Raw genomic sequence first — 144,179 nt, 5'->3', positions numbered from 1 at the left:
TTTCTTCACATTCTCGACATCAGGCAATTGAAAATATGTGCCTGAGTCGGAGATGCACGCGTCCTCATCCAAGGATCTTTACATATTATGCGAACGCAAGCCTACATATATATAGATCGTGTTTCACATTCAAGCATTGGACACACCCGTCTTGAAGCAGTTAATATCGCGTATAAAAATAAAGTGTCGCATACGCTGTTCTCTCTGTTTTACTCTGTCTTAAGTCACGATATGAAAGCTTTTCTACTTTATTAATTACTGCGCGTAAGTTTTTTTTTTTTTTTTTTTTTTTTTTTCTTTTTTTTGAGACGCGTGTCGTTATTACACTACGTGTGTACGTAAGACCCCCATGAGTGTTAATCCGTAGAGCACAGAGAAAGAGCGAGACAAGTTTAATACCTACATAACAGAACAAGTTAAGTTAAGCTTTGCGCAGCGCAGGCGTGAAAGTCGTAATCAACAAGATCGCGCCTATATTGTCGCATAAAAGCCGGTTACTTTGTTTCGCATGACCAAACTGAACTGAATTATTGCTGAAATATTCATTGATTTATAGGCAATTGAAAGCGGCTGGATACTATATAATATTTCTGACGACAATGACGAAGATCAAGCAAATGTCTGGCTAGCGAGCAGCCTTAATAGTTGAGATAATTATTTGATGCTTTTACAAAATGAAATGTCAATAATTTGTCTCTCTACATGCTACATGTGTTACATTTAACTCTTTCTTTTTTTCGTATTATACGATGGGCTTTAAATATAAAGTAAGTAAAAGTTTCCGCATAATTAAGAGGTCTCTTGCATTTATACAATGCCACCCACATGCTAAAAGATACTTCTTAAATTCAAGCAACTTCGTTACTGTATATGAGAAAAGCGTCTTTCTTCTCACACACAGCTAATGCAATTTGTAGGCAGTCGTGAACGAAATCAGTCACTGTGTTACCACTAAGGTTTCTTTACTGACCACATACCAGATACCACCATGAAGGCATGAAATTGAAAGAAAAAGAATGGAACTCTTAAAAAATTACACTACTTATGGCGCAGACTTGTGGTACTACTTTGCATTGCTTTATACTGGCGCAGCTCGACGAAAGATTTAGTTCATTTGCAAGTCTTTCTTTTTTTCTTTCTTCGAGGTAATTTGAAACAGTTTAGCAAGCAATGCGTTCTCTGCTTATGCACTATAGTATAATATAATACATAAGGAAGAGACGAAGCAGCTACAAAGCACATACAAATAAAGTTGTTAGTTAAGCATCTTTTGCTGCTGCTGTTGCTGTTACTTTTCCTGATATGCAGATAGTATCTGTGAACACTACTTGCAAAACATGCTTCACAGATTAGTGGAAATTCATGAAAGAGGAACGACAAAACGTCAGAAACAAGAACCCATAACTCAGACTCCACGCAAATCGTTTTTTATTACTTTCCCTCTCTCTTGCTCTCTCTCTCTCTCTTGCTCTCTATGTCTTTTTCTCGTCTTTTCCATCTTTTCGCGTTTCCCGCGAATGTAGGGCAAAGTCCGGAAACTGGCAATGGAATTAGCAGCAGTAGCCTAAAATAAGCTCGTAGCTGTTCAAGGTCTTTGGCGACTGTTATGAGTTGAGATAAATAAACGCGACGCTTGCTTAAGCATAACTTTTCACTTTTCTTTGCATTTTTCTCAATGTTTGACTCGGTAGAATTTCTAAATTTAAGATGAAGAAGAATATGACATAAACGTAACAAGACGTTATTACACGAAAAGTCATTATTCTTGATCATTCATTTCGTCTTTTATTTATTTATTTACTCATTTTTTTTTTTTTTTTTTTTTTTTTTTTGTGATACATCATTAAACGCTTGTCAAATGTAGTGAACTTCTAAAGCATTGGGTAGCAGAACTTAGAAACGTTTTCAACATTTAGGGCCTGTCAACTATAAAAATGTGACGCCACACGACATATTTATTCAATTCGAAGAGACCACACACATACATATGTATACACGTTCCTTGTCTTCTTTATTTCTCGTTTTTTTAGTTTTGTTTTGTGTTTTCATTTCTTGTTTTTTGTTTCTTTGGATGACAAAGCTTGTTAGCAACAGAAGCAACGCAGAGAAGAACGATCTGTGCTGCCACTTTACCCGTTTTGGGTATTATGTCGCGTTAGGCAGTGATTTGCTGCTCATCATTCACGATGAACGTCTGGCAGACACAATGACTGCCAACACAAGCGTACACTAGACGCATACCCATACTCATATACGTTCACTTTTTCTTCGCTTACAACTAACAATGAGAAACACTTGATGGTTATTGCTGTTACATAGTCAGCCAATTTACATGATCCGGCTGGTATGGATCGTGTCAATGAAATTTGTGCTGCACCAACACGTATTACAACTGCTTGTCTTTTATAGAAAGAGAGACAAATTTAGTTAACATCAACATGCTTCCATAAATCGTGAGGTGGTTTTACATGTTCTCTGGTCGCCAGTCAAATTGTTAGCAATCTATCTGATATACGTGTTTAGCGAATATTACGAAATCGAAAAAGTATTAAGCCTTCTTTTTAACGTCAAATGTATGATTTCAATTAATAGTCACTTTAAATTTCTGCTGCATATGAAAAATGTATGCAAAGTTTATGATGAGTCGTAGAATTCGTCGAATGGGCAGTTCGTGTGCATCGTCTTCATCGAAGAAAATTTGAACTGAAAAATAGTTTTCGTTAACACAGGTTTAGATTTAGCTCACTTGTTTTTTTCTTTTTCTAGAGGAACTTGGAAGTAAATGTCATCAAATAGAAAAGTAGGCACAGCAGGTGCCCGAATTGATCAATGATGAGCAAAAAATAGGAAAGCTGACAACACTTAATCGATTGTGTAGGCATAAAGCGTCGAAACAAATTACTTATTGGACAATTTGCTAGCAATCAATAAGGCTAATGTCTACACTATCACACTACATAGCATCACTTGGCCGTAATGCCTGTGACAGCGACAAGTCTTCAATTCTTAGCACGATCGTTCAAACGAATGTGTTTATGATTTTGTATGTATTCTCAAATGTATGATTGCTGTTGGCTCAATACTTTTTGGCTAAAATATTATAATATTATTAATATTGCCTAATCGGGTGCTAGGCATATTTTTATGATGGCGATGCTGATTTGAGATCATCGTCACAGTGATTTTCATATGTTCATACGAAAAATGTGTATTCAACAAGAGATCATTGTTCTTCAGTATGCGTATACATGCTCTGCACGTATATGTGTAAGTTAGCGTACAATATTTGTGGTAATGTGTCAACGTTAACAATGTAAACTGTCAAATTTGACATTTTGCGGTTACCATGTGACAATATGTAAGATCATTTTATTACATTATAAGTACAGAATACACGTCTGCCTATGACTGTGACTAGAGCAAAGGGGCTCTTGTGACAGCTGTCACTACGGTTAAATATACTCAGATACATGATTAGATAAACACAGATGTATGTTTAAACATACTTGTATATATATATATTTCATTTTTTTAAATTTTTTTAAATGTAAGAAAATTAATTTAAAAAATTTAGCAAATTATTCTTGCCGCCGTTACATGTCAGCAAATCTGATAATGTTTTTTTTTCTTGTTTTTGTTTATGTTTTTCTCTTAACATTTGCTTTACATTAAATAGATGCTTTAATTTGTTAAGCATAAATTATACAAAATGACTAAGTACCTACATATACATGTAAATATATGCATTTGTATATACATAAGCACAGAATTATGTTCGTCAATATCTTGTTTTGCATTTCTTTTGCATTTGAAAAGTAATTAATTACGGCATGTGTCTCTGGCCTTAGGCCGAAACATTTAAATTACATGAGTTATTTGTTTAAGTTGTTATTGGCATTGCTACGTATGTCTCTCAAACTGAGCCTCTTAATTGTAGCGAGTCTTCAAGTAATAACAATGCATACGAAGACGATCAGGAAAGTATAACTTGTTTAGCAGACTAACAAACGTCAAACAACTGTCATTCTTACGATGTACACACGCACCTTAACATTAATTAACTTCTTTTTTTTTTGTTTATTTAATACTCTGGTCCATGACCGGTTGATGTAAACAAAACTTCGTGCGCAGATAATTCATAAGAAAAAGAGTCTAAGACAAAAGTGAAAATGAAAAGAAAAAAAATCAAAAAATAAAAAATATAATAATTATTTCTAAAGCTTTCAGAACTTATTAATTAAAGTTAAATAAAATTAATCAAAAATCTGTTTTAAAACTGAAAGAACGACGTCAACGATCTTGAGGTTTCAGCCTTTCAGCCAACCAGTTAGACAGTGTTGAAATATGATCTCTGCAGGTGATTAAAGAAACAAAAAAAAAAAAAAAAAAAAATTATACTCAGTTGTAGTTGTTAGAATTGTACGCATGAGTTGGTTACTTAATCAAAAGTATGCAAATTAATTATTTTCATAAATCGTGCATCAATAAATCATTAATCTCTTTAACCAGGAAAAGATGATTTAAATAAGAAAATGAAACAATGAGCTAAAGATTAATTTATTTTTATTTTCCTTTATTTTTAACTCTTTTGTTCAATTTCTTTTCATATCGAAATTATCTTTTGTTTTACGCCACATCGTCGTCTCCCTAGTCATAATCAGCAGTATTGTAAGCATCTTCATCTAAAGCCGGCTTAAAGTTTCACTTGCAATTGTATTGAAACTATTCGTAAGCAAATGTTTTTATACACATTTAGCATGTGCTTGAAGTCTTTTAATTTAATCTAATATATAATAAGAGAGTAAATCCAATTCTAGGCAATGAAACTTATTTGTATTACATCCTCTCCATAAGAGAATGAAAGAAAGAAATCTTCGCATATCTTAAGAATAACTAAACCGTCTTGCATTCCATATATTATGTATCAGCGCAGTCGATCGCCAATATTGGGCTCACTGTTTGCTAACAAAATCATTTCAGAGAGATGCCATCCTCGTTACTCCCACATATCTTTCTTTTGAAGAGTAGTAAGTGAGGCAGGCAGAGGTCATCGAATGATCAAAGTCAAAATCGTCAACAGTTAGGTATTCAATTGCTTTTCCTCTCTCTCCGCATAGTTATATTTACTTTCTAAATTCTTTTCCCAGGTGCTGCTTGCTAAGGTAAGGATTTCACAAGCATGCAAAAGGGAACTTACTGATCATAAGCATGGCGAAACCTTATTCATTTCATATTGATCTCATCTTCCGGGCTTATATACATTTCCAACAATGCGCGGAAGAAACGATTAGCGTTTCTCATTTCTTTTCACATATTCGAAGATGTCCTCCTACTCGCGAACATTGACTGCTACGCGATAGATGGTCCAAGAAAATTTCTACGCTAAAAAAGCCAGAGTTCTCAGTTCAGTTTCCCAACCGATGAATGCTGTTTCGAAGGCAGCTCATGATCGTAGATACAACGTCCACACGTTGACGCCACGGCCAATAGTTCAGCTTAGCTTCATCGGCTTTAAGACATATTGCCTTCTGTGGGAGTTCGGTGATCCCTTACGGATGATAACGAAGTCTTCAATGCTAAACAAAAGCTCATCAGAAACCGTCAAATTAGTCGTCATACTTCCGTTGCTCTTTTCCCTACGCTCACACACGTTTATAAATATTATTTAAACTTCAGGAACGACAGGGCAAACCCTGCGAACCCATAATCTTTTCCCCTTCATTTCCTAAGCGAGTTTTCAATAGCGAAGTGCATAAAATGTTTATTTTCTAAAGGTCAGAGCCACCGTAGGCTATTTAATAGTTTACTATGAAAATCTCAGAATAACTCTCTCTTAACATGGAAAAGGAGCGAAAATATGACTACAAAAGATGAAATGTTCCAAGCTTACGCCAAAAAGCCTGGCAATATTTCACATTCTGTTTCTGCTTAAATTGTGACTACAAATTTCCCTCCAACACATCCTTTTCATTGCCGTCAAATTAAGTTTAAAACATGCACAGATACGTTCAGAGTAAGAAAGCAACACTTTGGTTTAAGATTAAAAATTTCGCTTGAGTCTGAAAATGCAGTCAATTTCCGCTTCATTCTTGACGCAAAGATAGCGAAGGAAAACAACAGAACAGTAACCTCCTAACTAATGACATCGTAGACAGGAACATAAGCAAAAGCTGTGTGCTCGGTGCGTTGTTAAATGATATACAGTAGGAGTCTTCCAACTCCCTGGTTTTTTGACTTTACCGTAGTTCCCGGATTAAGTGGAGGTTACTATCTTTCGAATCTTACGAATAATTTTCGGCAGTAAAACCAACTTTGAATGGCAATAAAAAATGCACGTCTTACCTTCGATTATATAAACATTGATCACTTGAGTATATGTAAAAATTTCTTAATAACTGACCTTACCTCCGTTTTGTGAACCTTGACGGTCCAAAACAAACTGCACATGTGGTCAAATTACTTTCAAAAATTTCGATGATCAACAATCCATATAGTAACATAGAGTCCCTGATGCATACTTTTGTGGATTCAAAAGCTATGCAAGTAAGATAAGTAAACGAGTTTTAAACTTTCTAATAATATCACCATCATCCCAGTCGTATAAGAGTTTCGAACTAATGCCAAGCTACTACGACTGCTAGTATTAAAATTGATAACAGTCATCGACAGATGGCACTTATCATTATAACAATTGCATTAAAATTGATTTAAATTACCTGTAAATTAAATTGCGTGACATACAAGTAAGTAGTTGTGTGAATAAATTACACAAAATCACAGCAATCAAGATAGACTGGAAATATTAGATGATATCGAATGGAAACAACCACGGAAGCAATGGTGAAATTTGAACATTTACAAGGATAAAAACGCTAGTGAATATTACGAAACAAAATCAACTGCTACGGCAAGACTGGGCAGTTAAAGCCACTTGTATATTTAGCTAATATATAAGTGATTTGAAAAAACAAAAAAAAAAAAAAAGCGACAACAAAAACATCAATAACAATTGTTAGTACTTTTCAATCAATTTTGTGACAAAGTCTTCAACATAGTACACAAAAGTCCAACTTAAATATGTAAATATGTACATAACAAATGTTATGGTCGATGGTCTCTTCAAAATCTATTAGACTTGTTCGCGTATATATGCATTAGGGACCAGTGTAGTAAAACTTTTCGCCATCGATCAGGTGAATGTATTGTCTATTGTGTGCATGTGTTGGTGACAAATTGCCTATAATGACAGTAATTTAACGAAAATGATTGTGTGAATGTTGTTGGTTGTGTAATGAAAATAAAATAAAAAAAATTCAAATCAAATAAAACAAAACAACAACAAAAAAAAAAGTATTTACGCGAATTTCTTCTCAGGCTTGCAAGCATATGAGAACTTGTAAGCGAGAACGAGCGTGTCATTGATTGCGGGTAAGTGAAATTGTTGTTTGTATTAAGCCTGAGTGAAACGTTGATAGAAACAAAAAAATGAAAAAAAAAAAAGCAAATAAACAAACAAACAAGCGAGTCTCTAGTTCTAGTTCTACTCTTCTTTTTTTAACTATTAATCAAATCATGTTGAAATTGAATTTAATGACAAGAAAACATTCAACGAAGCGTTAATAGTGAAATTCGTTCTCGTTGTTCTTTGTGTTGTTATTGTTGTTGTTGTTATTATTATAGAAGTAATTGTTGATATTTTTTATCATTCAAATGGAAAAAAAAAGGATGAAATTTTCATTTCAATTTCTTTATTAAGAAAAACAGACGTCGCTTTCTATTCCGATGAATTTTAAATAGATTTTCAGACCCACCTACCAGATGAACTATTAAATACATTTTCACATAAAATTGATTATCTTATGGCTGTTCTTGCTGTTGTTACTATTAATGTACTACCTACCATACAGCATACACTTCTGGCAATGATTTCACTTTTCTTAATGTTCAATTAAGGCGAACATTTTCATTAGTGTTATCTCAAGTTGATTCGAATGAAATTTCAATTGCATTCGTTTACGAAATCATTTTCAATTTAACAGTAATAGCATCGCTATGTAAAAGGAACACGTGGCTGTTCAAACTATTCGTAACAAACAGTTTTCTTAGTTATCTAAGTTTTTCATTCTGCTACCGCGTATTAAATGTTATTTATCAAGGTCTATAATAATTTAATAATTTGCGTCAAATCAAGGAGCCAACTAACGTTTACATGGGCTTGCACATTTCTATCAGCTCAAATATGTATACATATATATATATATATATATATCTGTGCATTCAATACGTTAATATTTATTGCATAGGATGACAACTTAATAGCAACGTATTTTTTTACAAATCGTCAGTTATAGTAATGATTTCACCGTAATGATTGCATTCAGCTTAAACCGAATCTTTTATTACATATCAACAATATTACGCCCACAATGGAAACTCATATGTAATTTTAATAAGTTCTTAAGTTTCAACGTCATTTTCGTCCGACCATTCTTCCGTTCTTAGGGAGCAATTTTCTAATACGCAAAAATCCGAATACGGCACATGTACCTTTCGTGGCAGATAAGCTATTAAGGATATCTAGTTTGTATACGAATAGGATCCGAAAACTTGAAAGTCAAATTTACGAAAATGAAAAAATTCTCAGAATTTGAAAGAACTTTCATCTTCGTTTGCGAATCATCATAGATTCATGTCCCTCATCCTGATTAGCTTAACCCTTAAATTTTAGTCATCTCCATCAATCGTTTGACTCATTCATTGCTTATTTTTAGAATACTTGAACCATACTAATGAAGATAGAAAGTAAAAAAACAATTTATAGTTTCCAAAAACGCCTTTGTCCACTTATATATGTACTTCCTAGTACTCCAGCCCCATGCTCTGCATAAAATCATGCCTATAAAAATTGAAAACTTCATATATGTCTCGAAGAATGCTTTTCAATAATAACTTTAAAGTAGAAAAGTCCTTTAGCGTTGTACCTCTGCACACTGCCTTGATAACTTAATCAGACCAAATCCAATGGGTTACGTGTTATATGCAAGCCATAACTTGCATCATATAGTCTGCATGACAATCCTGCATCATTTCGAGGGCTTATACCAACACTGGATAGGAAAGTTTGAGAATGATCCCACTGGGCAGCACCTCTGACGCATCACTAATTATTTGATGGATTTGTATTTATGTTGAACGTATACTTCCCAAAGAGAGAGTGCCAAACAATAAGATTGTTCGTCGATCTCACATCGGCCTTCCTTACGCACTGCAAAATGCATACGTCATACGTTGACGAGATGAGCATCCTCACTCCCGTAGTCCCCACAGTTCCATAGTGTAATTCTGTCGAGTTATCAGCATTACGCAATGCGTCATAGTCACTCTTGCTTTCCAGCTATGCATTCATGCTGGATCGCCATTCGACTTTCCCTTACGGGATTTTAATGTGCAAACAGCAGGTATCAACCTAGCGACACTAGGCACTCCGTTACACTATTACTTCTCTGGCTCGCCCAATGACTCACAGAACTGTGTTACATTTTGGGCTTCTATGCAAGATGGTTGCCTGCACAGCTTGATTGTAGACAGCTCTTCATACTAGCATTGACTACTCCGCGCTTAGAGGAATAGCCGCTGGTTCGTTGACATTAGCTACAGAGCTGGTCCATCTAAAGTCTACAAAAAAATACTCGCAAAAAATTGGTCATAAATTCATAATAATTTTCTCAGCTTCCAGTGTATAAATGCGAGGACCTTCCGTATGTGCTTATAACATAGTTTGTCAAACTTTACAGCGAAAGGTTGAGATAGCATATCGTGGAGTATTTTCTTATCTAAATCTTTGGGGAAGTGATTTCTTTAGGTAATTAGGAGAAAATCCGGTTTTCCTATCAGAGGGTAAAAAAATTTGTTAAATAATTGTAATTGAAATGAGCAAAGGGGTCAAATAAACTATTAAATGTTGATCTGCATAAACAACAAAATATAGTCAGCCATTTGAGCTTGGTCATCTGTGGAGATCGCTATTATATATATATTTTTTAATTAATTTCTCTTTTAGTTCGCAACACATTCGTCGAGCCGCTCACTGTTACGGAGAAGCATGGTTAACAGTTCCTTCCTCTTAAAGCCTGAATTCGAAATTGTGGAGTTTTAAGTTTAAAGTTTTAAAGAGGGGTTCAAATTTTCCTTAAATAAATTTTTCAGACCATATCAGCAAAATCGCTTCGAGCATTCGTTCAAAGTTTAACGAAAACAAGTGTATGAATAAAAAGAATCATTTTAATTTTTATAACTAGCGACTATCAACTTCGAACTTCATGTAAAGGGTATGAATTTTATATATGTAAAGTGCAGATGAACAAAAGAATGAACGAAAGAAAGAACTTTTTAATAAATATTAGTATTCTAAGCAACGTTCTTCATATATAATAAGATACGATGTATGATATATGCTATATACGACGAATGGAGATTTTCTTTACTTTGCTATCGAAACTCCCATAGAAACTGGCAGTGTTTTTATTGAATAAAACGATCCGTCCCTATATTTCTTCCATTCTTCAATTTAGAGAATCAGAATGATTTTTGTTTCCTTTCCTTTTCCTTTTGAATTGGAAAAAAATAATTCCCTAACTACAAGAAGATCATCTGCTTATTTATTTTAAACGACCGACCTTGCGAGAAGAGCAATTTAGGTTATGTCCAGTCTCTTTTTCTTCTTGTTCTTTTATGGCTATTTTAAGTAGTCGCTAATGATTATTATCTGATCCGAAGTTGGTTATTGTCACTATTCTATTTTAATTCTTTCCGAAGCCCATTAATATCTGTCATAGACGATAGATAAACAATCATCGTCGCTTTCATTGCATGTTTCCTGCTTTTCGTCAAACTGAAGCTTTATGATCGCCCCACACCGTATTTCTCACCTGGTTACATATGATATAAAAAACTAATGCAGGCTGCTAAGTGCGCTACGAGATAATGAAAATATGAAAATACGAATAAATTAATTATTTATTAACGCATTGTAAGCCCGCCAATATCGCAATAATTGTTGATTAGTTGTGTTAATAAATTGCAAATTAATTATTGATTTCATGGTGCAACTAACTTATTTAACTAACCTCGCTCCCCCTCCCCCTCGCACCATCCACGTTCCACGTTCACTGCGCTGCAGTGTAACATTAAAAGCAACTTTTATTGGTCCGTAATAAAATAAACGGATATTTAAGCGTACAAACGTTTCAGTGCATTTAAAATTATATACAATTTATATACATTTCATCTAATATTTTATTAAAACTTGATTAACTGCAAACTGGTGTTTAGACTTTATCGTTTAACACAATCTCAGCAATAAAATGTCTTTACGTCCGTTTATTAAAATTTATTAAATAATTTAGAATTTAAATTAGAGAATTATTATCATAATTATGAGTATTAAATGGCAGATTAGTAGGAATTTTAATTATTTTATCAAGCTAAGAATTTTTTGATTAAGAACAATGAATGTGTATTGTTTGAAAACATTATAAAATAAAAACTTGGGATATAAAACTTTTCAAAAAAAATATTCTCAAGTTACAAAATCTTTATTACAGATGTAAAACAAAACGTATAACCACTGCAGTGGGCCATGACCCACCTTAAAAGCAGCTAATACCACTCTACACTTATTCACTTATAACGAGTCTTGAAATGGGAAATGATCGTAAAGGTATATTTTCAATAGCATTTGTCCTTGAACAAAAACACGACAGTGTACCAAATGTCATCAAATTATTTAAACAAGTACAGACGGAAGAGGGACAGATGCGTTTAAATCGAATAATAAATAATAAAAGGTGAGTCTGCTTGAAGTACTCTGCTCAATATGCCCTCGTGCCGCAAGATTATACAAAATGCAGAAAATTTTCTTAGTTTAGTCGTTGGTTTCCAATCAGGACCATTTTCGCATAGGGTGGTTAAGGTTTCGGTCTCCCGAGTACAATTTATTATAGAATGAAATTAAATACGATATTCTGATAAATGACCAGCAATGCGTGGAACGATTGGAATGCAAGAACAGGTAAATACCCTTCTTCTAACAACGTATTAAACTAAGAAAAAAACATTTTCTTTCGTTTCCATAAGAGTATACAAGGTCGTGAAATGTAGTTCCTGTTAATCATAAGTTAAATGTATTTTGCTTTTACATTAACTTCTATTGCAGGTGAACCTGAGCAATACTTCAAGAAAATATATCCAAGTTGCATGCATTGAATTGTTCTGAGGGGGTTTCTAAGCTAGTAATTGGTATGCAATTGTAGTAAATAAATACCTTTGCAATGCTTCATAAGTCTACAATGTTTTTTAAATGGGATAATCTGAGGGAAAACAGATCTTACTGCAATCACGTTATCCTTTATTTCACAACATTTTTCCGCCCTAGGTAAGTCAATGAATTGTAATATATTTTCACAGAGCGAAAGCTACCTGAAAATAGAAAATGTCCTCGAATTGGTTCGATTAAGTCAATGTAACATTTGTAACTTAGTGTTCGCACCACGGAAAAATATCCCAAGATTGATGTAACAAGGGTTACTTACTCGGGTACACATTAAACTGTTTTGACGGCTGTTTTAAGCGACGAAGCAGCAACCCGCTTTTGAGTTACGAATGTGATCGTAATCTTTGCAAGGATATAACTATCATCAACCTACGTTAAATCCTCCACATACAAAAGATCGACAAACATGTGGCGACTCAAAATACTTTCCCTTCCGAATTTCTGTTTTTGAATCCCTATTGGAACGTGCTCTGATAAGCGATATAATTAGAGCAATGAAGAATATAAAAGTGACGACAGGGCTTGCTTTATGGTTGCTAGTACCTAGCAATGCCAGGAAAAATCCCCAATTCATTAAAAGAGCGGTTGAGCGGTTTTTGGCTCACTCATAACATAAACTAAATTAAAAGGTAAACGATCCAGCACAAAAGCAACCTTTTTTCAATTTAATTCACTCACATGCTACGTGATTGATATTAAATGACAAGCTTGGGGCTACGTTAACTTCTTCATGCCACTATCTGCTATCTAGTCTCTCTAGCCAAGAGAAGTGGACCCAGACAAATACAGTTTGTAATGAATCAAAATTTTATTTCGATCGCTCTTATCGTGGTTCTCATAAATGTTTCTTATACGTCACAAAAGAACTGCAAAAATAAAACCGAGTTGTAGATCTCTTGAAACCATTCCACCATAAGTCCAAAGTAAGTTCTATCTACATTGTAAGAATAAAATTTGAAAAGTTAACCACAATTTCGTACAAAAATTGTAAGTAACAGCGCGAAGACTTCAAATATGGAACCCGGATTTTGTCTTATTCAGGTATAGAATTTTGAAAGCTAATGAAACTCATGCCATATACAAAAGCAAAGACATGCATGCATGTAGAGAAATATTTTGTATTTTTTCTTCTGGTAAAAGTCATCAAGTTTGGTCATCGTGTAAAAGAAAATGATATTCGTTTTTCCGTATCTATTTTATGCTTTCGTCTTCCTTTTCCTTTCTATTTTATCGAAAGTTATGTTTTTGTCATTGAAGAAAACTTAATTTACAATAACATCAGCCGTAGTCTGAAATATGTTTATTCACTTTATTTCGGTTTGTTTTTTTTTTTTTTGTCATTTGGCTTTCGTATGCTAAGATAGTATCTATAATCTCTCAATATTTATGTGTCGCAGTGATGATTTTTACGATTGCTTTAGCCATTAAGAAATGAGTTAATAAATATTTTTTATGACTTTTTAAACAATAAAAAGATTTTTTAGGTAACAAGAAAGCATAAAAACAGATTTAGATATCGATTTTCTTTCTAAGCTCTTCTCTGATATGTGATAGTCAATGGGTTGGCTACGTCGTAGTATATCAATATGATGATGCAGGCATTAAGCTTTTAGCTTGCAGTGACCATTGATTCATTAGAGTTTGCATAACCTTGCATTGAATGATGACGTCTGGCAATAAATACATCAACCAACTAGGAAGCTATGCTATTATAAAATGAGAAAGAGATAGAGAAAGAAAGAGTGAAAGGGAGGGGAGAAAAAAAAGTTGAGAAAACAAATATTTTGAGTAACCCAGTACAAGGAGGTAGCTTGAGCTCTTACTACGACTTAAGACCAAAGTATGAGACCCCCCCACTGGGCTAAATGCGAATGACTTTAGTCAAATTTTTACATTGTGATGCAAGATATTTTAAAGGCAATCTTAAGGGGAAATTAAACGAAACATGCCATAACATTTTTGAGCAGTTTTCAATGCACTTTTACATCTTGAGCAATTATGAAAGTGGTCGATGGACCGTGGGGTTAAAACGATTTTTGGAGGTGATCTGCACTCTGCAGCGAGAATTGTTGTCGCAGGTTGGTGGTTTTAATTTTTGTGACTTTGAGAATTTGTATATATTCCTAACCGATAAAAAAATTAAAAGGTGTATGTGCTTAGAGATATATGTACAATATCAACAATGTTTTCTATACGTGCAAGTAACAATATAATTTTGTATTACATTGTAGGTCCATCGTTCAGGGTTTAAGGTAATTCTCGGTTAGCATTACACATAAGATCCGAAAGTAGTGCCTAAGTATCAAGACCGAACATTAAAAGAAACTTAATTCAACAGTTCTAGGGCAGAAATATTACACTTTGTTAATGTAACCATAAATACCACGCCCAAGATTTCCCTTCTTCTCTGAAGCGAAGGTAAATGAATAAGCTTCAATCCATTCTCGAACGGGGGTATCACCACTGACGAATCCCACGCCAAGCTCCGCAATGCAAAGACTAGCAATTGACGTAGGTCGGGCAAGATAAGATCTAGATAGTATCTATAGCTTGATACCCACACTATAACTGTATATAATAGGATTGTTGGAACTACAGACATACATAAGCGCGATGTAAGGATTCTCAGACCACCTTTTAATGAACCCCAAAAGAGGCTTATTTTTATTTACAAAAGTCTCAACACAAATGCTAAGCCAGAGTTTAGAGTCAGCGATGATTCCTTATCCCGGTCGTCAGCACTCGATACACGCTCCAGAACATAGATTTTCAAAAATTATTATATATTAAAGAGAAGGTTATACCATATCGATAGTGGAAAAGCAAAGAAAAAAATTCTTATTGATCAGTAAAGAGGAGACAAAGTTAACAGGTAAGGCAAGTTAAAGAATGTTAAGAGAGTAAGATCTTGTCTCGTGCTGTACACATATATGATCATCTCATAAGCATATTCATAATCAACTAAATTAAATGTATTGTTTAGGCTTTTTAAGTAGCTTAGTACCTTAGGAAAAAGAAATAAACGGAACTTAACTCTGAGCTTCACAATATCTCACTAATAAAATTGATAATAAATGTCGAAATAAGAGGAACACACCGCATACAAATTTTGGGGCCAAACAGAAATAAGGTTTTAAATAAAAAGCCACCAACAATGATATACAATTGAAATGACAAACGGCCAGCGAGTCGAATGGTGAAGCTGATGATGACGGCTCATTAAGAGGCGATAAGTACGACATAGTGTAACTTGTATTCTATTCTTAAGGTTACTGAAAACATGTTCTTTTTTTGTGTTTTTTCTTAATTTGGATTGAAAATCAAATTTGAAAGCGCGTTAACCCTCCAGACCTCCAAAGTAAAAGAAAGTACTGCACATCTTATTACCACACTACGGGAATCAATGGTTTGTGTGTGTGAGAATTTCAAAGGCACATAAAACGAAAACATATTGTTTTTATTAATCTTGTGTTAGTTAGTGTTTGATTGAAAACTTTATCTCGAGTTTTTAATACAATCCAGCGCGATTGCATTCTCTGGTTTTCCGTTTGCTCGTCAGACCGTCTGTGTTTTTAAAAGGCATATGGATAGCTCCGTTTATAACATATATATAAGCTGTTGTTGTTATAGGCATTAAAGCCAGTACATACTTTGAGTTGGGTGCGTCGTTTAATAGTCAGGAAGGCAATATAATGTCATACTATCTTGGGTGTGCTTAAGCATATGCGTGCATTTGGTTTTTGGTATGATAATGAAAAGTTGAAAAAATCGTAAATTTCCAGCTTATTACCAATAACTTCAAGTGGCTTGTTAACAATTTAACACGTCTTAATCGTAAAATTTGTAGTAGTGGCATACCAATCGACAACAACAGTAACAACAACAGCAACAATAAAAGCGAATACACAACAATCTTGACATAACTATACAATAACTGCAAACAAACATATAGTCGGACGGACAAACCTTAAGCAACTTGAAGCAACACTACACATATCTACATATGTAAATACGTACGTATGTACATAAACACAAATGCCATATTGACACTTTTGAAGGTGTGAATGCAAAAATTAAAAATCCCAACAGAAAGATCCTAAACTCACATCGATCGTGAGAGAAGACAGAGAGACATGAATAAAAACAAACATCTTTTTTTGTTTTCTGTATTTTCTTTTCTTCTTCTTTTTTTTTTTCATTTCATACTTAGCTTTCGAGAAAACAGGTTCTGCTTCTTCTATAATGCTTCGTTCGCACTAAAGACGAAAGAATTACTGCAAAGTTGACTTAAACCACACACCACACACACAGCAGACTGAATAAAAAAAGATCGTATTTACCATAAGATTGGCAGTTAATAATGATATTTTTGGCCTCCACCACAACGCACATCGTGCACAATAAGCAGCATAAACACTTACGTTCTTCGAAGATCTTCTGTCTTGGCTACGAAAGCTTAACAAAAGACTCAAGTCATAAAGTTTATGACATTTCGCGAAAATCTGCCGAGTGTCATCAATAAAACAAATCGATTTGTATATCGATTTGACTTTGGTCTACTCTGCCTCTTTTCTTAACAAATGCATGCCCATGAAATATGCCTCCTGCTTGTATGCAAGTATGTCTTGCTATTTGCTGGATGCTGTTGCTGCTGCCGTTTTATTGTCACTTCATATGTTATTTGTTGGTTTATTAGTTAAATTCTTGGAAGTATTTAATCTCCTCACAAACTGACTCTGTATGACTTAAAGTGTGCAGATATGTTAGTACGTTTATCTGTATTTGCCTATCTAATCATTCGGCCGATTTGTATTGTTGTAATTGTTTGCAGTTTTCTATACAGTCAACCGACCAACCTTTCCAGCGAGCTAAGCAAGACTAGTATAACTTGATTGTCAGACCATTTATAACTGTTGTAAATCTTGCTAAGATAACGAAGGCATATTCAATTTATACACGACAGAAAAAGTTAAAGAAAGTGAACGGGTTAGCGAAGGTTGATTCACTACTTTATCCCTTAACTCAACATTGATCTTTTTCTAAACTTCAATCTTACAATGGCTTTTAAAAAAATCAATCAAAAGTGTTTAGTAGCGTAACACTTAATAGTAAAACTGACAACGTGGCTTGGCAAACGTAACAAACTTTATGAAAAACTAGTAGAGACAATGGATGGGTGAGATGACAGGCTTAACCAAAAGACAATGCATCATAATAGATAATAGTGGGTAATAGCAGATAGCGTTTGATGGTATCTGATAATGATAGATAGCAGATAACAGGAAACCGATAATAGATAATAGATAACAGATAAAAGATACTAGATAATATCAGGGAATGGTAGATAGCAGAAAAAATTACAACTAATAGTATACAACAATGGATGGCACAATGGTAGAATAGCAGATAGCAGATAGTACATAGTAAATAGTAAATAGCAGATAGAAATAGAATAGTGGATAGCAGGTAGTATATTATATATAACGGCTAGTAGAGAATAAATAGGAGATAGTGAATGATAGATAATACTGGATAGTAAATAGTGGAACGGTAGATAGCAGAAAACAACTAGTAGTATATAACAATGGATGGCACAATAGTAGAATAGCAGATAGCAGATAGAACATAGCAAATAGTAAATAGCAGATAGAAATAGAATAGTGGACAGCAGGTAGTATATTATATATAACGGCTAGTAGAGAATAAATAGGAGATAGTGAATGATAGATAATACTGGATAGTAAATAGTAGATAACAGATAGTAAATAGTGGAATGGTAGATAGAAAACGGTAGACAATGTATAGTACATAGTATATAGTAGATGATAGAATAGTCGGTAATAGAATATTAGATAGCAGGTAGCACATAGTAAATAGTAAATACTATGTAATGGATAGCACACAGATACTGGATAATAAATACACAGATAGCAGAGAGTAGAGTCGTAAATAGTAGACAGCGGAGAGCAGAGAGTAGATAGTGAAACCGTAGGTAGATAATAGTAAAATGCAGATAGTAGAGAGTATAAAGTAGGTAGTATATAGTAGAAAATAGATAGTAGATAGAAGATAGGAGATAGTACTATATATAGATAGTAGACAGCAAGTAGTAGAAAGCAGATAATAGATAGTAGATAATCTCAAATGTTCCTGCTAAATGAAAGAAGGACGTGCCTGAATAAGCGTAATAAAGTCGGTAATCGTGGGATAAACAACGCAACGATGACAGTGTCGATTGCTTACACACTAAACGCTCGTGACCAGTGACCATACCATAGAGGGACCTGGAAGATAGTAGAATTTTATGAACTATTTTAGGGAAACTGATAAAACACACTAAAATAAAGTAATGTGATCCGTGAAACGGTTGATATCACAGTTTTGTGAAATATGGTCTTTAAAAGAGAACCTATTAAGCCAATGAAGAGCAACTAAAGACCGACTGTAGCTGTAAAGTTGCAAATTCTCGCATCCAAGAAATTAATATCTCGTCAATACTTAACGTTTTTAGTACGAAAACTCGAATTTTAATCCATAAGGTGCAACCTCAAGCAATTGAAGCATCATATATGCATAAATGTTAACAAAATTTTTCTTTATAAGAAAAACATGAAAGCATTTACTCATAAATTGCTTAAGCGAAAGTCAATCCAACATCAATTAGGGATGAACGTCATTAACGGCACCCTTGAGGAGGTCGTCCTCATGTTAATAATTGTATAATTTCGTTGTTTATCTTCCTGTAATTTATGTAAGTCACCTTGTTTTTTGACTATGTAACTTATCTCATGATAATATGAATATACACCCACACAAGTAAATAATCGAAAAATTTATGCTTATGTAAAAGTGTAGATTAAGTGGCAAATTCTTGAATATGAAAAAAGAGTGCGAGTAAAACACCCTTAATCGTAAATCTAGCAAGCACACTTACCCTCGAAAATTGGGGATTAGACAAATAAGAGAAGAAAAAAAAAAAAAACCAAAAGGAAGATAGGAAGGTAACAACAAACCCCAACATCAGCAATATCCAGCATTAACATTCTGGGTATTATCATAATGCTATCACGAGAGATTTCCTAACTGTTGGACGATATGAAGGGATGGATGGTGCGTTACGTTGCTACGCTGTTAAACATGAATTATGAATTGTTATTGTAGATTGATGTTGACTCAAAGTTTACAAGCACAACGGAAACAACCCACAAATGCTACAAACAAGCTTTCTGACATGAGTCTTCATGTAATGGAAGGAAGCTGTTATTGAAATTTTGTTGTTTGTTTGTCTTGTGTTATTCTTGTCTTGGTTGGTTGGTTGATTGTTTGGTTGTGATTGTGTATTTTGTAATTTTATTGAAATCATGTTGAGTAATTGGTCTTGTCCTGTATATTCCTTCCGTCGTCGTCATCATCATCATCATCACCATCACCATCACCATCACCGTTTTCGTTGTCGTTGTCGTTGTCCAACCCCGCAAAAACAAACAAAAATGAGGGTGATATCCTGGTGTGAGGATTAAGTCTGTTATGCGGTTAATATTTATTGCCAACAATCACGCACATATTGAAGCAATTTGACATCACACAACTTCATACTAATGCAACACACAGACAAAGATAATGATTGAACTAGCAAGCGTTATGGTAAATGGGGCAAACTGCCTGTCACTGAGTAGGTATATGATGTAAGGGCTTTCGAATAGACAACCCGGTGGTTGTTTAACTCATTTAACTCTAATTTCTATTCGATTTTTATTACTTATGAGCTTATTACATGCTTTGAAATAAAATCAAAATTTTTTATATTCACAAAGCATACGCGCGAGCCTTAAGAAATTATCTTCGACATTGTGGGGGAAACTACGAGGAGAAATGATTTAATAATATGTGAATTAAAAAAAGCATTCTGTAGTACATAGCGGTCAGGAGTAACATACTTCCATTTTAATATGACTGATTTTTTCTATTTTTGGTAAAACTTATTTGTTCGCTTCGTTGTCCTCAGTTTTCCTCTAAAACTCATAAAAGCTGTTACAGATTGTTTGCATACCCAGGATATTTGTCAGTGATTCCATATAGTACGGTTCTTGGTCAATGCAGTTTATTTAACAATATCCGTCCGCCCGTCTGTGGTGAATATGGAAATTTCCAAGTTTCGTTACTGCATTACCCAGCAAGACTATCAAACCGACATACCCGAGCTCAATTCCCAGAACGCTGGATGATACCCCCATTTCAGCTTTATTGAATGCTCAATCGCTAAAAGCATAACATTTACGAGTTGGTTATGCACCTTCCAAACTGTGGGCGCATTTCCTATTTTACCATACCTGCTTATACAGGCATAAACGTCAACCACTGAATGACTTGTCCTATTATAAGAAGCTTCGAAAAAAAGGTTGGGAGATTAATGCTTTCTGGTAACCCAAACTACCTAGGCGAGCCTCCGCAAACACTTGCGAACGTTTTGGCTTTGTCCGTTCGTTCTTTACATGTACACTTTCACCCATACATATCTTAAGGCAGTGAGATGAAACTTGCCACTATATGTACCATCGATTCATTTGCCAGATTAAGTGTAAAAATGGATGTAATGGGCGTGTATTAGCCAAAAAATTAATACAAAAAAAGGTTTTAGAAATGTCTTGGACAATATGTTGGTACCTATGCGACATTAATCTGATTATGGAATCAATCAAATATAGCACTATATATAACCTAAAGTATCGTCTAACATACACCGTTTTAATGACACGTTCAAAATAACCAAACAGTTGGTAACAGGTATTGAAAATGCCATGTTCTTGAAAGCCTACTGTTTTACATACAGGACTTATTGCGAAACGATTCCGATGGTCTAATTGGAAAAAAAACCATTACAAATATATTTTTATGAGTAACGAAGTTGAGTTCCAAAGAAAAAGATAGCTTTGTTGTGAGCCTTTTTTCAAGATGTGTCGGTCTAATAAAACCTTGGTAGAGACAAATCAGAAATCCCTTGTTGTTCCTTTTTATCTAACTTCGTTTGAAATTAAATGGCAGATGGAATCGTTTTCACTTGCTAGTCGTCGTCTTCGATGGTTGAATCGTTTCCGCGAATGACTTTATTAGCCGCATACTTAGAGGTCAAATTTAAGGAACCACATAGAAATAAGGTCACCGCCACTTTTTGTTTCAGAGCAGTTCTTGAAAACTAAATTAATTTCAAACGTTAAAGAAAGGAACTACGTTAAGTTACTAAACAATATGCGTACCATCATAAAAATTATAATAAAAAAGCGAAAAAAACGACTAAAATAACTTCAAAATGTATAAAAGAATGAAAGCAAAAAAAAAAAAAAAAAAAAAAAGAAGAAAAATAAAAAACAAAATCCACATAATAAACGCTCGTTACTTTTACGAATTTTGACATAAGTTTATGGAATTTATTGATATTTTATAATAAGAATACCTCAACTTATGAGCCGGAGACAAAAGACAACTTTTGCTACATCGGGGACTACACAACGCAACTACATATAGATGACAACTAAAAATCTGAAAAACACTGCGGGATATTCAACGGCTTGTTATACAGATTTTGTGTTGACAATTTGGCGTTTGAATGGTCGTCGGTTGGTTGGATGGTTGGATTAGTTCGCTTGAACGGAAACGAATGAAAGCATGTTTGCATTTTTATTACAAAAAAAATTAACATAATCGTTATAATTTAATTATAATTTATTGATTTTGTGGATATTTCGAGAAACGTCTCGAGAAGAAGACTAAAGACATAATATACATAAGAGAGCAATATGGTAGTTAAGGGCCGACGAAGAATGTTTTTTAATCTTTAATTATCGACAATTTCCTATAATCACAACATCGCCCCGGAGATGCGGTGTTGAAGTTTGATTGTTTATGAGCTGTAAAATAAAATTCATTTTAATGATTTTTATCGTTTTCGATTTGTATCCAATTTACATAAATAATTCAAGTGAAATGATGAGCCAACAGCATTTCGTACGACACTTAATTATAGCTACTAAAACCAAGTAACGACAACAACAAAACAACAACAGCAGCCATAAGGTTTCTTCTTTGTATCATGACCTTAATCACTAAGCTTTCGTCATTAAATATATAATAAAATGAGAAATTTGTTGCCAAAATACACTTAAACTCTTAAGCAAATTTCAGATATGCCAACCACCAGACAATTTGTCATCTAACTAAGATTTTCTTATTAATACAATTAGCCGGATACACTGCAAGTGGAATGAATAACAACGCATTTAAATTTATAGAAATTTAAAAGAAAACTTGAATTATTAGCAAAACGGCAGAGCAGAGAAGCAAAAAAAAAAAAAACGCAAAAAAGTAAAAATAAAAAGAAATGGATATAAAGTGCCAACCACTGCCACTCCATTTTCTAACGACATGTCAAAACCACTCCGAGGCAATTATTTACAATTGCAAATTAGGACTTGCCATCACCAAGTAGTCAACGTTAACAGAGGGTAAGGATTTCTCCTTTCTTTTACTTATACATAAACACATATATATATATATATATATATATATATACTTGAAACGAATCTAAAGGTAGTGGAACGCGAACCAAGAAGAGCGAAAGCAAAGAAGTAAGTAAGATACTGACAAGTATATAAAAGCAACACTTGCTTTTAAAACTCAACGAAGCGCTTCCAAGTTTTCTTTTGCACTTTTATGAAAGTAAATAATATCAAAGCGCAATTATAAACGGTAAGCAACGACTCGTCAAAAACTCTAATATCCTTTCTTTACTCACAGTCACAGAAAAAAATGGCCATCAACAAGGAATGGCCACTTGAAATATACATCATTTTTTCCCGAAACACGGTAGCACGTCTGCATATCTATCTATCCTTATCTTATATATATATATATATATGTGTCTATGTTCAGATAACTTATGGAAGTGGAGTTTAAAAATTACTTCAGTGCTTTCTTTGCGAATACTTTGGAGAAAACTTCATGTTCTAATGAGTTTAATTATGGCTGTCCGTTTATCCGTTAATCTCTGTATTCTTGTGTGTGTTCGTAATTAATTAAACCTTTAAATTGTTTGAAGAATGGAAGCGTTTTATTGCAGCCAGCAAGTTTACCAAAGATTGCATTCTACGTAGGGTCTTTGCTAACAAAAAGTCGGACAATTTTAAAAGTCCGTTATTCTCTTTGTAAGCCCCGATATTGACACAAAAAGCAAGTTATTTGGTTGTTTGGTTATGCCCTTTGTTATCTTCGGAAAAAGCTGGAAACGCAATATGTCTCTTTGTCTTTGTCTTTGAAAAGATTTAAAAATTTTCCAATTCCTCTAATAGAGAGATTAGATGAACAATAAGAAGATTCTTTTTCAACTTGTAGTTGAGCCCCAAAAGAGTTCAACATTCTTTCTATTGTAGTAGTTACTTCTCTATGTACAAACTCATACAAATGCAATTTTTATATACATCTTTTGATTTTTCGTAGTTTTATCTTCCAATTTCCCTTTTCTCTATTATTCCCTTTTGTTCTTTTATTTTATTTTATTTTATTTTTTGCAAATTTTTTCCCCCAGTACTTTATCTTTTAACTGCCATCAACAAGATGGCAACTTGAATTCGCGCGCCATAACAAGCATAACGAAAACAGTAAAGGAACAAAAAGCAAAGCTTTCCGCTTTTCAGAAACCAACCCTCTCGCACATTAACACATATATATACACCCAAACTCCTGTATATATATATGTAAATATATATATATGAATATATATATACGCACATGCACAATCGCTTAAACGGGTATCTGTAATAACTTTTTCATTCACGACATACATGTTTGGCATAAAGTACGAGACACATTTATAAAAGAGTACACAAGACAATGGAGAGACAACAATATGAGTTTTAAAGTTTCGTTCAATCTCGTTATTTGCCATATAGGAAATGGTCATCAGGGCGTGTAATTGAGTGCTACTGAACCTTTTTAACATTTTTATTTGCACATTAGCGAGAGCGAACGTCACAGACAGACTCAGACAGCAAATGTACTTAGCGAAGAAAAGGGAGATTTTTTATAAAAAGAAAAAAGTGTTGTTTTTGTTTTTTTTCATTTCAATAAAAAACTAAACTGAAAAGAAACATAAGCTAAAAATAATGATAAAATGAAACCATAAAATTCGTAACAATGTGTATAAGCAACCATTGCCTCAAAATTGTATCAATTTCAGTTTTCCATATCAGTTAACAGAGAGTTTTGTTGAAATTAACATAAAACAAACATTTCTCTGACTTTTTATGACTTGTTCTCTTCTTTGCTTTAACAGCACAATCTTTGAATTTAATTTTCATATTTTGTTAGTATCCAACATCTCATACTATATACACTACATACTGCGTACTATATAAACTCATACTCAGAGTTAAATATCTTTCATTCCCGACTCTTACTTCCTATCAAAATTGTAGACCGCTGCTTGCTTGCTTGCTTTGTCCTCACGATATTTATGAGTATAAAAGTGGAATCTTTTTGCATACACATTGAAATTCAGCTCGTAAAACTAACACATTCTAAAACTGCTTTCCACTCTCTAATGTCAGCATAAATCAAATTTTGCTTGTCTTTCGTTTTGTGATGCTTTTAGCACCATATTCTTACTATTTGCTTTTGCAAATTTTCAACTTGAAACTTCAAGAGATATGCGTTTTATTATCATCAGTTCCTTTTTCTTATCTCACTAACATTGTAATAACTTTGAAATAGTGTTGGCGTAAATGAGGAGAAAATCCATTTTAGATAGATTGAGTTTCTCAACCTAACTGGAAAAACAAGCGAGCATAAATTAATGGCCTTGTGGCTAGACTTATATTCTTAACATCACAAATAGCTATACTTTCATATTATAAACCATTTTCGTATCAGATTTTTCGATAATTTTTGTAAATCTGTAATAAAAGTGAAAAAAAAAATTATAAACATGAAATTTTTCATTGATTCTCGCAAATTTCCCTTTCTCTGTAGTTATGCGCGTTTCTCTGTAGTTATAAAATACCACTCGAAGACTGCTAAAGTTTTCATGTGATCGGTTAAGTGAAAAAATCAAAGTCTAGGCAACGAAATTCTGAAAGCGCTATGACATCCCTTGACCTTTTTTGTCCTAATGAGATCAATTGCTGTTAGATGCCGGACGCACTAGACGTACAGCTCTTCCTTAGAGAATAGCTGAGTCATATTCATAAAGACAATGTACCTTACCTGTATACATATATATGTAAATAAATCCACCAGATTCGAATCTTTATTAAATTCTTGCTTAGACGCCTCCTGGCGTCGATAGACGATAATAATATTTATTTACATTAATTTAGGTAAATAATGCGTTTTAAAATGAATGATTAAAATTTATTGATAATCAAATTTATTTAAAATTGTTACTTAACTAAATTTCCTAGGATTGTATGATAGATTATGTTAAAATTTCAACACTTTAGATTTTATCTGCAAGAGAATCTTACAGATTATTATGCCTTTTTCTATGCAACAACAACACGTTTAATTTCTAAAAAGTAGTTTGAAGTAAATAAACTTTCAGTTAGATTGTAAATATTTTATATATGCGATAGTAAAGAGCCGCAAAACGCACGCACACAAGGACACTCAAAGCCAAGCATACAATATAAGCTTTGCTGCTAGGTTCTTTGTTCATAGGTATGGACAATTTTAATATAAAGCAATTAATCTTAACTTGCTATTCTGCTCTTTCTTCTGCTTCATATTCTGCAGTCCTTTCTGCACATTACTTGAAAGTCACTCTTTTCAATGTGCACATTAACAAGCATTCCACATATTATCAACACTTAACTGAACCAAAATATAAAAAAAAAATAAAAAAAAAAATATAAAAACGGAAGCAATGTCTAGTTTTTACGTGTATGTGTATAGTCCTGTAATACGCTTATACATTCATACAAACATGTGCAAGCATATGCACAACTACGCATAAAGGACTTACAAGTACACTTACTATCACTACTATTACATGAACATTTGGTGTAATGTGAAATTTTGCACATTATAGTGTTAATGTGTCTCACTGCCGCATATAAAGCCAGTTATTTAATCAAACCAATCCTTTCCGTCTCGATATGCTTTATTCTCAACTATAAAACTGCTTACACACACACATATGTATATATATATATATATATATATATATCTACATAGACTAAAAGGTATATAAAATGTTATAGTTATACACCCACACATATGCTCGTTTGTATGTACATAGAAAATACGTAAAACTATACTTTATTGAAGTATTTAAGAATTTGTTCGTATAGCACTTACATAGCCCCTATTATATGGCCTGAATTCATTCAGCACATGAAGTGATGTGGAAAACTTTTTGCGGTGTTAATAACTTTACATATATACATGCTCATAATTGTATATATGTATATGTATATGGCATGGCATGGCATGACATATGTGCATGCGTAAATATTCATATAGACGAGCATATAAACTGGGAGCTTTTCTTTGTAAATGTGAAACAATTATTTAAATGACTTTTCTTCTTGCGAACAAGAATTTACTGTTCACAATACGCGAATAATGCTAAATTACTCTTTTTTTTTAATAGGGGATATGAAACCTAAAAAAACAAAAATCAAGTGAAATTAATTCGATTCCAAAGTTAAAAAGAGAGCTGCACTAAATATATAAGATTTAATAAAACGAAAGTCTTGTTGTAAACTTTGAAGACTTACTTAGCAATAGTAATAAGTTGGCCAAGCCAGGACAACAGAAGTCTTGGTTTCTTTGCCCCAGTCGAACTGTAATAGTTAAGTCTTTTAGCACAAAATTACTATAAATCCTGATGATAAGAAGTCAGAAAAAGCTGCGTTCTCTCACAAAAACACGACAACAAATACCTTCCCTTCACTTTCGGTATCTAGCATAGAAGCATTAGTAGCATGAATAACAGTCGATTATCAAAGGTTCGTTTAGGCTGTTTTGGGAAAAACGATTATTTTACATGTGTCTATCGCTAAATGGATTTGATATCTAAACTTCTGAAAAGGGATTATGGTCAATGACGTCTCAGAATAAGAAATACATTGTCTGCGTTATCGATGGCCGACATGAGAGAGCAATCCACTTGTGACACTGTGTCCGACCTTTTTAGAAGAAGAACAGAAACCCTACAACTTCCATACGAAAAGCTGTGATAAAGGGATACGGCTTTCATTACCGAAATATTACCGTCGCTGACAAGGTGATTAAAAATTTGTCTTTGTTTTCGGCTTGGTTGGCATGATATCATGAACGGCTTCAAAGACAAGCCAACAACAATGTCGCTAAGCTTCCAAAGCATAACGCCATCGTTTCTTAAATAAAGTTGTCTTTCATGACCGAAAAAATTCTTATCGCTTTTATGGGAACAAAAGATTACAATTTTCTCTCATTGTTCTCACAACCTTGGACTCAGACTTGGATTTTCAAATTTTAAACAATATAATGCAACACAGTGAGATTTTTTCATGTATTAAGACTAAACTAATAAACTACTTTAACTAATTTAATTTATGTAATTGTAAACACTGAACTGATAAGATCAACTATTGCCCCTTTTTAAGTCTTGTATTGCAGAGACAAACTAAGATGGCATTATCTTAACTGTGATTCAATTTCCTGCCCGTCCGAAAGTATCGTTTACATTTTTAATTTTTATTTAAGTTTGAAAAAATTGTGTGAGCAATATCGGTTGCAGTCCCCATTAGACTGGTATTAAAATTTTTATCATTTTCACAGGGATATTTTATTTTTTAATAAGATAGAGAATTTTATTTTAAATATAATAAAAAAATCATGCCAGATTTTTAATCGTTTCAATTCCATGCATGTGAACCGTGCTTACGTTGCAGTAGGTTGTCTAACTTTTACTTAGGAGCACAATTGTAATAGTTGTTGTTGTTTCTTTATTTAATTATTACCAGATTTCTCCCAAACATATGACCATATTTTCAGACGAAGCTAATATCTCCTTTCAAACGTCGATTGCGTTGTCCAAGGCTCATTTGAATGTGATATGCAAATAACCGGAAGGATAAGTACATTTTTGCCTCTTTGCGATGGAGTACAAAACTTCACTTCCTGTTAAGTGAAGTGTGTGTATTGCTATGTGAGTTTTTTTTTAATTGCCTTAGATGCAGGTACTCCTAATATCTTCTAATATTTTCGCAGCATCTAATTACAATAAAAGGACAAAGCCACTAAAAAAAGAAAACTCTCTGTTATATCTCCAGTATTACATAAGGAGATAAACATCAATACATGCGCATATGCGATACGTTACATACCTTACCTTTTCCTTTCAATGTACACACACACACACATATATATATATATATATATATATATATATATATATGTATTTTTTTTTATGTTTTAAAGAATGTATGTGTTGACATTTGTTTGTATTTGTCGTAAGTAACGGTATTGACCGTGGCGGCGTCCATGTTTATTATTGCAGACCAATGGGTTCTTTTTTTGCTCTTCGCTTTTTTTGAGCCCTGAACTCTGTGCACGCTAAACACCATACTGACAAACTCACGCTCGCTGATACACAAGCAATGGATATTGCTTGTGAAAATTTGCCACTTCAACAGCTCCTTGTGGAATGCCGTAAGCACTCTTGTGCGAACGAGCTTTACGGTATTTTTCATTTATTTTCTGCACATTTCGTTATTTATTCGTTTTTTTTTTTTTTCAACCGTCACGGGAGTAAGTTTACTCAACTTGTTATTGCGTTTGTAATAATCAAAGCGGTGGAGGAAAGCAATCTATGAAGATTTCATCAAAAAGAAAGAAAGATGAGGCCTTTATACGTGGCCTTTATTTGTTAAAGAGGCAGGGATTGCTTTCCGACCGGATGAAGAAATATGGAAAGCTATACGCGACGTCTAGTTTATAAGTTAAGTTTTAAATTGTTAAACTGAAATTTCAAATATCTCGGCCCATAGTCTGAACTGAAAAGAACGTTTAGTTCTGATTTTATATAAACCCCTATATGAAGTCTGTAATGCAAGAGTTAAGAATGTCCGCCCCTAACTTAGGAACATCATTTTAAATTACACTTTACATAAGCATTTGCTTACGTTTATCACAGCCATATATATACATTATAATATAAATTAAGTTTCTCCACGCAGCTAGTAATGCCTATTGTCGAAGAGACCGATATTTTGTGAACCAATTATTGCAAGGAAACGAGAAAATTTCTATACAAGTCGAAAGAACTGTACGAACTAAACTGTAATAATGTATTCGTCATAAAAGTTCGCATCAAGTACAAGCGGTTTGCCCCGCAGGTACTCAAAATTCGATCAAATATTTCTTATTCGCTTGTTTCTCTTCTTTTTTCCTTTCCTTTTTTAACCTCAATTCTATTTTATGTTTTTGTGTAACTTGGGAAGTTGTGAACTGATGCTGTTTGGAATTTTAAGTAGCCCTTTACAGTATAATCACGCAGACATATACTTTCGCAAAAATACACAACAACTTAAGGTTCAAATATGGAAAGTAAAAAATTAAAAGGAAAGAAGAGAAAAAAAAACATTGGAGAAAAATTTTAAGTAAATATCTAGTGTACAATGAGATAAAGTAAAATTATTTTTTGGTTTAAAGTAAAGAGAGAAGAAAAGAAATCAATATTTTTTGAAAACTAAAAGTTAAGAAATATTCTTTTCGTCTTCCGGCAAATTGCGGCGATAATAAATGCACTGTCGATAACAGCATACAACTTACCAACTAGGCCGTGGCAACTGCTCATTCCCTTTCCGCTCTCCTTTTTAACCGTCCACTGTATTACGCCTAAAAGAGACGCTGTTTAAGTGATTGGTTATATTAAAAACAAAAAAAAAAAAATCGTCTAAAGTAAGTTATTGCCGTTATTCGGAAATTGGGAAATAATTTCTAACTCTATTCCAAACAAATCACTTGTGAGCTGCTTACTTGAGTATGAGATTAAGTCGCAGTACTTCAAAGTTTATATAGTCTAATGCACAGACCAAACTGAAAAAAAGTCAGAATGTACGCCTTAATTAATCATCACCAGTAATAACACAGCGCAGAGGTGCATTAAGAACGCGTCTTTTCCATTTTTCTTTATTTTAAAATTTATTAACTTTTTTAAAGACAATTTATTAGAAGATTTGTGTTCTTCTACGTGAATGTAGACAAAGTTTATAAGGACGTAGAGTCAATGGTTTGAGAAAGGATTTTAATACATTTTATATTACACGTAGAGAAGATATTATTTCACCGCCCTTTATTGTACGTATTTCATTTTTGCACACTATCACCTTACTCCATTATAGCTTCTCCTTTTTACTTTGTGCTTTTACAGAAGGCGTCGTTCTGATGCCTAAATAGTGTCACCATCTCAAGGACCAGAAAAACTGCCAGTATTACTGCCGCGAAGATCGTCAATAGGCAACACCTCCTTAAACATCCCGCGAATTAGGATAGAACTATCAATATTCGCACAGTCACATCTTAGTCATATCGTGCCCCTCTTATTACCCATCGCGAGCGGTGCCAAAGGCACGCGTTTTAAATAGAATGTTGAAGATTTATGCAAGAAATTAATGTATATTTGTACATTACTTTGTAGGCATGTGAAGGGCGTAGAAGAAGAATATAAAAATTATCTGGTGAAACCGTAACAAATTCATTTTATTTTTATTATTTTTGAACGCGTGAACTGACTTAGTACAGATTTCAAAATTATAGTGAAACTAAGCAATTTGATGCGTCTCATGTCCGTACGGCGAATAGATTTTGAAATACTTATCATTGGAAAATAGACAAAAATTAAAATTTTGGAACTATTAAAAGACAGAAATGGGTTTACCTCAGTTAAAGGCCATTATAAGCCCGATGTCTTCGTTAGTTTTGTCTGCAAACAGAGTGTTCTATTTGTGCACGCGGGTGGAGTCCTATTTTCATAAACGACCGTTTCGGACACATCTTCACATTATTAGGCAGCCGAGTAGTCGAGCGCGGATACCCAGCTGCGGTAATACCTATCCCTTTCTTTTATCGCACTTTCTTTCGACCATCGCGGTGTTATACGCCTGTGGGAGATCGCTTCAGTTTTTGATCATACTAAAACATATACACACATATATGTGGCCAGAAAAAAGAATTAAGCCCAGACGGCCCCCTCTCTATTCCCACACCTATGCGATCGTGAAACGGAATGACGCCTTGCGTATGTACCAATTCTCAACGTTTTATCGCAGTTGCATACTTTGATCGCATTAGTTGCTGAAAGCAGAGAATGCAATCACACACCTGAAGCAGCTTACCATGCACGATTCCTTTTCAATCTTGCCTGCGAAATTTTGCCTATTTGCTCGAAAGGACGTTGTTCAATATAGTAAGTTTCAAAATGCAGTTATTTTTTTTTAATTATCTCTGCAACGCCACCTCTCAATCACTTCATAGTATGACTTGATGGAGTTTACGTAATGAAAGTTATGCGACTCTAAAGTACACATTGAGAAAAACGCTACAAATTTTTTCCAGTAATACTTACAATAGACTATAGACGGATTTAACAGACGGACAAAGCCACAAAGATTAAATAATTCAAGTTCAAAATCAAGAATATCTTTAGAAAGTCTAAATGAGCTTCAAGCACTGAGGTTCTATGTTCATAATAAAGATGATAACGTCATTTTTTAACGAATTTTTCAATGTTTAGTACGTTTTATGAAATCTCTGACATGTATTTTTCAGTATTGCACGGGGAAATGAGGCAATTAGCCTATTTATGATTTACCCTATAGGATAACAGACAATAGTTTGTGTTTAAAGGGGATGACAATGTTATATCTTATCTAATCTTAAATAATAAAGTTAGCGAAAATAACTAAGGAAAACCTACAGCATATACAATTCTTCGGCATTACTTATCATCAGATTTTGCGTGAACGGACGTCAACCATACTCCATGCATATGCGCGCATTGTTTCCATTCTGAGCTGAATAAAATCACATTTGTTGTGGTTAAGGATTACGGCTTAGTTAAAAAAGAATTAAACGAAATTGTGGTCGGTTAGAGAAGCATTAGACGTCGTCGAAAATTGTTGACATGAAATTTTGCTAACACTGCCTTAAAAATGTCTTAATGTTCGGGAAAAAGAAAATTAAAGCACATTTTTTCTAACAAGAATTTAAGTTAAAAAATTGAAAAGTTTTTCTAATCTTATCATGCAATTAAACAATCACTAAGATAAATTACGTTTCTTATTCACTTTTCCTGGCTAGATGGCACTTAGGGTTCACTTGGTTTTGAAATATAGTTCAATAAAATTGTGACCACCCTAATATATACAATTGAGCATATGTTCAGATCACATATTCTGTTTACAGTGCGTTTGAAAAGCGTGATATTTGCTTATATTACAGAGCCAAGCATTTCACATTTTATTGTAAAATAATTTTCTATGGCAATTTATCGGTGCGTGTATTAGAAACCATTGAAAATTATGTTATAATTACTTTCTGTATTTCTAAAAAAAAACTCTTACTTCAAGCTAGAAAAAGAGTACACAAAAAGATTCTTACATTTTCACCTACCAGGCTTCTTAAAAAAAATTAACTTCAAACTGAATCTTTTCATATTTAAAACGTAATATTTTCCTAGTTCGAAAGATATATCATTCAACATAAATGAGAGCACAGCAAAAATAACACCCTATGCAAGCGTAACAGTACTCTTATAAAAATGTACGATAAGATTCTAGTTCCATTGCTTATAGATGGACTCGGGTCCGTCAGCTGATGCTGTAAAATAGACCATCAAAAAGGTGCAGACACAGCGCACAGGGCACAAGCACTCATACACGCTTGCTTGACGTTCTCTACAGAAAAGCCTTAAAAGATGGGTATCTAAGTTTCATGCAGTTCTTGGCGTTTCTAGCAAAGTTAAGATCAAATGCTTAACCAAAATCCAAGAAAACCATCCTTAAACAACGACAAGTAGTGTATGCTTGGTGCTCAGACTATGGGTTGATTAACCTAATTTTCTCTTTTAACTTCACTGTGGAGGTATTCGGGAGTTAAATTTTTGTGCTATAGGCTTGAGAAACTTAATGCCCTCTTTGTGTTGAGAGCAACTTCGCAAAAATAGACCCAAAGAGCAATATAAATTTCAATATAGCATAACGTACTAGAAAAATCCTTACATAAAGAGCACAAAAGTGTAAATCTGAGTTATAACCCCATCTTGGAAACAATTGCCGGCCATGGATTAACACAGGAATTAAATATTACAAAAATAGGAAAAACCAAATTTTCAAGCAGCTTGTGAAAAGTAATTCTGCTTACAACTATTCCTAACTAATTTTATAAGTTAAGTTCAACAGAAAAATATCCGAGTCGTCTGATGAGATTCCAGCCTCAAAATGCTTTGATGAATACTTCCGGCAAAATTTTTCAACTGCTAATTCAGATTTAACTGTAAACTATCTGTATCCGATATCTAACTCGGTTTTGATTCCTAATCGGTCACTTCAGAAAATGATGATTTAGGTGGTTTAACTTTGCTAAAATATAGTTCTGAGCCTCGCCCAGATGGGATTTCATCATATGTACTTAATTCACGCTCTGTTGAGCTATGTGGTGTTATTTGAATGAGTTTTATTCAGTCCTTGGAATCAGGCGTTTTCTCTTTATATTGGAAGAGTAGTTTCCTTATTTCGCTTCACAGATGTGGAAACAGACATCACATTGAGAACGATGGAGGAACCATTTAAATGAACCATAACCTCGAATATACTTAACAGGGTGATGTGTGTTGTGAAATATCCACCACAACGGTGTCCTCGCTAAGAAGAGCTACCAACAGCAACACATGTAACAAAGGCCACAGGATATTATACGTTAATATTTCAACAGGCGCTCCGCTTTGTATTACAAAACTCTTCGAGCAAACGCTAAGCGCATTAACCTAGAACGTGTTTTCAGCTGAAATGCATGCCGGATCTCATAAGCATACCCCAAAAAAAGATAATTACGTTGCTATCCTCAATTTACCAGATATCCTTTCTATTCGGAATTTTTATTTCATTAGAAAGATGAAAATACTTTGAACGACTTTTCTGAAACAAGCGCGCTTTCTTCCTTAAAAAGAAGAAACCATTAGTTATTCTGAAATCTTGGTATTAAATATTTGCTGACTTGCAGGGCCCTTTTTACATCGAACATAGTTTCTTAGATGTCAAAGCTGTTCGAACTTTGTGTTCACATGGAATCTTTTTTACTCAAGTCAGTAAATCAGAAAAGAGAAACCAAAGTTCGTTTCTTTTTCTCTTTGAAAAATCTTTGAAATTCTGTTTCTTGTTTCATTTAGGTCTGTCAGTGTTAAATTAATTTTCTAAAATATATGCTTTGAACTGATTAATATAAAAAGTTAAGTCGAGTGCGACTTGAGAGACGTCCTTTGTGCATGTAGTACGATACTGTCCACAAGGAAGTGGAAGAAGAGAAAGAGCCAAAAAATGGTAGGCCGCAGCCTAGGAAATTTAATTAATTCACTAACTGAGCACTCACTAGGGCGCTGCTTCGCAATATGATCCAATCGTACTAGAATTTGAATTCACGAAGACCGGCTAATATATCGAAAACGTCTTTACATAAGTTTCACTAAAGCATAAATAATTTGTTAATAACTTTTCTTTTCCCAGTGTAGGCGAAACAACGCATCAAATTGAAGAATGTTTCAATTCGACCCGATAAAGAAAAAAAAAGCAAAATTTAATAATAAATTTTTACACATTTTTACGAGATTCGAAAGAAAAGACGGACTTTGCATTAAAACGATCCAACGACTTATGTTTGTCGAGCGTATAATTTTCGGTTATTTATTTCCATACGTTACAAAAACATGAAGAATTGGATATACTTCGCCCATAGTAACATAACAACAGCCAAACGGTATGTATGGTAAAATAGGATTATGTGAGATTCTTTCTGCAATCGATCATATTTTAAAAGTTAATTGTTGCGTTTTTTTCTTTTTCCTCTCCTCATGTATTTGTCTATGTTATGATTTGACAGAATTGTGACAACAATTTAACAGTTGTTGTGTATTGTATCTGTGTGGTGAAAATTCATTAATCCGCTAACCCACAATAAATGGTTCTTGCTATCAGTTTGCCTAAACATTGACAGACATATAGACAATGAAGCGAAACAACATATCGATCATTGTCAATTGAATAGAGCGGTGGGTCCTCCCTCTTGTTATTTGCCTTTCGCTAAAATCAAATAATATGAATTTTAATTAGATTTCCGTTTCATAATGAAATTTTGTCGTTATACAATATTAGTGCTGTAGTAAGGACTCCGCTATTAGTTATAGTAAACCAGTAACCAGAATATTCGTTTAGAGAGTGGTCTTATATTTTTCTTGATATTGAAAGTTAAATGCCAGGTATGCCGTTATTAACGCTAATTGTGATTAAAGCTTTTGAATTTGACTTCTTTCGCTAATAGTTTAGTAAAGAATATCTATCGTGAACCCTTACTAATGGCTCCATACGCGTCTGTATAGCGTTAACATCATTAGACTCTGGGGAACAGTTAAAATATCCTTAATTCTCAGAGTAGCTAATTTAATGGTTACTAAGCGTTCGTGGCATCATTGCCATGATATGGTAAAGTACAAGTAATACGAAAGCAATTACGTTGATTGTAAACAAATTGCTTACTTGAGCCGCGTATAACGTAAGGAAAAGTGTATAGAAAAGTGAAACATTTCCATCACGACTTACGGCACAATCAAACAGAGTAAGTAAATGACGAAATACTTTCATCATCATCAACAACAGATCTAATTACACTAAAAGCTAGAAAACCCTTAAGTATAGCAACACGATCTTAAGTGGTTAATTAAATGCAACTATTGTTAAAAAAGTAAAAAATCGGAAAAAAAAAAGCATAACATAACCTTATTACAAGCGTGCGTGAGTCAGCAACATAAGGTAAAATCGTCAAAAAAGAGAAAGAAGAAGGAGATGAAAAATACAAGAATTAAAACGAAAATGAAAAGAAATGTGAACTTAACTGCTTTAACTGCTGCACGTCACACTGTCATATGGCCGATGAATTGTATTGAGTAAACAACTTTTCGTTTTTTTTTCATTTTTTTTTCTTTTTTTTTTTACTTTCATTTATTAAATTAATACTAAAATTGAACTCTAATGGAAAACGATGAAAAAACCCCGACATGCAAAGGTAAAGTGAAACCTTAAAACGAATGAACACATTTAACGTATAAGACGTTCCTTCCTGTGTGTCAGTGCTAAAACTAATAGCTGCCATTGAAAGAAGTAAATAAATTTATATTCAGGCTGTTTAAACAGACTCTTGTTATATATTTATTAGATCATATATACGCCTGAATGGCCGAGTAGGCAACGGGTCTCGCCTAGCAACTCTCTAGGGTCGTGGATTCGAATCTCAAATGCGGTAGAGTTTTTAATAACGCCGATAGATAGCCTTAGATGCGCTAGTGCTTTAAGACTTTAGCTTTAAAATTTTTGTTTTGGCTCATACATATCTACAAAAAAATATCTGTCCAAAAATCGCATTTCCATGAAATTTGCTTGAATGTTTTGCTGCACCCTAAAGCATAAAAACCAATTCAGCGAGCGATGCAATAGATCAAAATATGGCATAACTTAATCTGAAAGAGTTCTTGCCTTCTCCATTAAAGAGAGATATCTCTTTAGTTTGCAGTTAAAGATATAAAAGATCTCGTGAAGCCAGAAGCATTGTTTAGCTTAAAACCCGCATTATATACCGTCTTATCACTATGGTCGCATTTGTATGCTAACCAGATGACAGGAGATCTAAAGTGAATACCAGCTTCCCCCCAAATACGCTGCATCTATAATTTAAGGATCTCTGATCTCAATATTTAGGCAATAGAAGCAGAAACTAATTAGAAGAAAATAAGTCGTATCATAACTTTAAACTGTAAAATAATAAATAGTTCAGGAGCTACCAACGCTGCCTCCAGGAATGATATGACTTAAGCGGACAATATTATAGGCGAACCTCTTGTAAGGAAGTGAAATGTACAGAACACTACTGACCCCTAAAGACACGAATCTTAGACCATGAACTAGTTTGACTGAATTATTTTAGCGTTGCATAATAACTAAGTAGGCTCAGTAAATCCATTGAAAGTAATTCTATGGAATAATAAAGCATTTGGCAACTAAACGTTCTAAAAAATATTTATTTTCTTTAATTTTGCTCTTATTACACCAATCGGAATCTGTCTCTCTGCTCTCTAGTTGTTGCGTGTTTTGGTATTCAACCTATGCATCTATCCACTGTTTACGTTCAACCTTCACGTCGCGGACTTCGATGAAATGTGGAACGCTGACATGTCTTCTTTTAAGAACGGACTTTATAGCAAATGGATTAGACCGAATTTTTCCACATTAAAAGTCAAAGTGATGTGGTGGAATGATAGACCTTGCCCGAACACAACCCTTTAACTTATTTGCGTCTTTCGATCATACTGCATCTCAAAGTATGATACAAGACCGCCTAGAAATTAACGAACGTTTTTTAATTCGCCTTTTTTCGTCGGTAATCACGCGCCGTTCTTGTCGCCGCCCCGATTAATATACAATTGATCAACCTGTTAAAAAATATTCGAATCGACATAAACTTTTTGCCATATTCTTATGCCCATAAACTAATTAAGTGAAAAACTGAAAGAATTTTGATGTTATGCAGAGTGCTTCTAATGGCTTTTAATGATATTAAATACCTAGGCGACCAGTTTGTGTCACAAATTAAATGTAATTAACTGTAAGAATATACTGAACCTAAATTTATAGTCAGCACAAGTCATAGCGAGGAAAATAATAGAACTGCCATGAGATCCACTTCGGAAATGATCTAAACTTTTTAGCAAAAATCACTTACGATCCGGAGAAGGAGCAATTTAAATTCCTTTCAAACAATTTCAAGCTGCATAAACAAACTTCGTAATGTTTTTTATCTCACAAGACACAAGAAGTACAAGTGCCCCAAGCAAGCTATGGTTTTACTTCGGCGCAGTGGATTCCAAACGACATCGTGAAAGACGACGGCCCGTATTTATTTCAACGACTTCAGTCATTAGCAAAAACTTCGTCTAGCTGGCACCAGGAAGATTTCCATGGAAATGCCATTGTTACCGCTAGAATTGCTGACGGAAACGCATACCTTCGGCTTCAACGGATTATACGATTTTTCTAACTAACACGACTAGATCGTAACGGTCATTGCGATCCATTGCCTGTTCCCCTTGAGGGGATTTAAAAAAATCTGGACACGTTCGGCAGGTAGTGTGCCGCAAAAAGAATGAAAGTATCGAATAATTGAACGCAAAGTTCAATTAAGTCCTCGATTGATCAAAAACTCTCTAGTTGAGTTGGGCTTCTCAACTTTTTCCGAAGTAAGTCCCGGAAGTTTATTACAAATTTGCGAACAATCCTGATCATTTCCTAACATGGTTTGTGTTTGGATTCAGGATTCGATTTGAACATTGTTATCTCTTTCTCTCTCTCTCTCTCTCTCTCTATTCAACAGACAAACATAGCTTAAGAATACTTACGGATACTTTCCATTGACTTTCGCGATGTGACAAAGAGAAAGACAAACTTAATTGACCTCGCTAACTAGAAGCCGAAATATTTAATATTCACATCACATATTACGTATGATGAACGTATATATAAACAAGAAACACATAATTTCGGAAACCTTTAAAACAGCTTAAAATCTATTAAGCGGATTTGAAATGTTTACGCCTCAAATTTCTGAAGACCGCCCAAGTTGCGTGAAAGAAGGAAGCATTTGCATTTATATTTACATTCATTCATGTTGCAGCAGTTGTTTTTGTTAAGTGACTAAGGCGTTAAACGTTATTGCAGATCCTTGAAAAATGAAAAATTATGACAAAAACACGACCATGACCACCAAAGATGAACAAAAAGTGCAAGATATTGATTTTCGTAATTTGATCTTTAATGTATAAGCACTAATGCAGAGGATATTTATAGTTAAGGAGAAAATGCTTAGCAATCAGTTCACTTAGCACCTCTTAAAATTTTTAAACATTAATAGAAGGGAGTAAACACAACTCGCATATATAACGTGTAATACAAAACAGGATACTTACAATGGATAGGGAAGAGAATGAAGTGCAAAATGGTTGTTGTCATCTAAAATTGTGATGGATGTCATCTCGACATTCATTTTATAAATAGAGCTAATTAAAAACGCATCAACCAGATAAGGGAAACGATGATCCTTTTCCTTTTGAATATTTAAATAAATTAAAATTTTTTTTTATTATATTTTTTTTTTTTTCTTTTTCTCCTTTTTAACTCATCAACAGAAAGAAGCTGTGACAACCCCGAACATAAAATGCTAAAAAGATTGTCTTCGAATGTATGTGCGCATAAATGAATGATTTATCTGTGTGTGTTGTTGTGGTTAGTTTGTGTGTTATATATCCAGGGAGGTCCTTCTTTGTCTCTTTATTAAGGAAGAAAATATAGATCTGCGAAATTTTTAGCATAACAAAAAGGTTACTGCTGTTAAATGTTTGCATAGACAAGAAGCTGATCTACCATTTGACAGATGCAACATCAACATCAACAGATTTTCACATCTTTCACATCTTTCGTCTTCTGAGTGTGACTCTTTTTCTAAAGACTGAAAATTTTCAATGCAATTTAGATCACTTTACCTATAAACAAAGAAAACAAAAAAAAACGTCGTGTATTCACAGTCAAAATGTTTCCTGCCCATCAACTCATTTCATTGAGTTTTCCTTTAGGGCGTTCTTTAGAACTCTAAGACAAAATGACAGTTTTTCAAGGTTTACTTTCACAGCAAAGGTACGCTTGGTGGTAATTGAAGAACAAAATGATGTTAATTAACTTGTGATTATCGAGACTTTTCATTAAAAACGGTTGTTTTTGCGCTCGCTTCACTATATTCTATCTGTTTAACAGCAAAAATATTTTCGCTTGCGTTAATTCTTATAACGAATATTGGTCCATTTTTCAAATACCACGTCTACCGCATCTACTTAGTAGTTGATAATTCGGGAACCGGTTTTAAATACAATCCAATTAAACAGAAAATTAAAGTAAACTTTTTTTCCTAATATTATTCATGGCTTGTAGCCGTAAGACAAATTAAAAGCAAAAGTTGGGCAAGACTCTGCTCCACAAACTTTACCTAATAAAATCCGTAATAAAAACTTATTTCCATATAAAAACGCACTTCCCACAGGAAACCTTACATACTAGAAGACTCATAACTTGAGCTGATCTAAAGGTGTGTTCGTCGTAAAGTACTAGGAGCTAGCCTTTGCTTGCATATAAAATCTTACTTTCTATGAGAATCCGTACATGAAAAGTGGTTGAAAAAATAGACCAGCGTGATCCAAACTTAGCGCAGTAAATTCTTCATATCCAATAACTATTTTAAACCGACTTTTACTATAATATATTAAAAAGTAGAACCTGCTGCCATGCAAAGGCATACTATTTTGTAAGAATGTTTATATGAGAAAGGGATTCGAAATATTGTATCTTCCTATCTTCCTACTTTTTACTTTCATTTCATATACCTTTAGTTAGCCAGGGATTTTTGTCGAGCGATCATAAAAACTGCAAGCTTTTTTTATTTAATGGCTCTGTTGTAACAGAATATTGTATAGAAAGCGGTAAAAGCCGTGTGGACCAATCCATCTTCAATAGAGTTCAATTCTGAGTCAGGGTGCATATCGATTAATCAAATTTTGACAAAACATCTTAGTAATTCCAACTTGTAGATTATTCAAAAGAATACACCAATAAACAGACAGACGGACAAATTGAATATACCCTATACAAGGAGTCGGCAACCTATAACCCCGAGAGGCCCATTTGATAATTTCAAGTAACCCACTTTAATTCCGAAAAAAAATACCAAATATAAAAACAGATTATAGCACATAAAGGTGAAACAAAAATTTTGAGAATTAAAAAATAGATACCAAGAAAACACTTATGCATTATTCTTGCTATTCACTAAAAGACTCTTTTAATAAGAAAATATCTGTGACGCCAATATCTCTTTAATACTCACATTTTGGTTGATTTTTATCCGCAGTCAAAAAAGATTGCCGACCTATGCTCGGTACCATAGGTTATGTATAATAAGGAATGTTTTGCATATTTTTTATACAAATGTCTTCCCACAAAAGGACAGAAAAGTGAAATGAGACTCAGTTCGAACTATTTTTTTTTGTTTACTTATTTGTCTTAGAAACTGCGCCATATTATTTAGGTTTAGTTCACTTAATAATCCTTATATGCGAAGGGGGGGCGAAAGATAGATCAATATGGGCCAAATGGAACACGGCGAATTTATGGGTCATTTATGGGTAATTTGGACGCATTTTCATAGTAAAAAAAGAAAAACTAAATCTGTTTTTCTTTCTAGGAAGGATGGAGGGTTAAAAAATGATTTCATCCCACCCAGGATTTCCAAATTTAATTAGTAGGTTAAAATAGCGTCTTTGATTAATTTTTCTCAGAAATTATTAAAGATGCAAAATTTTTTTCGAATAAGGAAATTTGAAAATAAAGCGTTAAAGGAGAAGTGGTCGACGAAGTTATCGATTCGAATAATTCCTTTTTTTTTTTGTAATACGATCGATCACTCAGCGTCCGGCGACGGCCATGAAGAACAGAAACGAAATAAAGAAATAGTAAGCGGATGGCCGCAGACTATCGCCCAATCGGTCTGCTCAATCGGTCTGCCTTTGTCGACTGAGCACTCACAATAGCTATGACTACAGAGAACTCTACCGCACTTGAGATTTGAATCCGCGAATCTTGAGTTGATTGTCGCGATTATTACCAGCTAAGCTACTCAAGCTCATCCGAACCATTTGCGAATCAATAACGTTCCTCCTTAGGTAAAAATATATGAAAATATCGAGAAAATTCCATCAAAATGTCTCGCGAATTACAAAATGTGACTTGAGGACAAAACAAAAAAAAAATAAATAAAAGGCATCACACAGATAGATGAGCAAACGAGCGGACTTTAATCGATTTTACTTGCTACAATAAAAAATCGCTTCTTCTTCGCCATAAGAAAAAAATGCCCAAAAAGATCTTGAGTAATGCTCTTCAAACCTAATAAGATTTCAGAAGTTTATGCTATTTGAACAATAGGCCTTGGAAAAATCAGATGATTGTTCCGTTTCATATTCTTGGCCATCTAATCCGCCTTTGTTTGGCTTCTCTGCAGAAAAATTGCTCGAATTAAAACCTCACGTGCCGTAAATTTCAGGCCTACTGCAACACTGCAACACTGCACCATTCCTTCTTGGACAATCCAAGATTTTAAAAAATTTTTTAAATATATAAAATGCTCACCAACTAAAGCCTTTGAAAATCTGAAATTATCTCCAATCTACGAAAATGAAAAAGAAATTTCTTAACAGCTCTTACAAATAATATAAATTTCTTTTCAGAGGTGAGAAAATCTTACTTTCTTTTTTTCCCTTTTTTTAAATCTTAATCTCTATAATAATTATATAAATACTTTCTAATCTCTTCTAAATGTTTGAAGAAAACTCCCTGGCGTGCAATTGAGTTAAGCGAAAAATGTTTTACTCATTAATTAGTAATGATGGAATAGTATTGTTGCACGTAAGAATTAGTTCTTTTCCACAGGTGATATGAAGGTTTTGGCTTCATTCTTGTTCATTTCAGGTCTGTTGGTGGTCATGGTAAAATTGATGCGCTCCACCTCTTTGACTTTTCAACGTACATTCCATTGATGTTTAAATTCATAAGCAAAGATGTATAAAGCAAAAAAAAGAAAAAGTAAAACGAAATACATAAGACAATAATTCATCATGAGAACAGTCTATAAAACCGGGCCTACTCATCATATGCTGTGAGATGCCAATTCTGGCTTCAGATTTCGTTCTAAAGTTTCTTTCGTAAACTTTGCGACATTTTCTTCAGTCAAATGTACTTAAAACGCTTCTCAGAATACAATCTATTTTTTTCTACCCTTCGCAAAAAGATGAGACGTATAATGAGTTTGTCAAAGCGGTTGAAACTCCTAAAAGGAACCTCCAAGGGTCTCATAAAGTACTCATATTTTTGATCAGCATTAAATTCTAAGTCGTCTTAGGCCATGCATGCATGCCCATCTGTCCGCCTGTCTTTCTGGCTGTCTGCGGGCGCAAAAGCAAGGCTATCGACTTTAAATTTACGTAGAAACGTTGGAAATTCTTACAGTCAACTTGGTATTAAGAGTGGAACATATTGGTCAAGGTTCACTGCCGCACTAAAGCGTAAATTCAACGCAACTTCGTTTCTCTAAGCAAAAATTTGTGAATTCTTGGTCATTAGTCGTAATCTATGAGAAAATGAAACCTGAGCTTTTCTAAGTTCACTCTATGATGGATTCTACCATTCATACACAAAAATGGGCAAAATCGGCGACGCCCCCACAAAGTTATAAGCAAGCAAATTTCTGCTTATTAGTCATAAGGCAGAATGACAGAATGTCGAAAATTCTCCTTAGCATTCTTCAATTCACCAATTTTAAAAAAAGATGGTGGACACCACGGGGGGGACGATTCGTTTCTTTTAACAGTATGGTCGATTGGCTATCAAATAAAAGAACTTAAATCATAGAATGCTTCGAACCAAGTGTGTTAGTTTTAAGTAAAATATCGTTGACGTCACAACAAGTAAATTTCTTCTTCCCAATCCGATCTGTCGTTATGGGTATCAAAGAAAAGGATTTGGAGTATAGATAGTGGATAGCGGATAGAAGATGGATTGTTATCCATAAATTACAAGATACAAACGATATAAATTTTCCACTTATATTACGCAAAAATTGATAAAATCAGCCACGCCCATGCAATATTATAGAATATGAAATTTAAGTTTTTTTTCTTTTTTATGGAATTTGTTAGGGTACCAGCGATGGATATAAAAGATTCCGTCGCGTCCGAATCTAATTTCATTGACTGACAAATACATCCAAGAAATACATTTAATGTGTGAACACTGTCGTGCATTATTTTGTTAGAATTTTTAACAAAGTCTAACTAACTTATTCAGAACGAGAAGATCAACGTGCTTAGGCTTGTAATTTTCAACGATTGTCAAAGAAATTCATTTTTCACATAGTGCAATGGAGAATATAAAATACGATTACCCAAGATCGATAATTATGCCAGCAGATATCAAAGTCGGGTACGATCTGTTAAATAAAAAAGTGATATGACTCATTATCAAATTTAAACATCCTTAGACATTCTAAAGAAGAATATGCGAGCAATGGTGCAAGAACATCTAACGAAGAGCGAGAATATCTAACGTCATCTTAGCCACGGTTGCCGCAAAATTCCTTACCGCATGAATTAGTCAAAAAAGAAGGAAACAATTCTTGCCGCAATGAGTCAAATTGTTGTTTCGCTTATGGAAAAGGTCGATGCTAACATCATCAGCATTATTCCAAGTTTGAAGTAGAGGATTGATTTAAAACAAGACGAAACATGCTATCGCACATAGCATGATTCTCCCACGTGGAAATTCGGTTACCACGTTTTGTCGTAAGCTAATAATTTCTTGAGAACATAGCCATTAGTCTACTTACTCCTGATAGAATATGTAATGATTTGCCTTAATTTTCACATATGAAAGCAAATCTACAGGTCCAAAAATTTTCGATACAAAAACCACGTTTTGTTGATTATAGAAAAGATTTCATGAAAATTGATTCCATCGCATTAAGTTTTGCATTACTAGTCCGCCGATTGAAAAACCCAAGTTACCCACCTACTCAATATTGATCTGCGAGCCAAAATAAGTTTTACTTTGTCACCTAGAGGACTCTAAAAGAAAATGTAAGTATTGTGCCGCATCTGGGCTTCGAGCTATTACAATTTAAAAATGCATTTCATCCTTTTATGTCACAACCAGCGATTAAGATTAACTAGCGTTACATCCATCTATACACCTAGTATGAGGCTCAACAATTTTTAGTTTATCGAATGAGCGCGCTAAGCTTCTTTCCGGTTTTTCTTTTTTCTATTTTATCTACAGTAGGCGAACAGAGTTGAAATACCTAAATAATCTGAGACTACATTTTGAGAAGCCTTAGATTTATTACGCCTGAGCGGGTGGGCAAATGACAATCGCCACTTACAAATCAATGCAAGTGCTCAGTCGCTAAGAGCATAGTGCCCTACCAACTGCAAACGTACCGCCCTAGATTATAGCCGCTTTCACTTTCTGGTTCTTAGTCTTTCCTCCAGAATTAATATTTGCTTCTCTTTGCTATCATCGTGTTACACGTGTCGGAGACATTCCCCGAGTGATTGGCACTCTACGAATTGACATAACAGACAAAGGACATACGGATAGACAAGTAAGAAAGCTAGCCCAATCGATTTTGTATCGCTTATCAAGCGAATATATAATTGCGGGGTCTGTATGTGTATGTGATTCTAAATGTTACAAAGCGTATGATAAAACTAAAATACTACTATGGTGGTAAGTTGTAAAGAGAAAATAAATAAATAAACAAAAATTCATCATTAACATTCAACAGAGTTTTTATGTTAAATCCCTAGAAGAGAAGGAAAAACGTCCCACCACATAATTTTCAAAATTACGCGTCGTTTAATCTGTGATTTATGTCCTCAACGCAACAACAACAACAGGAACAACAATAAGAGTAGCAAAGCCAATAAAATAATACAATTGAATGTGTGACTGCAGTAAGCAAAACCTTCGATAGTCTCTGCGGTTAGTTGTTGAGGCTGTTGTTGTAATTGTTGTTGTTGTTTTTTGTTTGACTTTCATTCACAATTCATTGTTAATGAGTCAAATTACAAAAACACACAAAAAATGTCTTAAAAATCGAAAACATGAAATATTGCATAATCAAATATAAATATAAATAATAATAATAATAACAAAGGGATTCAGGGAAAAATTTCCTCTAAACATTATTAAGGTTTTTAAAGGAGGACGTATGGCTACGCTTATATAAGTGTGGTTATGTGTCGTTTACAATTTCGCGCCCAGTTTAAAATCTTTACCATAAATACGAATTTTATGACTTTTCTCTTTTTCTTATGAGCCTTTGTCATTAATAGTTTCCTTACTTTCGCTAACATTCCGTCCACCAATGTCATTTACGATCTTTTGTGACATTTATGTTACAGTTATAATAAGCTTCTCATAACATTTATCGCAATTACAAGGAGAAATATGTTTTAAAAAATTATTTTATTTCTCTGGTTAGTCTTTCAATATCAATCAATTGCTCTAATGTATTTAATATATATATAGTGTACATATATATAGTAAATGAAAATTTCATAGATATTAAGTGCTTGATGGATGTTTACAAACAAAACACTTGTAGAAGACTTGGTAGTTCTTTTCTTTTTTGGAGATTATCTTTGATTTCTTAAAAAAAGATTCTATTAAAAGAAGAAGCGGAAGTTATCAAAAGCCTGAAAGGCAGACACGTGCACTTTAGGAAATTTCCGTAATTTTTAAAATAAATAATGAATAATCGAGAATCAAGTGCTGCCTAATAACACTTAAGATAAACTTTTCTACTTTAAATAGAAATCTAATGGAATGTGGTCCTAAATCTTGAAGTCCACAACAGCATAGTTTAAAGCCATTTACATTAAGAGAAAGGAAATTATCAGCGCAGCTTAATAATTTTTGGTTTCAAGAGAACACTGACGAGCTAGCATCGTACCGCACCCCGCCAGAGAGATCACTCGTTTACCTTTGACTTTACACCAGCCATCGATTGAAGTATCTACGGCTTATCATCATCAGATCGTGTGTGCGAGAAGAGTAACCAGCTAAGAATTTAATTATTCATGTATTCTGAGTTTTCTGAGAGTTGCATCGTTAAGCCAATCCGCTTTAATAAAAAAGAAAAATTTTGCACCCGCTACCAAAAGGTAGGATACAACCGGGTGCACAGATAAATCATTGCCGGCTTTTTTTTATGAAAACAAAACTATCATCTCGTTTGGATTGAGATAAGGAATGATGGACAGACACATTACGGGGAGACAAATCAATGGATGCACTCATGGAAGGACAGGCACATTTAAGGAAGGAAGCATGACTAGATTCACGGACGGACAAGGGTAGAAGGACATGGACGGGCGCATAGATGAGCGAATGATCGGATGGGCACAAAATTCAAAAGTGATTAATTGAATGGATAGACGGAGGGACGGGCGGATAGCGGCTGTTTGATCAGATGGTCTCAGGAAAAGTTCAAAGAATCGCAAATGCACCGAAAAGATCAACATACAGGTCGATAGAAGCGCAGACGTTCAAACCGGCAAAGAGGACCAGCGTTTGAATGACAACCGCGTTTAATTTTCTCGAGTTTTTTTAAAACACATATTAATAATAGCTTCCTTTGCTTCAAGCTGCGTCCTTAACAAGCAAATGCCTGTGACATCATTTTTATTCAAAAACAATTCAAGTCTTTTTGAAAGTCATATTGACAAGCTTGGCATTAAGCGGCTACTGAAAGGTAAGTCAGCATTTGGTAGCTGGATTTGGGATTAATGATACTTCCTACTAGCAAATCGACAAGCGCAATGGATTGTTCAACAAATCATGCCATTCGATGCCATATATGCCAGTTATAGTTTGAAAGCAGAGTTAAATGTTTTCACCATTGTCCATTTATTGCGTTTAATGTAGGCATTCGCGTGCAAGTCTCTGCGAAAGCCGCACCTAAGGTAAACACAGTTGTTCGAGAACATTGTTATTTGGTTCAAGATTTCTCCGCTTGAGGCTCTGCGCAAGACAATTTCGTTTGCCTATATACTTTGTGTAATCTTCTAGAGTTGAGAGTCAAAGCTATTTTAAGAAATTGGCTTACTAGAGAAAAATTGTAACATAATTGCAAGAAAAAACCATCTTCTCTCTGTTTCTTTAAGTCAATAGTTTTAATATTTCGACTTCGGAGGACACCATAAGTAACTATAGAATAATGGGTAACTAAGTAACTAAGTGAGTAATAGTAGAAGCGTTAGCTAAATGTAAATATAAAAAAATGCTTCTACTTTTGACCTAATATTAAAACTTTAAAGCATTTTAGGTTACCTTTTAATCTATCAAAAATAACAAAATGCCTTTAGCTAAATCGAGAATTGTCGGGCTGTAAGGGAGCACCACGATTAACTGAAATAATGTTTAGTTCATTTTAGGTTATACTCTTAAGGATATTTTATTGTTCACGATTCCTTTGAGAGAATACACATGCATGTCTTTGCACGCATACATACATATGTAATCTGTCATAAACGCATATACGTGAAGTGTTTTTTTTATTTTTTGAGGATAAATACTTGTGTCAACATAATTGTGACAATTGTTTTCTTTAGGTTCTTCTTAACAATCGCTTAAGTTACTACCGCGTTAAGTTAGAAGGACACACACGTTGTTTGATGTTTATTGCCTCTACGTATATATGTGTGTGTGTGTGTTATATGTATGCAATAAAACTGTCAAAATGACATTTTTCATATTCTCCGCCTTAAGGAAAATTCAACGCGGTAAAGTTAAGCACTAAGAAGCGGCGGTAACCTTTCACAGGAAATGTGTCAAAGCACTTGAAAGAAGATTTAAAACAATCACTGAAAAAAGTGTCAAATTGCAGCAATTACAATGTCACGCAACATACGCACACATATACATGTTTCATTATAAACTCTTACCCTCTTCTAATCCACTTGTATGAAATTTTTGACAATTTTTGTGTTAAGAAAGCAAAAGCGCTTAAGCTTCGAACATAGGTTGGCATTAAGCTAATTAGGGGTTGAAGAGGTTTCTATAGATTTACGTGTAATCCTTAGCTAATGAATTTGATTTGTGCCAAATCTGTAACATCGACATGGATTATTTTGCCATTAAAATTTTTCTGAAAAATTTCAAAATTTTTTTCCGCTAGAAGTGAGCGGAAGAATTTTTGAGGCAAAAAAAAATTAATTAAAATCTCTTTTACAATTTTCCAAATCGAAACTATTGTCATCTGTTAAGTCTTGGGATCAATTCAATTGACTTTACCATTTACGCTTTATCTAAATAACATGCGTACAACGTAATGTCTGCTCGAGAATGTTTTGCAATTTTTTGTTATGGCCGCTTCCGTTCAAGGCAACCATTATAGTTTGATGTACCACCTCCCTGCGAACAGAAAACTATAAAGTCTTACATACATTTATGATCGCAAATAGGATATTCACGTATGTGTTACAGCTTGATGCATGAAAACATAAATAAATACATATCTGTAAATGTATATACTTTGTGTGATATGGAAAGAACAGTGAGACTGATTCATAGCGACCGCTCAGAAAGGGGTTTAGCTTCCCTCTTGCTTCGGCCATAAGCCCAACAACACGCAATACCTTTGTTATCTTCGTTTCATTTTGCGTGTATAAGGTGACAATTTTATATAATAGTAACATGCATTATACGTATTGGTAGCATACATGGGCAGATATGCTTAGTGCAGCAATTTCTGTGTGCCTTTAGTTTCAGTGCACAAAGTTTATGTGCAGTGTGTGTTTGCGTGTAAGCAATACGTTATTATTGGAATGCATGTATGTAATTATTCAAAATATCCGTATCTGACTATTATTTACTTGTGGTTGCTATATTTTTTAACCACAAACTAACAAACAAACGCATAGAGGCATTTATATATTGTTTCTACATGCATTCGCACTTGCATACGTTTCAGGGATAACGTTAGAAGTGGGCGTTGTGTCAATTGCTTAGATAATTGTTGGTTGGTCTGTTGGTGTTTGTTATTCTTTTGAGATAACTACTTTATTGAGCTAAAATACAAAAATACAAATATTATTTCGGCGGAAGCAAAATGTAGATGTTTCTCTCGCTATAGTCCTTCAGATATTTATCAAATGTAACATGTCGGTCAATAAGTTCCAGTAACGTTTTTTCACGACAGCTGTAAAATCAATCGAATGCTTTCTAACATTTCGTTGAGACCCTTAACATTTTCAAATATAAGGGACTTTTTGTTAGGGATGGCATCCATGTGTCAGCCTGGGGAAATTATTGACCAATGTCTTTGATGGTGGAACGTAAAGAGAAGAGAGGGAGAGGGAGAAAGACACAACATAAGGGAAGAAAAGATTACCGAAATTTCTAAATAATTTTTCTTTATGCAACTTTTACAATAATCAACAACAAAAAAGTTCTATCAAGTGGAGCGAGTATGGTTCGAAATTGAATTGTCGGGCGAGCCGCCAATCAAATGTCCGCCATTAATGACTTGTAAAAATTTAAACAGCAACACGCTTGCAAGTAGGTGGTGCGTAACGAAATTTCGTCACAGCGGCGATTATACTTCTCAGACTATTTGATTATGACTTTTCGGAGGTAAACGTTGTGAGGTGAACAGCTCTTCTGATCCGAAGAAACTGAAAAGTAATGAAAAGTTTTCGGAGTCTTCGTTCTGAAACAAGTCACTTATCAAATGCATAATGAAATTCAGGAAACTCCTTCATATGATCGCCAATAGCCTTGGGATCCCGGAAAAACCTCAAGGCAGCACATAGCTGCCTTGAAATAGAAGAAAATCTAAAAGGTACGGTTTCTTTTTTATTCTATTACTATAAAGAGAATCAGATAACGTGGTGGAGGAAAAGGAACATTTATATAGCGTCCACAAACAACTACTTCTAAGTCAACATAAAAATAAAGTTAAGATTTATATATAATCGAAATCTCCATCAGCTTCAGAACTATTGTTCACGTGTTTTGAAAAGATTTTATGGGGTACGTAGGAGTAAATATTATGAAAGCGTAACCCATATATTGTGCATTACTTTAATAAAACTTCTCATCGACTTTTGCTATGATATGAATCATTACTTAAGCATCATATTTTGCAACATTATTCTACTACAAATTCCACGTTAACATTTTTCCACTTTAATTAAACTAAAAATATATGTTATTAAATTTAATCATAATTAATTTAAAAAAAATCAATTCAATTATTATTTTTTTGAAGTTCTCATAAAACAGATTTCCTCCTCCTTTAAAGGATTTAAAATTACTTGCGCAAACACACACAAGTAAAAGAAAATTTAAGGAACGTGTTGGAATTTTAGTGAAACATTTTCTCTTTCACTCCTCATACGAAACAAATATATGCAATACTGTTATATGGCAGTGTATACATATGCATTTACGAAACCACATCTAAAACCGTTTGCACTTCATAAATGTAAATTTGGAAACAAAAAACAAACAAACAGAAATATGTACGAAAAAAAAAACAGAAACCAGAAGAAAATTTTAATATCACAATACGCATACATCTATCTATGTGCATAAGCGCACGCAAATAGCGGCAATAGCACGCACACGCATCACTCAATAAGTGTGAAGAGGAAACGAATAGTGACGACATTTTTAATTGTAAATGAATTGTGACAACAACAATAGCACCAACAACAACTGCTGCAACTATGTGAGTAGTAACTAGGAGTTTATGAAAAAGTTGTTGAGTCGTTAAACATAAAATATACACACACACAAACGCACTCACACGCGCTCCCAATCCTACAAAAAAACAAACCACCCCTTCATAGCTATGAGTACGGCCCATTCTCTATCTTGAAAAATGTACATATATATATATATATATAGAGAAAGAGAGAGAGAGAAAGAGAGAGAGAGAAAAAGTTTGAAATGAGAAAAAGAAAAGCGCACATAATAGTGTCGAAAGGCGGCCATCTCACTCTAAGCTTACAGTTCAAACTGAATGGAAATTTGCAGAGAATTTCCAATTGGAATATTTACATATGAGTACAAAATTTGAGCGTTTCTTTGCATAACACATCGCTTTTTCTCTTTTTCCAACTACATAGATTATCCATTTCATTTGCTCTGGTGAAAAACTCTATCAAAGTGTTACTATAGAGCTGTCCCTTTTCAACTAAACGTGAACACTCTATACATTATATTTTTGCTTTTCAGATAGATTTACCATAATATAATGTTTTTTTTTCTTGCTTTGGCAGCAACTATTTTTGTTGTTGTTGTTGTTCTTAACTAACTCACACCCCTTACTCTGCAGCATAAGTAATAAAAACAACAACAAATGCCGACTGGTTTTTCATGAGTCTTAGCCACTGCTGCTAAACACTGACAGGTTTTACCGACCTTTCAGTTTGTCTACAGTTGTCTTACGTGTAACACATATGAAGTGCTGAGAGTCTTTATGTGAGCAAGAGTTTTGTGAGAAGAAAAAAAAAGCAAAACAAAAAAAAAAGTTTAGAAAAAAGCCATTATATGTTTCTCTTCTTAAGCCATTATATTAACGAAAGCGCTTGTGTTCGAAATCAAAACCAACGACAATAATGAGAAATTCGCACCTAACAAAAAGGTGAAACTATTATTTAATTAAATTATAAGGAAAATAAAAAAATTGGAAAAAAATATGTAAGAAGTGAAGGAGATTAAAATTTCAAAAAAAAGGAATAAAAAAAATTTTTAAAAAGTGCTTAACTGAATATATAATTTAATTAAAAATTTTAAATATAAAATGCTTATCGGTTCACATCCCTATCTGTGTAACGGTGCAGGTGTTATAACGTCACTTCCCGTAGCCAATGGTAGCAGTCAAAATGTTTTGCCTGCCACCACTACCGCAGTAACAACACCAACAGCAAATAACAAAAATGCCGCCGGCTCCGCCACTGATTTCTCTATAGCCGCAATTATGGCACGGGAAGATGCTTCTAGCCGCGAATCTTCATTACGTAGCGCAAGTAAGTAAAATCCATCCAACGAACCGTTAGAAAATATATATGACAAGGACTTTAAGAAAAATGTATATTGAAGTATGCGATAGAGTTAATAGCAAATGGCATAACCGCATCACAAGTCAGCATTAGTTTTAGAGAGTGTTTCGTAGTAAAGGCGGCTAGTTACCAAAGCGGTAAACGATATGTAATGTATTTTCCATAAATTAATTCTTTTAGTTGCAACGACAGCAAAACACGTATCAGAATTCAGATGGAAGCAGATATTGATTGCAGCCTAAAGCTTCAATTTTGTGTTCTCCGACGCTTTCGTTATTCTTTCTTTAGTGAAAGAATCCTATATGAAAATTGCTTAAAGCATAGACTGCGAATTATAACAAATGTAATGAAAACATTTAAGCATGCAATGATTTAATGCATTAGGTGAGAATGTCCGGATAATTCGTATGAAACCAATGTCAAGAATCTTAATACAAGTGCCTAACCTGTCATAAACTTTATTCAATGTTTGCGTTCAGTGACGCTTTCTAAGAAATGTGAGCCTTTAAAGATCCAAGGTTTACATGCACTTCATGTGTTTATGTCTCACAATTTAACTCTTACGTAATTTGCATCAATCTGTAAAGACATTAATAGCGTTTAGTGTTGATATCATTCAATGTGAACGTGATCCGTTACTTATCCGAGCGATATTATCTTTATTTCAGTAGCCAGTAGCTTAAAACCAGTTGTCAGCTTTATATCGCTCTCTATATGTCATTAACGGTCATTAACTTTTGATCTGAGATCAATAGATTTTTTTTCTAGTTTCCATTTCTTTAATAACACAATAATAACAATGAAACGAAATTGATCCAAAGTATTCATTTTTTTTCTTTGTTTTTGTGCTCTATTGGCATGCAAATCGTGCGTTTTGTTATATGTATTGTATTTGCATTAAAAGAGCATTAATCATTATCATCATCAACACCTTAGTTTATGCAATTAGGGAAATTATTGCAGATATGAAAATTTTATTTAGCCATAGCAATTTTTTCTATTTAAATAATTGAAAGATATGTCTTTTAAGATAATTTAATATCTCCGGCAATTATATGGGTTTGATAGATGAAGCCAATTATTTGATGTGAAAAAACGAAACGATGATGGAAACCAACATTTAGTTAGTTAGATGATTATTATTATTGGGTCAATTTTCTTTGAAATTATTGATAGTCAGTCGCATATAATTAATTCTCTTTTTCCTTTAAACTTTGTTTCACTTCACTTTCACTTTCACATTGATAATGTAATGTGTGCTTGCCTACCGAAAGGCCCCATTTCCATTGAGGATGAAGTTGATGTCGATGTAGTTGATTGCAGCGACTCAGAAGAGCCTCCAAGCAAGACGAGACGTACAAATGTCACCAGCAATTGCTTGACAAGTACGACTCCTACTCAACTAAATAATACTCGGAAAAGCAGTAATAGTAGTGCCGGTCGCACAACACCGCCACGATCACCCAGCAGCGATACGGAAGGTGAACGCTTATCACCGGAACCCGCTCCGAAAGCACCGAAAATTGTAGGCTCCTGCAATTGTGATGACCTGAAACCCGTACAATGCCATTTAGAGACAAAAGAGTTATGGGATCGTTTTCATGAGCTAGGAACAGAAATGATTATCACCAAGACTGGAAGGTAAGTGATAATTAACCGATCTGCATATCTATCTATCTATCTATCTATCTACCTATCTCTAGCTCTAACCCTTTCTCTGGTAATAAGTGATTTCCAAGAGATAAATAAGTGTAGAAAAACGTTGCCCTCCTTATTAGAACTATTGCACGACTTTCAAGCAAATATTTTTATGAGTTTCCACTCTTCCGCGCAAACTTCCCACATCATGTCCCCACTGCTATGTTGGCTTATTCATAGTAAGCATTTTCGTAAAACATCCCAAATCTTATACGTGCAAGCTTTTCTCATTCCATCCTACTTTAACCTACATCTTAATCCACATTTATTTTAAACAAACGAATTCTGCATTATTAGGATAGTTGATGTGACTTTAAGCAAGAATTTCTCTGATTTGTAGACCAACCATTGTACATATGTATTAAGTCTTTGATCATCATATCATCCCAGCCCATTTTTGTTTAAACGCTGGAGCAAATGTAGTGCCGTTCAAGCGAGGAGTTTGATGAGACTTTCAAGGTTTTTAGAATTTGTAGACCAACCGCTGCGAACTTTCCTTTCGTTAAACGGTTAACTTTTTCATTGCAAGAGCAGTTGTAATATTTTTTATGCGAGGATTTTATAATTCTTGTGACAGAGGAATCAATCAATTTTCAACATAAGTGGACAGTGAAATTTTAAATTAATCTTTGTGTTAAGGATGTAAGACAACCTCTCTCTCTGTCCCTTTCTCCCTTTCTGCTGAGAAAAAGCGTTTGATTTGTTAGTAATAGTATTCCAACTGCACTGTACTAACTGTCGGCAGTTCCTAGCTTGCCCAGTATATAACTCAGAAATTTACTGGTAATGTTCCGTTCATGTTGATCATAAAATTTGGCGGCTTGATATCAATACCTCTTCAGAAACGACTTTCTCTCGCATGGTATTTCATATCATGTACTCTTTATAGGTCACTATTTTGATGTGAATGAGTTAACATAATTTGATGATATGTTATTACATCCATAGAAAAGTTATAACTATCTAGATATAATGATGCTTTTGAACTTGTCCAAGATCCTATTGGAACGTTATTGATAACGTCTGATTGATTGTAGTCTGTTGCCTTCGATGCTGCTTCTTGCTTAAAGTGGGAACATCAGCGAGAGACCTCCACCACAAGTTATGTGTCAACGATACGTCCACTCGGGGAACTTCAAATTTTCATATTTTGTGTGAATATCGAAATTTGTATTGCTAAGTTAGTTGAGTTAGTTTCTAGAATAATTTCGGAATGCAGCACATTCTTTGCAAGTCTTTCGAAGCATAGAGACAAACTTCTAGCAAATGTTTTTCATGCCATCTACGACTTCTTCCGAAATGACACAAACGCAGTTGTTGTATCCGGTACACTAAGTATATCTCGGAAAGAGAATACAGTTCGATCGAAGCAAGCAAAAGGCCTTGTGCTAAACTATACAACATTGTGAATATGGTTTTTCGGTGACAAACCAATTTTCAGCTTTTAAGCAATGCTTCAGTTTATTTTTCAATTCAATTTAATCACGGAGTCCCATTGAAAGTAGTAAGCTATTTTCGTTTCTCTTTAGAGCCACAATAATGTTTTGAGCGGACGCTTTTTTCTAGATCAATGGCCTCCAAATGTAAATCCTTAAGATTGAATTTTACTGAGTCCAAACGATATACTCGAGATAGTCTTGGGAGTTTTAACGGTAGCTAGAAGTCGGGAAGAACTGACGCTGGCGAATAAGACGGTTGAGGAACGATATGAGTTGAATTTGTGATGAAAAAAACTCGAAAAAGAACTTAACATTGTGGCAATAGTTTCCCGAACATAATCTTAGCGAATAATTTCAGGCGAATGGTGCATAGCGCCCAAACAATAATCCTTCTTAGCTCCTCGACAACACAAAGGTATTTCATAGGGCAGCACAGCATTGATTAATTAAGGAAAATTTGGTTTTGTTATCTTTTGATCACCTTGCCGTAAGAAGAGGATATAAACAACGAAAATCTGACCCACATATAAAAAAAATTGTTGTTTTAGATGAAAAAGCTACAAAAATTGCAATGTCAGATGGAAAACGAATTGGAAGGAGAAAAAAAAACAAATAAGGAAACAATCCTAATATCTCAGGAATGAGTCCTTATTTTTTTCATAACACAAATTCCTGTTCCTATTAGCAGCACAAAACATTCCCAAAGTCTGACCGAATAGAGATACTAAAAGCAATGTGGATTTAAAGCCAATTGTGTTGACTTAAGTAAGATTTGGAGATTGTCATCCTAGAGCACACATGCGGACAGCCGGACAGAGAATTTAATTCTGTCGCTTATGATGATCACAAAGTTATATAGCATCGTAACTATTTGAAGAGTTTATTACTGCTGTCTATGTTGGACATAAAATTACATACAAGCAGTGCGTATGCCTGTGTGCTTTCCGGATATATATTCATTCATTCATTCAGTTCATTTTATAATAACAGGCACATTTCCAGGCGGGTCCCTTAAGTCTTGCAAGCCAAACAGACGAGAATGCCTTTCGACTTTCTGTGCGATGTTGTCCAGAATATAAATATTAATTGCGCCGACATAAGCACCCAATTCGTGTAAACTATGCAAAGTAGTCCTTGTGCCGATGTTCGACAAACAACGCCTCGTTTTTTCGCGAAGCAATTACTTTTCATAAAATTTAGTCGGCAATCAGCAAATGACTTATTAATAAAATTGTGTTTAGAAATGAAGCATCTGAAGCATGGCTTGTGGGATTTTTGCTCATTGGGCATGCCAAAATACGCTTTTCCGTGAAACCCAGAATGATTCAGCAAGCAGGAAAATCTCCATCAAGGGTCCATGTTAAGTCTTGCACAACTGAATCGTAGCGGTGTGCAATGATAGCATAGCATAACTAAAAATCTTCAATTTATCAATGATCCTTCAACGTATTAAGCTATTGGAAAAGAAAAACGAGCTTATCGCTCCTGCTTACGATACAGTATCCTCTTCCGAATTGATTTAAGCTTGTATGTCCTTCTGTCCTTCTATGTATTTCCATGTACAGATCGCAAATAACAAAATATTTTGGTAAAATTTTGTGCACTTATATGTTTTGAACCAAAGATTAGCCCTATTAAAAATTATTCTAATCCGATCGTTCCTACGATCAATTTCCGTGTAACACCGTAAATTGAACAACTCGTTTGCAGAGTGACAAGAGGAATTTCCTGATCACGATAATATTTTGCCTTTTTTCTATTTTGGTGTGAAACATTTGCTTTCTAAGGTGCACGTGCTATTCTCAAAAATGTTCAACTTCAAGTGTATATTGGGTAAAGCGAGAGTAACTCTCTTCTCGATTCTAATTAGTTCAAAATTAAATCATTTAAAAAGTTTTTACCTTTTGAGATTCCATGAGAGTTCGATCGTACTAATTCTTTACGATACTCATACCGCATGATATGGTTGCAATGCTCTGCCTTTCATTTTATTTACCCTATATGTACTTTGTGTGAAGATATCCTGCCGTTTCAAATGTCATTACAATAGATAAACCCTAATGACATAATATCACTTATCAACATAGGCATAAGTTTTAATGGCCCGGGACCGCCCTGACTGTTTCAGGTGATTTTTTTTTTTTTTTGTTTTTGTTTTTTTTGTTAATCCATCCATTGAAATTAAAGCATTTTTATTATGTCCACACTGTTCTAACCATAGATATAAAAAATTATTTATGTAGTATGATAGGAGTGCTGTGATTTAAAAAGGTGTTGGTCGCTTTTCAAAATGCACACACACACAAACACACACGCAAAAAAATTGTTAAGCAATGGCACAAGGTGAATAGGGCGTATGTATGTGTGTGGCCTTTTACTAAATCATTGAAACACATGTTGTTTTGTTTTCAATTTTAGAAGACTTCCTGCCGCGAGAATTTAGTTAGATTTTGAAAGAAAAATTACAACAATAACAATAATAACAGCAATTGCAATAAAATCCTGTGTGCGTTCATTATAAGGCGTTTGTTGACAAGCAATACGCCTTTCTTTGGCCAATAATGAATGCGTTACCGATGTTTGTATAAAAACAAACTATTTTATATATATATATATATATATTTTTTTTTTTTCTGAATATTTTTGTAAGAGTTCTCATATATGTAGATAAATATACATCCAGACCTCACACCAATATTCTTAGAAGCAAAAAAATAAAAAGTATATATTACAAAAAGCAAGTTTTAAACAAAAGGATTAAAGGAATATGTGTGCGATTATTTATGAAATGAAATGAAATGAGAGCACAAGCATGCATGCATGCAATCCTTGTCTAGAATGGGAAACGACATAATTTGTCACAAAACAAATGTAAAAGTCATAGTATATATTACTGGCCGGCCATTAACAGGAAAGTTTTGATTTTATAGAGTGCTTCGATAGGGATGATATGACTTCTTCTTTACATTGCGGCCATATTTTAAATATCAAAATTGTTCTATCTCTCTTAGTTGGGTTCAGTAATATTTGCACTTCTATCATGGAAAGATATATTGGCTCAACAACTTTTGAAAATTATCGAAACTTTGTTTTAAGAAAATCGTTCTTAGGTTGGTTGTTACACTCCAAATAATTTTTTAAGAAAATTGTCTTCTCAGATGAGGCCCACTGTTATTACAGTTCTTTAATGAATAAAAAAAAATTGTCATTTCTCATGTGAAGTCAGTTGTAAAAGTATCTTTTTAGGGTGAGTTGGGACTGACGACATCATCGGTTCTTATTTCTTTGACAGTGAGAATGGAGATCCCGGCATCTATAGAATTATGTTAATAAACCTTTTTGATATAGATTGGACGATAGTGATTTAAATCATTTTTGATTTAAGCAAAATGGGGCTGCGTCCAATTTAATCGTCTATTTATTATGTAAGGAATTTGGCGACGCAGTAATCTCAAAATGTTGCGATATCAAATGATCTTGTAAGAGTTGTGATCTCAATCCTTTAGATTACATGTAGTGGAGTTGTTCGAGTTCGTTGATCTAAAGTAGATCTACGGTTTCTATTCTTGCATTAGAAAAAAACATTAACGCCGCTGCTGGCGAAATTAATCCAGCGGCTTGATTATCGATAGCTAGTACATTTGATCGCTATTTGCATATGTTACTCGATAGTAATTTTACGGTCGAAAGATTTTTCGTTCGATACAAAAACAAATGCATTTTACTTTAACACGCTAAGTCCGTAACCCACAGTTACCGAGCTTACGCTATCGAGTTTACTCGATATTGAGATCTGTAAACCAGATTTAGTGAACACAATGCTCGAAAATTTTGTTCAGCGGGTTCGATTGTATAAGAAAAGTTTTTGCAGCTATTTAAATAATGTTGCATCGAATATACTTCACAAAAAAAATTTATTATTGACGCTCAGTTTAGTGCTTTCTTTCTTCAAAAGTAGTCGTATTACTTGTATTGAAAAATTTTGTATAAGACTTGTAATGCCTACGTGTTTGAATGCAATTGTTGCAAAAGGTATAGAAAGCCGATATATTCAGGAAATATTGATATCAGTGCGACTTACCAGGAAAGGTTGACTATTCTAAACTGAGAGAAAAAAAAAGAAAAAACTAAGGTTTTCCCTCAATATTTTATAAGCGTCATCTACGAGCCTGTTATCTTATTTGCTGGCCTTTAACTAAGCGCTATGGTGTTCATCGAACGTTACAGCAACGAATGTTTTTAAAACAAAACCAGATAACGAGCTTTAAGTTCAGGCGAAAGGAGTAGTAGGTTGGCCCTGTGTTTGATTTGCATGCAGAAATTTGAACTTAACATGTTAGGAAAACGAAACTTATAAGCCTTTCATAGCGCCAGCGTCTAAGGTGGTCATGACGAGTCGCTCCTGCCAAATATCGTTGTGGCGTTTGTTTTTCACTGGGTTATGTTTGACAGGGCGTTATTAAAACCATTTTGCTAAAGCTCCAAATTTGCTCAGGTTGGCATTGTCAAGTCCAAATGTCGAAATGGCGAACGAAATAGAATACTTAACTTTATTTCTCTTTGTGAATACAACAGAAAGTATTTAAAGTCTTGAATCTCTTGTTCGCGGCAAAACTTTAGTCTCTGCAATGTGAGATAAGACATATTTTGTCAAGTAACGTTAGTAGATATGAGCGACGAAGCCCTCATGAATGCGGATTTTATCGGGAACTTAGAGCAGCGATGCCACAAAGTTGACTCTTTGCTAGAGAGTAAGAAAAGCTCATTGCACGATGAGCAGAAGTTTAAGAGTTTCCCGTCTTATAAGTTACTATGAGGATTTGGTTTGTACTTCGTACAATTAAAACTCGCTACTCAAAAAAGATGGCCAACGTATAATTGCAGCGATAGGCTCTATGTATGTGTTTATGTACAGATGATATCATATTGCGGGTCTTTAACGATCCGTCAGGAATGATGAGTGTGTTGGTTTAAAACATTTCGTCTACAGCAGTAACTTGACGCTGCTATTATATATTATTACCAGCACTTGTTTCAGTCTCTCCGTGAGCTCTCCGCACAGCCATTAATTATTTTCCATTAACGCCCTCAGTTTTTTGACTAAAAACCAAAAAAGTATTATAGCGGCGCGTATATGCTGCAGGCGGAAAAGCACTTAATTTAGATAATATGGAGCATTCCAAATCTCATTAGCACCGAAGCAACTCTTTCAAGGCCTTGTAACTACCCTGTTACCAAACCAAGTAGTAGGCGAGCCCTGACTCGGTCTGCGTAGTTAATTGTAATGTTCTATCAGCTTTTATATTTTGAAACTACTTGATAGTCTTTCTATTAAAGATTTTTAAACTTTTGAACTCCTTGATAGCCTTTGTGGCGGGAAACCACTTTACCGCACGTAAATTTCTAATCTGGGTTTTCCCATTTTTATCGTTACATTCTCCTTCTCTTTTAAAGAAAAATAAAGAATTGTGAAAATTTTTGTAGATTTATTTTATATTATAGAAAAGTAGACAGAGAGACGGACATGTCTTGGAATTCAGAACGTAGAGTTTTTATTAATTTTAGGTAATTTAAAAATAGAAGGATCACAGCCCGTTTGAAAGTTAGAAGCAAATATGGAGAAGTACATTTTTTTTAGGGCAAGCTTCGTCTAGTTTGCACCGGTTCCATTCCGCTTGAACAAATGCTACAGAGAAAGGCGAAAAATTGATGAAAAGAAGTCTAAAGATATTATACCTTCTATAGAAAGGAATATTGCAACTTGATGTTGGCCACGATAATAGCTAGAGGTGTTAGGAAAACCTCGCTGCTACCAGAGGTGCTATAGGGGATGTAGGGGGGTTAATCTATCCCGGTGCGATAAGCGTGTGCTCTCCCAACCGGCATGCCGTCGAGTACCGTGGGATTAAGCAGGAATCCGCATTAAATTGGTAGAGATTTCTTATATATATAAAAAGATTGCATCAACTTGAAGTTCAAAGAAAGAAAGTAAACAATGAAATCATTTACTTTTATTAATATTAAATTGTTATCCTATCATGTAAACATAAGTTAGGATTATTTTGAATTTTTTTCTTTTTTGTGTAATTGATGAAGTTTTGTTTTGTTTGCAAATTCAGACGCATGTTCCCCACAGTGCGTGTTAGTTTTTCAGGGCCGCTACGACAAATACAACCTGCCGATCGTTATGCTGTGCTACTCGATATCATACCAATGGATTCGAAACGTTATCGTTATGCTTATCATAGATCAGCTTGGCTTGTGGCCGGCAAAGCTGATCCGGCGCCGCCTGCCCGTCTCTATGCCCATCCGGATAGCCCGTTCAGCTGTGAAGCTTTGCGCAAACAAGTCATTTCATTCGAAAAAGTGAAGTTGACTAATAATGAAATGGATAAAAACGGACAGGTAAGCAAAAGTTATTGTTCATAGTCAGTTAGTTTTTTTTTCTTTTGTTTTTTTTTTTTTTCATTTTTTCATTTTTTATCCAATTCACACTCACAGCCGTGCTGGGCCTGTTAAAGGCCATAAGTAAGCAAAGGCATGCATGTTCGCCAAGGCTTTTGTCGTATGATTGATATTTGTTTTAAACTTTAACTTACAAGAAAATTAATATTTTCATGTGTGTTGCCCGATAGTAATCTTAGACAAAGTTTGCGACGAATGCGAAAAAGCAACAAAAAAAATGTTATTGCAAAAGAAAAAAAAAACAAAAACAAAAAGAGAAGAAAAAATTAATACTCTTCAGTTCGTAAGAATGAATTGTTAAACACTTTTTTCTTTCGCTTTTCGAAAGGCTTTTGGAAATTTGTCTTCTGTTCATATCTACATATGTTTTAATGTCTACCATGCATTCGTACTTGCATATATGTATACATATATATATATAAAATGTTTGGTGTTCGTTTGCACACGCAACCTTTAAATTCACAGTTGTATGCACATTTTCATTTTTTCGTTATGCTTACGTTTCTATTTACTCTCCTACCGGGAGAGTTATAAGCACATGCAAGTTTTTTCTTTTTAACGATAATTTCGTTGGTGGTGGTCGCCATAGACGGAGTAAAGTTTCCTCGTTTCGTTTTCTCTGCTTATAATAATAAAACTTGTTTTTCATTCATATCGCAAAAAATTCTCCCCGTTTTCTATATTTTCTATTGTACGCACACAAACGCATATGACAAGTACCTTTGAAATGCGCATGTCCACTACCTTTTACTGTTTATCTTGGCTTTATTTGACAATTTTTTGCATGCCTTTGTCTACTTTGTCTACTGCTAGTGCTCCACCATTTTGTGTTAACTGTCAACGCAAAGTAATCATTTTTCATTTTCCGTTGTCTGGATTTTCTTTTCGTTTTTTGCTTTTGTTTTCTAGATTGTTTTAAACTCAATGCATCGCTATCAACCTCGCATACACTTGGTAAGACTTAGTCATGGTCAGAGTATACCCGCCAATCCGAGAGAATTGCAAGAATTGGATCACAAAACGTATGTGTTTTCCGAAACAGTATTTACCGCAGTGACCGCCTATCAAAATCAGCTGATAACTAAACTGAAAATCGATTCAAATCCATTTGCCAAAGGTTTCCGCGATTCGTCACGTTTAACCGATTTCGATCGTGATCCTATGGAAGCTTTATTGCTGGAGCAACAGTTGCGTTCGCCATTGCGTCTGTTTCCCGATCCATTAATGCAACAATTTGCCGCTCAACAGGCAAGCGATCCTACCTCGATGGCACTATTTGAAAAGGCGCGACAGCACTTGCAAATGTTTGGCGGAAATTCACCGTACGCTCAACTTATGATACCACAAATGTATGCCCAGCAGCCACCACCACCTACCGGTCTCGGCGCCTTTCATATGGCATTTCAACAGCAATGGCCTCAGCTAACAGCCGGCTTCTTGGCAAGTGCTAATCAGCAAGCGGCTGCTGCTCAAGCAGCTGCGTTAGCTCAGGCCCAAGCGGCCCAAGCCAATCGTACACCACCACCACCTCCTACCGTCTCAACGCCATCGTCCACTTCTTCCGGTTCACCCTCACCTGATATGAGATCACGCCAATATCAACGTTTTAGTCCGTATCAAGTTACTACACAGCAACAACAACAACAACAAGCACAACCAACATCACACAGCGCGCAACAGCAACAGCAACAGCAACAGCAACGACAACAACAAATATCTCCTGCGCCCAGAAGTCCAAGCAATAATTGAAAAAATGTTACTTAAAAGTCTAAGGAATCCTCACATTTAAACCCCAACAACCTTACTCATGTCTCGGGGCCACACCTTGCCAAAACCAGTATTAGAAAAATTATAAGTATTTTACACAACAGCAACAAAAAATAAAATAAAAAAACAAAATAAAATAACAAACTAAATTAACTTAAATTACAAAGCTATACGTTAGAGATTTCATTGTGTTAAGTGTTTTTGTAAAAATTGTCTATGAAGCGAAAAAAATGTTATTGGTTTTAAAATCGCATGCGATTTCTTTAACATCGTAGAGCATATCTGCAGTGTTTAGAGTTTTTTTATGTTTTACTTTTAGTTGCTATAAAACTTTTATTGTTTTTTCTTTTCTTGTTTTTGAATTTTTTTTTTGTTTTCGAAATTTGGTTAATAATAGCTTTCGTCTATTGTACAAATTATGTGTTATTAGGTTTGTGATACTCACCAGCAATACGGAATGGCTCGTGGATACCGTACAGTACACGTATGTGTTTGTATACGAGATCAACAACAGTGAATGACTGTACGTGCATGGGAGAGCAAGTTAAACTTTGTAATTGGGTAGGAGGGTAGGTTCGTCGGTCCGTCCGTTCGCTACGTATGTGCAATACTTTGAAGATTTCAAGGATTATAAGTTAAAAGAAAGGGAGATGATTCCAATAACCTCTCTTCTCGCACTATTCACTTGTTTATCTGTCAATTTTACCATCTTTCTGTAAATGGAAATTCCGTCCCATCAATTTCATCATAAGCTCGGAGGATTGCATGCTCTTATGTATGTGTGGCAACGCAACAGCCTAAGACTCCGCATTAGTTGTCTTGGTCTGCTTATCCGTAAACTGAGTGCTCATCCCTCCTTCCGTCCGTCCATCTATCTCTTTATCTGGAATTGTACGAAATCAATTAAAACATAACCTCACAATTGTGATAATTTCGAAAGCTTTTAACTTCTCGTTTACTAATCTTAGTTTAAAAATCGTTTTAAAAATGAAGCAAATCTTACGACTGTGACTGAAGAAGAAAGAGTTGACACTGTCAAAAATTTGCATAATGTGGTGGGTTTCACTTGATTCGCTTCAACGCGAAGTTAAAATCTTAATTGTTTTCTTTTTAAATTGAAATTGTTAAATAAAAAAAAAAAAAATTTATTATATAAAAAAGTTTGTACATATAACTAAAATATTTCTTTACTCTTCGAAAATAATAAACTAAAACGAATTTAGTGAAATTTTGTATAAATGTTTTATAAATGTATGTAAAAATTTCAAAAAAAAAAAAGCTAATTTATATCAGCTTCATCATGAATCTTTTGCAAAAAATCTTACAACAAAAAAAAAGAAATATTAAATCAAAAATCAAATCTAAACAATAAACACATTGCTGTTAATCTTTGGAATAATTGCAATTTTTGGAAATCGCTTAACATAAAAAAAAAAAACGAAAGAAATTTAATGTTCAACTATTTTCGGCTTAATAATAATTTATATTATTTATTAAAATAAAATAAAAAAAGAAATATCATAAAATTTAGAAAAAAATAAAAAATAAAAGAAACACAAATTAAATTTAAAATCAAAAAAATTTAAATAAAATCACATGAAATGTAAAAATTTTAAAAAGAAAAAAAAAAAAAATTTTGGGAGATTTGAGAATACAATTTTTCTAGATTTCCATTCAAAACGGTTCCCATCATACGTTTTATACATAAAGGATACATGCGTTGGTGAAGAGATACGCTTCACACCGTCAGCATCCTGTACGCAGCACTCGCTTTCGTTATGCCTTTCAGCGGAAAACATGGTTTACAAGTGTCAATTTCATACAACATAAGTCCAAGGGAAAATTGTCTGAACAACAGGCAAAATACCACCACCACCACCACCACCACCATCATCAGCACCGTCACCGTCTTCATCACCATTACCAGCACGCTATTATTACATGAATAAAAGTGCAGGAAAAAACTTGTTTCAGAATTTAATAATACACTTTTGTGGCATTACAACAAAAATTTACCCTGTTTTTTTTTTTTTTTGGTTTTCCTCTTTTCTTTTATTTCACTTTCTGTTTATAAACGCGCAACACTTATGCATAACTACGTTGTTTTCTTCTATATATGACTTTCAAGTTGTTCAGTATTCGTGGATACTTGTGGATGCAAAAATACAGCAAACACTTGAACAGAAAACTATCAGTCTTCTGAACATACGTACATACAAGCCTAACAGCAACAATTTACACATACATAGGCATAATCATGCTTAAAACAACAAAACTGTTCCATTGTATGCATTTCATGTTTTTAAAAATATTCTGTGTTTGGGGAACGAATTTATTTTCATGGTCACTCACAAAGTGAAATTGAAATATCGTTACGATAATGAAGCGTATCATCTCGGTACATGATACAAACATTGTTTTACAAAAAAGAAAAAAGAAAAAAAAAAAACATGGCAAGACCAACCAGCCAACCAGTCATCCATCCAGTCAAGTCGACACTTTTGTTTCGTGCATATTCTATTAGGGGAATAGATTAAACAACTATGACTACGACTATGACTACTCTCTTTTCAAATTCACGCTAATCAAAAAGTTTTAGTTACATAGAAATCAAAATTTTTACGATGTGTTGATGGATGATTATACGTATATACAGTACTTTTCATTTAATAGCTTCAATTTTAGCAAAAGCAAAAGACCAGCAAGTTCAGTTTTGACTAAGAGTCAAAATTATTTGAAAAAATTCAATATATATTTATTTATAGTATAAGCTAAGCGTATGCAACAATTAGAACGACTTGATGAGGTAGATGTTATATGAATCGATTACGGATCATTTTCTGATTCAATTTCTAAATCAATCGATATTATGTGAAAAATGGTTTCTAAATTGATTCAAGTTTGCCTGTCTGTCCATCCATGCATTTCTGCGTTCAAGGTATAAGTTGCCCTTTTCGAAATATTTTGATAGCATCTCATTCAGTGAACTCTCTCGGCCGTATTATGTTGAAAACGAATTGGATCGAGACGCTTTTACAGCCACTTCCAATATAAGCATATTTGAAACAAGGCAGTACGGAGTGGCCACCTTTAACGGTTTAACTTGTTCCATTTTAATTACTATACTTGTTTAGATAAAATTGTAGGCTTTTGCTGAAATCATTCCGGAGTCATCACATTTTGCCTTCTTTTTCGCCGGATATGATTTGTAATTCATCTATTCATCACCATCATCATCATTTCTTATTGCCCTCTAAGAGGAGAAACCACTTAAAGGAATCATTGATTGAATCACAAAAAAAGGTAATATCTGAGGAGGATGGTGACTCCAGCCGCCCATTTCTGTTCAGTGTTTTTAAGGTTTCCTTGCAGAATTTTAAAATGTATAGCTTAACTGCTCCTGTTTTTATACCCTACACTACTTGTGGTACAGCGTATATTAAATTAGTGCGGTCGTATGTAAAACGCAGAAACCGATCAATTCAGATTATGATTCTGAGCCTTTTCTGTTCAAACTCCAGATCGCATTTTTTGAGATATTTTAATGAAATTTAACATGGTGACGTGTTTTCGCTCAAGGAAAAACGCTATTGAAAATGGTTCCGATTGTTCCACTTTTTTGGCCACTCCCTATATAACGCCTTAATCCGAAAAATTCCAATTTTCAAAATTTCTCGGCAAAAGTCGCTAGGTAGTAATATTTTGGTATACTAAAGTAGTATGAAAACTTTGGATCGGCTGGAGCATTTTTTCAACTCCCTCTTATATAGCGAAAACTAAAGTTCGTGTGTTGAATGTAGTAATCCGTGATAAGTAGTCCATAATAAACCAAATTATGTACAAAACTACGAATCCGAGTAAGTTATATTGAGAGTACTGTCAACATGTATTTTACTTCACGCTACATCATAACCAAATAGTTTTCAAGCAGTAACGAAAAACGTATTTGAATAAAAAGTACGTGTAAAAAATTTTTACATAATTTTTTAATAGAAATATTAGAAAGTTTTTCTTTCCATAATTAATAAAGAAATTTTATTCAGCATAAGGCGAAATGAAAATAAATATGATTTACCACGAACGCGCATGCCCGGCCTGAAAATAACTAAGTCTTGTAAGGTTAAACAGAAACTCTCAGCAGAGGTTTTGTTTTTGTAGAAATCTTGGATATCTACTATTTAAGGTAAGTACATTAATTATACATATTTATATGCAAATATTAGCTGAAGAGCACCGATCTGACTTCTTTTTAAATATGCTACAATTACAAGACTCCTGATCATGTCAAACTGAAAGTTTACACTTCGTAAAGTTAGTAAGTAATTAATGAATGTATTATAGCGCTTTCGACTCTTCCTTTTAAAACTGATTTATGCCCTTTGCCATTGTTGTGCTTGATGTCAACTTAACGTGGATGCTACATTCTTAAAGATTTATCTCAAATTGAAGTAGGAGATCATAGGGTCCGCTTTAGTTTTCAAATATATATTGCAGATCTTAGGAATTCAGAGTTCCAAAAAGTCTTGTCGACAATCATATTTCCATCAAATGGTTTTTAGTTCCATAAGTACCGGTTCCTTTCAAATTTAAGGGCTTATCAAATTAAAACAATACACAGCTTTATTTACATAACAACGACTTTCTCTCTTCTCCCCAAAGGAGATTGTGATCGTAGACGTGGTCCGATGCAATCCATTTTTAAAAAGCCTCTGTGGTAAAGTTCATGAAATTTCAACAACATATCTCGAAAATGATTATCTGTAAATTGAACTCAATAACAGATGGAGAGACATCAAATGGATACTCGAGCTTAACTCACGACGGCTCTTTGAATTTTGTTCTTAGATGTAATAATAATCAAGAACGTATTGCATATTGCAAGCAGATGGCTTGCATGTTGTATGCTTCCGTGGAGCTTCCTCGCATATGAAAATGAATGTAAACTGCAAGCCGTTTTAATGTAAGCAATACTAACAAATAAAGTGTTAATTAGTTCCATGATTCTGTCATTAACAGTTTAAGAGTCACATTCTGGTATGCTTTGTTCTAAAAACAAGTTATATGATTAGGAATCGCTTGAGAAAATTGATCCTACTGGATTTTGCAAACATCGGCGCATAAACCTACTAACCTCATCACAATTGGTATAGAGTACAGTTATTTGCCAAAGAGAGTAAGAAAAAGAAAGGGATGGACAGAGAGAGAGAGAGAGAGAGAAGTTAGCTCAACAAATTATTATTATAAAATAGTCTTCACTAAGGTGGTCATCATTACTTCAAAGTCATCGCGTGCTAGTCTGCAAGGCAATGCCCTAACGACTAGAAATTCCTCCGATTGAAATGTTTTCAACACATCAGTCATTCAACTGCCAAAGATAGATAAACTTTACTTATTTTTGATGGATATAAAAAATTTTAATTAATTAAGCATTGTCATAATTGTGAAACGAAAAAATCAAAAAATCATTAATTGCATCTCCATACAATTGACGAAAGAGTAAGAAATTAAGCAGAGGACTTCCGCTTAGTTAATATCACTGCTTAGTTGATTGATTGCAAAAGTGCATGCCTTGCATATGTTAGGTTTTCCTTTTTTTTTTTTTTTTGTTCTTGTTGAGTAATTATTTAAGCAGGCATCACAGATCGAACCTTTTTGACATAATTTATGTTTAAATTAAGGTAAATTTTGCGAATATGTTGAACGTAAAAAAATTGCTTCACATTAATTTATTGATTATAAAGAAGAAAGAAGGGTTGATTTCTTCTTCTTCTGCATTTTTTTTTTTGTTTTTTTTTTTTTTTTTTTGTTTTCTCATAAACGCTCTTAATGAGTGTCATCAGTCAACTATTGCTGAGGCAAAATAATTAAAAATTAAGTGGAAACATTGCAACCATTAAATAAGCAGCGATAAGCAAATTAAGAAATAATTCAATAAGTTTGTGATCACTCCTCCTTGCTTATGTGCTTAAGTTCGTCGCACGATTATATCTATTACGGCTTGTGACTTGTGTATACATTTGTTTAACACTTAAGTTAATTAGTTTTATACCCCAGACGGAAATCAATAAGAATAACAACCTATTATAACCACCACTACCATCATCATCATCATCATCATTGCCAATATCTTGAAATTGCAAAACAACAACATTGCAAAATACAAACAACAAACAAACACTTGATTATTTGCTTCATACCATAATTGTTTGTCAATATTTACGATCACGTAGTTTTGCACCTTTTATGACCGTCTAAACGTTATTATCTTGCAGAAGATGTGAAGTAAAAGACAACAACAAGAACAAGAAAAAACATACAACTCATGCTTGAATAATGATGTTTTTACCGCTAACTGGTCAACTGCACGGCCACTGACATACACGCTTATATAATGCAATGAATGAATAAATTGAGAAAACTCATAATTAAATCATACGATACGACTTGCAAAAAAAGAAAAAAAAAAAGATAAAAAGGAAGGACAGAAGAAAAAACTTCCTAAACTTTTAACACCGCACGTGTTGATCACACTTGTGCGGTTATGCTAAGAAGAAAAAAAAATCAACATTAAACATTAAAAATCATTGATCTCGACAGTCGAGTGGAAATTAAGCATAAACCCAGAATCATCTTCAGATTAAACGAAAAAAAAGGAAAAAGAAAAAATCAAAAGGTAGGTGCGTTAATGACTATAGTGAAAGAGAGGTAAGTAAATAAGTGATTAAATGACGATTGGCGTATACATATATATATATATATATATATATATATATATGTATATATGGGTATATATATCCATTCAGTATTCAGCATTCAGGCATAAGCATATTACAAGAACAACGATAGCAAAGTGTCAACCCTGATTGTCACATTACACAGCAAGTTTATCCGCGTTAAACCTGCTCATCACGCCTTAGCGGTTAATGATGATGTTGACCATTTTCATGGATATGTACATGTACAAACGTACAAGCACTTGCCATTTGGAAAATGTTTCTTTATATCATACAAAGCACAAAACACACACGCGTTACAACGCAAACGTTAATATTTTCAAAACTTATATCATTCCCGAGCAGTGTAAATTGTACGTAAGCACACATCATCATGATATCATGCGGTAAAAGTAAAGTAAAGTAAAGACAAAACACATTGATTATTCTTACAAATATTTTTATGTACATATACATATGTAGGTACGTAGTATGTACATGCAATTATGTTCATTGCATATGTATAAGCAATTGCACGTTTAGCGCCACTGATTATGAGTTAAAGTGAAAATTTGCAGAAATTAATCGTTTTAGTCTTGACGATTGTTGTGTGCGGCGAGTTTTTTCTCTGTTTTTTTTTTTTTTTTTAATTCATTTTTTTACACAATAGAAACGTGATTCGTGGAATTTCATCTTCATTACAAGACGTGAAATGGCGAACTGCCGCTTAAAGCAAACAGTACGTAGTACCAAACACGCAAGTGAAGAGTCAAAGGAAAGAACTCATTACTTTTTGTACTAATTATCTATAAAAGACTTATTCGAATTTTTCGCATTTATTTATAAGACTTTGCGAAGGGTTTTTGAAGAATTACAGAACGTTATTTATTAACATTCTGCACTTATTAAACTTGAGAGTTGGTCCATATGCACAGATTTACTTTATTTTTGAACTGAAGGTGAGCAAGACATCGAAGAATATCTGAATATATATTTAAATGTTTGTATGTAAAATTTGCCAGTGCTCTATAAATTCGCACAGCAATTGCCTTATTGCTATTGGCAAACTTTCAGTACTTACTTGGAAACTGCTCATGTAATCCAAATTTTTCAAGAAGAACTTCTTTGGAATATAAATAAATAAATAAATAAATAAATAATTGTTTGTATTAATTCATATCATTTGCAAAGGAGCAGGTATTTCTAAAAAAAAAAAAAAAAAGCTATTTATCGTGCTGCCTTAAACCCATTTGGATGGATGGATCTAATTTATTCCAGCTGAAAATTGAAACGAAGACCTTTTCTCATAAGTAATTTTAAGGAAGAAAATCGAAATCTTTTTGCGATTATACTTATATAAATCGCGTGACAAGGAGATATATTGGAAATGAAATGAAATGAAACTGATCCGCTTCTTTCTTTATCTTCGTTTATGAGAGTACATGACCTCGCATCTAAACGTTATAGCTTTCTTCAAGCAAAAATAAGTGAAAATACTGCCGTAGGACATGACCCTCAATTAAATACACTACGCCATCCTGTAGTAATGCATACAACAACTTTTCAAAATAAAATGCATTATGGGAAGTATTCGAAAAAGTGCTCTGAACCGAATTGTGTTCAAAAGCATTTGTCCTTGAGCCAAAACATGTCGGCGTACAAAATTTCATCAAAATATTTCAAAAACTTCGACTTGTAGGTTGAACACAAGGAAACAAGACGGACAGCGGGATAAACTGGCTCGATATAAAAAAAAGGTAGGTCTGTTTCAAGCCCTCTCATACATCCATACAAAATTCATAAGTGTTGTAGGGTATAAAAATGCCGAAGTTCTTGCAAGGCATTCAGGAAGCATTCGTCGTACACGAACATTAAGTTGCTTCAGAGACAAGAAGACAAACGTTTCCAGCGGTTGCTAAACAGAAATAGATAGTTTAATGGATTTCCAATCACTTGGGTTGCCCCTAAATGTCGCTTGTGTTCTTGTAACGATATTGAAATGTGGGTCACTTCGTAGACAGCGGCAGACAACATTTTAAATGATTAATTATTTTTAAAATAAAAATATTCTTTCTACACAAAAACTCTTTCGTAAATAGCTCGCTTAGTATCAACCACTTTTATAGATACCTTCGTAACTAATTTTTTTAATGAAAACAAGCTAAACGTTTTAAGAGATCAGCGAGCAAGAACGAGGCTTTAATAGCTCGCGGTCTTTCTAATGGAACATTGGGCAGTCTCCGATCTTTTTAATGCAAAATTTGGGCGCATAGACCGTATTTCTTGTTATATGTAAGGAGTGCAGGAAAGTTTCTGGCTTTAGTTCTATTGAGGATATCATCTTTCTAAATCCGTGGCATACACTGCTCTTTCCCGTTTGAATTTCGCTTGCAAGTAAAGCGACAACGTTAACAAGCAGGCAATACCAATGGAATGGCATGCTGAAGTCAATAAAGCAAGCACTAAACAGATCAGACTCTGTTGAAAGTTTATCAAAATATAAAACAAAAAAAAACCAAATATAATAATATACTTCACTCTGAGGTTTAACAATATTTTCCTACAATATATGTACATTGCCTTAGTCTTTCGTTCCGGTATCTATTTTACTCACTTTTTCTTATTCAATTACTTTGATTATTATGAAAATTTGATTAACTTAAACAAAAGTTCAACTAGAAATTCATCATCATCATCATCATCATCATCATAATCGTCATCTGTTATTGTGTCATAATAATAACCAGTTTTTATATATGTATGACGGATATATTTATATATGATTGTTTCACTTTAAGGAAATTCCCAAATTGTTGTCAATTTCAATAAATTTCATAGAACAAAATGCACACAATCAGGTTTTCATTGACCACAACATCTACCTTGCTATAGTTTATCTTTGTTCAGTCAGTGAGTCAGTCAGTCAATCATTTATTTAGTATCCTGCCTAAATTATTCAATAATATTTCATGTATAATAATCTATATAAGAATACTTCATTACATACACACACACACACACACACACACACACACACACACACATGTACATATATAATAAAATTATAACCAAGTTATCATAAAATTTTGACACAATGAACGGCAACGAGAGCCACAATAAAGTTTTGACCATCAATCTTTCATTTGAAGCAAAAAGAAAAAAAAAAAAAAAGGAAGGAACGAAAAAGAACAAAATAGTGTTTATAAATCTTTTCCATGGGCGAAGGGCGTTGCTAAACACAAAACAATATACAAAATATTCTAAGGAATTGATTAAAACGCCTACAATTTTTTTTTTTGTTTTTTTTTGTTTTAGTGAATGTATGGGATTTCGGTGGAATGGAGTGTTAAGACCGCTAATATAGAAGGAGAAATAATTGAGAGAACATAAAGGAATGGAAAGAAATAAATTGATTGCTTAAATCACTGCATTTAAAGGCAATTTAACCGGCAGCTAAATGTAAACAAGTAACGAATTTCGTATTCAAAAGAATATTAATTTTATTTTAATGCATAGAATGCTTTACTTGCGTTCACAACTGTGAGATTTTAAGTCGCCTTAACTACATATTCCCCTTCTATTAAACAATTCCATTGCAATAATGTCCCCAAAAGCTTACTTATATAACATGTCAATAAAGAAAAAACGAATAAAAACATTGAAAAGTTTAAATAGATGCAGATCAAAAGAAAGAGAGGCACATAACTTAAAGTATTTCGAACCCTCTTTTGCAAATAAGTAAACAAAACTATGCATACGGGAAGGGTTTGTACAGCTTTCTGTAGCAATTTCGTCTCTTTATATAGGGTTTCTCGTTATTCTGTTCAAAACAAAAAATAATTTACGCTGACAACTGCAACATAAGTTGATAAGTGAAATATCTTACTGCATATATCACAGATACTTTAATTAGAGTAACTTTCTCAGGGTTCAGGCAACACACTTTTTGTTCTAGTCAGCGCACTGGATAATCTGTTGCTGATTTGCTAAATTTAAGGAGAAAAAAAAGTAGTCACCAACCAATTTTGATTATTCAAAACAAATCCAGGCGAAATGCGTGTTTTCCTAATGCCATGCTCCCTAATGATCTTCCTTTTGTGCTAATAAACACATTAATAAGAAATTCTTCTGGGTTTGGAGATCAAAAATGACCACATTGTTCATGAACATTGACTTCACATATAGAATATGCCTGTTCGATGCACCTTAGTGGTCGCAAAGAGATTTTTGCAAGGAACTGCAAATCGAAATTTAGTGATTTGATTTGACCCATAACCCATCAGATGGACAAATGAATGGACATGCGTCAACTGAGTCAGAAAATGATTTGGACCGTAAAAACTGGCACGACCTCAAGTCCTTCTGCAAGTTCCATACATCCGCGCTTACTTAATACAATCATATTTAAGCCAGTGTGGAGTAAAATGACAGTAAGAGCTTACCTGCACCTACCTACAATATGTTTAAGATCCAGGCACAATACAAATCTAGGTTTTGAACGACTGAGTCGATTACTTTCAAGTAACTATGAATTCTTTAAGATAAACACTTACAAGATTTCTGAATAAGGTATGTGTGATTATATCAATCATTCTAAAAGGAAATTTAATGTCGTTACTACTTTCTTTTAAGCTAGGTAGCAATAAATCTGCATATATATATATCTGCATATATATATATAGTTGCGATGACATAACTCAATGAACGTTAGGCATTAATTTAATCCGAAGTACTCTTACTAACACACCGAAAAAATACCGTTCATATATCCATCGTTAAAGAGAATATAAAGACATCAAGCAAAAGAAGCCATAGATTATTAACTAAAGAGCTTAAGTTGCCTTTAATTTATATTTGTTTTAATATCATTAATTGTCGGTTTTGGTCTTTTCTGGCACTATTGGCGACTTTAGTTTTCATTAAATGAACGGCGTTATGTGTGCGCTTCTTGTGAATGCGATTTAATGGAAATTTGTCATTTTGTTATTTTGCTAAAATCCTGTTACCACAAAATCCTTTTGCCTTTGAATCCTTTCAAATTGAATTTCGTAATCCTACCAACAACTTTATCCACACTACTCATATGTTGCATTGTTGATTAAATTCTTGGGTTTAAAAAAGGTGACCAAAAGATTGCAAACACATTCTGAACGGATTTTGTTACACATTATAAATCACTTTGCTATAGGCAAACATCTGGTCACCTTATTTCTAAGACGATATAACCAAAGTAAAGTTTATAATTCAGGTTATTTTATAGTAAATCCATGAACAAAAACTTGACTTTTTAGCTTAGTTGTGTGATACGTTGGCCTTCAGTTCAATGTAAGTATAAAGTTGGAAAAGTTCTTCCACATACGAGTAATATGTGCATCATACATGGATAACTAGATGCGTAATGCAAGAAAAGACCTTTTTTTTTTTTTTTTTTTTTTAATTAAAAAAAAAAAGTTGGGAAAAAATTAAAAAAATTTTTTGTTAACAAAAATATTTTTAAAAAAATAAAAAAAAAAAAAAAAAAAAATAAATAAATATTTTTAAAAAAAATTTAAATTTTTTTTTTTTTTTTTTTGGTTTTTTCTTCTAACTAAAGCTACAATCAATCATTTTTGCTTGTTGTTACGAATGCCCACTTATGTGCCAAGATTTCGGTTAATAGTGTTGAATGTAGTAACACCGTTAAAACCGATTTTTAATGTGGTCATAAAATAAACACAAAAACTTTTAATAATCAATAAAAAATGAACATAAAAATTTATGAAACCTAAAAAAACGCTGCTAAAAACATTAGCACGATACGATAGGTTGTAACAATTTGATTCTCTGCGCTATAAGTTTAAGTTATATATATGTATATACAAAGACTTGCAATATTGTAATTAACTTTTCAATTAATATTAAAATGCTCTTCAAAGCTTAATCAAGCTACGAGTGTGATTAACAATACGTTCATTCAATCAATCAATCATAGAACCAATCAAAGCCACTTGTACAGGTACTGTCTAAGCATGGATGACTGCAATAGTGGTAACCTTAGAAACGATATAGAATTTTGCTTTAACTTCAATATTTCTCTGTGTATTATGCATTGCTGAAACTTAAATATCCTTCAGATATAGACGTTTGTATTTCACGGCCGCAAGTAACCTTCAACGATACATGCCAACGCTCTCACTAAATAGCTTTATGACCCATTGTTAACTCAAACTTGATACAATTGTTTACTATAACCGCATAAAGGTATAATGCAAACAAACAAAGTCCCAACCGGATAGCTGACAACTTAATTCACGAAATACTTTTTATTCATTCGCTTAAAATCAAGCAATTTCAAAATTCGCCTCATGATAAAGCCATAATTTTCTACATAATCAAAAACATTTTTATAAGCCATAATTATATGATTTAAATAAAAAATTATTTAAAATTTTGAAAATATTTCTGTCCGTAAGACCTTTAGCATTTGTTTCAAACTTTTAGTAAACCCTTTTTTTGGGAATTTTTACGAGCGCATTTTCAAAGGGAGGAGGACTACATCCTGTATGGCTTTAACAAGCAAAAAGATAGACAAAGGCATGGACGGACGACTGAATAGATCATAATCAGGGGAAATCAAACTTTTATGGAGATTTTAGATATGCATCAATAAACCGGGAAATTTTTTTAGTTAAAAGCGAAAAGACTCTAATGTTATCCATACTGATATCCGAAGGAGTTCTTTAAAAAAGATTTCTCTAAGAGAAGAGACTATACAGGACTTCAAAAAAAGGTGCGTTTGCTTATATCCTCAAAAATCTTTATTTATTTTTTCGAATCAATTTCGCACGCATTTTCATCCCTTTCATAACACACAAGAAATATTCCTTATCACGATACGAATTCAATACCGCTATAATCGAAGAAAACTGCTCATATCATTTTGATTTTTGAACCACTTTGGCGAGGTTTTTTCAGTGTTGGCTCACCTTTTTGCATGCTATTCGTCTGATTGATCGGTTGTTTCCAGTTCGTATGCATAGATCCAAGTCTTCTTTCATTCCATTTCGCCAATCAAAATTTAATGCAACTTCTTTGCTCAACAAAGTCACGCATTCTACAATCCGGAAGAAATACTTCCTATGTCGCACAAAACCAAACGCAGATGAAACACTAGTGATGTTTATGATGATTTATGGTCTGTTTTGTGTGATTGGTATATCATAGTGCTGTCATTTAGAAAATAAATATTTCTGCGATTCGATATAACTGCGCAATTGAACTTAAATATTGGTCTTACTTTTTGGGCAGAGTGTTGTACAGAAAGTATGTGCATCCAATAAGACTTCTTCTTTTTACAATCTACACTGCCATTGACATTTTAGTTTAACAAAGTGGAACCTTGTAATATGCAGGACACAAGGTCCAAGAACGTTTGTCTTCTCTATTCGTTCTACTTGCTGTTCTTCATCATAAAATTCACGTGACACTGAAGGAGTTTGAATATTTAACAATTATGAGTCGAAACTTGCCCAGTGCCATCTTTATAAGGAAAAGCTCACCGCATTAATTTTGTACAGGTAAAGAGGTTTTTGAAGAGGTAAAGAAGCCAACAAACTCTGACCTGCACTCATACAATAATTCTGCTCTTTCGCCGGATTTGTGGCGTGTTGCTGGGGCTTGGTGAAACCAGCAATTATACCTCTACTTCAGAGTCGACGTCGTGAACCTAAATAATGCTTTACTGTCAAATGCAATCATCGTGAAACGTTCTCAGATTGAAACATCGGGAAAAACTACGATAAATGGCGCAATATAATCTCAGAAAAAGGGACAAAAACTAGAGTCGGAAAATATCATCTGTCTTAGGTTAAAAGGATGTACAAAGAAAATGCGAACGAACGCATAGTTTTTTTAATTCACAATAATCTAAACGAAAGGATGGGCTTATGGAAATTCGAGTATTATTACTCTACAATGAGCATTGACTCACTGCAAACTTCAAATCATCAAACTAATGTACTCCAGGGAAACGAAGTAAATAAATAAAAGAGAAAATCAAAAGAGAGGAAAAACAAAAACTTAAAAACGACAACTTTTTTATATGAAGACTTAAAAGCGCTCTAAACTCGTAAATATTCCTCTATTTAACACTTTTATTTATTACTAATAAAATAATAAGACTCAAGGCTTGAACGCCTACACTATATATTTGGCAGTAAAGAGCGATAAGTGCAAATGCATTGTGCATGTTGAAGACAAAATTAGCGGCAAATGAATTTTACCACTTATTTATGTCACGACACATCGATATCAATTATTTTCACATACTATAAGTGATTGTTTATTGATCTCATGCTTAATTAAGAATTTGCTTTTATTTTATTTCTCAACTTTAAGCTATAAATAAAAAGCTCAACGTTTCGATGTTAAAAACTATTAAAAAAAAAAAAAGAAAAAAATTCACCTCTGACCCTCTTCATCACTCATTGCTGCACCCCAAACGACGAAACGAAGAAAGAAAGCAATCGATTATATATGTGAATTGTATTATACAAGTGTTTGAAAATTTTATAGATTTTCATGATAATAATTTTCCTTATAATGTATTCTTTTGCGGCAATCAACCACCAGGTACGTGATTAGGAGGATGCTGCCATACAATTATTTGCCTGCACTTGTTACCTTTGCGTACATTTCATTTCTCATTTCAACATTTTATTATTTATTTCACATATGAACATAAGCACAAACAAACAAACAAACAACATTTTAGAAATGCTTTAGAATCGTAAGCAAGTCAGTCTGTCTGACAGTAGTCGCTCGAAATACATTTATCATTTTTAGTGGCTTGTGCTCGAAACGTGGGAAAAACTTTGCTCTGATGAAAATTTTTCATCAAAATGTGGATATTTGATATTTTTCTCTTACTCTTCTTGCGAAATTTTATTAAGGACTAAAAAATGATTGCTGCGAAAACGTTTCATACATTAACTTAAATAAACTATGCCGCCTGTAGCTGATACCACAAGTATATAAATTGCTAGCTAATCAAAAAAAAAAAAAAAAATAATAATAAAAAAGTTTTATATTTGAATTGCATCGACTGTTGCAATACCTGACACATATTTGGTCTTGTTTTCATAACTAACCTAAATGCTAACTTTTGCAAAAAAATGGCATTCACCCTATGCGTAATATCTTCTCGATTAACATAACTAACCTGATTGATGCTAAGCTTTTCTGTCCAATGGAGATCTCAAAACATTTTCTGAGATTTTTCAAGATTAAGTGTACATCGTAACACGGTTTCGATTTCTCGCTTATAAGCATTTATTTTTTCTATCATTATATACCTAAAAAGTGCTGCCAAATTGTATAAAATTATAGTTGAAGACATTTACAATATAGGATAGTAGTAGTACTGCTTAGTCAAGTGATTAAGAAGCGTGACCATAAAGTTGGCGCACGCGGGCGTAAGCCTCGGTGCGCTGAATGATGCTCTAAATATATATAATTATGTACATAAAAAGTGTTGCCAAACTCTGTAAAAACGTGTTAATTACGACTGGTATGGCCAGTGGTGGTCGTGGCTATAGGGAACGCTCGGTCCGCAAGGTCGTAAAACTTGTCGATGGAGCCCACAGGCTACGTTGACTTCCCATTTTGTTCTGATCCGTTACACATGTATAGTTACACATGTATAGGCGCCCTTCCCTTGAGTGATTTGTTTTAAAAAGGAGAGTTTTCGAATACTTTCGCAGAACAACGGTGCGGTACGGTACGTACAGCACTTATGATGCAAGAGCTTATTAAGTGTTTGTGCGGATGTAAATAATACCCGGAAGGACTTGGAGTAAACCTACTTTTTATTACGCCGATCGATTCAGAATCAACTTCCGAATCTGAATATGCACTTGTCTGTCCGTTTGTCCATCTTCTTTTCTTTTATTCAACCCACAGGCCGCAAATTTCTGAGATATTTTTTGGAAATTTGCTGCACTGACATGTTCTGTCCGAAGGACAAAAATAGCTAAAAATGGTTCGGATTGGACCAGTATTTCCAACACTTTTTCTATAATGCCTTATCTCGAAAAGTCATCATATGAATAGCTGCAGGATGGTATAAAGCATTTAAAGATGACCGCGTCCTACTATAGTGTTTTTCGTTGTTTGCAAATAAAACAGCTGCGTCCCAGCAGACAGTAAAGCAAATATTTGTATGAAATTTGCAACTGAACATATGACAAAAAGGAGAAATTTAAAATTTTCCGTAAAATTTGGTTTTCCATAAGCACAATAATTTTCATGAAATTTATTTTGTATAAGCGGGAAAACCTTTGAGTTAATCATAAAGAAAAAGAATTCGGTCCTAATCTGGATAAAATAAAATGAAACCACGTCTCAGGTACAGAATATGAAGTGAAAAGAAGAATATTTTAACATTCATTGCGTTCAGTACAAAATTTCACTTTATCGTGTAAAGATCGAAAAATTGCATTTAGCGCTAGCGAACGTTAACTGAGCCGAATAAATTTGAAGTAAATTCAAGCAAATTGCTCATCATATCTCATTAGTGTAAAATTGAAAGTGTTCATAGCGGACCAGCACTAATTTAATCAAAATTGAATAATCTTTGGAAAAAACCATAGCAAAATGTCAAAGTCGTAAGTAATGCATTGATTCATTAGCCATGGAGCATAGTTTGACTTAATACGCGTTTCCATAGTGTGCGAACCAACCACATTTCAGATTTTATTCATTCATTACGAGCTTAACACATATTAACTGCATTATACGCATGCAAAATGTAATTTGTTATCTCATATGTCAGCCATTTTTCGCCATAATTTCGATCCATGGACCTTAGACAGCTACACTGGTTAATGACCCCATTAAACAATCTTTTTACACCGGAGCTACAATCAATCTTGTGCACCCACCAATTCGCTCATATCTCTCTGTAACTTTTGCTAACTCTGACTGTGCTATAGCTTGTGTGTGGATTTGTCCTAAATCCAAAAGACGGCATCATCTATATCGTTCGCTATCTGACATGGATAGAACGACTCATTTTATATCTTCAGTATATTCTCATTTTATTTTCCCTTTAGGAACGAGAAATGTGGACTCGTAGGCGAACCAATTGATTCGGAGATGTTCCACAATTCAGGTTGCGATACCACTTTAAAAAACTTAGGCGAAGCTACACAAACAGGGATTGCGGAAACTAATGTAAGTGTACATCTGCCGATAAACTATTTCTTTAGAATACGCCTAAGAAAGCTGTATAATTGCTTAGGTTTGCTTTCGCAAGCAAAAGAAAGTGCGATCAATCAAAAAGAAATTTTTTCGGATTTTAGGCAACCTCTGTATATAAAATGCTTTACTGAGAAAGACATCTATGATAAAGTTTGTTAAAACTTTGCCCTTTGCATATACACACACACACACACACACCCTTTTTTTTCTTCAGACTAGCATATGTTAATATATTTTTCATTTCAGGATGTAATGGATACTTTCTCGGATATACGGGACGAGAATAGCACCTCGTTACCTGCATTACCCAATGAAATATGGCTTAGAATATTTAGCAATCTCTCGCATGGAGATTTACTGCAAGTCAAGTTAGTTTGCAAATACTGGTTTGAACTGGCTCAAGCACCCCAGCTGCAACGTAAGTCGAAGTTGGTGATCACTACACAAAATTTGAAGAATGTTTGCGATTTTATAAAACATCAAGATTTCAAACGTGAAAGTGTAGTGATAGACGAGGAAGGCAGAGGATTCAGTAGCGAGGATCGCGAAATTTTATTAACAGTCTTCAAACATTTGGGATCTGATGTTGTGCGACTAAAAGTTTACGAGCTCTCATCTCTCTCAATGCTTAGCAGTCTTTTGCCGAATCTCGAGGAATTGAATTTGCTTGACATATACTCACAAAAGAGTGTATCGGTGAACTTTAACCAATTTCCTAACCTCAAATCATTGTTAATGGATGGGGATGGTGATGGCAAAACACAAATGCAATTGTTCTCAAGTTTCTATCAAATGTCTGGTATACGTTTGGAAGCACTGACCTTAAATATTGGTCGTTTTGCTGCTAGTTGCTTGGCTGCGCTAGCTTCGCATGCATCTTCGTTGCGTTGGCTCAACTTCAAGATTGATTTTGATATAAGTAGAGATGTGATATTGCAACCACAGTTGGAAGAAACCCTTAAAAACTTCACTCAATTGGAGGTATTGCATATAAAGTGTCATAGTGGTGCAACTGCAAGAGCCATTTTAGAAAACCTTCCCAAGGGAAATCGCCTTAAAACGATTGCTTTAGATTTTCCCTATAGAGATGATAACGACGTGCTAGAAGTAATTGCACAAAAATGGTTTCACTCTTTACAACGTTTAGAACTTGCGCACTACTCCGTAACGGAAAACTCAGCCAAATGGCTAAATTCCTTGAGCGGTAAATTGAATCGTTTGTATTTGTGTGAGTGCGAATATGTCCCTGAATGCCTCGTTAATAGTATAGCCCCAAAAACTAACAAAAAACTAACTGAATTGAAGTTGGTGAACTCGAATTTAACGCCAAAATTATTCTGCGACCTGTTCCAACGTCTACCTAATTTGACAACACTTGATTTTAGCTGTAATCAGATAACCGATTTGGAAATGAATTATCTTTTCCGCCATCTCGTACATTTGCGCCACCTTTTCCTAGATGCATGCAAGAGCGAAAATGTGATAAAACAATGCTGCTCCACGCCTAACATAAGTAACTTGAAAAACCTTCAAACACTTCAATCATGTTTGTGCCCCATCAAAGTCCTCGAGATTTCGAACTTGGATTTTAAATTTAAAGAACTAACCAAACTTTATTTATCTCCTTGTTCGAGAAGCAAAAATCCGCCCGCTACGACACTTGTAGATATCAGCAAATATTTCCCTGCTCTCGAAGAGTTCTGCTTTTATAATGTGATTATCCGCCACACCAGTATTCTATCTAAGCCTCTCTGTTTTCCCCGTTTATGCCGATTAAACGGCCAAAGACTTTATTAAACTAACTGATTGAAATTATAAAAAAAAAGAAGGTAAGAAAAAAATAAAAAATGTATGTAAAAAGTATCTGCTCTTTGCCAATAAAATAATAAGTGATTTATTAATAAACAGAATGCAAAGTCGAATGATTTTTATTCGATTCACACACACACACCATATAATGCGAATTATTGTCAAATGATTGTAACTCGGAAGTCCCTTTACCGAATGACAGCTAAGCATGATCCCTCGACTGACCTGGAGCTTATAAAACTCTATAATTCAGTAAACAGAACCCTTTCGTATGGTGAAGGGTTCGAATTCGATCAAAGTATAATGTATTGTGGCAGTCAAGTGAATTAAGTTGTCTAAAGAAAAAGGGATGAATCTTGGTGATGTAACGATGCTGCATTAAAATGACATAATGTAAATACAAAATCCACACCTCCAGAAATGCGTGCATACGTTAACGTTGGGGTTTTGAAATATGGTTTTCTACTCTACGACGATTCGGTTTAGGTATATTAAGCTTGTGCGGATGTGGGCACACGAGAGAGTTCAATTTTTTATTATCGCACTCAACTGAAAATTATTTCGCCTATAACATGATCTCGGCTCGTTCCATGTTATATATAGAACCGTTTCGTACGAGTCACGTAGATTATACCAAACCAATTTGTATGGCCGTTGAATAATAGATGCCTTTGTTGTTTTTACACAGAATGTATAAAAATTTATTAATACGTATTGTCCACCTTTTTTTTATAAATTTAGCCCTTACATAACTTTCTCACAATGCTTCTGTCACGTTGTACGAACACGTTATATATATATACATATATATATATATATATATATATATAGAGTGGTCTACTATATCTTTCGTTGTAATTGTCTAAAGTCTATTCATATATTTCTGGGTTCAACTTAAATAATAAATCTGCTTGGGCACAATGATGCAACCTATTGGAAATAGGTTGGAACCATTCCGTTTTACAATTACTTCATCTATGGCGGGATATTTGAAAAAAGTCGTTATATGAAAATATTTTATAATATTTCTTGGTAAATTTTGATCAAAGTACATTAAATGAATATAGAATATGTCGGCAAACCGGGACCGCTCTATGAATTTCTCCTATGTAAGCATTCTTATATTGCCTAATTTTTAGCATAGAATGTATTTGAATTATAAGTCTACTTGCGTCATTGTGATATTTGGGTATCTAGTTTTCTTTGCTTTCGATATAAGGGCTCTCATGGAAAGTAAGTCTTCATACATTCCCCTTTCTTTTTTTTTTAATATGACCGACCTCTCACTCAGGAGATGTTGCTCCACACGTGCAACGCAGCAATAGGTTAAATAAACCAAAAATCATAATAGAAGAAAGGGTATAGCGTATCCAATTGCCGAGGTTGCCCGATTATAATCCTATTGAAATTTGTTCTCGTATACATAAGTCTATTGAAAACTTTTGTAGCACTGGAAAGACTGAAACAAAAGCAGTGAAAATGTCTGCCTTGGGCAAGATGGTATAACACATACATTTACAAGTTAAAAAAGAGGCAAGGGGATGTAAACGGAACCATTAATAAATGCATTTATTTTAGGCATAAAATGTCACAACATTCTAAAAAATTGTATCATTATAAATATAATTTTTTTATCTAATTCAAAGTAAAAAGCAGTCAAAATAACTTCGGTGGGCGATCTAGTGTTAAATCTGAAAGTGAATTTATTATGAAAAGTAAGTTTAAAATTTTTAATGCAAGGAAATGTGTACCAGTAGTAAGCGCTTCGATACCAATCTTGCATATTCACTTACTTAAGCGAATACCTCTAAAATATTTGGCTAATTATTCAGACTTTAGTTGAACGAAAACCGCAATCGTTACAGGAAACTCTTGAGCGTAGCAAATTTACGAAATTTAAAATACGAAAGCTATAAGGTATCATTTATCTATTTCCATTTATTTGTTTATGCCTGTTATCGGCCTGGATAAGTACATTCCATACATTAATTTATGAGCATCAAGGAATCAACTTAGGTTTCCCTTTTCTATATGAAACTTTTGAAATCGGGAGTTTTAACAATAGACAATAGATGGATGGACGGACGGCAAGAATCATGGATTTTTGTGCAGAACCTTATGATGGTCAGTAGTATATGTAAATCTTACAAGGTATGCGATGCATATTTTTGGAGGCAACACACAAATTCATTAGTCTCAATACAAATACACTAGCGTACAGTATGTCATGCACTGCATAACTCATAAAATGCTTTTATATCTCTATACTTTTTAGAGATGAATAACAATAACAAGGTAAACCATTTCTACACTAGTGACAGTAAGTTCCCCAATAATATATATATATATATATGTATATATATAAAAACTGAAATGCTAAATAGTTTTGACCACGTTCTGCGTGAAGACCACACCTGTTGTCTTGCGAAAATTTCTCCAAAACCAAATCATTTTTTTTAAGATTTTACGACTGCATCGAGTATAAATGTGACAACACAATCTTTATTAACCGAGTGTGCATACAGGGGTCAATATTTTGCTAATTTTAGGGTAAAATTTATTTGCATTTTCATTGTTCACGACGACTTACAGTAATTGGGTAATAATGCCTGTATTTCCTGTCAAGTTATAAACAACCAACGGTTCGCTAAACATTCATTCAATGCGTCGCTTTTGTTGAACGTTGCCTTTTCTCAATACGCATATTCCTTAAGCGCAATTTATGTGTAACCAACGCAACTAATTTGACTCATTGGAAACGCATAATTTTCAAAAACCTATTAAAGCATAATTTCGCATGTAACTATAAACCAATGAATGAATGAACGTACAGTTGACATCAATAACGAAATGTTGTGTCAATAGCGATCGCGTAATAGATATTCGAATATTACTTAATTTTCTTGCACAACAACTCTCATACAGAAATTTTAATGTTATAAAACATAATTTACAAATTTTTCCGTTTCGCCGGCTTATTACATAACTGAATGCGTTAAAAGCAAGCGTATTTTTCTTTTCCCATTTTTGAATTCTTTTGAGTTGATCAATTTGTGTGCCCTGACTGCTTGGGTGCGGCTCTTCGGGGAGTACTCGTGGTGGTTGTGGTTGGCTGTTCCAAGCCAAAGTGGAACAATCGAGTGCAGCTAGGCCTCATCACTGACCGAAGTGGGATTTATTGATCCATACGCAATAAACTGTCTGGACTCTGCTGCTACTTAGGCCCCTACTCTGTAGGGATTGTCTAACTCGCCAGGGAGCGTATATTACGCTTAAAGTGTCTTGGGCCACCGTGGGGTTAAGCCATCATGGCAGGAAGCCACGTTAAACCCAGGTTACAATCATTCAAGCAATTGCCAATTACGAAAAAGTTGTAGGTGTCGTCTATAACGCTAGCTTAGGAACAAAGAAAGAAATCAGTAAGAAATTATGTTAAGTACGCAATATATTCTAATACTCATTACTAATGTGGGAATCAAAGGTCAACTTGTTTGCAAGAGTTTCTACACTCAGCCGCAGGATGTTTTAAGTTAAGGTGATAGCGTGTACGAATTCACACTTGGTTACGTTGCAAATATAATCATGAAAGGATTTACTATTGATAGAATTTGATATGAACAGTAAATGAGGTTTTTATAAACACCTTCGCAGCCTTTGTATATTACTGACAATTACGCATCGGAGGCTTTATAAACATAATACCCTCACCAAAGAGTAAGATGGATTCAAGTTAAATTGCGCGGATATATCAGAATATCGGAAATATTTTTTTTGCTGCGTCAAATTTCACATCATAAACGTCATTAATCAATAGGGTTTGAGGTGCGCTCGGTTTTGTACGATGCAAAAAATATTTTTTGTTCGTGGCTATTGCGGGAGATGAGAATTAGAAATATGGATATGACACGGAAACACCCGATCAATGAGACGAATATTGTGCATAAGTTGAGTCAAGACCGAAAAACCCGCACCAAAGTCACTCAACAATCAAAGTGACAGTAACGGTTTTTTTTATACTCCTTCCGTCTGGCCAACCTGTTAACAAACAACATTATTTGAGTTGAGGGTTATTTTGGACGCGATAGAATACACTAGAAATAAGAAATAGATTTAAAAATTAAAAAATAAATTGGTCTTACTTCTTGGACACAGGCATTTAAATATTTATATTCCATTTGGGAAACTATGGCAAACTACTCCCCTCTCCATAAATTTTACGCAACCATGTAAGTCAGCCGGGAGCAATGTATAAAGTGTACGTTTTAAGAGATGTAAATAAGTGAAGCTTGCTATTTTTACTGCTTAAATCGAAAAGCATGCTATTGTGATTGCTGGCGGGTGTTGAAAAACAAACGCTGTACAATATCGAAAAAAAAAATTAATCGAGCAAAAACGGTTCCATTAACAGCGACAGAGTATATTTGGCCCTTCAACTTAAGGAGATTAGTTGTGTTATAATATGCTGCAAATTCACGAAATCATTGTTAGGGAAAGGCACCAAAAGCTGTTGATAGAATTCCGTGCGTTACTGTGGTGCAAAAGGTATGGCTCACAGATATTGCGGCATAAGGGCGAATTCCATCTGGTGGACCTTAGCAACACTGGCTTGTTCTGTCAACCTCTCCTGTATTCAGCAGATATTCCTTCCGAATAACAACTGTTTCGGCTGATAACTTAGGTTCTGTTCGATTGATGATGATTGCTTTAAATTTTGCTATTTGCTATGATTACGAAACTTTCATTTCTCCTATAGGGTGTTCGTCTTTCCGATGTAAAATATTTCCGCATATTTTCCTACTCCCCTCCGAAACGTTAAGACGTAACAACAGAGAACGCAACAAAGACGTGATAAATACATGCCCCGGTTCAGGGCGAAATTCTATGTAGTAGATCTTATGTTGTACGCCTGTTTGCCTATCCCCTGTTTGTTTTTGAAGGGTTGTCGACTGAAAAATAAAGTTTAAAAACTGCCCGCAACCACACCATTGCACTCCACTAACCTTTATCCCTCCAGAATAATAGATAGCCAAACTTCTTGACACATTGACAAATAAGGCGACGTAATAGCGCTTGTCGCGGTGTAAAGTAAAAAATTGACTTGGTAAAAATATAAAATTCTTTTCTTTTAACTCTCACGACAAACTTATTTTATTATGTACCACCCGATCGCTCCGTAGCGTCAATAGTTGATCTGGTTTAACATCGAAAAGCTTGCGGTCCTTTCGGATTATTCATATGAAAAATGGTAGCATAATAAGGCTAAGCCAACTGTACGCTAATAAATTTTACGATCTCCTTTACGTTGTAGAATTCTTCTTACATTTTGATTGGTGTCCAATATTAATCCATATATATGTACGACATTTCAATTATCTACATAATATTTTATAGTTTTATCAATGCCAATAAGAGGCAGATGAACGAATCTACAGATTTACATGCAGAAATAAGTAAACTTTTAAAGAGACATTGAATGCCTTTCAAAGCATAACAAATCGAACAAGAAAATGTCTCTTAACCTCTAACTGATTCTAAAAATTACTAATCACTTTGTTCACTTCATAAAAAAAAAGGGCACGTGTCCTAGAAGAAAAGCACTAACCTTGTCTGTCTTGCTGTCGTCTTTACAACAGCCATTAAAGTAATTAAAGAGAATAATTAAGAGAAGAAAAAAACATGAAAAGCATGCATATTATAGACAAGACTTTCAACTCCTGTGGATGTCAATAGATTTATTACTTTCTATTCAATGAAATTTATAGGCGCGAAATTTTCACTTTACAACATTAAACGTCAACTCAAGTCATATACATTTCAGGTAACGCAAGTCCCTTAAGAATTACATGATTAATTTTGGCGAAGGCAGTAAAGCAAAGCGTTTATTGCAAGTACGTATGAGTAAAGTGAGTACACAGTTATCAGGATCGTTAAAGAAACAAATCAAGGTTTTGTGTTAAACAAAACAGTCAACAATATTGTCATTACGAATATTTTCGCAAAATGGAAACTGTTTTTATTATTACCGTTATTGTTATTATTATTATGTACGTTTGTGAAGGTTAAACGATTATGCAGAGGAAGAAAGTCCTAAAAATGCCACACGCAGTTAATGAGTGTAATTTCTCTCTTTTTTTTTTAGTGAAGGTCATCATTAGAGGCCAACCAGTCAAGAACTGATTATCGTAGCTGTGACAAAGTCAAGGAAAATTATGTTTATTTTTAAATGTCTTGGAGATATATCGTTTACAATATCGTATGGTTTGGTTTGTTGGGTTAGCATTAAAAGAGGAAAAAAAGTTATTAAATTTTACGTGTTATTTATATTAAATGATTTTATAGCAATATATTCTATTTATCACTCTTATAGCGACTGATGTGGTTTTCCTTTTTGTTCATAATAATGTTTATTCGTTTGTTTCATCATTTTAATTATTGCTTACATTTCCAAAGCGATAAACAACAACTGCAATAACCGCAACATAGGCCGGCAAACTTTATGACACATATGTATGACTGAGTAGTTGTATGTAGAGATAAACTATGAAATGCTTTTTATATACTCTTTATGTTACGCGCATATTTCTCTCTCTATTTGATGTGGTCTCATAAAAAACATTTCATAAAAAGAGGCCAAATAAATGAACTATATAAACAATACAAGAAACAAAAAAAAAAAAAAATAAAAAAATAAAAAAATGCACACATGAAACAAAATACAATAATTATAGGGAAAAAGTTATGTCTGAAGCTCGTGTTCTTTTTTCAAACAAAAAAAAACAAAACTCTATTATGCGCCGCATAGTCTGGAGGAGAGACTTTTGTATTTCTGAAAATATATATAAAATTTATATTAAATATTTCTTTTTTTATTCTAAATTTTACAATAAATGCCAAATTTTATTCAAAATTTAATTTAAATTTTTTTCCATTAGCTACTTGTCCTGCGAACCATCGGGAAGTAAGATTTCTTAAATATTTTTAACAAAAGCCTTTTGCCTCCACTCTATACTAGATCTCGATCTAGTGTGATTGTGAAACTCGTAAATATTATTACCAAAATCCTCATGTCCTCCTCACTTTGGGACAAGTTCCTATATCTCAGTAATTATTAAAGTTTTTTAAAATCTTAGTACAAAATTACTTGATATCGGTGAACTTTCAATTCCATATAATTTCTTTCAATGAAGGGTAACCATTAGCCGTTTCGTGCTATGTGTAACTTTCCTTACAGTTCCCTAATGAAAAGCTTGGACAACTTATGTAAAACGTAATGCAAAGAAAAATGAAAATGCTTGAGTGATTAATGACTTTTTCATAAAAAATAATAGAAAATAATCATATAATCTCTGACCACAAGTGCAGGTATGCATAAAATATCATAAACAGAATCATGTCATAAGAACCGAAGCGAAAAGTTAGTTGCAACTCAACTCGGCTCGTTTCTGAAACGTTTCGATATTCTTGCACACTTTCTTCTTTTCCAAAGCGTATAAGAAATCGTTAAAAGGAAATCTAGGGAAAAATTAAATGAATCCATGAGTGAGAGAGCTATAGCCAGTTCGAAGCAATTCTTAGACATTCATTTTTTAATTTTTTTTTTTTCATTGAATTTTTTAAATGAACTGATGAGAGATAAGCATGAAATAATTTTATCGTAAATTGAAATTGAAAATCAAAATCCTTCAGCGCCTGCAAACATACAAAGATTATGCTAATGTTGTTAAGGTCGAATTCTTAGGATCCGATATTTCTTGCTAATGTTTTTCTTATGATATTTGATGATGCAGAAAACTACAGCAATTCAGTGGAGTTTCATTTTTCTCCTTTTCGTCAGGATCCAGATGGACTTGCTGGTTTCGCAATTGATTTGTTTATTTATGCATAAAGTTAGAAAACATACTGTCTGCACCTGCTTGTTATACAAAAAAATAAAACGACGCGACTATCGCATACCGAAAGATCAAGATTTCCATTTGAATTTGAAACCCTTTTGACTAAATATACTTCACTTTCGACTGCACGGCAATGCGAATCATCCATCAACAAAAAAGGCCTATTTTTCGAATTAGGTGATCATTCGCCAATAATAGTTGGACAGTGAAAATTGATTCGATATTTGCTTGTAATGCCATTTCCTTAAAATCAGAATGTAAATATTGGTTATCCGTACACAATGAAAAGAATCCGCACGAGTAGCCGAGTAGGGAAAAATGAAGATTGTCAAGTCCCGGCGTTCGCTGGTTCAAATATCTGTGCGGTGGAGCTTTGTTCAGTCGTAGCTACAGTGAATGCTCAATCGGTAAAGGAATAACATTTACCTATTGAGCAGGCATCTAACAGATTAGAACCGATCACTCCCTATCTCTCCCTACAAGCGAATATTGGTTTCCCGCTTATTTTAAAATAGTTTCGCTTAATATGAACAATCATTTTTAGTGTAACAAAACCGATTTATAAATTACTTGGTTTCATTGCACCCCCTATTGTTGCAAACGAAAGAATAAATTTAATACATCTTTGGCAAATGAATGAAGATATAGAATATTATTAATTATCCACCTGTCTGTCTGCACAATGCTTGTAGGAACGTACGAACATGGAAAGCAATAGACAACGTAATGATTGTTGATTTTTGATGATTTCATGTCTACTACGATGATAAGTGCGCGCAATGTAACATACGATTTAGGTTAGGCGCCGTTTCGTATTGAATACCTGTCTGCTAACCTGCATACGTCACCCGCTGAGCGTGAGAAGAATTTAAAGTTTCAAATAAACGTAACACACGTTTAATTAGAAAACGTTAATCGACAACAATTGATTCATTTTAGGGAATTCAAAAGAAAATTTGAAAATTCAAAAAAGTCATATATTATTACTGATCTATATAACGTAACAATGAAAGGGCTTGCGATCGCAGTAATGATAATAAAGCGAATTAATAACAAACAAAATTATATATCGTTAAATTGATCCCATTTATATTCAATACTTAAGTGCATTGTATTTTATTTTTCTTGCAACATAATATGTTCAAAACGTGAGACTTCATCGCAATACACACCATGAGTAACACAATATAACACCCTCACGTCTACCCGTAATCTACCCCCGTCAGCATCTCGCCTACATGTATAGGCGACATTCCCTTAGTGCCTGGCCAAATGAAAACAAAGTGTGGTGTAAAGCGACCAGAAAAAGTGATTGCAAGATTAACATAACATAATCATAATAATAACATATTAGAATTTCTTGCCATTACATAAGCAATGGCAAGAAATCATTTGAATGCTTATAAAGTTTTGCAAACCATTAACTAATCCACGGGCTCCTTTCAACTGGGTTCTCAATTTAATCTCTCGATAGCAATGACCTAAAATTTATTATTTGAATGTGATCCCAAAAGCAGGCGTCAAAGAATAGGAAGAGTAAAGAAATCACAAAAAATGTATTCGCTTCTCGTATCTTTTCCCCCCGGGGATGTTCAAAAGAATGTAGCGATGAACGATCGAACTCCTTAGAAAAGCCATTACACGGCTACTTTGGTGCAAATATTTTGCTATAGTTTCTTAAGCTTGGAGGACAAAGTAACCCTAAGGTGCAAAGGCTAGTAAACAGGACGCGGGAGCAAACAATTCGAATTTTACGTACTTGATTTTGGGCATTGCGACAACGGATATGTGCACTGTACTAACAACACCATATGCGCTTTCTGGTCATAAGCGAAGTTGTCCCTTAATTTCCAAGCATTCGAATTTCATTTTGAAGTAAATCAAAGAAATTATCCTATGCTTATGCTAACGACTGATACCACAAGCTTGCTCTTCAGATTCGCCTTAAACGTTTGGCCGACGAGTGATACGTTCGCCTTAGCTGCTTACAGGCATCCATTAAATACTCTTATACTACACTTTATTGATATGAACAAGCGAGTAGACCACGCCGAAGTAGAATATAGTTTGACTTTAATATTGATTAGGATGAAACTTCCAACTTAACCTTTACAAGGTTGACAACTTTATCCGTAGAACTATTTTTGTAAATTATATGCGTCAGTCTATTTGTGGGACAAGGTTCGTAACGCTCGATTGCCAAGGCGTGATAAATCGGTTTTTCTATTCATGCCAATAAGAAATGTGCATACGTTATAGAGTTCCCGAGAGCCTAGGAGCTTGCATTAAAGAACTTAATGTACTGTGTTTACATGCTCCTCATCTATTGCCATTATCTCAAGTGAATTCCTTTCACGTTCCGTGCAATCACTTCCGCTTTCCGGCGAACAAATACAAATAATTCGGCGAAATCCTAACCAGTGCTGAATTGTTTTACACAACGTTACCGATTTATTTATATTCACACAGATAAAGAGAAATGTATATATAAAAATATAAAGTATGTATATATATATATATAAATATATAGAGAGAGGAAAGGGTTTTCAAAACATACATTCAATACCGTAACAACATATTACGTAGACGCACTATTCTTTGCTTTCCAGCATTGCCAGCAAGTACGCCACATGTCTTCATAATTGTAAGTTCACTTTTTTCATATTTTCTGTATTCACTTCACCAATCCAATGACCAGCAAAAATCTAACATGAATATTACGACCCTGGGAAAGAAATATATGATAATCTTCTTGCTGCTACCACTTCGAAACGACTTTCAGCTTTATATGCAGATATATAACTATCTCTGATACTATTACCAAAAGAAATATGCCACCTTTAAGGTTTAATATGTAGTTTCGTATGCAAAGGATCAAATATTCATACGCACTTAACATAAAGATTAATAGGCTTTGCCTTCCTCATCTACCTGTAGTTTCCCCGATGAACTTCTTTGTAAGCCGCTACTTGAATAAAGCTCTATAAATATAGTTTTTACCTGAGGAAGTCGGCATTATAGATCCGTCCTTGCCATCCCTCTACTAATTTTATTGCTTATTACATACAATATTCATTGAATATGGAATTTTTTTTATAAATGAAGCTACAAAAGTGTTTTGATTTTTTTCTATAAATATCTTTCACGAATATTTGGCAAATATTCAAGAGTAAAAAATTGCATTTAAAGGGCAACATTTGAAATGGATTCCATACGGTAAGTCACTAATGAAGATTCTTTACTGTTTTAATTGGTTTTATTTTACAGAGAATGCTCTTGAAGTATTTCCTTTCGTCGCCACACTTTGCACTCATATCATCACATTTTTATATATTTGTACACACATTTATCATACACATGATATGCTTACATTCCAGTAACCACTACCATCATCCACCCATACAAACGAGTTATTCAAGTTGCGTTTTTTTTTTTTTTGCTTTCTTAGCATTCTTTGTCTCACACACTAACACTAAAAAGTTAATGCTTACTGTTTAGTATATTTCTCCTGCATTTGCTATGTCCGCTCAAGCACACGCCAGGGGACAATGTATTTTTCAAAACTTCCTTTAGGTTCATCAGTTTGCGATTAATTTTTTACATTTTAGTTTATTTTTATTGCTACAAACTTCGATACATTCTATGGTGAGGTGTCACTACATATAACTTCTCTCTTTTTCTTTCTATCTCTCTATATGTTTTGCAACAATGAGTAAAAGTGTTTCAAAAAGTAGAAAACAAAAAAAAAACAAAAAATAAAAGGAAAAAGGAAATGGAAAAACACTCTATGTGATATACTGCAAGCGATAGGCAAAAAGAAAATCTAATTTGAAATTAAGTAAATGGAGAAAAGCAAAAGTGGAAAAAACTTATACCGACGGCAAAAAGCTTTAACGCCCAAACCAAACGCAAATTTGAATAGAATTTTAGAAAACTTTTCTAATTTAAAGAGATCCGATCGTGTGTCGTGTGTCTTTTTTCATAAACACTAAATGGAATTCTTGGAGAGTCAGTCTAGCAATGAATGGCAACTTAAACAACTTGGAGTAATAATAACAACGAAAGCAACATTCAATCACTTAAGAGTGAAAAGAATTGATAAAGAAAAGAAAACGGCCCACAACAGGTTAAATCATTCCCTGAAATGACAACATCTTAAGAGTCCTCAATACGTCATATGTTAAAAAGAAAAATGAGTAACGTGTGCACATCAAAAATTGTGGCTTTAGCTAATCGCTTTTATATGTATGTCGAAAGTGAAAAACAAATAATCAGCCGTCCCTCTGATTATAATCATTAAGAATTGAAGAAATATATGAGGTGGAGCGCAATCCTACATTAAAAAAAAGAAAAAAACCCTTCATGACAAAGCGGTAATATGACAAGAATACAACAGCGCAGGCTTAAAATCTGGTTTCTTCTTTTTAAGCAACAAAGTGTCAAAGATTGATATCAAACATGAGCTTGTTGGCGGAATCGATCATGGCGATTAATTTGTCTTGTCTAAAAAGATTTCTTTTTCTTTACTTTTTTTTTTTTTTTTTTTTTTTTTCTTTGTTTCCTTTCAAAAGTTTTATTGTTTGCTACGTTAAACATAAGGGCTAGTTAGCTTATATGCTATTGATGTGCGTTCAGAGCTCATGTCTATAGTGTGAAGAACATGAGTCGTCAATATATTGTCAGAAAGTCTTTTAACGATTAGGTGTAATCGATGAGAGAAATAAAAAATATAAAAAAAAAAAAAATTTCCTTTTCAAAGAAAGATTAAACTTTGTCCCTCCTTTAAATTTAAATTAACTAATTATAACACGAGTGTATGTGTGTGTGTGTGTGTAGCATACTCAACTTGGTTGAAAATCTGTTTGTAATAATATATGGCAAACTCTAAAATTTTATACATTTATTTAACTAAAAATCAATTCATAAAGACCACCCAATGTTTCATAAAAAAAAAAAAATGTTTAATTTATTGTCTATTTCAAAAATAAAAAGTATTATTGTAAATACAACGAAAATTGTACAACACAAAGTTTGAAACGAATCTTTCATACTCATCACCTTGAGGCGAATGCAAGGTGAATACATAAATATACAAAGCAAAGAGTGTAACTTTTATCTCAATTATGGAACGAATCAGAACCAATTTTAATATAGGTCAAGGTAATGATCCGAAGTATATATTAAGTTGAAAAATCTTGCAATGTTTAAGTTGCTGATGAATGAATGACGTAAGTTTCGATTTTCTGATTCGCTCCATAAGAATCAACTTAAAGTGTGAACAACAGTTTTCAACTTTTTTCGAATGATTAATAAATGATAAGGAGATTTAGAAGAGGCCATGAGTAAACGGACTCATCATTTTGTGCTAATTGTGGAACGGTTTTTACATTTGCATTAAGATTTTCAGGGATTTTGCAGTCGTAGTGAAAATTCTTTTGAATTGGTTAGTGCGGAAGGCGGACCTTGAAAATATTTTGCATTCTTATGCCTTCGAATGGTTCAGTCAGACTTATTTATCCGAAAAGAAAGCCGCGAACCGATGTTAAAGTTCTTGCAAAATCATGAAACGTTGGAATGTCCGATTAATCCATTGTTTTCGTGGCAACTAGAACCTTATGAGTAGAAATTTCCAAAAGGAAGACAACTGGATTATATTTTGCTTCAGCTTTCCACCCACACACTCCTTCACTTTCCTATGCAGTATATAGGCTTCTGTTATGATAAAATTCCAAAATGCTGCTTCTTGAAGAGTCCGTAGAGTGAATATTTTATATCTGACCTGCTAAATTTTATGGACCCTAGCATTTTTAAAAATAACGTTAAGGCCTCAGTAGCTTTTCCTTACATACTTATTATCGTCGCCGCTTACTCTTTGTTTTTTGTTACAAACACTATACCAAATTGATTATATTTTTATAATCTCTTGGTTGTTTTATAATCCGTATGGGTGTTGGCTGCCCTGTCAATCGTTGACCAACGGTGTCAACATCATATCGTAAGCAATTGCTTTGTTCATTTGAATTATGGTCTATCATTTGACAAGAACTAAAAACAACTCAAAACATTTATACGCAAATTAATACGTTTCAATTTATCAAAGTTTTTATTTTATTGTGAGCGTAGTGAATACACCAAAACAATTTTTTTTTTTTTTTTTTTTGGTAGAAGGTTAAAGCATTCCTATCATAATACAAATAAGAGGAGCACAAAGAATGAAACGAAGTTTCTGGATAAAAATGCACAACTTAGGCTTACGTCTAACAATAAATCGCAGGACTAATGCACAGATATTATTTGTAACAAACAGACGGTTTACTTTACATTTAGAAAGTGCGATATCTGTCAGAACTTCACGTCGGTTACAGTGATCTCAACGACGCAACTTCTGTTATTTTCAATAGAAAAGTGTTTTCACGTTGATAGCAGTTGCACCCAAATTATCAGGCCTGATTAGGGACGCTTCATAGAAAACCAGAGGTCTTCAAAGAAAGCTAGACATTATTCGATATTAATAATAAACTGTACGTACTGTGCGTATACGTATTTGTTCGCATCTTTTAAGGTTATGTCCGCATGCGTTGTCGAGTATGTAAGAATAAAGACTACTAATTCAGCACTCGCGCCATCAAATCTCAACTGCGGCAGGGCTTACTTAGATGCAATCATTGCTCAGTCGGCCTCCTCCTCCCCCCTCTCTCTATTTCTTCCTCTGTTTCATTTCTTTCTGGCCGTCTCCGTGTTGCACAAATCGAATTCCCGAAAAATGATTCGTTCATATTAAACCATTTAAAAAAAAAATAATGACATGTTTCCTTTTTTATAACAAGCCAGCTTAACTAAGCCATTGTAGAAGCCTGCCTCACCACACTTTGCCAAATCATGGCAAACTTAAGTCGAGTAGTCTCAAGGCCCGGCTGGAAGCGCTGAGAGACTTTATAGACGAGCCCGTTATCAAACTAATGATCACCTGTACCGCCAAACTTACGCTGTCGTATTATTCAAAGTAATCGTAACGGAAAAGTCTGGAGGGGAGCTATATCGCTGAACCTGGAACTAGAGAAAAAAAATAGTACTATGTTGAGTCAAGGTTGGAAAATTCTGAAATCGGGGCTGACATATGCGGCTCGAGGTTTCGAAAGTCCATACATCTGGGACATAGTCTCCCAATATTTCAAGCAGAAATTTGTGCAATCTCTAGATGCCCATTAAAATGTCGAAAAAAGCAAGGCGGGTGAGAAAGAATCTGTATTCACTCCGAGAGTCAGGCTGCTCTAAACGCCCTGACAGGACATATAATAAGCTCTAAGCTTGCTTTGGACTACCTTTAAGTCCTGAATGAGGTAAAGAAGCACAATGACGTGCACCTATCTTGGATGTCCGATCATTCAGGTATCGAAGGCAATGAAAGGGCAGGTTGTCTAGCCAACAAGGGAGCCTGCAGGGTTATGATATTTCTGGAGCCTTTCCAAGGAGCCACCTCTAGAGCTTGGTATTGCAATGGACACAGAAACAATTAGTGAGCATAGTACAAGCCAACGGAAAGTTGAAAGATGTGTCAAATCTTTCGGCACAAGCTATTGGAATTACGAAGAAGTAATATAGATTTCGTAACTAGCTTCCCCACGATTCACAACTCCCTCAGGTAGCACCTTGGAAAGTTTTGACATCTCAGATACCGATTCATGCAAATTCTGCAAAGCGGCGAAGGAAACGTCTCATCATATCGCTATAACGCCGAATACCGCGTTGCGCACCTAAGAAATAGGTGGGATCCATAAGAAGCCTGAAGGGGCACGGGCGAGTATAACAGATTTTTTTAGGTCGTAGTACCAGTGTTGCTCACTGCATTAAAATATAATGTCATCAAGCCTTCTACTACTTTTACAAAATTTTCGAATTTATTTTTGATGAAATTCACGACGAACTCATGTAAGCTAACTACATACCCATAAGTATTAATATAGCAACATAACAACAATGCTGGCAAGCAATGACTTCAACGTCATGTTAATAAGCACATGATTTTCAATAAATGTTCCAGCATTATTACGAATCAACCACCAAAGCAACTCAAGAGAATATTGCAACTGTGCAAGGGTTGCCTTTACAAGCCGACTTTATCGATCAAGCTTCATTCTGAAGGACTGGAGATATGCGTGATCAGTATCCCTGCAAAACTTTGCAAGTTTTGGAAATTACACTAACTTTTGACATTTGCGAAAAGCACATCCGGTCTAAAAATTTTGAATTGGAAGAACATAAGAATTTAGCGGCTGAGCAGAGGGACCATCGTAAGTAACTTGACAAACGAATTAAGTCCGAACGTAAGTAAGTTTATAATTTGATCTCTGGATCACAGCCAAAGAGAAGAAGATTTGTAGTCTTAAATTGAATACAACTTTATAATACAACATTATGAAGTGTACTGTTTCTTCTGCGAAGCGGGTTGAATAGCAGGAATATCGACTGCGCCGTTTTGCTTAGGCCATTTTAAAACAACGCTTTGTATGCATCTCAGAACAATGTTTTGTGTACGTGAACCGAAGAATTGAGTTCTTAAAAATGAAGGTCACGCTCATGAGAAAAAATTCTCTACAGGCAGCGTCTTCGGTGATGAGTGCAAACTCATAAAGAATTTCAATATGTTGGATACTATGGATTGCCGTAAGCCTTGCGTAAAACGCTTGATATTCTCAGGTGAAACATTCTGCTAGCTATGCTCACAACTCCGTTATAGGGGAAAATGTTTACACCATCTACTACATATATATATTAGTTTTGCATGCTGTCAACAGCTTTAGCAAGCCATTCATAGTTTGTGTATTTTCTGATCAATTTTCTTCTTTTTTTTTGAAAGCTATCAAATATTTCCAACTTTTATAACGTATAAGAATTAAGTAAATTTATTTTTCTGGCTTAAAAGTAAAGAAACCTGAACACCAAAGTAAAATCATATTCTATTGAGGGTGTAAATATATGTGAAATACTTGCATACACAAGCACGCAAACATACAATCTGAAATGCATAAAGTGAAGAGCAATGCGCGTTTGTGATGTCTGTAGTTGTGCAAAAGGGGTTAAATGTGTTTATTTAGCTGTTTATGGACGATTCATGGCGGGGTGTAGACTGTTAATTTTTATTTCATATATATATATGCTCTCTAGATAGCTGCGTATACATACATAATGGATAGTATATATCCATATATATATATATATATTTGTGCGCGTGTGTGTGTGTGCGTTCATGCGCGGTTATGTAACTACATATTAAAATTATTTTCCTTCACTGCTAGGCGCGCAGATCTCACCTTTATTTGTGCTACATATAATAGCAATAATAACAACAAGAGTAGCAGCAGCAGCAACAAGAAAGAAAAAAAAAAGAAAGAAAAACGGCAAACATTACGTTACACATAATAATTCAAAATAATGCGAAATTTGCATGTTACGAGCAGTTAACAGCTTTCATTTAGTGTCACCAATTCGTTTTTCTTCTTCTATTTTAGTTATTTCTTTTATTCGAACAACATTTCTTTTTCTTTCTCATATAATTTACAACAAATTGTTGTAAGTTAATCCCATGCGATGAGAAATAAAATCAAAAAAACAACAAAGAGGAAAAAACCAAATAATGAAATAACTTAAAGGATTATTAAAAGCCAAGGTAATCAGAAGCGAATAAGTAAAAAGGAAAAAAAAAAAAAAACACAGCGGAAAAAAAAAACAACTTTATTTATGACTAAATATACAAGCGAACGTTAATATCTGTGAGTGAGTGATACGTAGAAATCAAGTTTTGTTTCCTTTTCACAAAATAATTAAAGCTTGTGTGTGGTGGCTGCTGAAGAATTGAGTTCAGCTCTCACATCATTAGCTTAACCTGCTGCACTTCCTTATAAAAACTACTTTGCAAACGTCACACAATGCAACAATAATAATAACAACTGGTTATATTCGTCGAGGCAGCGGTATAAGACAAATGAAATTGACACCAAGCATATTATCATTATCAGCAACGGCGGCGCATAGCCACTAACCCAACTAGCCGACGAATAAAACCGAACAAACAAACACACAACTGCTTGATAATCTATTTGATAGCAGGCAGATAGATACAATATATAATTTTTTTTATAGATCTATCAAAAAAGCGCTCATAAGACCGATACCGATAATTATGACTTTGTAACCATTTTCACTATACGGCTATCTGTGTGTCTGTCTGTCTCTCTGTCTATTTATCTGTCTATTTATTTATTCGTCTACCAGTTAGCTGAGCTTATATAAAGTTTGTCTTTGTGCTCTGTTTAACTTATTACCAGTTTTTCTTCTTTTCAATTTTTTTTAATTATTTGCGCGCAAAAATTCTTCTCAACTACACAACATGTCATGTAATGCATTTCAAGCGTTGCCACCTGTCATAATAACTGTGAATAATTCTTTTTAATACGCATTTACCTCAAGTGGTGGTAATAACTTTTTATGTTACAACAAACAGTTTTTTAAGCATTTTGCCGCTGTTGCTCTTAATGTCGTTATGCGACTAGAATTCACACTTTTACTTATTGTTATTATATTTACGCTGTAGCTTAATACACACACACACACACACACACTCACACAACGCATTGGCATATACGTTCGCTTATAAAACAAGTTTACAGTTGTCAAAGACGTTACTCTGTCGGAATTATATGGAGATGTTTCCCGTTTTTCTCTTCGTATGTCTGTTTGTCTGTCTGCGTTAACTGCCATGGAACCCTAAATTATTTTAAACTGAATTAAACATAATAACTACAACGAGGTGAGAAAAATTGATGCTTTGCCGTTTGTCTGTCTGTCTCACTATTGAGCTAAAGTAGTTCAGTAAGACTTTTTATATGAATTGTGTGCATCAGCATTGGAGAGCAATAACAGGTGAGATATATATCAATAAATGTGAAAATACTTCACAGCTACAAGATAAAGTAGTTAAGCTACAGCTGCATAATCCTTAATCGTTAACATTAAAATTATGATTGCCTGGCTTCGGAATTTAATTTAAATCTAATGAAAGCTGCTTTGCCTAAACCTTTGCATTAATTATCAGAAACATTATATGTAGTTTAAGATGAGACCAGGAATGCTTACTGCTCATACTGTTATTACTATCTTATCTTTTTCTTTTTTTTTTTTTTTTTTTTACTGAAAAACAGATTGATATTTGTAGACTTTGTGCTGATTTTAGAATTCCACTTCAGTTGAACTTTTATAGAGAAAACACATTTGAAACATAAATGTCAGGATGGAAAGAAACATTTCGTTGAATCTAGAACAGAAGATGAAGGTGGCCTTAATTAAGGACTTTTATATTGGCGCCAACGTGGATAACATCGAGCCGTTCGATTCCTCACCTACGTCGTCTTTGGAACTCTTAGTGTTGTTTGAACATTAGCCAGAGCTTTACTGAAGGACTCTCCTATAAGGAAATATAAACCATTCGCAAATTTAACAAGAAATACGAAGAGGTGACGTGGCGTCGGTTATCTCGCGTTGAAAAATTCACGCCTGAAAAACCTTTAGCGTTAATCGAACATTAGGCACAACTTTCATGAAGAGGTCTCTTAAACGGGTATAAAAATTGACGAAAAATTTATCACAAAAATCCATATTGCTAAGGTGGGATAAGATATCCCGTGCTGAGAAATGCCCGCTCGCTCTTCCTCTTATATCTTAAGTGTACGCAACATCAATCAAATTAAAGATTGTGTCCGTCTAAGTGCGTCAGTCGACAATGTGTGTAGCCCAAACGTTAAATATAAAATTGGCATGACATCCTAAGCCGGTTTAACAAGACATCAGGCTGTTTATTTTTAGTCGAACCTCTCCAACTTTTATTTTCCATATGTGAAGTAGTTCTGCAAAGTAATTGAGTCATAATAACAAAACGTCCACGACTTGTAGCAGTAACTTTCAGAATTTGATAGTGAATACTTTATCAAAATTGTTGCTATTATAACCATAATTAATAAAACATTTCCTATCAGATCTCAGAGACAACAGAAACAACTATTCTCACTTAGTTTTTCAAAGAAATAAGTCTCTAAACGTCTTTGGCCTATTATCACTGACGGGGTATTATTTCCCGCCCAGTATAGGATATAATTGCCGCAATCTCGGATGGTAATGCGCTAAGCGTTGGGTATTGGAGGACAAAGTCTCAGCGGCGGAACCTGTATGTTAATACAGGTGGATTAGTCCGACTAGTGTTATACTTTCTTCTGCTTCTGGCAGTGTGAAGGAAGAATATCATAGTATATCCGCTTTGCAATGCACAATGCCTTAAGACTCAGCCATCCCTCCTTCATAATGCCCGAGCGAACTCTTCGAAAGCTCACCTAAATGTTTATATTTATCCCAAAAATTGACTTCACTCCCCTCTCACTTCCTTATTCTTTTCATTTTTTTAGTCCCAGATTCTTGGCAATGCCATCAGCTCAATGGAGTGACTGCAGAGCTTGAACTCTCCGCTTCACGTCGCTTCCAAATTTTTAAACGTCTAATCCTGCAATAAGCTAAACACTGGATAGGCAGTCATATTCTGCATACTCACACATCACAGTGCATACTTTTTCTGCAGCTTTTGTGACGTAACAACCTTGTTACATTGTGACTATCGGCCCGGATTATCAAATTTGATACAAAGTCACAAACACAATAAAAGGATTACATACTGTTTTGTCTTCCAATTAATAATCGATCGGAATGTTAGAATAGGACCAAATATGTTCATTTCCATACAATGAACTTTCCAAATATTCGTGCTAGCAGCAAAACTGGGAAATCGAACTTTAACTTTAGTGAAGTTAGAAACAAAAAAAAAAAATATTATAGGCAGAGAGAAAGAGTTAGTGTCAAGGGTTAATTTTGCGGAAGTGAAAGAAAATTGTTATGATTTTAATTATCCTGTGGGCGTTGAACAATTTTCTTTAAGTAATAAGCATAAAGCAACATGTTGCTGCAACATTTACATGTGTAGTTGATGAATCATTTCACGTATAAAGTATTCTTCATACAAAAAAAAAAAAGTGAAATTAACAAAAAACAACTTTCATAGCTTGTTCTTACCAAACAGGCATACGTTAACCATTCGTCGTAAAGGCAATCATGTATGATGGCTGGTGTTAAATGTTGGCCACCTGAAGCGAAAGGGCTTGTTAACATTTTTAGCAAACGCATCTTAAATCATATTTTTATTTTTTTTTTTTATTTTTTATTTTTTTAACAAGTGTAAAAATATCAATAACAAAAGGGAAAAGAAATAAACGGATAAAGAAACAACATATCAAACATTTGTTTTTAAAAGCTTTTGTTATTGGAATGTCGCTTTTAAAAAACGAACAATGTATTTATGTATGTATGTATGTATGCTAAGTAGAGGCAGCACACTTTTAGGCGCAGCACCAAGACCCTGAGAGCAACAGATATAAAAATAAAAAATAAAAAATATAAAAAAAAAAGTGGAAAATGAAAAAAAAAAATATGAATAAAACAACCAACGCGCGATAATAAACGAACCAAACTCACAATTCTGTATAAAACGAAACAGTAAAACTGCAATACAAAAACAAAAATAACAAAACAGCAGAAACAGTAAGAAAAGCAACGGTGGCATGCTGAGCACTTAATATCCCGCTCTTGACATATTTATGATAACTTAGGTCATTTACGTGCAACCTTTTACGTTAACGCCAGCCAGCTAGGCACAAACATTCGTACAAACATTACGACCAGGTGATATGGTGCAATGCAATATTATTTCGCAAAAAAAAAAAAAAAAAAAAAAAAAGCATAAGAACAAAATATATACATATGTATGGCCATTGAGTATTTACCCCACGCAAGCTGTGTAGGCTCCTTAAATGGTTCCGTAACGTAAAAATATGAGAAAATGAAAACAGTAAAATGAACCAACAACACTTAAATGAAAAGAAATATATATATATATGTATATATGTATGTGTTTTCTTTATGTTTTCAAAACTATAAAGCACACGCACGCATCATCATCATCATCATCATCATCTTAGCACTGAAATGAACGAACGTTTTCTCGAGCAAACGTGTATACCCATATATCCAAATACACATACTCATGCAGAGCTTGATACATGCGTCATCATAAACTGGAGTCCAATGCAACAAGATCTCATGTTGTGGAGTGTGTTTTGCGTTGTATTCCTAGCAGGACATCATTTAATTGCGAACATGTTTTTTAACACGATGTTCAACAAGCCAACGGCCAACGGTCAGAGAGTTTAAGAGAGAGTCAACTCGTCTACCCACCAACAACAACAACAACAACAACAATAACAACAACAAAAACAATTCAACACACTTCGTTGTTAGTATTTTGTGTTTTGCTAAACAATTTAGTTGGGCTCCCTGCTGATTGCAAGGAATTCAAACTTGTTAGTCACCGAATCCTCTATGGATGGATAATATTTTTAAAGTCTAATACAATACAATAACAAACTTGCTGCGGTCGCCTGTCTTTTCGTTTTTTGCTTCTTTTTTTTTTTTTTTTTTTTTTTGTTTTTTTAAATAAAATAATATTACAGCCTAATAAATTCCTTTGCACTTTCAAATAAGGATTAACTTGTTGGCAGCAGGTTCCATTCATAACATTTCGATTCGTTAATTTCATTGTTTTATTAATCTTCATCACAATTGTTAATTAACAAGTTTTATTGTAGCAGCTGTACGATTAAATTTCTCTCTCCCAACGATAAGGAAATTAATTAATAAATTTATAAGGATTATAATAAAACTGAGACGGAGCTGTATTTCTACACCCAAAAAAAAAAAAAAAAAACAGAAAAAAACGCAAGAAACCAGTTTTTTTTCCTTTTTTTTTCTTTTTTTTAAACCTAAACCGGCCATACACAGTCGGACATCCAGGTATCCAGTCAGTCGAACAAAAGCGACAAATTGACTTTGGCATTATTATCATTGTGTTGGCCCAGAAACACATTTTAACGCATAATAAACCAATAAAACGGCCAACAGAAAACGTTAACACGTCAAGGAAAACGAACTGAAAGCAAACATGCAGTAAAACAGTGGTCATAAAGGAATGAAAAACGCTTTGAACGCTTCCTTCTTCTCTAAACTAAACATGTAAAAAATTATACAAACATCATGTAGACTATCAGCGCGTCAAAAGGAACATAAATTTTGGAAATACGTAAATATCTCTTACTTAACGTGAACGTCTAATACAGTCGTACAATGTTTTTTCTTCCTTTGGTATCGCATGACAAGTCACTGCAAATAATAAAAAGAAACAAAGTCAAAAAAAATATTTATGTCCTTGCCCGCATTTTGTGGAAAACAACAACAACGACAACAACAACAACAGCTATTAATATTACCACTGCTTAGGCAATTGTCCAATTACATGCACTAATAATACACTGAGCTGAACAAGTCATAGTTTTCTTGGAGTAATTATTTATTCAACCGAATACCTAAAGTCAACACAGAGCTCTTATGGAACGCATTTTTATCACATTTTTTAAATCACAAAAAAAAATTTTTTTTTTTTTTTTTTGATTTTATTTTTCGCTTTTATAAGCTGATAACATGCAAACCATCTTTTTTATTCCGATGACTATTGTTGTTCTTGTCGTTGTAATTGCTTATTAACACTCAGTTTACACAAATGATTGTAATAAAGTTTGCGTTTTTTTTTCTTTTTTTTTTTTGAGCTGACCTTTGATGAAGGAAAACGGAAATCCGAAGAGTTCCTCAATAGGGGCAGGAAACTAGTTACGTAGCCACAACTAGGAGTATATCTGGGCAGTTTGCGCACTTATAGATCAACTCTAAATGTCTTTCAAAATCTTTGTTTTTCATACCCTACACCACTTGTGGTACAAGCAAGTGTGTTCGCTCGCGTTATTTTCATTTGTTCAACCTTCTGGTCAGAATCTTTGAGATATTTTGGATATGAAATTTGGTACATCGACGTGGGTTGGCCTAAAGACGAACCCTATTGCAAACAGGGTCCAGGTCGCACCACTTATTCGACCGCTTCCCATATTTAATATCTTAGCTTAAAAAGTCGTTATATAAATAGTTGCAGGATGCCGTAGAGTATTTAATGGTAAGCAAGAAAATTATATTCAGCAGTGTATTGTATGTTGTGTGTGTGTGTGTGTGTGTATGTTATACCCATCCCCTTTTTCTTGAAAAGAGAAATTTAATAAAATTTTAGTGCTTCATAATACGAGGTGGGCGTGGCCGATTTTCCCCTTTCTACACATTGTAGGAACGCTCGCAGAAAATATGCGGAAATTTTTATCATTATATCGATTATAGTATATGAGTAACGAGAAAAAAGCCAATTTTTTTTTTTCACACAATGCTTACACTTTTCGCGAGTCTGTGTGCAAAAACATCCATGGGTTTCGTTCAACTTGAAGTCAACAGCTTTATTTTTGAGCTCTGGAGAAGGCTTAACACAGGCAATAGACAAACGCTTATGCTTACAACGACTCAAGATCGAGAATACGTATACCTTATGGAGTCTCTGAAGTTTGCTTCTGTTGCAAACGTTTTAACAAGATGGTTATATCCCCATGGTGGTGTAACCTTGTCGTTTTTTTAGAACTTGTTCTTTACTCCCAGTTCCTTAAGTAAGCTTCCTTTTTAAATGACAGGTCGTTAGATCATTATTATAGCAGTGAGTCTAGGGAATCTCCTTGGAATTATTTTGCCAATGGCATGAAGCTCTGCCTTCTTATTGCAAAAGAACGTCAATTAAAATGGATAAACGGAGAAATAATTGCCCAAAATACATGATTTTCATAATATTATGAACGTGTTTTGCCGCAATAATGTATCTTGGAAAATATTTCTATCAAGGCGTTTCCTTATAGCCTCACTTCATATTGCACATTATCCCCGTTTGAAGAGTATACGAGAATGTCTCTAAAGAGGTCGACACGGTTAACTGGGTATATATATATATATATATCTGGGTATATATATATATCTGGGTATATATATATATATATATCTATATATCTAGTTGGCATTCTAGGAGGAGTTAATTCGTTCGTTTGTTCCGCTTATATATTTGCATTCAAACCAACCAACTGTACAACTAACTAACTAAAGAAAAGAGCATTCTTTCAAGACAGTACAACGCATTAGCTTAAAGAGGTGCCTCTTTGAGACGTTCGTCTTCTTTTTTGCGGATCTTTTTTAGAGTTACTCATTCCCAGTATTCTTCTGCCATTCCACAGAGGGCAGGAGTGTAATAAAATGTAAAATAATTTCAAAAGGAATCGCTATCGGATATGCGTGTAATGTGTTTTCTAAGGAAAATAAATTTCAAAGTGTAGTAATTGTACATGTATTCCATACGCAAAGATGCTGATTATTTTTTATCCAACGGAGAAAACAAATAAGTAACCTTAGCTGATTATGAATAAATGTGAGAGATATGTGTATCAAACAATTATCCAATTACTTCGATTTTCAAAAAAAAAAAAAAATTAAAAAAAAAAATTATACTTTCTAAAAAAATATTTCCTTATATATTATATATGCACATATTTACATAATTAATCATTCATCACTTCTGCGTTCGCTGTCATCCGATATGAAATAATTTTAGTTTTTCATGCATTTAACATATGTTAGTAAAACCACAATGTTAAAGGAAAAAGAGAAGAAAAAATTCAGAGAACTCAGAAATAATTAAAACACAAAAGTTAAGAAATTAGCCAGAAAATCAAATTTATTTTTTCTTTTCTTTCAAGACTTTTTTCTTCATTTTACAAGAAATGTTTTCTAAATCTCTTAACGTAATCGTTATTTATCATAGGCAAGCGTAGCGAGAAAGAAAAGAGTTTGACACTGACGCAAGCACTGACAACTTCATTAATAAATATTTTGTAGTTGTCATGACATGCTCAATGAGCTTGAAATAAACAAACGCGCATACACTCATACAAAACTTATACACCGACCCATAATATCAGATCACGAACGAAGCATATTTTAAAACTTTCCTCAAAACAACAAGAATCAATTTATATGTGAGAGGTGTGCAAATAAATTCTGCCCGTTACAGCGATAACGTTCAACTTTAGTTAAATTCTGCTTGTTGCGAAGCTTAATAATCGAAATATGGACCATCGTTATCTATGGTCTTTTATCTTTTATCGGTTAGCACAGTATACGGTTTGAGGCGAAATAGTCATCGACCCCTTCTTCGCAGAGCTGCTGATCCGGTAAATACTACTTCGTCGAACTGAGCGAATGCCAAGAGATCAGGTCTGGAGAGTATGCCACAATCGAGCGATGTTTCCAGTCCAATTTGAAGTTTACTCCTTTGCTTGTTGCGTTGGGCTGCTGCCAAGCGGAAGTATGCGCATTTTCATCGCTTTTAGTACAATAATTTTTTGAACGAAATCTCGCAAGCCGCTTTCTAACTGCTTCGCAAAGTACTGGTTTTTCCGCACCTTCAAATGCAGCGCCGCAATTCCATATACATCGAACGACGGTTTATGGAGAACAGAAACCCATACACCCTTACAACCACCCCCGTCCACGTTACCTTTATCCAAAATTTCGGAGGAAATTATCTCGTCACGTTCGTTTTATGAGGCAATCCATTTCAATGAGCGGAATTTAATTGCACACCTAATATACATATGTATACATATGTACGCACATTCATTCATTCAGCTTTTTATACGTCTGGGACTTACATAGTCTTACTTAAGTGACAAGTGATCTTGCGGATGATTTTTGACAGCTACAACCTCTGTTCAGTTGATGCCTTCACAAGTTTCGTTTACTTCATCATTTGTTTGTTTATATTCAATTTCGAGTAAGTTACTAATTCTTGTTGCTATTGTTAATGTTGTTGAAGTTCAATCCGACATATATATGTACACTGAAGTTAATGTGTTGATAGTTAAAGCGCTAATCCTTCAATTTCGTAATGTGAACTAAGCAGCATTAATGTAAAGATTTACTTCTTGTAATAATTTATAATAAATAATTTATTCAAAGTTTTTTGAAAAATGTAAACTCTTGGATTTATTCCAGGGAAATACAAAAAGATCGCTGAATTTCCTGCTGATCATGAATGGGAAGTCGAGCGCACAAGGCATGCTTGTAGAGCCTTTTGTAAGTACACTAAACAACTGAGAGGCGTGCCAGTAGTGAATGATATTGGCCAGTCAAGAAGGACCGCGGAATAGGTAAAGATATTGCAATTGGCAACCGCACCAGTAACACGAAAATATCGCGAAAAACACAAAAGTATTGCGAATACCTTCAAATGGGATAAATGCGAAGACAATGATTATTAAAAAATCTATGCAAGAAGTAACGAAAAATGTGGAACACTTAAGCAGAAGAAGGAGGAAACTAAAGAGAACAGACGAAAAAAACCATGCAAAGTGGTAGGCAAACCGTAAAAAATCATAAGGATATAGAGAAAAGGATTAGAAGGAAAGGAACGCTGTTACAATTAAAGCGACGGCGGATTCAGCTCAGGCGCTAGGTATGAAAGAAAACAACATTCGCAAGGACGAAGGCTGATAATCTTCTGGCCCAACTACACAAAGCAGATGTGGAAGATGTAATAAGCTTCAGAAGGCATTACAAACCGTATTTCTAGAAATTATTTCGATCAAATTTGAGTTGAAAGTCTTACTCGAAATAAAAGACGAATCAGTCGAAAGGAGTCTATGCTGGCAAGAAACGTGTGCGTAAAAACCAAAGTACAAGATATAAAAGTTAAAAAAGGAATAGGGTAGATAAAGTAGATTTGGTAGATAGAATAGCGTATGGTATGGTTTAGGGCAAAATAGGGTTAGGTTAAATCAGTTTAAATAGCGGAGAAGTGTTATGGCCGGTAAGCAAATAGTTAAGCGAGTGTAAGGCAAGTTTAAGGTCGACTTAAGTTGAGTTAGACTACTGTAAGGGGGTGTAGCGGCAGGTGTGGTATTGTTGGATACTGCTGCGGCCGATGCTAATAGATTACAATGAATGAGTGTGTTCTGAAAGCTAAAGTTTAATATTAATGCGGTCTTTTCTGGTAGGTACCGCTGGATTCGAGTAGGATCTATATTAATGATTGAGTAGGATTCTAATACGGTCGGTTTTAATAGAGAGTGGATTTAAATATATTCCATTGAAGGAGCACAAGAGGAAGAATTGTGCTAATATGCTATTTTTTGGGCTAAGATTTTATCATTATTTTTATTATTATATAAATGATGTTGAGATAAGGTATAGTATTTTGGTAAGTACATGAAGAAAACGATTTCATTATTGTTGCTGAACAGGAAGATACTCCTTAAACAGCTGGATGGTTGAAATAAAAGTGATCTGAAATATGTTTGTTAACGGTGCTCCGAATCGGGTTAACAACTATCCAACACAATTGAGAAACAAGTAAACGCGATAAAGCAAACGTAGTGCTTTTATTTGTCTCCCCAGACTACCTAATAAACAAATTATAGTTTCAATTTCAAAGCGATATGTCATGATGTTCTCTTGGGTATAATAGTAATGATAAAAACAAAAAAAGAGTAAAGAAAGGAAAAGAAAAGAAAACAGCAAATGTAACTATAAGTAGAGTATCATTCGTGAAGCCCTTAACACTTTATATTTTATGCAAATTAGTTTAACTTCGTTTTCATGTTTCACTGATTCACTGGGTGCGTTCATTCATTCACTTATAACAATTTTGTGATTGATGGCATTTTTCTCTAAATGGAGTGTTTGAGCTTCGATGCGAGTGGTAAGTATTTCCCGAAAGAATATTCATTTTATCTTCCACTTCAGTGATTTTCTTGTTTAAATTTACAAAGAGTGTTAACAAGATCATGTTTTATAAAAGGTAACAAACAACAAAAATATCAGAAAGGAGAATAAATGATTTGAACAACAAAACGGTACTATACCAGTAAACTTGACATTTTGACGTAATGAGTTTAGGAAATATGTAAGAGGAGTGCGTGAAGAAAATATATGCATATGTATATATACATATGTACATGTATACATACGAGTAAGAGAAAAAAATGTATATGGCCATCCATTATATAAATAAGTTTATGTTCTATTCGGCCTTGGTAGGTAGCATATGCTATGTTTTACATACTGCCACTGCAACCGCTGCTGTGTTCGTTGCTGTTCTTTCTATTATTCTATGGCATATGTTAATTTTTGTTATTTCGATTTTTTTTTTTTTTTTTTTGTTTAATTATTTATTGACACAACCTAAACATTTTTTCTATACATAATATATGAGAAACAATTATGAAATGTTATTATTATATTATATCTGTGTAGATATATATATATATATGAAACTTTTACTTTAGTATGTCTTTCTTTCATTCTTTATTCTGTCAGTTTTCATATTTCATCACTGTTGATGATTAGTGTTTTAACTGTTAATGAACGTGGCATACAACACGCAAATGTCGCATTAGTGAATTAAGGCAAGTAAAGCGGTATGCTATACGGTATAACATATACAGAGTGTGGTCGCTTTTAAGACACAAACGATCGAGTTCAACGTTTTGAATGAATGTGCAATTAATAAAGTTTGCAGCTCATTAAAACTCTTATGATTGTCTTTCAACGTACATCCGTTCATTTACCTTGCATGCTTGCCAACGCTCTTTACCAAAACTTTATTTATGATAAGCGATAACATTGACGGTTACCAGAGCAAGTAGACCGAATGGCTGCCGGTGCCACTCACATGATGACAAAAAAAAAAAAAAAAACAAAAAACAACTAAAAAACACTTGTTTCACGTTTGCAGCTTGTGTGGGGTGTTGAGTTGAGAAGTTTCATTAAAGGCCCACTGCCAATAACAGCAACAATAACAACACCAACAACTTCGCTACGTAGTTGTCAGTTGGTTTTATTATAAGCGGCTTGATGTTATTTGTATTGTTGTTGCTGTTCAGTGGCCAGTAATCAGTATGTTTTGTACACATTTATAAGGCATTACGTTATATATTTTGGTTGATCTTCAGCGTTCGTTTTTTTTTTTTTTTTTTTGTTTTTATTCTTTCTTACATTGTTTCAGTTTTTATTAATGAAAGACCAACGAACATAAGACATATGGCGTGTAAGCGTATTGGTTTAGTCGATTTTAAACTGATGAGTGAATTGCATGAGTATACAATTTATACGTTTGCTGGTCTTGCGGTTTACATATTAACTTTTCAAACTTTATCCCTCCCCGGCAAAGCAATAAGCTTTATACAGTTGATCTTCATAAGCAAAATAAAAGAATAAAAATTAATATTAAACATAGCTAACAGAACATGCCATTCCTTCGCTTACTATAGCAAGGTATATTGGTAATGTTGACAGGTTTGTAACCAACGATTAGAACAGAAATTTTAATATTTTAAGTTTCTCATTAAGAATGATTTTTATCTTTCGATCTAATCACCTCGTCCACGACACTTCTCTGGACCGATGCAAATTGCGCCGCAAATCATTTGCATCATAGCACATAGCACAGCGTCATAGGCCAATTACGACTTACAATGAACACAAAAATGATAAGTTCAAATTGATTAAGGGAATGACTCGGAATCGGTAGATACAGTAAAAGGTAAATTTATTTTGAATTTTGTGCCAAATAAAGGGCGTTTGCCCTACTACGCTTCCTTCGCTCGAACGATATAAAACAAAGTCTCTTTTGCATCCTATTCTAATTGGGTATGAAAAGTGGATCAATTGTGAGAATCACGGGCGTGAATATTGATAAGTGGACTCAGGCGTACCGTCCACATCAACTGCAAGGCGAAATCACAAAAGAATATGGTGTATTATTATCAGCTACAGTCTAGCGAAAAGGTCAATAACACGAGTTCCCTATAATAATTACTTGACTGAGACCGTGTACTGATAAAAAAATGAGCGGAATATCAAAAACCGCGACGCAAACAACACATATTTTGATATGACATCCATCCATGCATCAATAGGCAAAATCAGCTGGCGGTACGTTGGTTAGCATTCAAAAGAGAAGTACTAACCTATGCAGCTTACTCTCCAAAATCGAGAACTACAGGCACATGCTCAGTAGCACCTGAGTTTTTACGAAAACAACACGGTGCACACATTAAGGGCAAATGTATAGCTAACGAGGGGCAATACTTTGAACAAAGTTATCTTTCATCATTCTGATACAATGAAAGTACATATCTTATACGAGAATTCCGGTTTCATAATTACGTATCTGGTAAATACATTTAGCCTCAGCTATTTTATTTGTCATGCTTATGTCATATTGCGATAGTCGCCAAGCCTTTGATACCGTTACGTTTGCATAACTCGTTACGTTGCTTAGGCTATCATAGGCTTTCCATGAATCATATTATCATTCCCGTTGTAAATGTATTTATTAAAGAAAATCGAATATGAATGAGTGATGGGTATGTAAAGATTCGTTTTAAGCCGATTATAATTTTTTTTTTTATCGTATTTTATGCAGGTAAATGATCAAAATATGCATTTTTAAGCTTTATGTTAACACGAACATAATATTTAAATAAAAAAGAAAAAAAAATGTTTTTTCCCCTCTTTGCAACATTTCGAAAAACTCCTTTAATATAATAACATTAGACCAGAAAACAATTAAATGTTCATTTGGTCAATGACCCATAGTCTAAGAGAAGTATAAGCAAAGCAAAAAAAAAAAAAAAAGAAGCCAAATAACATGCATAAGTAGATATCTTTGTTGTTGTATGCATGCATTATGTGGATGCACTTAATGATTTCAATTATTCACATGATAATCTAACGAAAATCTTTTCAAAGAGTCAAACAAGAAGTATTTTTGCCAATGATGGACGATTACAATGGTAATGTTGTTATTATTGTTGTTATTGTTATTATATTATTATTGTTACTGTTATTGTTGTGGTCATAAAATCAATTTGTTAATTGTATCTCGGACAAATTTACACTTCAAAACCTTCTTAATCTCTATTTATTTACATATGTACATATACATATATTACATATATATATATATATATATATATATATATATTGAAATCATATTTCTCAATTTAAATACTGTAGACAATGAACAAACATTTCTACAAATCCAAGTGAGAGAAGATGAAGAAGAATAAGAAGAAGACGAAGTTTATATGCAATAAATTGAGTGAATTCAATACGTAAACATATTTAGGCTTATATTGCATATATCCACACATATATATGTGTTAAAGATAATCTGTATCGTGTCGTTACGTATATGCATATTTGTATGCATGATGCTTATAGGCTTGCTTAAGTAATTGAGTATGTATTGGCCACAAACCACAACAGAGTTGATTTGCTAATTGCTGAAAATGTCTTCAGTTTGATAATCATTGTTTCGAAATTTTGACATCTCTTCCGTTATTATTTAGGGAAAATCAAGATGCTGATCCTAATGCTGATACGGATACTGTTATTGATACCGATGCTGATGCTGATGCCGATGCTGGTACTGATACTGATACTAATAAATTATATGTGTTTGTGTGTTTGTGTGTGTGTTTGTTTGTTTGAAAGGATATTATCACATTTAAGGTTCATGTTCGGTTTGAAATTGATTAAAATGTTTGTAAGAATTAACAGAAAGCAATATTTGAGAGATTTTCTTACAAGAAAACTTACTTGACCACAAATTCTACGTTTAAGCACTACTCGCCTTCACCCCTTTACCTTCGGCTTTATCGTTACCTTTAGCCATACAATTACCATTACTGGTAGTGAGACTTCTTTAAATGAGTTCAGTTAAATAATCATTATACTTAAGCTTGCCTCTCATAGTCAAATAAGAAGGTTTGTCAGAAACAGTTGCCAAATTTCCGTTATAATAATAACAACCATTCAAAGGACGACACTTGGGTTTTAAAAATGTGACATTTTGTCACAAGCTACACTTAACCATGCCATACCATACCATAATTTTGTGGTATATTCTTCCTTTTGTTAGCTGGTTTAGTTGACAACTAAACCATGGACTAACATGCAACATGATTTGCGGTCTTTTCTTATACACATCTATATACATGTACATATATATATATGCATGCATATGTAAATGCATTACCTTGTACACTATATAACAATTATTTGTTTGTGGCTTAGTTACCTGTGAGCAAATTACTACATTGTAATTATATTCAAATTGATTTGTGTTTATAAGGCTTGTCTTCTCTCGTATAATTACCAACACATTAAACTTTCATATCATAAAAGTGTAAAAAATTCCGGCATTAGCTTTGATTTTCTGCCAAAACTCTCAACCAACTAATCTAACTTATTTAATTACTTTGCGTAAGTATTTGTCTTCATACATATTGTACATACATATATATGGGCATTATGGTGCTTATTTGCCAGCATATAAGCGTTGATGTGACAACAAAGATGGAAACGCTAGTAAAACAGTCACAGTTCTATATGTGATTTTTCCAACAGTCTGCCAATTCTTTGATCTTTGTTAAGAAAAATGTATGTTTAAATATAATTAAATGTCAGGCACATTATCAAAGAGTGACAATAACAACAACGACGACGACGACAACAACACCCTCTTAGTTTTCAAGCTAAACTAAACTAAAATTAAAAAACACATATGTTAGAAAAGCCCCACACACATATACATATTTGCATTTTGTTCGCTATATTGTCAAATATGTTTTCACAGACACTATCAAAAGTTGCAAGTATATTAAGTTAACGATGTTGGTTTGTAACATAACTTACATATGACGTACGTAATCTATTCTCACCTACGCCATGAATTCTTTTTAGATGACGATCAAGATTTACAAAAATAATTTCCAAAACCTTTTATATCCGGTATATGTAAATTATATCATTTGCCGCACGCTCTGTTTGCGAGCGACATCTCGCAACTATACTCATTCTCCGTCATTGCCTTCGAAGCTCTTGGACATTGCCATAATGGGGGCTGTCTTGTATAGGTGTATATTTTGCTAATGTTATAAAGAGACAAAAATTATTTGTCCACCAATAAAGTTCTTTAACCGAACTATTCGGCTTTCTCATCGTTCTCACTCACGCCTTCTAGGGTTGTCGGCGCACGTGTAACCTTTTAAGGAGACGCTTTGACATTGTCCCTATACGAACTCTCCATTATGATGTGTATTTCTGGTATTTTTTCACCAACTCACGAGAACGGCGTTTAAGGCGATATATATCATTTTGCGTAACGATAAAAAACCGCCCGATATGGAAAATAAAGACATTATTGCCTCCAATGTTTCAATAAATCCACAAGATATCGCTTGTGTGTGAGCAGAATATAGTTTTTAGGAGCTTTGAATGGATAGAGCTTTGCACCTAAACTAAAAATAATCAAATACCGATAAACGTCAGTTTTAGTGCTAATTTCGAAATGCTACTGAATCGTACGAAGTAACGAGTGAAGAACGAGGGACACGACAAATTCTCGGAAGAGTATAAAACAATGATGCAAGCGAACATTGAAAAAAAGCCGAATATCTTTCGAATTTCAAGATGTAGCGTTTCACGCGAAGAAATGCTTGCACTGGAACGTTACCTACGCAAGATTCAATTGCATTGTTTATTAAAGGAAAAATGTCTCCTCTACGCGACTAACAACAATCAGTTGTTTTTTTCGGAATGATAACGAATGGCTAATAACGAACGGCTTTATACAGCAAAAAAGGTTCAGGTAATGCTTACGACAGTCGCATTACTCACCAGACACTTCTCTTTCTCGTTAGCACCCCTTTCAACCGATGGCATATTGTATGTCTGAGCATCAATACACAGACAGTGCTTTCGACAAGAAGTTTCGCCATAACGTTTCGAACAAAGCGTGCCAGAGTCGGGCTTTGCATTTTTCACAACTTTTAGCTAGTCATGACTTATTTTCATATCTTGTGTACAGGACACATTATTTGATATGAGACCGACCTGCTGGCAACATGTCGGATTACTTTGAAAATTCCATTAAGTCCAAGCTCGGAGACAGAAAAGTTAAGTTTAATACCTAATCTTCTGATTCGATATTACACATGAAGAAGCCAGATTCCCGCCGTTACAACTTAAGGATTAAAACATCTTGAGAGAGAGCAGAGATGTTTTAAAATAATTTTATTGCAAGCTTGAACAATATTTAAGAAATGGAAATGAAGCTCAAAGCGTTGCATAAGTTGTGCTTAGAATTAGTTTCAATGAGCTTCTATTGTGGATGTAAATTCACTGGCAGGTATTTATGATTCGTTCCAAAGCCTGTCATTAATTGGGCTAATACTGGATAATTAACTTTGTAGCGTTACTCCTCGCGTACATCGAGCAATGTAGGCGACAACAACAACAATAACAACAATAACAACAACAACAGAAACAACAATAGCAATAACAACTATGACAACAAACACGATATAACAGACAGCCGCACTCTACAAGTCGTCAAGACATAAACAAAATGTCGCCGACGACATTTTATTTCGCCAGATTTTCGTTAATAATTTTTCATTGCAATCTTTTTTTGTTTTATGCCTCAACGTTACTCGCATTCAACGAGAGAGACGCGTATGCATATTTACTCGGAGAATTGAGGTTTTGACACAATTAATCACCCAAACAGCTTCCTATGCAATTACCCAGAGATTTGTATATGTGTGTGTGTGTGTGTGTGTATTTTCATGTTTTCATGTATGTAGGCACTAGAATTGCATACGATATGCTTGGTATTGTCGACGTGACAAAAATTTCGCTTGATTTTGTCTTAATTAACGCCAAACGCTTCAATAGCTATAAAATATGTGAAATGCTGAAGATTGTCGTCGCTACAATGTGTTGTTTGCTGTTGTTGTACTTACTTGAGCATATATGCATGTTGTCAATGCAAGTTGATGATAATGATGATGATGGTGTGGTGTCTTGTTTTTCTTTATAAAGGCGGTACAACATACTTGTTTCAATTAATCGGCTTTTTTATTAAGGGGAACCGAATCATGTTAAACATAAATTTCAAATACGCAAACGCATATTTCTTCTGAGCTTCAACGCATTACCATAACCTTTTGGCCCGTTGTTGTAGTTCGTTCTTTTTTTTTTTTTTTTTCTTTATATTTTCGCAGAGTGAACTGTTTGACTGTTTAGTTATTGCATCTTATGCTTGATTTTCACACATATTTTGACACCCAAAAAAAAAAACAAAGACTACTTTTTTTCCCTATAAATTTAATTGGACCACACAAGCATTCCTCGCTTTGTCGTTTCATTCGGCTTTTAGTTCTTCTTAAATATTTTCGTTTAAGATTTTTTAAAAGATTTATTATCTGTTTACGGTTGCAAGAGCACTTTTTCTTATTTTTGATCCAACAATAACGTGTTTGTGGGTTTGTGTGTGTGTTTTTTTTTTCTGCTTAGCTCGCACAGTGATAAGAAGAATTTCCCATAAAACTGCGTTAAAATATCTTTGAATTTTCCCTGTAATTAATGCCATCACGTTCGTGAACTTCAAATATTATTCGTTCGATTTTTTTATTATTTGATTTTTTGAAGATATTATTAAAGTGTTTAAGCTCTATATGCCATGTATCCTATATATTGTATGTCAGATCGTAGCACTTCCATTTCTAGTGAATAAAAACTTATTTTCTAAAAATATTCAAGAAATTCAGGAAAGAAGAAGATTGTCATCCCAACATATCTCATCATGGTAAGGCTCGGTTTCTTAGAAAATGACTGAGTACTTCAAGCGTCGAAATGATCGACAGTACCTGTTATATGCAAAGCTTCGGCTTATATTCTAATATCTGTTAGGGATTTCCGAAGATGACATTTTTCCTAAATTGAGAAACCAATCCTCGAAATGCGGAGTTAAGTACATCTTTCCTGTAATTTAATTTGCTTCATCCATTATCCTGTTATTTGACTTTAAAAACCTGAAAAAATGGATCAGTTGTGAAAAGTGTACCAAAAATGTGGACATGGCCTGCATAGTTGGTCGATATTTGGAAAGCGACGGTTCCCACGGTAAACGTGAAATCGATGTAATTGAACATCGCTAGGAAAACATACCGAGCTAAAAAGAAGCAAAGCTATTTTATTCTAAATACTTTGTTTTTGTGGGCACTAAACCGCTATAATCTATTTAGAGCAAAGAAATAGGTTCTAGGACACAAACTAGTTCTAAGACTACCGGCTCGAGAGCGAAAATAATTCGCTAAATTAAATATTTAAGGCGACAAATAGTTTGCGAACAGCACTAAGATGGGTAATGATCCTACTTCCAACTGTCTCGGAATAGAAGCAACTGCTGAAGAAAGTAACGCATGAACGTAACGATGAGACTTTCAATGTTTACCAAATTTAAAAATTTGATTATCAGGTTCAATGATTTTCTTATTTTTAACTTTACAGAAAAACACAAACAAAAACAAAGAACAAAAAGTGCAAAATACAAAACATTATAATCATCTAACGTAGATACGATGTAAGAGGGGAGTAGAGCAAGGGTTACAAACAAAAAAAAAGTGCGAAATATCACAACTTGGCACTTAAATCAGTTCCATGCAAAAGTGTGGCAATGGAATTAACACAATCTCGTGTATAAAAACAACCCTCCGCGCGTTCAAAATAACACTCGATGCATAAACACAAACATACCTACATACATATATATATATATATATATATATATATATATATAGTAGACGCCTCTTTTAGTCAACCAGGAGGAAAATAAGCAATTTATAAAATTTTTACGCTAAATAAATTTAAAGAAAAAACAACAACAACAATGAAAATTTTACTTTTGGCTATTTTAAGTTTAGAGCGTGAAATTTTTAATTTCGGTTTTGTGATATTTTTAAGAATACTTTTATTTATGCAAAACATTAACAACGAGATAAATGGGATACGTTTGTAGTAAGCGAGATATGAAGTAAAGAATTGATGAATGAAAGAAAGGAAAGCTAGTTAAAGACCGGTTTGAATGCGGCAATCATATCAATCTATGCAAGATTGTAGGACAATTTAATGAATTATAGCCGAACTGTACTGGCTATTAATGAATAGATGACTGTAAATAGTAATTTAAATGCACTTAGTCGCCCATTGTATTTTTATGAAGTTGTAAATGATGAAAATCACTTTAACATCATCTCTTTTTTTGAAAGCGACTTCACTTCAATGTGAAGGCATGCAAATCACTTTGCAATCTAAGGCAGATACCGTTAAAATTGCCGTTGAAAATACATTTAATTATTGTATAAGAAATATGTTTATGTGCGTGTATATTTGTGTGTGTGTATATTTGTGTGTGTGTGTGTGTGTGTGTTTATGTAAGTGCTTAAAGAAGGGTAAAAATAAAAGGCAAAGAAAATTAGAAACGCGCAAGTAACGATCAGTGATGAATATCGTTTTATTTTCATATCTCCTTTTCTCTTCTTCTTTTCTTGTTTTTTTTTTTTAGTTACATAGCTATGGCTAAGCAAATCATTTTCTGCGTCACTTATTTTATTCATCGTAAATATTGTGTATTGTGACAACTTAGAAAAAACAGAAAATGTAAAAAGAAACAGGCCTTAGCTAACAGAAAAAAAAAAAAAAGAAAAAAAAAAAGAGTCAATGAAGATTTGCTATTGAAATGATTTATTTCTATTTTGCATACATAAGAAAAGATTACTCTTACCAAGAGAATGTAATGGGATTTGTGAAGTTGTTGGCTGGCTTGCTGGCTTGCTGGCTGGCTGGATGGATGGATGTTTGGATGGGGCAATGAAGTTGCCAACATTCACAAATGCGCAATAATTACAACACATAATCATTATAAAAAGAGCCAGTCAAGTCAGTCAGTCAGTCAGTAAGACAAACTGTGACAAGAAATGATCACACAAGCAGTATTCAACATCATGATCATCATCCAAAACGATGATAAAAGCAAAAACAAGAATATCATTTAAAAGCATTTCAGGACGAACCATAAATGCCCAGCATCAAAACTCGCTCACTACTCTATAATTCAGAACACTTGTCTGAATGGACGAAAATTTATAATAAAAAATCTTTGATTTTTTTATTCACTTTTCGTAGAATATTGGTGAGCACGAAGAGAGATATTTTCTGCTAAAATTTTAATTAATTCTAATACCTATTCCTGCAAGATTCAAGTAAATACATATATATCGCCTTTAGACGGGCTCGGCCGGTTACCATAAATCATACAACGTCAAGTCGGCATTTTTACTATCTACCTCAATGTTAGGGTAGTTCTCGGCTCATACACTTTATGTGATATCAGTTCTTTATACACTTTGCAGACTTTGGACTGGCGCTCTTATAGAACTTCTCGCCTATCGCCGCATATTTTCTTTTAAGTCCTTTGCAAGCATTACACTAATGTTCTAATGAACTCTAGGTTCGAACCATTTTATAACTCGCCAGAATCGACCTAATAGCAGTTTTTCCGAGCCACGAGTTTTTGAAAACTATCAGGATTAGTAAGGTCGCCTAATTGAAACGATTGTCTCGTTATGGTATTCCAAAGTTCTTAACGCAAGTTCCCCGAATTATCGTTTATTTGGGTTAATGTTTTTAACGCAACCCAGCTACCACTATCCCCTATGCATGCGAGGATAATTACAGCCCAGGTAAAATCACGACCGACAGCCATCAGCAAATGTGCAGCTTACGGTTGCTGGCTTTACCTTGAATACGTCAAATATTGGAAAACAAGCGACTAAAGTGCTTTAAAGGAAAACTGGCTCCTCCTTCGATAGCACAAACTTCAGTCGCTCATCGCTGAATCAAATTGACTCTGTGATATTAAAGAAAGGACTTTGTTTCGAAAAGAGTATCAAAATTGACTTAAAAAAATCTCAGATATTTAAAGGAACATCTGTAAAGATATAATAACTAATTAGAATAAACAAATTGACGGAAATTTCCTATGAACACTTTGGGAAGTTACAAAGGAAAAGACAAACTATACATTCTCCTCGATTTGGATGCTTAATGTGGAGAAACTCCAAAGTAAGAAAATAATGTCTGTATATACGTTCGCAGGCATATAGGCATGTACATGCATATGAGTTTCTGTTGTTCTAGCTCAAGGCATATGATGAATGGTAAGCGGAAGAATTTCTAGACATTTGCAAGCAAGTTGGAAAAATTATGTACAAATGTTGGCATTAGTTGTTATTATTGTTGTTGTAAGCTAATAATAATGATTATCTGGAGAGTGATCATCATCATAATTCTTGAATGCTGAACAGTAGCGGAGTTGACAGTTGCTTAAAGCATCAACGTGTGTCATTAATCGAACAATTAGCATAAGCTCGTACTCACCTCCTTTCCTCACATCACCTAATTGCACAAACGCAACAACATGCCCAGCAAACGCATTTTACAATGAAAACAATTAACAAAATCTTTACAAATTATTATTATATTTAAGTAAAACCATTAAGTCCATGGCGTGACAAAATTTCTTTTAAAAATTTCCCGAAAATATTTCAAAGACCAGTTTTTTCAAAAAAAAAAAAAAAAAAGAAAACTTACTTTAGATTAATATTTCAAATTATCATTAAATGTATTTTTTTATAAAATCGTTATTATATCGCTGTATACACACAAATCGATATATAAGTTAACGACGTCGTAGTATCTTTTATGTGGTGCGGATGTATGTTCATTTTATTGGCAATTAATTATGGCAATGTGTGAACAATTTTAATTGCATCAATATTCCAATAACGAAAGCACTAACAAAACAAACGAAATTATAATTAATTTTTTTTTTGTTCCTTCTCTGACTCGCTAATCCGTATGACAAGTTAATTATCATCGCACAACTTGTGTTTTCATTAATGTAGTTTTCCGTGCATTTGCATCGGTAATTAACGATTCTGCCATTTTTATTATTACTTTAATCTTTTGCAAAATTTAATCTTTGCATCGATTTGCAGAGAATTCGGCCATCAACTTACCTGCAAATATAAAAATCGCTATTTAATGAAATTCAAAACGCATTTCGTTTACCATTGAGGTCTATTTGATCCCCGTCGGATTTGAGTGTTTTGCTTACGCCCACACTTACTTCTATTGACGAATGGCGTACTTTGCCTAATGGTCGTGAGGTCTTTTCTCAGAGCTCCTTCAATTAAAACGCCAGCGGTCTGAATCTCTTTCTAATCGCTATTGGGAAACTGGTTTATGAGCCATTGTAACACAATCAGCCTCACAGCTTAAACTATGAAATACTGGGGCATATCAATCACTAAGTGCTGAGCAAAAGGAGTACTACCGTATGCTTATTTTTGATAGTAAAATTTATGCTTTGCCGTGCGATGATTTATTACATCGCCCCCGAATCGCTTCTGCTTACCTCGTAATGTATCCGTACAGAGTAATCAATTTGCAATCAACTGCGATAAGGGACGGAAATTTTATCCAGCTTTATCTCTAGCGTGGCCCCCGGAAACGTTACGCATTTATTCCTATTTTCCATACCTCCTTCCTCATGACTTTCACCAGATTCCAGAACGTTACACCAATAGCGGAGATTTAACCTCGTGCTTCTAAGCACGGCGATAGAACACGGTATGCTTCGCGTCGCCAACGTAGTGTCAGATGCAAATTAGTATCAATGTCAAATACTAAGTAATACCAAGCAGCACCACCATTAACGACTAACTACAGCTGAAAGGTTTTTCTCTCTCAATTTTCCCGAAGGGATAAAAAGACTCTATTAGCAATTCTTGTCATTAATTTGATAGATTGCGAATTGTTTATCCGTACTTGTTACCTATATCTTACATATATATTTCTAGTACGCATTTTTTAAGATGCCTCAGAGAATCGGTGATCCTCTTCAGCCACATTCAGCATTCTTGCCACCGTTTTACTAACGGACTCCAAGCAATGCTAGTATTGTAATAATCTTCTTATTATATTTGCTTTGAGGAGAATCCTTGATGTACCGTATGCACCTTTCATTCGAATTCTTTGCTCATTTTTTTACTTTCATCAGTGTCACGTAAATCTTAGACCAGTCTCAGCTGCGAACTGTAACTGTCATTGGAGTCATTGTGTACTGTGAACTGATCGAGCGTATTTTTAACACATAATCTGTAGTCAGCAACTAAAATGGAGCGCTACTATCTTCGGTCATTTCTTGCAGCTGTGAGCGTTTCGAAAGGAAGCTATAAAGAAATAAGCAGAATAGATAGATGGAAATGCCAAAACCAATTCATAAGCTTACGCTAATCAAGAATACATATTCTTAAGGCGATCTCTGAGATTTAGTTGTGTTTGTTGCAAACAGCAACACACATCTAGTGTAATCATATATATTAATGGCACTTATCGATATAAGTGTACTTTCCCTAGTTAGGAATTTAAAAAGGTATTTAAAATTGATTTACGAAAAAAAAACTGAGTAAAGAAAAATTACTTCTCGAAATTCATTCGTTAACTCTCGGAGATCGTCTCTTTCGTATGCAAAATATAAATTTTGATTTATGTAAACACTTAATGTTCGCATGGATCAGCAGGATGATCATTCAATGTTTCACAAAATCAATTTAACAAAAATTTAAGCCTACAAGCACTACGCACATAAGAACATGCATACAAAACTCAAACACAAATAAATCGACTAAATCGATTGCTTAAGAAAGACACTAATAACACCACAAGACGTCGTTCTGTCTGTTGAAATATGTATATATCGTATATACGCGGAATCAAACTGGCATACGCAGGGAGATTCAATGAATCGTATTAGTTTAGATTCTTCTTCTTCTTCTTCTTCTTCTTCTTCTTCTTTTTTTCCTTTCTTTTTCAGCGAATTTTATTTATGATAAAATATTGTAAAACATTAATACGCTGTCAACACATACATTTGTAGCATTTGTTGTTGGTCCCCTGTATGTATGTATTATGCGCCGCGCCGCATATGCGCAGGGAACACGTCCAGTCTCACAAATATTCAGTTCATTCATTTCATTTATGGCTGGCAGGCAGTCTTCGAACATTCGGGCTAATGTTGCTGCTGCTGCTGCTGCTGCTGTGCATGTTGTTTGTGTTGTTGCTGCTTTTGCAATACGTTGACGCTACCAACAACATTCAATAACTTATTTGTAAAAGAATCCTTTCGTTTTCGTTAGTTGATCGTTCATAATTTACAAAACACCAGATCAATTGACATTTTTATACTTGATGCGGTGTATATATGTGAGTGAGTGCGTGTAAATGCAGGCATTGGTAAGACGTTATTCATGGACATTGAACTTTTAGCGTTCGAGCAAGTGTTGATGGACTTGGCTGCTTTAACAACTTTTCGACTTTAGCATTGAAATTCGCGATCATTAACGCAACCAATGCAACACAAGCACATATCCATACTTTTATACTTACACATGTCTACCCATATTTATGTATTTAAATTAGCAAGGATTTAAAAATGACTTTTTTTTTTTTTGGATTTCAAAATATTGAATATTTGTTTGCTTTTCTTCAAAAAAAGAAAAGATGCCCAGCAGGTTGCCATGCAAAAAATTTCTTCCCCCTACCTGATACACGAATGCAATTATAATTATTACCCAGACATATATGTAGCAACATGCCTACGCACTTACATTTATTATTGAGGGTATGTACGAGGACAGCGTGTATTCCCCCGCTTAGATGTAAATGCCTTCAAAAATTTCGTATTCAGAATGCAGATAAAATGGACATATAGACACACAAGTCTTCACTTTTCATCTAATATTCCGAATATCTTCGCGAGAAAATTTTGAGAAACCATATAAATAACTTGAGGTAATTTTTCGGCGTTCATCATGGTCGGCAAATTTCATAAACGTGTCTAGTATGTTTTTCATATTTTTAGCAAAACATTGGAGTTTACTTAAAGTTTTAAAATTTTTCAATCTTAACAACGGGCCACTGAATAAGTTCTCATTATCTTGCCAAATAGAGATCAGCTTGGTATCCCATGGTGTTGAAAATGCGACTTCTAGTTTTTGAAAGCATTATCTTTATATTTATGCGATGATATACCGAAACTGTTGATGCCAAAGAGAGCTCAGCCTGGTACCACTTGATGTTGAAAACGCGACTTCAAGTTTTTGAAAACATTACCTTAACATTGTAAGCAACCGTTTCGATATATCACTACGTTGAAGTTGAAAAAATATTGCTCTGCAAACCTTGAATAGGAAGATTTCTGTGCTAAGAAATTGCCATTAACGCGGAGACATATTTTTAATTCAAAGTCGAGTGGTGTTCACGTTTAAGGCAGACGAAGCGTGTAATCAAATCCTGGTACCGTGATTTATGAACGATGGATCGCAGATGGCTGCGGGAAATCATAAGATGCTCCAAGGACGGCCATAGTAGGATACACTAAAGGAAACGTTGCATCAAAGTTCATTATATAGTGATTTTTGACCAAATGAGATGCGACGACGTAAGGCAAAATTCGCAGAGATGTGATATTTTCCGTATATTCACCGGACGCTACTTTTTTTCGTTAACATGGTTTTCAATCTATGACCTATTATTGGGTCAGCAAGATTTCGATTCTTATGATGATAAAGAAAAATGAGTTCTGCCCCAGAGAGTTAGTGTCCCAATGCATAGAATTCATGTTCTGCCTAAAAGATGGGAAAAGAAGTATTGGCTGCCGGGCAATTAATAAAAAAACATGCAAAAGCGCGTAAAGTTCTTGTTCTAATGCCAGCTTTCATTAGTTCTATAAACTCAAATCCCGAGAAAACTAAATTCTACAAAAATCCAAGCCAAACCAAAACAAATCAAAACTCAAGCTTGTAAACCATCACATAAGTATATGGATTCCTGAAGCAGACGAAATTTATAAAACTAAATTCGCATAACAGGCTTTGGAATATTATGAAGTGATTTCTTTTGAAAAGATTATATAGAACTTGCGGCCGATCCGATTGGTCAATGGCTACCATTATCCAGATAAATTTCAGCTTTCTATTTACATTTTCTTAATTTCTTTTCAATAAGGTATAGACAGGTAGACTCGGCTGTCTAAATAGATTATCGATATCGTGTAGATCAAACATGTTGACGCTTTATGAAAGAGAGAGAGAGAGAGAGAGAGATAGACAAACGGGAAGGCACATACTAAAGTTCCAGTTCCCACCATGCAAAGTATAGTGAATATGAATGTATATAGATATATATTCACCGTATAGCTAATCTCGAGTTCCCACTAAGTAAATGTTCTATCTGTTTCTCCCATAAGTCATAATAAATATATAGAAAATGATCGTGAACTTACTTAGTCATCAGCCAAGTAAAGATATGTGCAAGTTTCCGCCTTCTGCCTCAATTCTCCGCGTACATATACAAACATAGCTAATCAATCCTAAGACCTCTTCTGTTTATTTTTAAGAGCTACAAGCGGAACAATACAGCTAATCCATCTTTAGGTCATTAGCACAGATATGATAAAAGACAGTTTTCTTCTCATTATTAGTATTATTATTATTATTGTGCTTATTAGTATTAAATTAAAGCAAAATTCCTACGTTTCCTTATACAAGTGTGTTACAACATAATTGAACTTCTGCGCTTCTAAAAGCTTAGTCATATTCATGCAAACGCATGTTGAGCAATATGTTAAGAACAACAACCATGATCGTGTAGTAAGCAGAAGACTGGTCTTAAGAAGATCAACAATTCAATGCAGTTCAAGAGAACGGATGCAAACGTTTATTGCGCTCAGAGATATTGAAACGGCCGTAAGCTCCGTAAGTCGGTTGATAGCAAGCAGCCTTGAAATAACGTAATATCTCCTTATTGTTGTTATTGGTCTTGTTGTTATTGTTTTTTTTTTGTTATTTTTATTATAGTTGCTCTGTCTCTGTGCATCAAAAATTACACAAAACATGCCAGAGATTACGAACTGTCAGTTGAATGTCATGCCTAAGGAACATGCGTCATATGAAGTGTTGAACTAATTTAACAGCTGTTGAAAAAACAGCAAAATAACATAATATTTTCTTTGCTTTGCAAAATTGGCCAACACAAAAACAAAACACGAATAATGTGCATGCAAGAGAAAAAAAGGAATGCAATTAAAATATTTGAAGAAAACAGAACTGAACAGTACAGAGCAGAACAGAACAGAACAGAACAGAACAGAAGCCAACAATCGACAGCATTATTACAGAATTATGCATGGCAATCATGAACTAAATAAGAGGCGATATAAAGCCTTGACGGAGAAAGAGTAACAGCGAATATGCTAAGAAAAGAAAGACAACAATTAACTGCATATTAGTGCTATAATTATCACGTTGCCAATGAACAACAACAACAACCGAATGACCGACCGATTAACCAAACTTTTTCCCCATCCAATCCATCCAGCCTAACCGATCCAACTTCAAAGCTGTGATGCCAGTTTAGTAGTAACAAATCTACCACTACCACTACCACTATCACTATTCTTACCGCTGCCAATATTAGACTTACATACATAGAGAGAGAGACTTTTGCTCTTCATGTCACGAACTGAAGATGATGTTAATGCTGATCACACTGTAATTAGAAATTGTATAGCATAATTGTTATTGCCAATAAAACGCGTTGTATATGCAAGTTAGAATGGGTCGGTCGATCACTAGGCAAGCGAGCAAGCGAGTACGCACGGAAGTATGCAATTTCATGTTAAATATGTTATTCATATACAAGAGCGTTAGCTGCTTAACAACGATATTCCTGTAAGAACACGTCCGATCTTTGCTTAGCATTTATGCCTACATTCACACTTACCATATATTTATACGTGAACATAATTATAAGTTGCTCTACAACATGCTCTAACATGCTGTTGTATAGCAATGTGAAGAATTGTCAATCACAACACGCTAAACAAGCATGAATGAATGTGCAGTACATGTTTATCAATATATTAAAAATATTTCATATAATATTTTCAAATGGAATCACTTCATTATTGTACGTTCAAAAGCGGTTAATAAATATTTCTTTTTTTAATTCTTGTCTGGTTTAAGAGTTCATACGTTTAACTGAAGATTTAAAAGCTTCAGCGCCGTTCCTTCTTTCTGTTTTTTTTTTTTTTGGGCTTAAGATTTGATGGATTTTTCTGATAAGTGGGACTTAACTTGTAGAAAATAGTGAAACAGAAAGTATTCGCAAATATTTAATCGAACAAAGGAGCATAAAAAATTCCTTAAATGTTGAGAATTTTTGGAAAATAAGTGAAATATAAAAACTCATTTTCCTGGAAAATTATTGGAAATTAAGCAAGATGCTGTTGAACTCCCATTGATATGAAACAAATGATTATGGTCAACAACAGTTTAGCATAAATTAAACCGGAGCGATCTTCTTATCCTATATGCTAGAATATACCAACGTTCCCTGTGTTGAAATTGTTTACTTTAGTTTCTTCCAAAATTTCAACTGTAGACAAGTTTGTACGATATAAGCTTAACTTGCTACTCATGACTAAATCAAGTCAAAATTTTCAAATTCCGATTTATATGCTAAAATTTGGCATTGTTCAAAATGAGTTTCGAATCTCCCTAAAGCAGACGCTTATGGATTTTCGAAGCCCATTGTAATTATTACTTTTTCTCATTTCTCTAATGTTTACAGTTTTCGAAGTGTTGCAAAACGATTAGAAAATCCATCGCAAAGCTATTTTGAACTTGTCCTAGAAAAAGATGTGTTCAGATTTTGATATTGCAGCAATTATGCGTACAGTCGAGTTACACACTATGTGTCCTCGCCACTCAGTGTCTCCCATCTCTTGGCCGTCATGTACCAAACCCAAATCCTTTCAGATTAACCGGATGGGATGTGTTCTTGTGCGATCACTTCAATTATTCCTATATCTTGCATCCGAAAAAATATGGTACAGTGAAGACGATCTTTGTGGCACGTTTTCTTGGGACTATTACCCAGATTCGGCAAAACGCCAAGTTCAACAGTGCTATTATATTAAAGCATCCTCTCCCCCTTTAGAAGTACATTTTAATTTATTGTTTCTTTTACAAATATATTCCAATATGTAATAGTTAGTCGCTTGACGACCAGTATCTTCTTTTATAGGGTGGTTGCAGATGAAACTGATAAAAAAAAAAACAAAACAAATTTTAAAACGTTTAAAAAAAATATTCAAGTCGAGTGAGTAGAGGGCTGAAAAGAGAAACAAATAACGGCAATAACAAAACACATCCTATGCCAGCAATTAAATGCACGTTATCTGTTCAAAACTTTAAAGCGTTGATACATAAATCCTTTTGTTAACCTAAAGCGTAACATATATACAACATAAAAAAAAAAAAAAATATATATATATATATATATATATATATAACAAATTTTTTTTGCATCTCACTTTTCCCTCCTTCACCCTTAGCAGCGAACAACACTAATGCTAGTGTTTTAAAGTTTAAAGAGAGATTTAAAAAAAAAGAAAAGAAAATTCTATGATATAAACACAATAAATTTCAACAACTGACGCCATCAAGTCTCTTACTTTTGTCTTTTTTATTTTTATAGCTGAAATTCTTTTCCTTTCACGTGACTGGCAAAAGTCGTGTTAAATGGCAAAGCGAAAGAGTTTCATCAAAATTTTGCTTCGGGTGCCTCAATAAGTTTAACTTAAAAGTTGAGCATCATCTCGTCCCCCCCCTCCACCCTTAAGTTTATTTGAATTTTCTCTCTTCATTATCCTTCAGTCTTGAGTTTTCTTTCTTTCTGCAAATCTGACAAATAACTTTTTAAAAAACTTTGTTTTATAAATTTAACGCTTGTTCGTACGTTTGTTCTTACTAATGCTTAGCATACCCCCGCTACGAGCATACAATTGCAATAAAGAACAGTACAAGCCAAACCAACTATAGCATATAGATATTTTTAAGCATAGCAACATTTTCAATTGAGGTAAGCATGTCTGTCCGTCCGTCTGTCGTGGAATCATTTCTGGTCCTAAAAATTGCGCTGAGACCTATATATCTTCTTGCAAAAAATAAACCCGACCAGTAGGCATTGTTTCTCCTCAAAGACGCCACAAAAGAGCCAAAAAGAAAAAAAAGTTCCACAAAATGCTAGCCGTAGCAACTACACACAAAAATTGGAGTAATTGTTTAGCGGGTCCCTCTAAGAGTTCAAGCCATATATGATTCTGCTTGGCCTGCTTAACACGCCCTTGATTATGAAAATATTTTATGATTTTCATATCTTCACTTATGGCAGGCTTTGCGTTAGCTTTCTTCTGAGGCGAACATAACTTTTACTTGTGTTTCTCAACCATATCTATGCATTTTTTTCCCAGAGTGTACAATTTCATTTTGAAAAACTTTTCGACGCACTCTTTTACAAATTACCAAAAACTTTGGCTATCTTTCTTATTCTCTATTACCCTTGCGTTAGCATCAGCGACATCGTCGTCATCATCGTCATCATCATCGTCAGCATATCCGCATTTGTTGTCAGTTAACCAGCAGTCGGTAAGGCCAACGCCTTATCGAGCGTAGAACGAAAGGGAAGGCACATCTTCCTTTCTTTTTTTTTTTTTTTTTTTTTGCTATCCAACCTTTATGTTAATGATTGTGTGTAGAATTTTCCCGCTCTTATTCTCTTTTGATCCTAGATAATAAGCGAGTAAAAAATATACTTTATGCAAAAAAATAGTAGAAGGAAAAAGTTGTGAAAACCATTTTAATGAAATTAGAAAGAAGAAAAAAAAAGAAGTAACAACAAAGGCAACAACATTCCTGCTGCCTTGATTCACATTTCAACCACACATTGTAGAGCGTGAAATTTTCGACTCATTTAACTCGTTGTTGCCATGTCATATCATAAAATTAAATGACTGCCATCTTGAAAATATAATAATGGCACAGAGAGATGAGCTAGGAGAGTATCCAACGTTAATTCACCTAACAATCATAGTAACAAAAAAAAAAAAAAAAGAAGGAAACGTTTAGAAAAACTTAATGAACTTGAGACAAAAAGTAACCAAAATTTTGTTGCCTTTCTTCTTCTTCATCTTTTGGCTTAGATAACGTTTTAATTAAATGATTTTAATAAGAATCATAAAAAACTATACGTTTAAATGTTTACTTTAACCATTCATAGATGAGCGTAATTAGTCGCAGTAATGCTTACTAATAAACAACTAACTAATAGCGAATCTCTATAGGAGTTTATTACCTAGAAAACCCTTCAAGCATAATTTGCCACAAAATTAATTTACAAAAAAAAAAAAAAAAGACAAAACAAAAGGATTGGTTGGCTTTGTCCATTACCGCTAGAGTACGGTATTAACGGCTGCACAAAGGAATTTTTGATGTAAGTGCCTGAAAATCATATAAATAAATCTTATGATGAAACTAAATTTTCACTTGCCGGCTTATACTACTCCACTACTGCTACTATTGAAATACGCCACCGAGTGACAACTGTGTCAGCTACCGTGCGCGTTATTTTATAACGTTTGCCGCAACATTCATACATTTTACGCGGCATGGAAAATAACTAAGCTACCGGAGTTTAAAAAAGCAATTCTCTATAGCATCGATATAATAGCATATCTCTTATGCATTGCAAAGTCCACCAAAACCAAACCGGCTCAAACATCTTTCTGCATAAAAGAAAAATAAAAGCATAACAGCTAAATAAATTATCTTAATGTTCACATTTGCATTTTCCAATTTTTAGCACCTCCGGGGGTCATCAAATATAGAGATACAAAAACAACAGCAATAATAACTTCACACTAAACAAAATTTGATGCAGAGATTTTTGCATAGCTTTACCAATCTTGCCTGCAGTTCGAGTCGAATCTCTGAGTATCCGCCGCAATGTATTAATTCGATATTTTTGACAATTATTGCCCAATCATATCGCAACGAAACTGAATCCTTTCATATTTAAGATAGTACATGTCCAGCGAAGTCACAAAAAAGATTTATTTGTCCACATCTCTATGGTGAAAAATCAGTTGGCAGAAGAAGAAACCTATAATAGAATATCGCGATACAATAAGATCTCCTGGGACGTAATGCCGGCCACAATGATGACTCATTCGTGAGAAGCACACCCTACAAATAGATTCATTTAACGTTCAACAAAATATCCTTCCTAGGAAGATGCGGGTTTGCCCTCTTCCCGCTCAATTGTTCATCCATGGAAATACAATAAGTAAGACAAGGTAACGCCAATGCTTATAAAATTCCCGTAATGGAAAGAAATTTACTGGGAACTAGCTGTGCAATAAATAAGCAGCTCCTTGGCCCGTCCTCTCTATGAAGGCTGAATATGCTTATGCAACCTGGTGAAAGGCTACAAGTGACTTCTTGTGACTAAGGCTACAACACATTTTGCATGCCCATTATAAGCACTCTAAGCTCTTAAGTAAATCTTATACTGTTCACTAAACTTCGATTTGTGTTCTGCTACAGATCAAAGGTTATTCAGGAGACGGCAGGAGAGATGAAGTGGAAGATTTTTTCGAAGGTTTGCTTCCGACATGTGTTTGGTTTTTCAATTATCAATCATTACTACGACTACTTCCTGAACTTTGTTTGTCTGTTTGTATACGCGTCAAGCTCGGACTTTGAGGAGCTCAATCACATGTGAATGGGGTATGAAATGTATTAAAGCATTCAATGTCCTCATCTTTACGCTTTCACGCTCGATAGTCCATGGATGCCGAATGACGGCAGATGTATGCACGGCCTTCCATTCTGTGGAAAGGATGGCCTGCCTGTTCTTCTAGGATAACCACGTGAGTCATAAAATTCTTTCAAAATCCCTTTCTACAGGTTAACTTTAGGAAACGTATAGCTAAGTCCACCAGATAATTTCTTGTCAGTGTCTTGCTGAGGAAAATCTATCGGACCAGCTCATCTCGTAACAGGCTTTCTAGGCCATTTATTTCTTGTTTCAAAAACTGCGACAAGGTTAGTATACCCGGAGTCTGCGTTAAGAAGTGTAGAAAAACAAGAAACTTTTTATTGTGCTGTCATTGCAGTTGTAATTATTAAGCCACAAGCGTAACGAAATATGGTAGTAGTACTTGTGGCAGAAGTAGTAGCTGGCGTTATATGTTTTACACATCTGAGTACATGGATAACAATTACAAATTATCGATAAAACTGCTTTCGGTAAAACAAAAGCAAAATTCATTTTTCGGTCAACTTTGAATTTACGTTAATCAGAGAGCCTCTGAGCGGCTGATCTATAATCAAGAAATACTGCTTTCGCTTTGAAAAACTGCCGCCGTCATCAAATCTAGCAAGAAGGCAAATTTGTGGGCTGGAGAATCGGAACTTTTTTAAAAGCTCACGTTTTCGTTTTCGTCTTCTTTTTTATTTTACTTTTATTTTTTTTTTTTTTTTTTGTATATTTGGTCATATTGGCTGGTGCGTGGAATACATTAATGGACCCTTAGGGCTTGTTGAAATTATGCCATCAAATTGGCATCAAAAGATGTGGCCGTAAATTTAGAGACTTTGGAATTGGGTGGCTGACACATATATATGTATATATGTATACATGTATGCATTTATATGCAAACACAGATGGGCAAAAGTGTTTATGAACATGGAACATAAAGATTAAATTAAAATGCAACGGTCAGTTTGGCGAGCTGTTTTAACCCTTTAAGAGGTGTATCTAAGTCATTCAATAAAATAGGTATTTTTGCTCGAAAACCAAACCTGTCCAGAGTTTTACCATGACATTCAAACCTCTCTTAATGGCCCAATAAGCTTAATAGTGTTTTTTTTTTTTTTGTTTTTTTCTTGTTCAAGTTAATTATTTAATAACCAAATGGGTTAATAACATTTATTCGTTCATTTAAACCATATACCGAACACTGCAATCATAATAATGACGTTTATGTTGACGATAACGATGATCATCACTAACCGACTGCAACCAACAATAACATAAATAACATAAAATTCACTCGTCCAAGCCTTAAAAATAATTATGCATTTTGTTCATAATTTTTGTTCAAAAACAAAAAAAAAAAAAGCAAAAAAAAAAGAAAAGAAAAGAAAAATATAAACTGCAAGATAAAAATGAAACGGGAATGAAGTTACGCCACTCAGCCACCGCCCAGAATAGTTTCAACATCATTGAGGACTACATTGCGCACATACAACATACAACAGCTAGCCAAGCGGTCGTGGAAGGAAACCGACGAATGACTATATTGCATTTGTGGTTGTGCGTATGTGTGCGTGTATGTGTATGTGCATTTGTATACAATATTGTTGTTTCTGCTGTATGTATGTATTTATATATGATATGATAGCCTACAGCCAAAATTGGTAGGAGTTGATGCGTTGATGCAATTACACCGTAATATTCACACTTTTCGAGGTGAGAAAATTGCCAGCTATTAAAAAGGCATAATATCAGACCAACTGAATGCCCGAATAATCGACAAAAACGTACGAGTGGACATTTAGACGGAGCAGAGGGACAGACAGACTGACAGACTGACAGACTGACTAACAAACGGGGAAAAAGCACGATAGATGCATATGCAGACAGACAAATGAACAGCCAAGCAGCCATAGACAGAGAGGCAGATAGACAGACACATTGACTGACTGAGAAAACAGGCAAAATCAAATGGCTGATCGTATTACTTGTACGAAGTCTACTTGAATAAAGATGCTGCTGCTAATGTTGCTGTTGATGTTCATGTTGAAGACGCTGTCCAAGATAATGAAAGAGATTATGATGTAAGGCATCATACTCATAATGATCAACAGTCGACGCATATGGGCGCAGTTATTTTCGAAATAAGAGCAGGTTTCGCTCGCTACACGGCATGCATGTGCACATTATCAGAAACCCATAATTAACAAAATGATGAGTTTAGATCAAATCATTCCAACTTCTTGTCACTGAACTGAGAAGGCAGTCAGTACACAGCCGGGCAATAAGTAAGCAACTTTTGCCAAACCAAGCAAATATATTCGAAGGAAATAAACCATTTAAAAGGCGATTAATGCCGAAAATTCATTCGGCTGACCGGTATTGCTAACCGAATAATTGAGATTTCCATTAAGAAATCATTAAAATGTTTCATTCAGTTCGCATGTTATACGAACTGTCAAAAAGCCATTTGTTTTAACATAAAAATGTTGTCAAAGTAACATTGTTGCCGTTATTGCCGGTTTTATCGTCAACAACTGTCAAAAGTCAAACAAAACGAAAGATGATTTAAAACACATATGTGTTCATTGAATAAAATGTGTGGAAAGAACAAAAAGAGAGGATCTTGAGGGAGGAGAATTCCACTAATAGATTCACTACTCTACAGCATGCTGTTGTTCATTTTTGGCACAACTCATCATTTCGTAGAATTATGACTTTTTAAATTGTTGTCGTCCTTTTTCGAACACCACACAACATTTTACAAGTCTGAACAAAGTGTTGCTCAGCGAAATTATTAGTTTTTTCGTAGAATAAACTCTTTTAATTTCATTCGAAAGATGTTCGTTGATGTTTTAAAATCCATTCATAAATTTAAGCAAAATTGCCCAATAAAATAACATCAAAGACTGACAACACGTTAAACAATTGGTCCACGTATCGCTATGTTCGCCTTTGCAAATGTTATTCATAAACAACAAATTAATAAAAATCTAGAGAATGATACTTTCCTTCTTAGGACACAGACTTTACCTACATTAATGAATCTTATGCTTTTCCCTAGCTATGCATAAACTTTGATCAAACTGTATGACTAAGACTAAGTAAAGATCTCTTTAGAATTTTCATGTGGGCGTCCTTCTGTAAACGCCAAACCCGATGACACATGAGGTGACAAAATGGCAATTTTCCGGATGCTCTGGATAAAATTGAATAATAATCCTTTGGATCATTTTTTAATCTTAAAAAGTGCAGTGACAACAACTTTTTGGAGCACTTAAGGTACGGTTAATAAAAATCAGTGGGCGCGATGTTAAACGTGATCTTAAATTACCAAACATCGTTAGACTAAGTCCAATATTATCTATATAGGCCCACGGGTTCCCGAATAATTGGCAAAATTCTAGAAAGCAAGCGTCTATCTCTCAGAATTATTTAGACTCAGGATTATGAATTGTCTACACGTGTTTTTCAACTCTCTTCTTCAGCTTGTTTCGGCCCGACCCGAACCGCTATACATAGCCCCAAGTTAAGCTTTAAATATACTTATAGTGTGTTGATAATTAACATCTAGCAAGCGAGCTCTTCGAATCAATATGATTTGTGTACGTAACATAATAAAAGACATGAATTACAAATTTACTCCTGAGTAGCACTGGGAACCCAAAATTAACTTGAACACTTAAATTGAGCAAGTACCGACAAGGTTTCCTCTTCCTCTACTTACTTAAATTCCGCTAATTGTAATCCTTCCAAATCGTTATCGAAATCGCAGACGTCCGCTGAGTGACTGATATGTGTGAGTTGAAAGACCAATGCATACGCAAGGATGAAACGGCTTTACTTTCTCGCAGTTCCTTCGCGACACGAAAATTGACGATAGATCCCGTTGTTCAAAACTACATTGGTCAACTACGCCTTGACCAATCGACGTTCGGAACTTCCAGCCTGCGGTGGTTCGTAGCACACGCAATCACAACAATAGTGAGTGGATTGATCTTTACTCACTCAAACTCAATTCCCGTCTTATTTTCCTTCACAGACAACTACTTAAACACTCTGTTCGGGAAGATTGCTTAAAATGCTTTTGGCAGGAAGCGTTGCCCATGAATTTTGTTGTTCAACCTTTCCATAGAAAAAAATAAAATAAGTGAGAAAATTATAGTCGGTTCTAAGCGTACCATCCTACGCTCATATCACCCATAGCTTCGAAGAAGCTCATAAAAACGTGGGAAAAGATGAAATTTTGATAGTTTACAGTGTAGAGAGAGAGAGGGAGAGAGATTTTTTCAGATACCCATACAAAATGCACGGAAAACGTAATGTTCATTGCATTTGAAAACAAAGGCAAGTCGCTTTGCAAATCTGACCTATTTGCGATACCGTTCAATGGCAGGTTAAAAAAGTTTCCCATCCTTTTGCAAAATTCGAAAACACTATCTTAATTTTTGCGGATGAAGGAATGCTTATTAATCACAATCATTTGCTAAGGCGGGTAGGCGGGCACATATGCCTAAATCGATTCAGAATTCGACATTGACCAAGAATAACTAACCCTAAGAGATTATCCAAATGTGAAAATCGTTGGTGCGTATAAAAAAATAGTGAAGACTCGGTTTCAAATTTAGCGAACAAATTCAAAGAACTGCACAAATTTACTAAGCGTTTTAAATAAAAAAAAACCGATCAAGAGTAAGGGTACACTTCCGACAAGGAACTAAGGCTCAATACGATAATCGCTAAACTTTCTTACACTGCAACCTCCAAAATAACTTTAATTTGTACGTGCGTATGTAAGGAAGATAATTCGAAATTTTAGCTAACATGTTCACCTCATTTACATAATCCATTTGTCGATTAGATTTAGCATGGGGTCACAAAAAACCCACAAACTACTAAAGATCAATCTCAGCTTAAGTATGTTTATGTATTTGTTTGCGTATGTATTGTTAAGAATGTATTTTGCTTGTCGTATTGTCCGATCGTAAAAATTAAACAACATTTGAAATGCTTCAATCAGGCGAACAGAAAAATCATAAACATTGGAATTGTCAACGCATGAATTAATTGCTCATAACATGTCTGATATTATTGCTTATACTCTTGAATATATAATAAATGGAAAAAAATGTATTTGCATATAAATAGGATTTAATTTTTTCGTTTTGTTTTACATTTTTTTTTTTTTCGATTTTTTTTTGTTTATATTTTTTGAAAATATTTTTCCTGAGAAATTTCAAACATATATTGTAATAAAAGATTTTACCTGAGGAAGGTGTGATTTAAAGTCAAAATTGAGATTGACACACACGAACAACGTTGAACTTAACTTTACAGGTGAAATAGTTTTTTTACAGATTAAAGAAGTCTTGATTCACGTACACGTAAAAGTTACGATCGAAGATCTTTTATATAAAATAATTTTGATAATTATCAATAAAAGAAAACTATTCATTGATACCTATTGTAGTATTAATATATGTATGTATGTATGTATGTATGTATGTATGTATATGTACATGTGTTTAGAGTTTAACTTAACAACTTTATTGTTAACTGTCAGTTCACAAATCATTTGCACAAATCGTTGTAAATAAGCTGCGGGCCAAAGTATGCGATCAAAGTCAGGGTGAAGTTCTTGTAAAAATTGTTCCAAGTTTTGTCAGTAATCAGTAGGTTTGTCATGAAATAGGTCTGAGCAATCAATTTGTTGCTCAGCTATAGAGAAATAGAAACTTAATATGTTTTCTTTCAGATGCTTTACTGGCCTGATGCACGAAAGCTTATCTTGACAATGAATCGGTGTCAAGTTAAATGTTTATGGTTCGATGTGATTGCTTTTGTGGCTATTGTTTGTTGTTTAACATGTAGTGATATGACAATTTATGCAAAAGTCCAAAAACAACAACAACAACAACAACAACAACAACAACGAGAATAAGCAATTCAAACAATTTAGTATGTGTTAACAGTGTTAATAAGTGGGCAGACAATCAAATGGACAGCAGATAAACAGAGCAACGACCAGCATTCACCAACATAAACTTTATTATTTATGAGATCGTTTGTTGTAATTTTTAATACAGAAAGAATCGAAGTAACTTTGCATAAAAACGAGTTTAATATTTGTTATACAATTCGAATACATTGACAGACTATTAACCATAGGAAATTATTTACATAGAGGGATGGATACATTATTATAAATATATATGTACATATATATATATATATATATGATCTGTGTTTCAATACATTTTCAATACATTGTCTTCCCTGATTGTTACGTGTCTTACATATTTTCCTCTTGTTCTGTCTTCCGCTAGGTCATGCTTTGACATGCACGCATATTGACCGATTAAGATGAGTAATGTTGGTAGACATCAATATCATAGGCCTGCAGCATTTTCCCAAATAACGAAAGTGTTAACTTCGTATGCGAGAATTGCCGCAGATGCCGCTCTATAATTACAAAAACATTTTATACATATAATTGCACTTGGCCGAGACGTAACTTTTCTTAATTTTTTCCAACTTTATATTTCTCCTTTTCCTTTTTTCATCATCTTTTTGTTTTCCTTTTGTTTCATTTCATTTTTTTTCTAACCAACGAAAGCTTTCAATCAGTCTGCTCAACAGAATGGTAAATTCATTCCTCATTCGCCGTGAGGCGGCTGGCCGGCTTTCAATGGTTGAATAAATGGATGGATCATAACCCGTGAAGTGTTGCAGCCGATATATGTAACACAATTCAAGCTTCTGCTCTTTATCATTAACACGTTGATCATGTCCAAGGGCAAGCAGCAAGGCAGGCAGGCAGGCAAGCAAGCAGTGTACACAACCAACAGTCAAAGTTGAAATTGTGCCGCATAACGCAACGTGTGCAATCACGAACATTCATACTGGGATTCATGAAGGTGGCAAAATATTAAAACTTTTGCCATCACCGCAAAAGAAAAAAGACACGAAACACTTTAGTTATTTTCATTTTTTTTTTCCTCAACTTCAATCATTCACGGCAAAGTCAAGTAATTCCGGTAATTTGAAAGAACAGCATTAAAAAAAAAATCCAAGCATAAACACACATACACACACACACACACACACACAAACGCACATCAAAGTAATAATTCATTTTGTTTTTATACTCGAGAAGTATTCCTTTGAGGTTTTAGGCACATGTTATACATAATTTTTTTGCATAACTGCTTCCCGTAATGCTGATGTTGATGATCAATGATGATCTGAAAAAAACGACAGATTCAAGCTCTTCTACCATCAGTTTCTAGACTTGATGACGAGTGTTATGATGACCATATAGCAAAGTAAAAATAAAGTAAAAACAAAGTAACAACAACTACAACAACTACAAATGATAACTATCAAGATTATGACGACAACAATGATGATGAAGATGATGATAATTGCTTTTGACTCAGTTTTTATGGCAGACATTTAGGCTCCTTTAAGGTAAATTATTAAATTTAAAAAAAAAAAAAACAAAAATTACTTTCCAAAGCTTAAAAAGGGAAACTCAAAGAAACGATCATAAAACGAAAATAAAGAAATAATTACTCGTTTATCAAAAGTATGAATAATGTTTTTTATAAAGAAATTTATTGATAGACGATATAAAAAAAAAAACAAGTGAGAAACCTGTGTGCTTTTAGGGCAGTAACTAAAAATTTATGCAATATATTCCAACTCTTATACTCACGCATCTCTCACTTAAGAAATTGTCTCAGCAATTTCCAGTACAAGTACTCAAGACAAATACAACTTTTTTTTTTAATAATTATTGCTTCCTTCAAAACGTAATGGTTCGCTAGGCATTGGGGATTTTATGCATACGTTGTTTTTAATAATGTTAAGCATTTCGATAATTCCAGATCATTTTTGTATCCTACATAACTTTGCATACGAGGTTAGACTCAGTTTTATCAGATATAATTAAAATAAATTCTCTGTCCGTTTGAATAAAAGACACTTGTTGTAAACTTTGAAAATCAAAATATATACCATCACTATCTATGGCCTATTTTTATTATTTTTATT

General features: G+C 34.1%; 2 protein-coding genes across 2 annotated transcripts; both read left to right on the top strand.

Annotated features, from left to right (window-relative positions):
- Positions 1-53,023: 53,023 nt before the first annotated feature.
- On the top strand, positions 53,024-65,890 carry LOC119634049 (T-box protein H15-like). The gene is made up of 4 exons (XM_038027962.1): positions 53,024-53,318; positions 54,626-54,992; positions 62,608-62,893; positions 63,863-65,890. Exons 1-4 carry the CDS (start codon positions 53,093-53,095, stop codon positions 64,700-64,702), a joined length of 1,719 nt encoding a protein of 572 aa, XP_037883890.1. The 5' UTR covers positions 53,024-53,092; the 3' UTR covers positions 64,703-65,890.
- Positions 65,891-71,405: 5,515 nt separating this feature from the next.
- Positions 71,406-135,215, top strand: LOC119633573. Its single transcript, XM_038027187.1, has 6 exons — positions 71,406-71,425; positions 82,524-82,644; positions 82,918-83,975; positions 116,843-116,958; positions 133,878-133,954; positions 135,168-135,215. The coding sequence occupies exons 1-6, from the start codon at positions 71,406-71,408 to the stop codon at positions 135,213-135,215; spliced, it is 1,440 nt and encodes a 479-aa protein (XP_037883115.1).
- Positions 135,216-144,179: the final 8,964 nt, after the last annotated feature.

The sequence above is a fragment of the Glossina fuscipes genome, unplaced genomic scaffold (assembly GCF_014805625.2).
Source record: "Glossina fuscipes isolate IAEA_lab_2018 unplaced genomic scaffold, Yale_Gfus_2 2, whole genome shotgun sequence".
Taxonomy (NCBI): Eukaryota; Metazoa; Arthropoda; class Insecta; order Diptera; family Glossinidae; genus Glossina; species Glossina fuscipes.
The sequence above is the reverse complement of the archived record's forward strand: the minus strand, read 5'-3'. Positions and strand labels throughout refer to the sequence as shown.

Coding starts and splice junctions, on each gene's coding strand:
- LOC119634049 (XM_038027962.1), top strand. CDS start 53,093: ATGCTTATCGGTTCACATCCCTATCTGTGTAACGGTGCAGGTGTTATA. Junction 54,993..62,607: donor ATTATCACCAAGACTGGAAG/GTAAGTGATAAT, acceptor TTGCAAATTCAG/ACGCATGTTCCCCACAGTGC. Junction 62,894..63,862: donor AAATGGATAAAAACGGACAG/GTAAGCAAAAGT, acceptor TTTGTTTTCTAG/ATTGTTTTAAACTCAATGCA.
- LOC119633573 (XM_038027187.1), top strand. CDS start 71,406: ATGACTATAGTGAAAGAGAG. Junction 82,645..82,917: donor CAGGGATTGCGGAAACTAAT/GTAAGTGTACAT, acceptor TTTTCATTTCAG/GATGTAATGGATACTTTCTC. Junction 133,955..135,167: donor TGTCAGTTAACCAGCAGTCG/GTAAGGCCAACG, acceptor TCCAATTTTTAG/CACCTCCGGGGGTCATCAAA.